The sequence below is a fragment of the Gavia stellata genome, chromosome 13, assembly GCF_030936135.1.
Source record: "Gavia stellata isolate bGavSte3 chromosome 13, bGavSte3.hap2, whole genome shotgun sequence".
Classification (NCBI taxonomy): domain Eukaryota; kingdom Metazoa; phylum Chordata; class Aves; order Gaviiformes; family Gaviidae; genus Gavia; species Gavia stellata.
In genome coordinates, this window is record NC_082606.1 from 21,323,055 (window position 1) to 21,460,442 (window position 137,388).

At 48.2% G+C, this 137,388-nt stretch overlaps 9 protein-coding genes across 11 annotated transcripts; 6 read left to right on the plus strand and 3 right to left on the minus strand.

The window, feature by feature from the left end:
- Window positions 1–6,124: 6,124 nt before the first annotated feature.
- ANKDD1A (ankyrin repeat and death domain containing 1A) lies at window positions 6,125–19,428 on the plus strand. The gene is made up of 15 exons (XM_059824066.1): window positions 6,125–6,163; window positions 8,555–8,662; window positions 9,339–9,433; window positions 10,039–10,137; window positions 10,600–10,712; window positions 11,573–11,663; window positions 12,105–12,203; window positions 13,344–13,442; window positions 13,796–13,894; window positions 14,141–14,239; window positions 15,203–15,301; window positions 16,687–16,782; window positions 17,974–18,175; window positions 18,899–19,030; window positions 19,294–19,428. Exons 1-15 carry the CDS (start codon window positions 6,130–6,132, stop codon window positions 19,353–19,355), a joined length of 1,527 nt encoding a protein of 508 aa, XP_059680049.1. The 5' UTR covers window positions 6,125–6,129; the 3' UTR covers window positions 19,356–19,428.
- An 837-nt stretch (window positions 19,429–20,265) lies between these two features.
- On the minus strand, window positions 20,266–32,563 carry SPG21 (SPG21 abhydrolase domain containing, maspardin). The gene is made up of 9 exons (XM_059823898.1): window positions 32,551–32,563; window positions 29,147–29,240; window positions 24,745–24,906; window positions 23,821–23,901; window positions 23,063–23,208; window positions 22,435–22,543; window positions 21,847–21,954; window positions 21,327–21,467; window positions 20,266–20,987 (listed from the first exon to the last, which is right to left on the minus strand). Exons 2-9 carry the CDS (start codon window positions 29,207–29,209, stop codon window positions 20,865–20,867), a joined length of 933 nt encoding a protein of 310 aa, XP_059679881.1. The 5' UTR covers window positions 29,210–29,240; window positions 32,551–32,563; the 3' UTR covers window positions 20,266–20,864.
- Window positions 32,564–34,716: 2,153 nt separating this feature from the next.
- CLPX (caseinolytic mitochondrial matrix peptidase chaperone subunit X) lies at window positions 34,717–59,093 on the plus strand. 2 transcript variants are annotated; one of them, XM_059823716.1, is made up of 14 exons: window positions 34,717–34,786; window positions 38,999–39,159; window positions 40,649–40,766; window positions 46,938–47,092; window positions 47,941–48,100; window positions 49,316–49,357; window positions 50,508–50,684; window positions 51,528–51,692; window positions 52,046–52,134; window positions 52,692–52,856; window positions 53,882–54,181; window positions 55,635–55,727; window positions 55,977–56,083; window positions 57,221–59,093. In XM_059823716.1, exons 1-14 carry the CDS (start codon window positions 34,717–34,719, stop codon window positions 57,309–57,311), a joined length of 1,893 nt encoding a protein of 630 aa, XP_059679699.1. In that variant the 3' UTR covers window positions 57,312–59,093. The 2 variants fall into 2 exon arrangements, with proteins under 2 accessions (XP_059679699.1, XP_059679700.1); XM_059823717.1 differs by lacking the exon at window positions 49,316–49,357.
- Window positions 59,094–59,407: 314 nt separating this feature from the next.
- PDCD7 (programmed cell death 7) lies at window positions 59,408–63,792 on the plus strand. The gene is made up of 5 exons (XM_059824063.1): window positions 59,408–60,163; window positions 61,170–61,308; window positions 61,650–61,886; window positions 62,507–62,594; window positions 62,995–63,792. The coding sequence occupies exons 1-5, from the start codon at window positions 59,408–59,410 to the stop codon at window positions 63,110–63,112; spliced, it is 1,338 nt and encodes a 445-aa protein (XP_059680046.1). The 3' UTR covers window positions 63,113–63,792.
- Window positions 63,793–67,496: 3,704 nt separating this feature from the next.
- On the plus strand, window positions 67,497–77,383 carry UBAP1L (ubiquitin associated protein 1 like). Its single transcript, XM_059824174.1, has 5 exons — window positions 67,497–67,646; window positions 69,597–70,349; window positions 71,825–72,034; window positions 76,179–76,280; window positions 77,249–77,383. The coding sequence occupies exons 1-5, from the start codon at window positions 67,515–67,517 to the stop codon at window positions 77,381–77,383; spliced, it is 1,332 nt and encodes a 443-aa protein (XP_059680157.1). The 5' UTR covers window positions 67,497–67,514.
- A 3,673-nt stretch (window positions 77,384–81,056) lies between these two features.
- On the minus strand, window positions 81,057–82,941 carry KBTBD13 (kelch repeat and BTB domain containing 13). The gene has a single exon (XM_059824062.1). It carries the CDS (start codon window positions 82,907–82,909, stop codon window positions 81,449–81,451), a length of 1,461 nt encoding a protein of 486 aa, XP_059680045.1. The 5' UTR covers window positions 82,910–82,941; the 3' UTR covers window positions 81,057–81,448.
- Window positions 82,942–84,360: 1,419 nt separating this feature from the next.
- RASL12 (RAS like family 12) lies at window positions 84,361–88,810 on the plus strand. Of its 2 annotated transcripts, XM_059823968.1 has the most exons (6): window positions 84,361–84,553; window positions 85,462–85,578; window positions 85,687–85,743; window positions 86,881–86,954; window positions 87,048–87,238; window positions 88,083–88,810. In XM_059823968.1, exons 2-6 carry the CDS (start codon window positions 85,470–85,472, stop codon window positions 88,465–88,467), a joined length of 816 nt encoding a protein of 271 aa, XP_059679951.1. In that variant the 5' UTR covers window positions 84,361–84,553; window positions 85,462–85,469; the 3' UTR covers window positions 88,468–88,810. The 2 variants fall into 2 exon arrangements, with proteins under 2 accessions (XP_059679951.1, XP_059679952.1); XM_059823969.1 differs by lacking the exons at window positions 84,361–84,553; window positions 85,687–85,743 and having other exon boundaries at window positions 85,387–85,578.
- A 13,647-nt stretch (window positions 88,811–102,457) lies between these two features.
- MTFMT (mitochondrial methionyl-tRNA formyltransferase) lies at window positions 102,458–108,419 on the plus strand. The gene is made up of 9 exons (XM_059824135.1): window positions 102,458–102,597; window positions 103,279–103,491; window positions 103,923–104,045; window positions 104,883–104,985; window positions 105,568–105,643; window positions 106,216–106,307; window positions 106,870–106,951; window positions 107,592–107,674; window positions 107,998–108,419. The coding sequence occupies exons 1-9, from the start codon at window positions 102,458–102,460 to the stop codon at window positions 108,196–108,198; spliced, it is 1,113 nt and encodes a 370-aa protein (XP_059680118.1). The 3' UTR covers window positions 108,199–108,419.
- Window positions 108,420–115,329: 6,910 nt separating this feature from the next.
- On the minus strand, window positions 115,330–125,424 carry CILP (cartilage intermediate layer protein). Its single transcript, XM_059823971.1, has 8 exons — window positions 125,338–125,424; window positions 123,990–124,073; window positions 122,954–123,007; window positions 121,239–121,424; window positions 119,756–120,070; window positions 119,539–119,647; window positions 118,904–119,061; window positions 115,330–118,284 (listed from the first exon to the last, which is right to left on the minus strand). Exons 1-8 carry the CDS (start codon window positions 125,396–125,398, stop codon window positions 115,943–115,945), a joined length of 3,309 nt encoding a protein of 1,102 aa, XP_059679954.1. The 5' UTR covers window positions 125,399–125,424; the 3' UTR covers window positions 115,330–115,942.
- Between the last annotated feature and the right edge of the window lie 11,964 nt (window positions 125,425–137,388).

Genomic DNA, 137,388 nt, shown 5'->3' on the forward strand with positions numbered 1-137,388 from the left:
ATGGCATAAGAGCAGCTCAGGGCTGTGCCTCTGGCAGTAGGTTTTAGCGCTTCAGGTTTATGGTTATAAAATCCTACATTTCAGCTGCACTTTTGTCCTGAAAAAGGCAGGGAAGAGATTGCCTTTAGGAGCCAGACAGTCCTCAGAGGCCCAGGAAGCAGAGGATCCTCCCTCTTTTTAGACATGCAGGAAAGTGAGAATAAAAACATTGCCTGCAGGCACGTCAGCAAGGGGATTAGGATTCCGTGTCCGATTATTGCTTGTTTTATACGATGCAGCCGTTCCCACCTCCCATAACCAAACACTTGCTCAGCTATCACATTTGAACCAGGGAGGGTTAGGGCCCCAGCTCCATCCCACCATTTCTCTTCTCAAATTCAAGAAAGATTTTCTGCCCTTTTGATCCTTCCCTCCTACATTTGCTTTCCTTCACATAGTAGATATTTTAAGAGCATACTAGTCTTATATTTCTGGTTCTGAAAGACCAGCCTCCACTCTTCCAGTAAGGCTACAGTTCAAAGCAAGGCCAGGATGACCACTGGGACCTGATCTTCACTGTGAGATAGAGGTTGTCATGCCAGTAATCTCCAGTTACTGGTCAAACCTGGGACTCATGCATTGAGAGAGTTTGAACACAATGGGCTCATATAGACCTCCTTTAGCAAAGCATCACAGAAATAACAAATTTCCCCCCCTACAGTATTTTTCTAAGGTATCACTCAGGTACAAATGATACTGGGCAGGTACTTTTTTGCTTCTCATGTATTCTTGCAGGATAGATGTCAGCCCAGTTCTCCACAGCTGGAAGGAGAAAATACTGAGTTGGAAGATGCAGTAAACTCGTGTCAGTCAGCTCTATGCGAAGGTCAGGGATCAACAGGAGTGACCTGATCGTCAGGAACAACCCTGGCCACAGTGCTAATTGAGCATAAGCTTTACTTTCAAAGCTACATAGATGCTTAAGCCCATTTATCTTTTCAAGGGATTTAAAGGCCTATCGGCTTTGGGAAGTGAGAGTGACAGGAGAGGGAAGTTCAGAATCACCAGTTGCAACTTCCAGTTGCTGTTAACATGGATTGACCTATCTGTGTCAACCCCATGCAGCAGCATCTTGCCAGGCAAGACTCACTCACCCTCCCTCTGACATTTCCTGGCTTCCTTGAGACTTTTCCTTAAAAATAAACAAATAAACAAGCAAAACCTTCAATTTCTCTTAACATGTGATTTCCTCCCAATCCCATGACACTGGATTATTCCTAAGCCTAGACAGAGAACATAATTTGGTGATACAGGCTGCTCCCTCAGCTAGGAGCAACAGCTCTGCTGAAATACCTCATTCTGCATTGTCTGAAACACCACACAGGATGAGCAGAGTCTGGGAAGACAGAAAAAATGGAATTACAGGCTCATGAAATGGACACCGACAAAAACCTGAAGTGTCGAGCTCACTCAGATGCCGTCTGTGTTTAATGCAGTCATCAGACAGTCTCTGTTTAACTAAATATTTGACTTCAGAACGGGGCCTGAATTATTATTGGCAAAGCTTCCAAGCTCCACAGGTCCCTCTAACAAGCTGTTTCTCTGTGGAAGCTTTGCAAGGAGATGAATGCAGCCTTTGAGTAAAGTGCTGGATCCCTTCTCAGGCTTCCAGAGTGGGTTTGTGGAGTCCCATTAGGTGTCCAGGGTTTCTGAAGGCTCCATATGTTGACTGTTAGAAGCTACAGGGCTGATGTTTGTGTGCATTGCTGGGATGTCCCCAGAGGAGTTTTTGCTCTGCAGCATGTCACAGCAACAGAGTTATCAAAGAAAGCACCAAAAATAACCTAGGCTACAGGACAACTAAAAGTCTAGCCCAGACAAAAAACAAGATGGAGCCACATATGAAGCCATGTAGCCAGAGCTCTAATGTGTATTCCATTCTAATGGGACATATCTGAAAGCACAGTTTGCAAACCAGGACACAGGGCTGGTACGGTTAGTCCCTTTCATATCCACAGCAGGGACATAAAGCAGCATAAACATACAATTCCTCACAACATCAATGGTAGCCATGCACCACAGTGCCCAAAGGATCTGGTTTAGGTGCTGCCACGCAGAGCCCGCGGTTGCTATCTCAGCACATTGTGCTGCTTGACAGCCGGTCACATAAAAAGAGCCCATCAGCACTGAAAGAGGAACGTGGTCATCCCCTCTCCCATGCAATGCTCAATTTCCTGACTGTGGCAGCATATGCCAGAAAAGACAATCCTCCAGGCCTGGAGGCTGATCCCTGAGCCAGGCTCCCCCACTGTGGGCAGCTCCAGGGAAGCAGAGCCTTGGCTTCCTGGACTAAAGGCAGCTGCAGGCAGGAGGAGTCACCTTCCAGTTCTGCTTCCAAAGGAAGATTATAAATTAAAGTCCAATTTGCTAAACCTTTAGGTAAGCAACTCTTTCTGCATAAACACATACTGGTTTGTGGGCTGTATTACATGGCTAGCTACAAATCTGACTTACTTTAAAATCACAGTGTATACAACTAAACCAGAGAGCAAACAGAGGCACATTTTAACATGACATGGATTTAAGCAGCCTGACTCATGATTTTTGAAAGCTGGAGATTGAAAATAACGATTATCCTAAACTAACACATAAAAATTTTGCATGCAAGGTAAGAGCACAAAATCCTATGCCAGAGACTTTCACTTCTAGGTGAAAAAGAGCATGTAGCCGGCTTAGCTAAAATTATTCTTCAAGTGAAATAAAGTCAAACACTTTAACACCTTTATGAAGGCAAGCGTTCAGCATCGTTAATAAATCCTTGCAGCATTCTGTACTTGGTATCAGCAGAAAGTGTTCGTCCCTTCCACCCCTGAACACATACCTATTTAGTAAGGACAGAAGGAACTGCCTACATTGCTTTTTTTCTGCCCGCTGGAAACACCCAAGCCCACAAAATAGATGCAAACTTTCAGTGCATCTGCACTACTTCTCTTCCAAGGTCGGCATTAAGCAGCAGAAGAGCCGTAGGTGGCTGATTCAAGCTCTGGAAGAGGCGCAGACAATGACATTAACAGTGGCAGGTTAAATCCGAACAGCTTTCCATCCAAGGATCTCTTACAGCATAACAAAAGAATAGCAAGAGCCAGAGGTCCCACACAAGGCTGGGATGCACAGTAAATCTGTACAAGGAGGGATTATTCTCTGCCCTATTCAGGGCTGTTTCCCCAGCCCCCAGGCACTAGGGTACCCAGTGGGAAGGGCTCAGCCCTTCTCAGTCATTCCTGCTGGCGCCACTCCAATTTGTCTAAAGACACTTAAATATTCATCGAGAGAGAGCAAGACTCCGTCTCGCCGGGTGCACAGACTGCTCTCCAGGGAGACGGGACACCTGCCTTCTCCACTCCCTGCTCCATCAAATCATGAATTATTTAAAATAACAGGAAAGAGCAAGAAAAACTCTCGGCACCAGACATGCTTGCAGCCTGCTGTTTACAGTACTCTCTGGGGTCTTGTGGAGACCAGGGTTTGCATCTCCCCTCCGGCAGAAGCCAGGATCAAACCTAGCTTTTCCCCTTTCCTCAGGGAGGATGCTCTACCCGCTGAGCTATTGTACAAAAAGAAGGGCTTTCCCTTTATCCAGACAGACCTTATGTTTGCTTTTCCTACCAGAGAGGGTGTCTTTTTTAAATTCAATTTGAATAAAAGGAAAACAAAACACAAATCCAAAGCTTTGAGACAAGCAGCTAGCCATAGACCTCCACACAATCTGTGTTCACTCAAGAGCTTAGGGTCTACCTCCCCATTTCACAGCTGGGCAGGCCAAGCCCTGCTCGTGGTCCCTGCAGTGGGTCAGCTGCACCAGCACGGCGCTTGGCTACAGCGACCCTTGGCAGCGGGCTTCCATGAGATGGAAACCGCTGCCTCAGCCCTGCTGCTCCCAGCCCTGAAGACAGCTCTGGTGTCCCTGTGCAGGGTGTAGCTGTGCCCACGGAGGGACGCTTCTGAAGTAGCAGAGGGTCTCTGTATCTCCGCATCCCCCCCGGACACTGCCTGCCTCCCCGCATCTCCCACCACAGGCGCATGCCCCGCGCTCTCTTGCAGGAGCACCGCAGACCCGCACAAGGGTCCCCAGGACAGGGGTGTGCCCCAAAAGTGGCCTGAGCCCAGGGAACAGCCCCAACTACACCCTGGAGCTCATCGCTGGCTGCAGCAGATGGTGGCAGGTGAACAGCACTGGCACCCTCATGTGGTCACCGGGATCAGTGTGTGCTCGCAGCCAAAACGGGGGGTACAGCGAGGCTGGAGGGCACGGGGAGACTCCTCCAGCGAGTCCTGCTGAGGGGGAGAGGGGGGCCCATGACAAGGACCAGGTCTGCAGGCCAGCATGGTACAGGGAGGGAATACAAATCTGATGTCACCTCTCCTATCCTGAGACCAGCAGCAAAGAAACCCCCCTTTCTGCACTCCACTCCCCTTTGCTGTCTTGGCCACTGGGAAGCCATACACAGGAGAAACCAAAGTCCTGCCTACCATGATTTAAGCACGTGCCTCCCAGTCCTGCCCACCCTGGGTTTGCAGAACAGGTTATTCCTTTCTCCTCGCACCACCTTCCTATGCATTTGAAGGCCAACAAACAGCATTTACTCAATCAACCCAAGGTGTCACTCAACGTGTCACCCCGTATCTGCGGCAAGACTGAGTGCAAGCAAACACAGGTGAAAAAATGCAAGGCGTAGGGAACACTTGTGTGTCTTACCCTGACAAATTAGATATGGGGAGAAGTGGGGGCCAGACCCACGCCAGAGACCTTGCACAGGCTGAACTGAAATGGCTGTGGCAGAAAGAGTGGCCCCCGTGTAGCTCCAGTAAAGACTTGCTGCCCGAAGAGCCACCACCTGGTCCTTCGTGAAAAGGCAGCAGCGTTTCTCCAGCATGGAGACGGACTACGCTGACAGGACCAAGCACCCAGTTTTGTCTTTTTTTGGGCTGTTTTGGGCCTTTTTTTTTCTGCCTACCTCAGACCTCCCCAAAACAGATCTGATTCTCCCCCAACCTCAGCTGAGCCACTGCCTATTTCCTTCCTCCTCATGCTATCAAAAAGAAAATAAAAGACAAAACCAGACCCAAATGCTGGAACAGGAGAATTAACTAAAACTCTGAGTGAAGAGTGCTTTTAACCCCCTCCTGCACCCACTCTTGTGCCCCGGCCGTGCGGTAGATGAGAGCACCTCATCCCCTGGAGACACCAAACCCTGAACCCTGCTTTCAGGGAAAAAACTCCAACAACCCACCCCATATTTCCCACAGAACAGAAATCCCTCTCCTCACAAATCGGTTTGGAAATAGGATTAAACCACCCACAGCCTCGAAGTAGCAGCGCTGAGCCGAGCCACGCTGAGGTAAAGGGTGGCACCAGCCTAGGTAACAGGCGTGCAGCCCCCTGACCGAAATGGCGGTAGCTGTATTTTTCTCCTCAAGTCACCCCACAACGGCCCGAAAACAACGTGTTTCTCGGAAAGAGGATTTATTTTATTTTATTTTCCTTTAAATAACAGTTAAAGAGGCGCTCTGCGTCGCCGGGGTGGCTGTAGGCAGCCCGCCCGTCAGGCGGCGGGGACGCGCCTGTCAGCCCGCCCTGAGGCGGCGGGACCGCGCCTGTCAGCCCGCCCTGAGGCGGCGGGGACGCGCCTGTCAGCCCGCCCGTCAGGCGGCGGGGACGCGCCTGTCAGCCCGCCCTGAGGTGGCGGGGACGCGCCTGTCAGCCCGCCCTGAGGCGGCGGGGACGCGCCTGTCAGCCCGCCCTGAGGTGGCGGGGACGCGCCTGTCAGCGCGCCCTGAGGTGGCGGGGACGCGCCTGTCAGCCCGCCCTGAGGTGGCGGGGACGCGCCTGTCAGCGCGCCCTGAGGTGGCGGGGACGCGCCTGTCAGCCCGCCCTGAGGCAGCGGCGGGGACGCGCCTGTCAGCGCGCCCGTGAGGCGGCGGGACCACGCCTGCCAGCCCGCCTGAGGCAGCGGCGGGGACGCGCCTGTCAGCCCGCCCTGAGGCAGCGGCGGGGACGCGCCTGTCAGCGCGCCCTGAGGCGGCGGCGGGGACGCGCCTGTCAGCGCGCCCTGAGGCGGCGGCGGGCCGGCGGGGCCGGCGGGCCGCGGCATGGAGGACGACCTGGCGTCGGAAGGCGACACCCGTGAGTGGGGGCGAGGCGGGGGCTGCCCCAGCGGGGCGGGGGGCGCCGCGCCGTGAGGGGGGATTCGTGTGGTGGGAGCGGGCGGGCGCGGCCCCGGCTTCCCCCGGGCCCAGGGGGGGCTGTGGGGCAGGGCCGAGATGCTTTAAAGAACGTCAAGACGTATAAAAATCCATTCAGAAACAAACCAGGTGTATAACCTACACGGGAATCGAGACTGCTCTTCCCCAAACCATCCTGTATCCCTAAGATGCTGCATATAATGCCAGTACCCCCCACTTCGGCGTTTTGTCACCCGTTATCAACCGGTCACCGGCCGTCCTGGGTTGTCGTTGTGTCCTGCAGCCTCAGGTAGAGCCCAGCGGACAGTTTTAGCACGTTTCTTTGCATGCCTTTCGTCTCCTTTGCTGCTTTTTTAAATCTCTTGCATAATAAACTGTCTGTGAGTTGGTGCATTGCACTGAGGTATATAATTTAAATTGTTTTCCACGCTGTTTGGGATAACTGAATTAATATTCAGTACCATGAGGTATGAAATACCCCGGAACCTGAGCTGAAAAGAGAAGGAAAACTGCTAACTATCTACTGAAATGCTGCTGTTGGAGAGGTGCGTGCCCTGATGAGGAGTGCGTTTACATTTACCAGGCTAGCTTCGATGGTGTGGACACTAAGTAGGAAACTCAGACCATCAAATTGTTTCCCACGTGTTGCTGAAAATAAATAAATTGTGGCTTCTACAGCCTTAGCGATGCAAGGTTTGTTACCGCATCTTCACAGGTAGAGGAAAGAATAAAAAGACAAGGGGCGGTTTGGCATCTCCTGACAATGGTGCTTTGTGTGATCGTAAAATGTAAGAACACATTTCTGTCACCTGGAGGGCAGGAGCAACAACATTTGCTTAGCTGAAACATAGGGTTTACCCCACTGAACGGAGATAAGCAGTTGCAAGGAGGTAGTATGTGTGCAGCCATTGGTGTTAATAATTAACATAAACTCCACAGTTTTTTCCCAAATTCTCCTGATATTTCCTCTCAAATGAAGGGTCCATGTGGTGTGGAAATGCAGTCCCATTAACACAACAGACCAGATGAGAACAGGGTCTCAGTATACTGTACCTGCAGAAATCAGTGTCCAGATCCTACTGCTTTCATTGTAGCAGCAGGTCCAACACTCTTGAATGAACCTGTCTGGTATTAAGATTTGTGTTATTCATGTTTTCCTTGAGCTAGAGGTTTTTTGTTTGAAGGTAAGAGGAACAGAAATTTGAGGATGAGGTTATGCCTTTGCTGCCCTAAGAGTCCACAGTAGGGGTGCCTTCCTTCTGTGCCCTCCAGAGAGGAATGGGGTAGTGCTATTTAGACAGCAAGTCTTTTATCTCCTCGGTGTGGTGGAACGGGGACAGTAATATGTTTTGATGCCTCTTGTATGGCATGTGGTTAGTGTCTAGTTGATACAAACTGAAGTTGTGTTGAGCCCCTGCTACCCTCAAACTGCAGCCTGACATCATAGAAACGCAGAAGAGAGCAGAGCACCTGAGCCAGCTTTCCAGTGGGCTGTGACAGGCTGAGGGTCTGACTCAAGCACTTCTTGAAACAATACCCCAAAAGCACTAGGGCAGAGGCTGAATCCAACAAAGACTGACACCAGCCTTGCCAAAAACTTTGAGAGCCTCCCTGTGGGGCTGTGTCAGGCCCAGAGTCAACAAGCCTTGCTCTTGTTTATTGGCAGGAAGGTTTGTTCGATCAAGGAGAAGATTGCTGGGGCAAGGCCCAGCATGGAGAGTAAACACCCTTAAATTGGGCCTAACTGTGCAGGACAAATACTGCTGGTTGTGGTAAATTATGCCCAGAACTGCCATGTTCTATTAAGAGATGCAAGGCTAATCAAAGGCCAGGCTAGCAGTTTTGTGCTGCTTGGCTGATACAGGCTGCCTGGAGGGGGACAGCAGGACCATGTGTACAGGCCTTCTTGTAGAGCAGCGGGATGTAAGTGGAGGGATGGAGGAAAGGGTCTGGGTCATCTGCCCAAGCCCTCACACCGGCTCTGGGCCTCGGAGGATGCCCAGAGGACATGGGCCTAATGGATCAAACAGTTTTGCAGCTGGAGCAAGCCCACGCAGAGGAAGATGCTGAATTAGAAGAGAAGCTGGTAGGACTGGAAGAGCACTGATGTGGCACAGGGGTACTCAGGGAAGGGGAGATAGTGGAAGAGGACGAATCCAGCAAACACACCGAAGTCTGTAAGGCTGGCATTCTTGCTGTAAGAATTTTTCTGCAGTCATCCTTCCTTGAAGACAGCAGGGCTGGTGAGATGAAGGGGAGGTTTGTTGGGGCATGCTGCTCCATGCTCCTTGCCAGCACTGTTTTAACGCCTGCTCTTCTGTCTCTGCTGCAGTGCTTCATTCAGAGAAGGAGTTCCACGATGCGGCGAAGCGTAATGACACGGCCAGGATGGAGGAGCTCATCAGGAGAGGCGTTGACATCAAAGCCAAAAACAATGTAAGTCCTGGGTTTTTCCACTTCTAAGCTGCAGGAAGTGCTGAGGGTGTGTTTCAGAACTGCAGCTCCTTTACTCTTCTCATTAGCTGCTCAATTGGTCAAAGCTTTAAAATACACCGCCCAGTGCTAAATAGGGCCTGTGGCAACTGAGCAATTTCACAACACAGTGAAAGCCGCAGCACTGTCATCCTGGGTGTAAAGTTGCAAGCACTGAGGGAGGGTGATAATTTATAGTTCCCCTTGGAACCCATGTGCCAGATACACACGGCTGCAATGAAAGGCTATGATTTTGCTATCTTTGTAGGCCAAGGCTGTGAGACTGGCTCAGTTCCTGGTGCAGGTCTCCCCTTGTTAATCAGCAGGTTCCTGGAAATACAGGATTGCACCCATTCCTACTGTTTCAATCTGTCCATCCATGGTCAGTGATGTTTCTCAATCCTGTGCTGTCGTTATAGTCTAGAACTTCAGTTTCTGAGTAGAAGGTGACTAGCAGAGGTCTCTATCTGCCTGACAAGAGAGCAAAGAGACAGAGGGCTATGTCCAAAGAAAATCCTACATAGTGTGAGAAATTCTGGCTCCGTGGATGGCAAAGGAGATTTTGGCCTTCAGGAAGGCTGGTGGATACACATACACTGTGCATACATCAGCCTTCCCTCTCTCCTTCCTTCCCGTCCAGACAGAGCGGACTGCCCTGCACTGGGCCACGGGAGCAGGGAATGTGGATGCTGTGCGACTGCTCCTGGATCACGATGTCCCGGTGGATGATGAAGACAGTGTACGAAGGCGAATCTTCCTTGCATGTCCTGCAAATGTGTTCTGTGCTGGGGGAGTGCTGGGGATTGGGTGCTGGGCCAGCAGTTACAGACTTCACCTTAGCCCTGGGTGGGTGGCACAAGGCATTGCAGCGCTTGGGAATCTGCGGCCTTCCTGCTGAGGCAGGTGCAGTGCCTTTCTGGAGCAAGCCTTGTTTTCAGATGTGTCTGTGCTCTGTCTTTTGGCCTTTTCCTTGCATGCACAGTGATTGGGAAGTAGGCCAGTAGAATCTGTGAGGCTTTCTGTAGAGTATGGGGATGCTTGGCTTCTTCTGGTGGTGGTGTTAGGGCTTGTAGGAAGACAAGTGAGTTCTCTCTTCCCCATAACAGCCAGGCTAATCCGCACCATTGACTAGGTAGTGGTAGTCAAGAGGCAGGTCTCTGCTCAGCTGCTGCGACCATCTGTGGCAGGAATAATAGTAATTGGACAAAGTGGGGCTAAAAAAAACCCAGAGAGAAACAAAAATATTTGGGAAACTTCATGAAGCTAGAGGAACAGCTTCCCTCCAGGGTGGGGATGGTGGTAGCTGCAGTTTAGCTGTAAGTATCTCTCTTCTCTTTTGCCCAGTTTGGAATGAATGCGCTTCTCCTGTCTGCCTGGTTTGGCCACCTCCACGTCCTGCAGATCCTCGTCAATGCTGGGGCCAAGATTAACTGTGTCAATAGGGTGAGAGGGTCTCCCTACATGGGTCCATCACGCGGCTCCAGACAGTGATGGGGGGTGAGAGAGGCTTACGTGTGAGATAAGGTAATCGTGTGTGACAGCATCTGCTATGGGGATTGCCATCTGCACTTCTGCCTTATTCCTAAAACAGCTGTAATAATTGTAGCTATAGAGATACACACGGCTTTCTCAGCTCACATTTGTGCAGTGGTGATGTCGAAGGTGTTACAGAAATGGGAAATGAGTTTAGTGAATCAGCAGTCCATGTATTTTAAAATAGACCTTGGTTGGGAAAAGTAGCATTAATACTTCAGTCATAACTTGCTGTCTGCAGCACAAGCTAGTTTATCCCTAGAGGTGCAGGGAGGTGTGGAATGGGTCTTTGCTAACAGGAACAGGTTGTTAAAAGAGCCTGTACTGCAGTCTTGGACTTGTTAAATGAATAGTCCTTTATCTTCTCTCCAGAATGGCAGGAACCTGCTCCACTGTGCAGCTCAGAGGGGACACATCCAAGTGATGGAGTTCATCATGGAGGACCTGGAGGACATGTGTGTGGATAAGACAGACAAGGTAGGAAGGCTCTTCACTGCTTTGTTTCATGAGGTGTGATCTTGCTCTGCTGAGTTTAGCAGGAATGTTGCCCTTGGTCTTGGAAAGAGACTCAGAGTCAGATGCTACTCCTGGAGAATCAAGGGTTTCCCACTCAGGCTCTGGCCCTCCTGTGGAGGAAGGCTTAGGGATGATGAGGAATCTGGCTCTGATCAAGCTTTGGCAGGCAAGGCTTCCCAATGTAGCCTTTTGCAGAATGAATTCAGGAATTCCAGTGTCCTTCTCTTGTGCAGCTCCAGGGTGTATTGTAGGTAAGCAATAACCAAGGGTAACCCTCTCCCAGCATGTTCCAGCATTAGCTGATCTGTTCCTGAAGACAGTGTAGGAGCACACAGGAGCTGGTGCACACTCTTTTCTACTCCCTGGCCTTCATGGTTCCTAGAGTGATCCCCACTCTGATGCTTGGGAGTTAAATGAGGCAACAAGAGATCTGCCTTTACCCCTTTCCCCAAAAAGGGTTCTGACTCATTCAATAACTGTGGTCTCATATATTGATTCCTTTTTTTTATCCTTAGTTGCTTTTAGTAAACTATTTATATGAAATAAACACTGAAAAGATCTATTTTCCAGTGTTTGGCAAGACCAAAGTGCTTGGAGTTGTTAGCCCCAACGGGTAGTTCTGTTCAATTTGTTTTGTTAGGGTCATCCCAAATGTAAAGCAGAATAAAAATTAACAGCAGAATAAAAGGTAACTATTTTTGAAGTGCAGCACTTTTTCCCCCTGTGGCCCAAGGCATTATTATATTGCTTGCAGCAGATGCTCTAATCTTGGGCTTTCTGAGCCTTTCTTGGACTGTATTTCTTTCTGTTTCCTTTCAAAGATGGACAGGACAGCGTTTCACCTGGCTGCAGAGTATGGCCAGCTGGAGGTGGTGGAGTTCCTAATTCGACTGGGTTGTTCTCACAGTGCCAAAGACAAGGTATGAGCATAAAACCATACACAAGGGAGGTAAAGTCCAAGGATTAGAGGATGTGAAAATCAGGGAACAGGATGCCACATGAAGCTCATGCAGGCAAGTTGTCAGCAGTTGTAACTATGGTTGTGGTATGTCAGGGCTTTTCTTCCCTACCCAGCTGCAAACCATTTGCACCTCAGTCCATGTTGGATTTCTCTCAAGGACTTCTCAGACAGGATACACAGCAATACAGCATACAGGATACACACCTGGTGGACCGTGCTCCAGTTTAAGGTAGCTGGGTTTCTTCCCTCCCTGCTGCACCTGGTAGAAGACTGTTTCAGACTCGTGCTGCTGGTTACAACCTCCTTTTCAGTCACGCTGGATATACTCTGTTCAAAGTTGTGGTGTATGAATGCTCAGTCCTGTGATACATATATGTATGAAAGTGATGCTTACTTTCAGGAAGAAAATACAGCATTGCATTTAGCTGCTAAAAATGGACACCTCTCTGTGCTGCAGAAGATTATAGATGTTGGAGTGGACCTTGATGAAAAGAACTTAGTAAGTACATTTAAATGAAGTGAAAACCACATCAGTTTCACCCTTTCCCTTCCTAGAAATATTCTCCTGCCACAGTCATCAGGCTGAATAGTCAGTATTGACAGGAGAGGTTTAGAAAATAGCTGATTTTATCTCAAGTGTACGTGTGTAAATGCAGGTCACACTTGCAGAGTATCAGTGAAAGGCAACATCCTTCTTGGACCAATATCCAATTCTAAAGTGTTGCCTTTTCTTCCTGCTGTATCTGCTGACCTGCCTTATCACTCCATTTAATCTCCCTTTTTCTCCCTGACCCTTGTACATTCAAGTCCCTAAATGGTTATTGAGTGTGTTTTAAACTAAACTTCACTATGCTTTATAGTATTGACTTAGTCACTGAACATATGGACCTTCTGTTTGAGATCTCTCTTTGACAGACCTGCTTTGGAAAATTATGTGGCTGGAACATAGTTAATGATTTAGATAGCAAATATTGACTTAGTAACGCTGTTATTTATTCCAGGGCACAATCCCAATTAAGTTTATCAGCAATTTTTTTAGTCTTATTTGGTTACTGTCTTTGAAAAGTGTATTGGATTGTGATTAAGATCTGAAAGAAAAGGGAAACCACCTTCTGCGGTAACTCTGGTAGCATTTGTCTTCCCCTAGACGAGCTGCCCTTTGTGCGGAGAGCAATAATAAAACCAGATTGAATCACTTACTTAGGAATTCTGCTTGTTTCTTGTAAAGAAATGAGTTGCAGCCCTCAGAAGGGAGAATCAGTGGCTGAGGGCCACAGGCTTCCAGTTCTACCTGTGGCTGTTTTTGGGCTACTCTAGGAAAATGGTTTGTCTTCATTGTCCACGTGAAATCCTTTTTTGTTTGCTATTGGGCTTAAGGGCAGAAAAGATGGTGAACACGATGTCTGTCTTGTGGCCCATGGGCCAGCTGTTTCCGGTGGCATAAGGATAGAGCAGTACTCTGATATGTCAGTGACAGATAATTTTGTACTTTATTTTCCTAACAATCACCCTGGCCCTCAGAATTGGTATTTTAATATGTCATGGATTCAGAAGACGGGGTAGAGTCTTGTTTGTTCCGCTGCTCTGTCTTGGCCTTGTCTACAGAAATGCTGCTTGTCTCCTTTTTTGCCTTGTCCAGGAAGGACTTACAGCTCTGCACCTGGCTGCTGAGGGGGGTCACAGCCACTGTGTGAAGCTGCTCTTGGAAGCAGGTGCCGATGTCAATGCTCAAACCCAGGTAAGCTCCGTGGAGGTGATTCCATTTCCAGACACTACTTTGTGGATTTTTGCCCAGACCTGTGGCCTCCTGGGGAAGGCACCCATTATTGGGTGAGGCCATCTGGAGCCCAGCACTTCAGAAATAGCACAGGGAGTCCAGAGGAGGGTACACTTGGCTTTGTACAAAGAGGCGGGTGAAGCTCCCTAGGACCGGTTTGGCTGTGGAGACAATCTTTATGAATTTGTCAGTACGGGGGCGCGGGGCTCTTGCAAGAGGGAAGCAGGGAGATCTCTGTGGCTAGTCTGTAGGAACTGCAGCCTCTGAGAAGAAGCCCTGACTAATACCCATCTCTTCTGATGTGCCTCTTTCAGAAGAAGATGAACTGCCTTCATTACGCAGCACTGCATGGCTATGAGGAGATAGCCAGGATCCTCATGGACGCAGGAATCCACACAGATGCTGTTAATCATGTAAGTCCTGCTCAATGCTCTCATCACTTACAAGAAGGCAAAGCCAGTTTGTGGAGCTGTTCGAGAGCACAAAACAACTCTGCAAGGACCAGTGCTGCTGTGGGGTCTGTGCTTATGGGGCAGTATCACCAGTCCGCCCCCAGTCCAGGCTGGCAGCTGTCTTATTCCAAGACATGCTGGGCACTGCATGGTCCTTTCAGTGCCATAAGCGAAGCTTTTCCTAAGCGCAGGGTCTTCTTTCCACAGCAAAACGCGTCAGCGACACACATTGCGGTACTGCAGAACTTCCCAGCCATGGTGAAGCTCTTCATCAATGCGGAGTGTGACCTTGACATTCCAGATAATGTAAGACTGCAGCTCCTGCTCTTTGTGTCTTTGAAATGTGAAGCAGTTTCATGGGGGATTTGATCACCTTGGGGACAGGATTAAAGAGTGCTTTAAAATGGGGAAAACCTGGAAGTGCAAGTTAGGAAACATGAAACCTGTGAAATGATTCTGAGCGTTGCAGTGAGGTAATTGCTTGACGGCATTCAACACCAGGGTTGTGCCGTGTCCCTGGGACCTGTGAGCAGAGGCATTGCATAGTCAGACTCTTCTCCCTGCTGGAAGCAAGGGGGAGAAGTTTCAGCCTGGAAGATATTCTGTAAAATGCTTGGGCGATGAGAATGGGAGGCAAGCCTGGAGGTAGCTGATTGTCTCACCAAATTGTAATTTTGTGAATGAGGGGGCTTTGCTAACAAATGTGTAACTGCTTTGTAACATTTCGGTTAATATTCGTCCTTGTGGTGATGTCCTCTCCTCATGACACCATAAAATTGCCACATTTTGTGTTTGATTTTAGTTGTTCCCATTAAACAGTCCCAAGGTGCATACAGTTTACAGTGCATACACATTAACCTGGTCCTGTGTCCCAGGAACAAAGAATAGATACAGGTGCTTTCCTCCCTTGGCCACATCATCTGCCTACAGAAATTGTTTAAATAACAGGAAATAATATATTCCTATAAGTGACCCCAGGGAGCTTTATGGAACTGAAGAGGTTCCTTCTTTAGACTGAAATGTTATTAGGGAGGCTTCCCAGTGCTGCTGCTGGAACAGGGACAGACCAGTTCTGCTCAGCCTGAGGAACCCAACTCCAGTTTGAGGTAGAAGGGTGTTTGGCCCTCAGTTTAAAAAGGGACAGAGGGGAGAGGAGGGCAGAGCTGACGGCGTTCTTGCAGCGCTTCCTCCTGGTATTGTTTTGTCCTACCCTTCCAGCCCCACACTTGTCCTTCTCCAAAATTTAGTCCTTTCACCCTCCTTCTGCAGAGGCAGCAGACCTCACTCCACATCGCTGCGGAGCATGGCAGGCAGGACATTGCTGAGATGATTCTCATTGCAGGAGTTAATCTGAAGCTAACAGACAAGGTAAATGTCTCCATGGGTTGAATACATTCTGCGGGGGTAATGGAAGGAAAATATGGATGGTCTTTGCCATTGTTTTTCATAATTTTCAAGGAAGGCTAGTGAGAATATTAAAATCTGGCTATTTCCAGGGATAAGGCCTTGAAACACTACTGAGTAGGTTATTTTGATGTGTTTTCCAGGAAAGAAGTGACTGGTTCTTAGGAAGGTAGACAACAGTTCACACAATGATGAGCAAACTTTTTCTTCTCAGGGTTGTTCTAGTTCCTTCTTCTTGTGCTATCATGCACGTTAATATCAAAGATCTTCTCAAATAATGATAAATAATATACCTCAAGAATTACAGCACACATATTTCAATAGGTTAAAAGTATCTGGTTGGTATAGATCGGGCACTGGTGTCCAGGGCTTTTGCCCTCTAATTAAATCAATAAAAAGGAATTCTAGAGAAATCAGGTAAATTGTGTGCAGCCTGAAAGCATGGTATGTGCCCAGAAAATGCTGAAGGGGCCTTGGGCAGAGATGAAAATAGTGTCTGCCATTCACGGCGGGTTAAAGCACATACAGACTCGAAGCCACCTGGCTGAAAGGGCCTTCAGCTGCAGTGAATGTTTGCCACCTTCCAGCCGTCTGTGGAACCGCAGTGAGACTCAGCGCAGGGCACGCATTCGCACTTTTCTGTGTGAAATTGGGTTTCTGCTCACATCTGAGGCTAGAACCATTCTCACTGGCATGCCTGATGGCTGGGCTGGCTCGCTTTCCTTCACACAACTGTCAAATCTTTTTTCTTTCTGCTATACGCTTTTAGATATAAATTCAAATCCCTCCTGCCCAATCCAAAATGATGTTCATATAAGGAGCGTAGTTACATTTTCATAGTCCCGTCAGCCTATGCTTCTCCTAGGACACTCTTTCTAATCATGCGTATGTGGAGCCTATAAAATTAACGAGTTTGTGTAGATCACTTCAGTTTCATGTGTCAGCAAACCTGCTGTGCAAAAGGCTATAAAATGCCTTGGATTGTAGTGCTGAGCTGGTCCTTCGACGGCCACACCCATGTTGCTGGGAGCCTGAAAGCACCCTGCCATCCGCTGTGGGTTACGGAATGTGTTCCCAACTGCTGCTGCCAAACGGGCAGATCCCCTGTGGCAAGAGAGGAGATGCTGCACAGCCTAGAAAATGACTCCTCATGCCATGCACGCAGTGGCTTGAAGGTAGCTCACGTCTGAGGTGTTTACAGGTGGAGAATAGGCGTCCTTCATCCCAGCTGGGTGCATTGCTCAATAGGCCGTACTGCCTGCTGCTACAGACTGCCAGGTGGGCATGGAGATTGTACTTCGGCAGCATGCAACGTCTTTTCCAGCTCATTGTTTCCCTTCTGATTTCAGCAAGGGAAAACATCTCTGGATGTCGCCGCCCGAGGCAATCACATCAACTTGGCGGACATGATTATCAAAGCCGATCGGTTTTACAAATGGGAAAAGGTGAGCAGCTTACACACCATCCCCTGAGCTTTCTAGCGCAGGTGTAGCTTTATCCTCTCCATTAAGACTCCACATTACCAGCTGTCAAAAGGAAAAGAAATATAGGACATCTTGTGACAGCCTGACCTCTACTTTCGTCACCTCACTTAAGAAAAACAAAAGTCCTCACCATGCCAACAACATCTACGTATGGCTTCCCTTATTTAGAGAAGCCTCTGTTGTTAAAAACCCCAGCCTGTGCTGAAAGGAACAGGGGTTTTCAAAGATTCTTTGGCAGCTGTTCCCAAAGCCCTGTAGAAGGGAGTGGAGTAGCATGAGTTCCTTTTCCCCGAAGGAGAAACTGAAGCACTGAGCAGGAAAATGCTTGGCCTGAGGTCACCAAATGGGACCTGGGGAGTTTTTCAGCGGTGGAAAGGCGACACCTCTTGCCAGGAGAGTGATCAGTTCTTGTTGGAGTCATACAACTGACTTCACTCTCAAACCTCCCCGCAGTTGGGGCTGTTCCTCGTGTGTTTCCCAGTGTGGCCCAGCAGTCTCTGTCCTCCCACAGCCCCATGCACAAGGCGCAGCTGCTCAGCCCCAGTCCCCCATCTGAAACCCTGCCTCCCCTAAGCCTGTGCCCAAACCAATCTGAGCAGAGGGCGTGCTGAAAGTATGGCCAACCACCACATCCCCTGCATCTTTGTAAGACTTCGGGCATCCTCCCATACCAGGAAAGACAGTGCTTTAGCATGGAGAGAAAAGGAAGGAAAGGAGGGCATATGCCTGTGGCTCAGGTGCCGCATCAGGAGTAATGCTGTGTGTATCAGGCCCTTGCACGGGGTTCCTGCGCAGCCCTAGGGAAAATCATTTAGCCCCTTCGCAGTCTGGTATGTAAAGGAGGTGACCACGTGCCTGTGTTGCAGGGGAGCAAGGAGATTTAATTAAATGATTCTGCATACAAGCCCCAGATAAAAGGCACTGTAGAAATGCAAACTGATCTGCATGAGCTTCCACAGCAAAACTGCTATTAACAGCGTTTGCTAACATGCACGATTAGAACTGAGTGAAACAAGAGAATAAAGAGAATAAAAAAAATGTGCTGTGCCAGAATGAACTCACAGCAACCTGCAGAGCTGAGGATGTGGGAGGCTGCAGTATGAGAGGTACATCTGCAGCATCCCAGCTGAAACCCCTGTTCTGGCTTGGCAGGACAATCTGAACAGCGACTCTGACTCCTGGGTGGCAAAGCACTTGACCTTTAAGCAAGATCACAGGCTGGAAACGCAGCACATTCGCTCGGTAATGTGGAGATTAGCTACTAAGTACCTCAAACCTGGTGAATGGAAGAAGCTGGCACGTTACTGGAAATTCACCGATGCCCACATTAGGGCCATTGAGCAACAATGGACAGGTATAAAACACTGCCCAGGTATTTTCCTTCCTTCACTGGGACTGTGTTTCTAGGAGATAAGTCTGCAGTAATAGCAAGGCAGGAAGAAAGCCAGCTGGCTTATTTGAAACAACCAAAAGATTAAGTTAAAAATCCTGGTTTTAATGAATGTGGAGTGACCTACACACTGGAATTTGTCTAGGAGTAAAGCACACAAGCAGGGGGGTTAGTGGTCCATTGCTCACTCCTTCCGAGGCACTTGCCAGACCTGCAAGTTCTTGCTACAATTCTTGTTCTATAGGACAGAAGAAACTTGGTTTTATTTTTTTCTTTTAAGGAGCTGAACCAAGGAGGCCGTGAAGGCCCATTTAGAATTTAAGAAATATGTTAGCAGAAGCAGGTTCTGAGTTTCAGAAACAGGTCACTGCTGGTTCAGTTACTGTAAGGACTGCTGTAGTTTACACAAAGCAAGGGGCTAAGCTGTGCTCTGAAGGCAGAAATTCTGCATTGTCACATGAAGGGTTGTCTGACGAGCCCAAGCTCATTGATGGCCCACTCCATTAAACTTAACGTTAATCTAGCAATCCCACCACCACTAGGAATTAAGCTAAACTGTATTTTAGAGCCTGCTAGTAAAATCCAAAGAGGAGGGAGGGGTGTCCAAACCCACCAATTCAGAAATCCGCTCCAGTCAGGGCCGTGCGCTCTAAGTGCAGGATTTCAGTTGTAGTTTGATCTTGCCAGGCACAAAAAGCTACAGGGAGCATGGCCACAGAATGTTGCTTATCTGGCTCCATGGCGTGATCACGGCAGGAGAAAATCCAATCAAGGGACTGTACGAAGGCCTTGTGGGGATCGGAAGAAGAGATTTAGCAGGTAATACTTTTGTCTTCCTTCAAATAACGCACAGTGAGCACTACCTGAATTCTGTGGTTATACAACATACACAGAGGAAAACTACAGTGAAGCTGGAAGCCACCCTGCCCTCTTGCTACCATTACACATAATTTCTTTGTCTTCCTTTTATTTTGGTAAATTAACACATCCTGCCAGGGCTTTATACTTTCTGCACAGCAGAACATTGTTGTTGGGTTTTTTTTGTTTGTTTTTTTTTGTTTGTTTGTTTTTTTTTTTTACAGAAAGCATTCGGAAAAAAGCAAACGCAGACTCTGCCTCTCCGCGGAAGTGCATAGCAATGTAACAGCAGGAGGGCACCAGTGGTTCCTTCCACTGATGTAGGAGGAACACCTGCTCTGCTACGGATCAAAGGCACCTGTGACTTAAGGGCTTCTTGTCATCACTACTGCTTCCTTCTTGGGCTGAAACAACAAAGGGATCAGCAAATGCTAACAGGCTGAAATGTCTCTTTACGCAGAGGGGTGATTTCTATCGGCTGTTGCGTATGGTCTGGGCACTGTAATACAAGTTCAGTGAGTAAGCTGCACTTGTCATACTGTGAGTGTCAGGAAATACCACACTCTTTTACTGTAAGTTGTTTACATCACATTTTTCTATTTAAATTTTTAATTGTCAGGTTTTTAAGTTATTGAGGGGAAAGCCTTTGTTTTCAGGAGGCTTCTTACCTTTTTTTGGGGGGGATGTCTATCACTTGTGTCATAAATGTGTTCATAACTTCCCTATTAGGGTGGGAATTTAAGAAAAAAAGTCAAGGCTACCACTCGGTCCTTTTGGAACCTTAAGGGTTGTGATCTTTAATGTTTCGACTCTTCACAAAAAGTTTCAGAGAAGAACATTAACATATACTGTTTATAAATGTACATTAAGACACATGTAACTGTTTAGAAATCAAATAGGTAACTTCTTTAATCCCTAGGTTACGGCTTGAAAAGTGTAAGAATGGTCATGGGTTATCTACACAACCTCTGACAAGGAATCAGTTTTCTTAAATACCAACTTGTCGTGTAATAATTTGTATTTATTTTTTTACAGTGTTTGAAGGGGAAATCGTGTCTGTATTTCAATAAATCCAGATTTTACCATTAAATTTGCAAGTTATGTCTTAGTTACTCCAAGTAACCAATGCATCCTTATAATTAAAGCTTGAGGTGAATTCAAGCAGAAGGTGCTGGTTTTCTTAATTTCTAGAGGTGTCTGTGGAAGCAGACCAGGACTGCGGTAAGCTATGCCGCTGTTCTCTTGTAGTCAAAACAAGAGACACTTGCTGAAATTGAAGTTTTATTGAAAACCATTTCTAAACAGCAAGAAAGTTAAAAATTCAAACGCTTTATTTCAAATAGAAACTAACTTACAACACAACATATGAAGCAAATAAGTGATGGCAACATTGGCACTTAAACATCTTTTAAACCAAATATTCAACAAAAATATATGTCAGCTTATAAGTACACAATTTGCATGTGGCAATATATACAGCTGAGTGAAAAATATAAAAAGAAATACTGTTCTGCTTAAGAACACGATAGTGAAGACTTTGGTAGCAAAAATGTCTTTGTTTTTAAAACTGTAGTCTTCAAAGATGCTTCCTTGAATTCAAAGACTAAAAATTAACCAGATCTATCCCATTACACTGCTGGAGGTTACCGTCCACAGGTAGTTCACTGACCGTTGATCCTGGTGGAATCACACAGTGATAATCGGCTAACGCAGGGAAGGAGGCAGAGTGGGAACAGTTGATTGTACACAGGAAGACCACCAAAGCAATTCCTTGTTTTCACCAGCACTCCAGAACCTACTGCTCTTCTTGCTCGTTGCTGGTGTGAAGACTGATCTTTTGCACTTCCAGCTCTTCTGCGCTGACCATGGAAGGATCGATGGCTGCATACCGGGTGCCGTGGAACTGCAGTAAATGGATCTGTCGGATACGGAAAATAACACTGAAACAGGTGTAGAAGCACAAAGTTTTGGTAAAAGAGAAACATTCCTTCCGAGTAATTTTTGTGAGGATGAAATCATGGCTCTGGAGTACAGGAGTTCAGAGAAAGGACAGCGGAAACGGGCAACAGCCAAACCCCCAAAGCTAGCTCTCCATGAACATGGCTGCTCCCAGACCTGCCCTTCTGTATCAGCGATCTGGGAGTCAGAGCGAACAGAGCTCAGGCAGGTTAAGAAACAAGCAAGCACAGAAAAGGGGTTTCCTACTGCCGATCCGGCTATATGCCATAGTAGATTGGGTTGGAATGCAGAGACTCACTTGAATATACAGGTTGACCTCAGCACTCCTACAGAGGTATGGGAAGTTGCCTCCCGTTTTGAGGTGAGCTCTTCTAGCATTGGGATAAAGCTTATACATTTCTTCTTTTGCTTCAGTTGAAAGCGCACTTTGGTCAAACACCTACGTAACAAGTTACAGCAGTTAGTTCTGAATCTAATCAGGTTTTGCTTATTAAAATCAGACTGCTGCTCCTAGAAGCCATTCTCAGCTTCTCTGTGGAACTGTCAATGAAACAGAAAACAAACACGGACATTAGGCATCGACAGCTAGAAAGCTAACTCTGTGATATATAAACATATGGCTGTGTTACTGCACAGAATATCCAATTCATAATGTAACACAGAGGAGTGATGGTGTTGCCCAGTCAGTAGAAGGCTTATCTAAATACGAAGTTAGATGCTGCAAATATTTATGAAGTTGCTAACAGAATATCCAGGCCCCACCTGCCCAGGGCAGGAAACAGTGTATAAATAAAAGGATTACGTTGAGATTAACTTACATCCATAATGGTTACAGGGATGTCTCGAATTTTATGAGGTTCTACATAGGAGTTCTGGCAGTTGAGGGTAAGTCTTGAGGCGAGCTCGCTCTGGCCCAGACTCTCCAGCTTTCAGAGGAGAGAAACACTGATTGACAACATATTTCACTGCAGGAAGTTAATGCAATATTAACAATACAGCCAGAGAGAAGTTAGTTTTAAATGGAAACATGACTGCACTTCAGATGAAGATTATAGTTCCAACTTAATGTAGCTCTGCACGAGACATGCTTAAAACATGTTCCATTAGTTGCTCCTGCCTCCAGAGCATGGCCTACAGACATATCCCAGCACTTTCTCCTCTTCCATCTCAATTTCTTCACTATTTCTCTTCTCATGTACATAAATAAACAGAACTGTAAGGTAGACAGTCACAGCATCGGTTAAATTGCTGGGGCTGTGACAGTCAACACCTGCTGAGGGTCCATTCCTTACTCCTCCCTTCCAGGTAAGTAAATGAAGAAAGCAGCAGAAATACCTACAACCTCCTGCTAAGTAAATCTTCTACAGAGATCGACATCACAGCCGTTAGAGTACACAGCTACCTACCCTGTCCACCATGAAATCAATCCCATCGGCCATTTCAGGATCTAGAGGACCAGATGCAAAATTCCCAAGGACAATTTTTTTCAGCATAAAAGCAGGCATCAGCCAAAAGCTAAAATAGAAACAAGATGTAACAATCTTCAAGCACCCAGGACTCCAACATTAGATGCTTTGTTCTAAGTGCTCCCTTTCCTTGCACAGACTTTGTGCTTCGACTTCAAATGAAATCCTGAAGAAGCTTCAAGAGCATAGCGATGGAAAACCTCACAGCTAGGTGCTCAAAATGCTCTGGGAAGCTGTTAGTCTTACATCGCAAGACTGTATTTTAAACATGGTGAATAACACTTTTCTGACTCTAAACGGTTTTGCTAGAAAACAGGCAGAGTTCTTAAATCTGACCACACATCCACAGAGGATCATGGAACGACTCGTCTGCCAAATTCCACACACCCAATTGTGAACATTTCCATTCTCCTTGTGGCGTGGCTTTAAATGTCACAAGTATTCCATCCCACACCTCCCTTGCCCAGGCTGGGAACAGGTTAGACACATGTCCAACCAGATCAGCGTGACATTTCATTGCAAAAAAATTATTGCCATGAATCTGATTGCTTGTCTCAGTCTTCCTTACCTGTTTGCTGTCCATGTCTGATTGAAGATAGAAGTGTCACTAAAGGAATTACACAAGATGAGAGACTGAACTCTGGGAGATTTGTGTGTGTATTCAGCAAATTTTTGAGCCAGAAAGCCTCCCAGAGAAGCTCCAAAGAGGTGAACCTAATTCAAGGAAAAAAAAAAAAAAAATAGATCACGTTACACTTGTTAAATAAATGACTTCTAAGCACAATGTTTCATTACAAAAATAAGTCATTCAAGTTTTACCCTGCCCTCATAACCCATTTCTTTTAAAAGAATCACTCTTCTATTCAGCTGCTGGTTTTATGCGTGATATAAACGTGATAAATACTGAAAGAAGGAAGCATTTCCAGATCACGGTTCAAATTTCTGTGTGCTCATCAAGCTTAAGAAAAAAATGGAACATTTTACTTTGTCTTCCATAGCTATTCCAATCCAAGATACTTTATTGTGGTGCTCTGTACTACGTGAGTTAGGAAGGATAACTTCCACAGGATCTCGTGAAAAACTAGTTAACCAATACAATTTAATAGGCCTAGAACAGCAGTTGAATTTAGGCCAAGTATGGCAATTTTCAAGGGTATTCACCTTCAAAACCAAACTCGTTTCAAAAGTAAAATTGCAACACAGCCTCTTTATTTATAGGCTACATTTTTGCGTCATATTTTATACACTTGCTCTTAAATGAGACTCTTTCAAACATTAGGTTTTTATTGCAACTATACGTCCACTTCCCCATCTCTGAGCACTCACTTTATCCAGCTGAAGGTGGTCTAACAGTTTTCTGAATCCATCACAGAACTCAAGGTGATCCCAGTACACCGGATACTGCAACTAAAATAATACGAAGTTAGAAAAAGCCGGTTTCAGATCAGTACCTGTCAGCTGTCTGCTTGAAAGTCATACCAATTCTCACACTAAAGGTTTCAAGACAGCAACCTGCCTCTCCTGCACCATGAGGCTCAAGCTCCTCAGCAAGGTCCCTACAGCCACAGGGTACGAACTCCTCCCCCTCGCTTGCACAAAAATACACAACTGAAAGTACTGCAGAGCCAGTTTGTTGGGGAAAGTGCAGCATTGCTTCATTCTGTAATCAGTGGGAAGAGAGGCTGGAATGATTCTTCAGCAATTTTGTAAAGTTGGCAGGTACAGAAATCATTAACTGCTGCAAGAGATACAGCAGTACTCCTAAAGCCATACCGTTTAGCAGAAATATTGTTGTACAAGTCAATCGTTTCAGCTCAGCTCGGGAGCCGAGAAGCCACAAGAGAGCATGCTGTTACGATTTTAAGGAGTGACTTAGCCCACCTAGCTGCAAATACCAAGAACCAGGTTATCCACCATCCCCAAAGCAAACTTGGAAACCCTTAACTAACCCATATGCTTGCCTCAGGGCTAACAAAGATCCAGCTGGAGGAAAAAGTGACTTGTGTCCAGAGCACACAAGGGAAAAAACAGACCAAGAAGTTAATAATGTGTACGCACAAGGCTTTGGATAAACGCTTCTGTGAACATACAGCAGATTTCAGCCTGGATCTGCATACTCTGCAGTACAACTTAGCATCAGCTTTTTGGTGGATTCCCCCATTAAAACTAAGTTTATTTTCGTTATCCAACTTCTGATTAGAGCAACAAGCACAAGTATGCTAACTTTGACACAGGACTGAGAATACTCACAGCAATAACTCTGTAGCCCCATCCAGTCAGTGCCAAAATTTGCTGGAAAAACACATCTGCAGTTCCACTCACAGGAGGAAGAAATATGAGTGGGCACCGAATGCTCCTAGGTCCCGCATCATACAGCGACCAGACTTTACTGTCATCATCATCTACTATTATCTGAAAAAAAAGAGAAGCACAGGGGAGAGAAGAAACACACAAGACTGAAATGAGTTTTTTCAGCCAGCTTCCAGGATTGCTTCTACAAAATTTCTGTCATCTAGTAAATATTATCACACTCAAGACCCCTTTGAACAAGACCATCCTTTACTCCTCTTCACAATAGCTTTCTTCTGGAAGGCTGTTTACTAACTGGAATTACAACATTTGTGCAAATGCTGCTGGAAACAGAACTGCGGCCAAATGCTTTTGTGTCCTGACATAAGCCGGATAATGAACGCCGTGCCGCACGGAGTCAGCAGCAGCACGATACGTGGTGTCTTATGGGAACTCATCCTTCTGCAGTCAACTGGAGAACAGTACAAGTAGTGAATGATGTTGGTTTTACAGTGATGGACTGCACTTCAGAAATTACACTCGGAAAAAATCTCTCTTCCTTTCTGAGGAAGCGTGGTTAACTAAAGTTTGCAATGCTTTGCTCTGGGTTTCAACTCAGAGGGCCTTAGTCAGAATGATGGTACATCTGGATCTGAAAACTCATACAGAAATAAATCATGGGAACAGCAAGGCTGTGCCCCAAAGGATCATGATGCAATGATCCACATGCTTGGGAATGGAGCCACCGTGCCATGGCCCAGGAGAGACCGAAGAGGTCAGTTCAAGGTACGAGAGCAACAGCTGTAGGCTGTAAGAGCCAGCACTGCCCCCGGGGACAGCTTTTTAAACAACCATCGATATCTCCATTCACTGGACAAAAAAAGTCTTACAGGTCTGGATACACAGAAGCCTATGATTTAAGCAGCTAACACCACAAATTATTGATCTGAAACAGTTACAGCCAGCTGCCAGAAACAGAGACAGACACAACTCCCAAAGCAGCACTGCAAAGCTGACATGGAAAAGAAAACCGCTTCCATCGTCTGGCAGCATCTCGGGAGCATCTGGAGTGCCTAGGACACACAGCTGGCTGAAGGAGATTATTCACACACGAGGTGCTATCCTTAATGAGCAGTTCCTCATACAGTGCCCATCTCTGGGCATAAGCTAAAAGCCTTAGCACAATTAGTATCTTTAAAAGTAGAGGAAGTAGGTAAATGTCATCTTTTCTAGCAATGCTGGAGCCTGACTTGTTTTTACAGGGACGGTTCTACCAATAAACTGTTGTGTGTATTTAGGATGCTCTTCCAACCCTCCACAACACAGTAAAAGCGTGCAGCTCATACCAGATCAACAAGCACAAACCTCTGGGGAAAGCCTGCGTCACACAGTGGGAATTCATCTCCTCTGTATCAAGATTTTATAGCTTTTCAAACAGCAACATACAAGCACAATTCACTTTTCCATTACAGCAGTTAAGCTTCTCAGGGAATCGGAGGAGAACAGCGTATCACAAATCACATTTGCTTGACTAACAAATCTGCTTGTAACAAAGCCAGTATTTCAGGCTCTGAGAGCATGTGAGAAATCACATGATGCTGCTGTTTTGTAAAGTCTCTACAAGGAAAAAAAAAAAGAAAAAAAAAAGGAGGATTGCACACCAGAGCTTCCAGACCACTGAAACCATTTAAAAATAAAGCTTGTACAAAAGACCTCCCAACCCTGTCCCCCCGCCAAAACAACCCTTTGCACATAACTCAAGAGCTCCAGACTGCTGTTCTCATCAGTAATTTTGGATCAGTTCAGGGTAGCTGTCAGTGGCTACTACAAAGTTCACCTTTAGGAATACTCTCAAAGGCGAACCATACTCCTTGAAATCACAGAACCAAAGTTAGTTCATGTCAAGGGAACTGAGGCTGAAAGAGAATGTTTCTTTCCTCAAGCCCAGACAATGAATCAATGGGTTTAGACAACTCTTCTATTTGATTTCTAGCCACATACCAGATAGTTTAAGGGCAGCTCCAACACGAGGCTAAGCGCTGCATAGGTGACAGCAGCACAGTTAACTGCTGATTCAGTAGTCCCAGCCTTTTTCTTGTTCTCATAGATGAATCAAGATCACCTACAGTTTACATAAAGGGTAACATCTGCACTTCATTGAAACAAGAGGCAAAACTTCCCTTAAGTTTAGCCGAGCCAGGGTGTCCCCTGCTGAAGACTTTTAGGAAGGACTTAAAGACAGCAAGTGGTGTATGCAAATGGAGGCAAAGCTAAAGACTTAATTTAAACGTGTTATTTTCCGTGCTGTACTTCCTATATCTGACAAGAGCAGGAAGGGCGATGGAGCTGTGCATTTCCCGCTGCTGTCAGGAGGAGTGTCTCAGCCCGTTTTCAAACAAACAGCTCTGGCTCTGCTTCCTTAGGTCCATCTGACTGTAGGAACGTGTGCTCACCAGCAGTAATGATGGTCATTCCTTCCTCTGTACTGCACGCGCTTTGCCTATACTTTTGGGGGGATAAACGCAAGCAAATGTATTCCTAAAGACTGCTTCAGAGATTAATTACATCTTCAAACTGTGCTTTTTTTTTTTCCCCCCTTCTCTCTCCAGAAACCAAACTAGTTTGTTTATTTCTGCCTCCTTCATAGCCCACACTCATCACTGCGGCATCACTTGACTTTTGAGTAGACCAAATCACTCAAGAGGGAAAGGTATTCCCTAGTCTGAAGGTCACGAGGTCAACAGCAGCTTCAGTTTACATGTGTCCCCATTTATGAAATCCTGAGTAGTCAGCAGCAGCTGAAGGCAGTGGCCCCTGGCAGTGAGCTGCAGCATCGCACAGTCCCCACAGCAGCAGCAACGCATTCCCGTGTAACCACAACCTCCAGCTCCTTTCGTTTACCATACTGCATCCCATAAAGCAGCGCCTCAGAGCACCCACAGCTCTCTCTGCTGAAATACAGTCTCCCGGCTTTGCTGACCCGGTGAGGCATTGCCTGGAGCCAACAGCATGGCAAAAATAGACCCAGCAGATCTGGTACTGGCAAGAAACAGAAAAAAGCTGGACAGTCAGAGCCTAAACAGAGCATGCATAGTCAACAGCAATGGATCTTTCTCGTTTACTGAAGACACAAACTGGCAAAAATGAATGAGAAACCCTGAATGGAAAATCCTACAGCCCTTACATAAAGGTAATTTCTCAAAGAAAGCTACACACCACTCAGTGGAAATAATGCTGGGCACATTAAAGCGTTGTTCTTTAGGTTTGAGACACAATCCCTTTTGAGTGGCCCAACTGCAACCGACTTGCTGTTGAAAGGGGTAATGCTACTCTTGCCTCTGCTGCCAGCACCATCCCCCTGTTCCTGCAGCCCACACAGCCATCCAGAGCAGGGAACTGAACCCGCTGGAAGTCAGCCCAAAAACAAACTATAAAACACACCCAAGCTAGACAGGGCACTGACTGCTTGGCTTGCATGGTTACACGAGTGACCGTGCTTGCAGGAGCAGCAGGCTGGGGTGAAAAGGCAAGACTGTCCTTCAGCCTGGCAGGAGTCCGGGCTGCTGCTGCAGGTTAGTCTGTAACCACAGCCTCAGCAAGCCTTAGCTGCACAGGTACGCCTGAGAGCTAGCACGGGGCAGGAGCTATGTACCAGCACTGCACTCCATGCCCTTTGCTGCTTGACACATAGAGAGCAGAAGTTGGAGCACTGCACACCTCAAACACTCTCCTGTGGTTCAGTGAAAGGAAGTGGAGAAGTCTAAGCGAGAAGGGAAAGTGGTTGGACAGTGTGATTAAGCAGAAGACATCTAAAGGACACACAGCGGAAGAAGCCGTTTGTTTTTTTCCACCGTGGTTAAGGCATCTTTCCGCTCTCAGGAACCCTGCATACAGCCCGACTGCCAAGAAGCTGACTTCAGGTACTCTGCTTCAGCCTGAGACTGATGGGTAGGAATGGCTCTGGCAGCACAGCTGCATGGCAGCCAGGTCAGCTGCCCTACCTTGGTGCGGTGCACACAGGCAGCTCCGCGAGAGGCCGTGCACATGGTCCCCAGCACATGCTACTTCCTTGGCGTCTCCTCCTCAGGTACGGCTGGCACCAGGACTCCAGGCACCACTGCCGTGGCTCGCAGCTGCAAGCCTCTGCTCCCCACCACCACATGCGGAAGTGACCTCCGAGAAGTATGCAAAAATGAAGATCGTGGTTTTGTGCACTCATATGACATGTGGGACAACAGTTCAGGAGATAAGTCAGGTCACTAGCACAGCCACAACTGTTCTGCATTAACCAAACAGCTTAGTCTCCCCCACTACAAAGCAAGAGGAGACATTTCACCCACAAGTCGATTACACCTATACATACCTTTTTAAGAGGAACTGTGCTTCTGAACCAGTTATAGTCAGGAGAGACTTTAATCTCTCCCATGATGTTTAGAAAAAACTCAGTTGAGGTCAGCCTGAAAAAAAAAAAAAAGACGAAGTAAGAAATCAATACAACAGCTTTACCGCAGGCAGCACTCAAAAGCTGTGCCATGTACATAAAGAGTTTCCAGGATGAGTTTGCTCTTATCAGTAGATTGTACTACCTCTGACTCATGGCAAGTTTACTTATCCTCAGTTTTCATCACAAACCATTTAATTATTCTCCCAAGAGGCAGTCACCTGACTGCCTTACTGTACTGGCCTAATTATGAAACGATGACGCTTTTGTAACAGCATTCCCATGTAACAGTTGTAGAGAAGGACAACTGTGTTGCAGGCTGTAAGTGGCTTGAAAAGCTAAAGCACGTTTTTAGTTTGTTTTTAATTTATAAAGCACTCCAAATTTATATCTAATAAATATTCATATGATTCATTCAGCAGTTCAGACAACGAACTTACATTATTTCATGAACCTACTGCCTAAGTATTCAGACCACGTTCTTCCATCTCAGTATAACTGACCCCACGGAGTCCCAAAGGGCATTGGGAACATCAGCTGATCTGCAGGTTAATTTACAGAATAGCCCTGGAGTTTTAATTCTATCCACACAGAAGCTGACTCTTGTCAGGAGTTTCCAACAAAGATATCTTTGAAGCACACCAGTTAATACAGAACAAATTGATTCAGAGTTGGGTCCACACAGGAATGCCACTAATGCACTCTGAAGTCAGAATGTCCTAGTGTACGTAATGCAAGTGTCTTATAATGCTTCATTAATTTGTAATAAACACATAGGTACCTTCTAGATTTAACTTTTTTTTAAAGCAGCGAGAGACCATTAGCTTCCATTTATTCAACAGATGGTATCAAACAGTTTTGAAGCTTGCAGACTGAATAGCTTTACCCTGAAAGCCAACTGCCTCAGGAGATTATTTTCATGCATTCACACACAGCAGTGAGCACAATAAAACAAAGCAACTTTTGCTCTTGTTACTTAACAGTTGCCAAGTACAAATCAATAGGTTTTGTTTCTTAATTCTTCATCAAATAAGACCTTGGTATGTTCTGTGAGTCACTCCAATTCATTTCTCTCCGCAGGAAAGCTGCCACTGTGCAGGTTTAACTAGCTTATTGCATTACAGCTGGATTAAAAGTTATTTACAATTTTCTCATCTTTCAGTCTTCATTTGCCATTTTCCAAGTACAGAAAACATGAATTACAAGACAACACGCATTTTCCACAGAGCAGGTGATGCACCTCTCATGTCTAACGAGGGTGTCAGAGGTAGGAAATTATTTCAGTTTTGTGTGGCTTCATTTTGGTGCTTGCATCAACTATTCTGCTCTTTGTCATAGTCTGGCAGCAAATAAAATTACAGTGGAGGTAAAAAAATATCTGTTCCACTAGCCTGCAAGGCAGAGCAGGCACAAAGATGCATTACTGGACTACGGGGGGCAGAGAAAGGAAACAGCAGTTTAGTCTACAAATTCCTTTCTATAACCATGCATTAACTGGTTATCAAAAAGCTGTTCAGTGAACCAGTGTGACAAAATTATGGCAGAAATAACAAATTCCAGCAAATGCATTAAAACAACATATTCTCTCTGAGTATTGTAGTACAGCAGGACCAAGAAACACAAGTCACAGTCAGGGCCTCACTACGCTGGGCACTGTACAGACACAGAGGCTCAGGAGAGGGAGACTTTCTGCTAATAATTCTGGTTGCCATAAAGGGTCGGCAATCTCCTCCCGCTGTGATCACCTCTCTTCCGCCACCTCAGCCTTTCTGCACCATTAAGCTGATTTGTGGGCTGGCAGGTCACTTGGGAGTGCGAAGCTGCCTATCGTTAGCCTGGGTAAGGAACGGGGACAATGCAGCTGAGCTTTGTCCTGTCAGCGTACCTCAGCCCACGCCAGAATGGGTTAAGAGTCCATCTGAAACCTAAATTTTGACCTTCCCAGTTCACCTGTTACCACTTGTGGAAGCAAACTGCTGGTCACCAGGATCTGGGCTGATTTCCCCCAGCTCCTTTCTTGTAAAGGCACATCTGTGACCCCCACTCCTAAGGACTGCCTTTCTTTTAAAGCAAGACTAAACGTTTTTTTCTGTGATTCTAGGATTTTTTTTTCTGAAGTTGATGTCCTATTACTGAAATATTTTTTTTCCTTGGCACAGAAATGCGGCATTAAATTTCCACGCACAAATATTCGCGTCAACAACAACTATGTGCTCTTCCAGCCACAGAAAAGCTGAACCATGAACTCTAAACAAGGAACCAGCCACCAAAGATAACTCAAATCACAAACAAAGAACCTGATGCTGTTCATGACCCAGCCTCTGAAGACCTGACTTTCACTTTCAGTAAAACCAAACAACCTGAAGAACTCTAACCTCTTAAAAAGAATTCCCCTAAAGGAAGAATCACCTATGGATGTGTTCAGAGCACTTGATAATATTCTCTTTGTGACTTATCCCCGCTACACTAGTGACACGTTCCATTCGTTATCGATCTAGAAAGACTTTGATCCTGCCACTAGAGAGGAAACCCTGCCAGAGCAGATTAGACGAGCAGCGACTCAATCCTCTCCCCCGTGCCGTGTCTGCGTGAGCTGGGGCCGCTGCGCAGCCGCTCTCTTGCTGCACCCACTCCCACGGGCCAAGAGACCTGAATCAGCACCACCAGCATCGAGAGCTGATGGGGGCTGCAGGCAAACACCAGGAGAAGCAGAGGAGATGCCAGGGCTCCAAGTGCTTTATGAACACCAAACGCAGGCAGCGGGGAAGAAGAGTTACAGATAATTAGGACATGGCAGCAGGCGCCTTCCCCTCTCCCCCTGAGCTCTTAACACCGAGCCCAGCCCCTGCTCCATCCCCCCTCCTCACCCAAGCCGGCTCCCCCAGCTTTATGGGGAGAAAGGGGCAAAACCCCACTCAGCACCCCCAGCCCAGGCTCTCCTCCCCCCGGCACAGGCTGAGGCGGCCCCTTGCCCTGAGACGCCCCCCCAGAAGATGAACCCCCAGGGCAGGGCTGGGCCTTGGGCTCCCTGCGGGGCCGAGTCCCACGCCCCACCCCAGGGCCCCTCAGGGATCGTGGTAACCCCCCCCGGAGCCTAAAAGACACCCCCTCCCGACCCGCCGCCTCCTCATGGCCCCCCAACGCCTCTGGCACAGCCTCATCCAGCGGTGGTGCTACCCCGGAGCCTGAGAGACCGCTCCCCCCGCCCCGGTCTCCTCAGGGCCCACGCGGCTCCACAGTGCTCCCCCCTCCCCGGGCCCACCCGGCCCTTCAGAGCCCCCTCCCCGGCCCGGGGCCTGCCCCTCTCCACAGCGACGACCCCTCACCTTCCCCTTTCGCTGCTCGCCCCTCACCGGCTCGGCAGGGCCCGGGGACGGCGGGGACACCGGACCGCCGCTCTCCTCCTCCCCCGGCGCACCCAAATGGGGGCACCCGCCACCGGCCGCTACTTCCGGGTGCTGAGCCCGCGCCGGCCACGTGACGGCGGGGAGGAGCGCAGGCGGGACGGAAGGCGGGCGGCCGCCATTGCTGCCGAGGCGGAAGTAGGTTGTTCCGGCGCCATCGCTACCGAGGCAGAAGTCACGTGCCCCGGCAGCAGGGCGGTGATTGGTCGGCGAGCTGTGAGGCACCGTGGCCGCCATTAGCGCCCCTGAGGTGGCAGCGTCTGAGGAAGCGGTCGCTGTCGTTCTGGCGCCGCTCGGCCGGCTCTTCACGGAATTGGGTTTTAACCTAGGAAAAAAGGCACGGCAGCTCTCTGGCGGTGTGTTATTCCGCTCTGTGCCGCCGCTGTGCTTGGCGCAGGCGTCACTGTGACCTGCCGCTGCCATCCAGCGGGAGAGGGTCATTTTTTTGGTATGTGTGAGAAATCCCGAGTGATTCCAGTGAAAGCACTGGTGAGTGAAACGGCGTGTGTTCAACTCGGGGTCTTACTTCTAATATAGTAGGTTTTATCCAGCTCCCTTCATCCGGGTGTTGTGCAGTGCTTGCTCGTCTGATACGAAATCCGGATCTTTTCATCAGCTAGGTCTATTCAAACCAAGTTTATTTTAAAAAAGCTAAATTCAAGGCTGTGCTAAAAACTGAGTTACGTAGGGTAAGTTAGAAGGTGTAATAGCACTGCCTGCCTTTTGTACATAAAGAAACATGTGCAGGTAAAGCTCTGAGCTGAGAAAATTGTTCATTCAAATATTTTTCCTAAGTAGCATTTTACTGGTTTATTTCCAGTACGCCAAGTTTAAGAGGAAGCTCAGAGGGGCGAGCTGAGATCACCGGTTGTTGCCCTGAGTGGTCCAGACACGCTGTGGCCTGGGTAACAAACCTGCGTTCGCTCCAACGTGCGACCAGTACCCGCCGGAGACGCCGCCGCTCTTCCCTCCGTGCTCTCATAAGATGTGATTCAAGGCCAACTGCTTCTATCGATGCACGTCAGTATGTCCCTGAGCCTAACCTATTCCTGCCTCACTCCCTCAAAAAGCTCCTGAAAGGAAACACGGCGGTGGATTTAATGCAGATTAAAATCAGATTGGCAGCTGTCTGGCTGTAGGTGGTGGTAAACCTGTATTTTACAAGGGTTAAAATCCATCCAGGGGTTTGCAGAAGTTAAAAACGACGTTCAATATTCCCACTGTACGCAGCCAAGTGGCACGGTGCGCGTTGTCCGCTGTTAGCGCGGTCTAATGGCGTTTGCTGTAGGGCAGGTCAGGTTAATTGAGGAGAGCGACAGGGCATGTGTTCCTGTCTGAGTCATTCCTCTAAAGACCAGCTGGGCTCAATTAACTTCGTTTAATTGGTATGTGACAATTAGCAGTTGAAAGAAACAGACCCATAGATAGAGACCTGTCAGTTGTAGGTGCCTTCTCCATGAGATACATCTAAAGGATACGTTTGATTAAATAATACGTATGTTTATGCGTAACGTTGTTCCCTGCCTGAAGATCACCCCGTGAGATGAGGCGTCATTTTCATCTCTCTCCCAAAGTTGCTTCATTTTGCTTAAAAGTTTTCAGCTGCTGTGTCAGTTCGATTTGTCACGAAAGGCTTTTTAAAAAATTATTTCTGGGATCCAAGGGAAATATTTTTCTCGTGTTGTGTTTAGAGAGCAGAATTAAGAGGCAGGAACCGCCTGAAACACCTGTGTGCAGGGGAGAGTGAGGGACTCCCTGAGGGGGTGCCGCCGCCCGGACTACATTTCCCATGATGCAATGCGGCGGGGCAGCCGCCCTCCCTTCACCCCTCCGGACTACATCTCCCATGAGGCCCCGCGCGGGCGCCGGGAGGGTGGCGGGCGAGGCTCCCCGCGCGCTGCCCGCTGGGAGCGGTAGTCCGCGGGGTGTGCGCGGTGACGCCCGGCGGGCGGGCGGCAGCGCGCTGCCGTCACTGAGGCGGCGCCGGGCGGGGGAGGGGGTGTTTACGGCGCGGGTGGGGCGCGCAGCACCGCCGCCAGCGAGGCCTAGTCGGCGGCGGGGGGAGCTGGCCGGGCCCGCGGCCGCACCATGTCCGCCTGCCACAGCTGCGCTGCCGCCGCCCGCCTCCTGGGCTCCACGCTGCCCTCCGCGCGGAGAGGTAACCACCGTCCTCCCCTCGCCGCGGCCCGGCCCGACGCTGCTCCCCGGCGGGGCTGGGCCCTCCGTCTCGGGGCCCGTGTGGGGCTGGAGCTCGGCGGCCCCTTCCGCTCCCCGGCGCCTCCCTGAGGGGAAACCCCGTTCCCTCCGGCCGCCGCAGGGCTGTCACCGCTCCGCGCCCCTCCAGCCCGCCGCTGCCGGTGATCCTCGGGAGCGGGGCCCGCCGGGTCAGTGCCGGAGCGGTGTCGGCGGGGAGCAGCCGCGGTCCGGAGGCGCTCGCTGGGGCCGGGAGACGAGCCCTCCCGCGGCCCGGCGCCCAGCGGTGCCGACCTGGGGAGTTCCGTGCTGCAGCGCTGCGATAAGGGCTTCGGTTAGGCAACGGGTGGCTGCTTCGGGCTTTTTCTTTTTTTCCATTAATCTTTTGCTAGTGTCACCCTGGGTGGTGTCGGGGGACGGCCGGTGGCGTGTCAGGATTAAGGGCTATTGCGTGGTGCGAAGTTCTGGAAAATTAGCCCGCACTGGAATATCTTTTGGGAAATGTAATGCGAGAATAGAGTTTATTTCAGCTGGAGTGATTTGCAGCAGCAGCTATTCAGTGTGTGTTACCCTGCAGTTACCAGTAAATGAGCTTACTTAGCAGACTCATTAAAAGCCTGCCTTTTTTACAACCTAAACTTGAAATATTTCTCATAATGACTTGGGCTCAGTTAGCAAAAAGTAATTATTTCCAACTTTGGTAGAAGGGTGAGGCTGTGCAAACCACTTACTGGATGTTGAAGTGGAGGGAGGCTGTTACTTTTTTACGACTTTTGTCCTTTTCACCATGTTCTTGTGGGTACTAAGAGTTGACATACCATGTGCTGCTTTTGGTGCAAGGCAGACCACCCCCAAACTGTGCTGAAAATCTCTGCTGTTGCCACATTTGCAACAAGATTTTGAATGATTGTACCCTCAGCAACAGCCTGACCAGTCAGAGATGATTTATTACCTTCAAGAGGCGAGTTAACTCATTGCACTTGACTTTACATTTACATCTTTGACGTCACCTGTGCTGAAAGGTTTAAATCGGTACTTTCAACTCCAGCCTGTCTGGCCTCATGTAAACCCACTGAAACAATACACTTTGAACCAAGTAACATTCTGAATTAACTTCAGAATTATCTTTTTTTTAAGTTTGTATTTTTTTGTCAGAATTAAGATTTAAAAGGGATATATAAAGAACAAATAAGACTAAAACACAGATAGAGAATAATAAGATTACTTATGCATCACCTTTCCATGAAAATTCTTTTTAAAAAATATAAATCTTATTTTGGTGCATTTTTATGGTTGTAACAGGTTATGTCTTCTGCCAGGTACTTTGTTTGCTATTGGCGGTTGGTACAAACTTGAGAGTATTCAGAGTGTATGGATCAGTCTAGTCGATCAAGTGTTGCGTTGGACAGAGAGGAGACTTCTCCTTTGTCACAGTCTCCCTGTCACTTCCTTGGATAACAGATTCTTCCAAAAGGCCCAAAAGTCAATATTTCTTTCTTCAAGTATCAATTAAAGGTTAGTAAAGTGTAAAGGAGCCTCCCATTATTTCTTAGCACGCTAGTCTGAACACCCTGGATAGATGCCATTGCTGCTACCAACATTCTTATGTTAGGTACATGTCCTTTAAATTTACTGTTTCAAAAAACCACCCAAGCCCTGACTGCCAGTTGTGTGTGCGAACAAGTACTGCTGTGCTAGCCAGCTGTTGCCTATTTGAACATTTATCAGGATCTGGATCGTTCAGTGGAAGTTGCCAGGCATCGGGCTGGAATGTTGATTTCTCCCAAAAATCTGCCTCTGGGCTTATTTACACAAGAAAGTAGTTGCGATAACTTTCTTACTGCTTCATTCTTTAATTGTACAATGATATTTTGTCAAAAAAAAATATCACTCAGACCTCCCGATAAGCACAGGGACAAGGCTTTTCGTGTTTAGCCACAAGCTGATGTAGCAGTAATATGTTTTTTTTTCTTTTTCTGGTTTAGCCTATCTATGCCCTTTAGAGTTCAGCAGGTGTAGCAGGGTGAGTTTAATGTTCCCAGAAGACTGGGCAGCTAAGACTTTTGTGAGAGTGAATTCACCAGCAACAAAAGTGTTACAGCGTGGGTGTAATGCTGCTGGCTAGCCTGGATCTGCTGCCAGCGTCCTGTCAAAGGCTGGAGGTGAAGCTCCACAGCTGCAGCGTTGCTGATCAATAGATGGGCACAGTCAGTAACGTGGCGCTTACCAGCTCAGTACTTGACACCGTGTCTAGTTTCATAGTTCATCCAATACACTTTTTTGTGCATTTTCCATGTCACGGGGCGCTCTGAATTAAGATCAGTGATCTTTAGTCCACGTGCGGTGCTTAGTGGTAAAATGTTTGAGTTTCTGTATTAGTGCTTCATAATTTCTCCACAGGCCAAATCTCCCTGTATTGCAGGAAAGTTGTATGACTTTGGGTTTTGTTCAGGGGAGGTGAGGTGGTTTGGGGTTTTTTATTTTGTTAAGGGGTCTTTTTTCAGTTCCCTTTAAAGTGGTAAAACAAATCTCAGTAAAGGAACCATCTATGAGGAATAAGTACCCAAGACAGGGAATTAATGCAGAAGAGCTATTGCATTGTAAAGGCTCACTACAGCTCATTCGCTACTGGCACACACAGTCTTCAGAGTTCTCTGTGCGTTCAGCTGAAAGAACACAACTGCTTTTGAAAGTGAGCCAGTATTTTTAAGTTTCCTGGGCTATTTTCATAGTTTATTCTATGTAATCTAAAGTGTCTTGCTGTGTTTCAGTGGCACTCAGCAGAGGAATTTAAAATTGGAAAGCACATTGATCATTATTCCTCCCTCATGTTTACAGACAGAAGTAATGCTATTGCAGATTTTTAAGATTACATTTTTTAGTCATGTGAAAAATAACTGCAAATCATCTTCAACTTCAGGAATCTTGAGCAGCATATAAGTTAATAAAACAACTTCAAATCTCATTTGATACTGTCATCTTGGTTGTGGCTTTGCAAAAGCCTGTGAGAGTTTTCCTGGTAAATTTGGGCTCATCCATAATACTTTTCTTCCCTATTTTTCTGTTTTCCTGTTACAGTAGCAAGGTGAATTTTCTTAAATGTCCTCTTTCAACTAAGATTCCAGCTCTTAGTTGTCATTGTTGCCTCTTTCAGAGCAAATGAACTGTAGTCCTCTTGCCATTCTTACTGTTTTTATTATTTTTTTAGAAGAGTTTTTTGAGTTTTCTATAGGATTCTCTCATCTCTCTAACAGTAAAACCATGTATTTTCAGCAAGTTTTTAATTGTCATTGTTGCTATTTAGCTCTTGTGTCGGTAAGTCACAAAGTTCTTATCAAAACCAGAGAGCAAGTGAGAAATTTGCCACTTTAAATGAGAGAGAGAGATAAGAGATACGGATTCCAGGCTCTTGTCTGTGTTGAAAGATGTTGCAATCACAAGCATGACATATGTTGATTCACATCATACCTAGTCATGAAATGTAATCCTACCCGCTGTTGCAAGAGGAGGAAAAGGCTGTTTAGTTTCTCAGTGAGGTTTTTTTCATGTTGGCAATAAGCTATTTCAATGAAGTTAAGAGTACGTTGAATTTACTTGTGCCTGTCTGTCAGCACGTGCCAAATACGACACTACCTTTCAGTTTTCCTCAGGACAACTTTTTTTGTCAAGAGGTACCTCAAATTCCTGGAAACTACTTTTTAGTAGAGTTCACAAGTGAAAGCCAAATTCAGATGTGCAGTCCATGAGTCTGAGACATGTTGGTAATTTTTGCGTAATAAGGAGACACTTCAAAGGTCTCTCTTTTACTTTAGCAGTTGAATTATTTCACAATAAGTGCTGGTTGTTGATTGTATTTATCATTCTGAGGATTGGTTTCATAACTGGGATGTTCCCTATTTCATGACACAATGGGACTCTCAATTGTCTGATGTTAGAGGACTTGGAATTACTTTCGGGTCATTTTTTGGACAATCCAGGCAGCTTTTAATGAGATGAACATTAAGGTGGTGAAGAGAATTTATTCTGGATAACTGAAATTTGGATGTTCAGAGTTGAGTTCTGTTACTGAAACCTTTGAGCTCCGTTTAATATAAATAAATTCTGGGGTTTGGTGGCATTGGGATTAGAACTGGAGTATTTTTAATGCTTAATTTTCCATGTTTTTGGGTTTTTTTAGGTATTACTTGTGGTCGTACACGCATCCCTGTTTTAGGAAAACTTGGGACTTTTGAAACTTGTTCCCTAAGACGAATTCCTCTTAGAAACTTTTCAGAAACACCAGCGTATTTTGCTTCAAAGGATGGTGCAAGCAAGGATGGTTCTGGAGATGGAAACAAGGTAATCTCGACACATTAGGTTTTTCAATAGTTTATATAAAATGTTTCTTAAATGTTTTTAGTAGATTTTTTCCTTAGAATTAGAATCTTCTTGAAATCTTTGCTACCTCTTGACATTTCTGATCCTTCAAATTGCTACAACTGACAGTGAAGAAAAAATAGTGTATTGTGAATTTGTTAGCAGACAAACCTTATACACATCCCATAACACTTCTCCCAGTTTTATAAATCTTTTTGCCTAGCGTAAAGGGACACTTAAAATCTTTGTAGGATGTTATAAATCCACAACAGGTTTCCAGCTCTCGGGAAAGAGTAGTAATCAGAAATATTCTCCTTCAAAAGCCTGCTACTCCCAAGTAGGCTTTTTAAAGTAAGTACATTTTAAAATCTTTCTGTTTTCAGCACTGATTTGGTAGTTGTATTAAGCAAGACAAGTTTGTGAGGAGACTAGCTTTATTCTTGTTAGTAAATTGTCATCTATTTTCATCCTAGTCTTTCTCCATAATTATAGTTAATAAACAGCTTCTTCAGATGAATGATTACCTGAGAATAAAACTGCTCTTCAGTCAGCAAATAAGATTTTAAGAGTTCACAGGCAATCACTTTGCCTTAGTATGGTGTGTTGTGACATCTGAAGAATGGTCCAGGTGACACAGGTGTGTTCTGAAGGTTCAGATTAAACTTTTTTAAAAATAAAAAAGATAAAAGATTTTTAATGGTCTTTTTTTCTTGAGAAATGAGTAGGCAAGCAAGCTTTAAAAAATGGGGAACTGCCTTAGAAAAGGGAAGAGAGATCTTTGCTGTTTCCTAAAATATAATAGCTTTTATTATTAATCAAAGTACGAAGGCATAGAACAGATATAGATTTAAAAAATGTTAACCTTGAACACCACTAAGCAGGGTAACAACATGGAGAAAACAAGTAGGTCTCTGTCAGGGAACTCTGCCTTAGAAGTAAAAAATAAAATATTTCCAAGCAATTTCTGAGATGCTTGTTTTATAGGCCATATCTACCCTACAGCCATCTGCCAGCATAGCTACATCTGTCAAGGACGTGAGAAGAGTTGTGGCTTCAGAAACCCTTAGAATCAACACAGTTGCGATAATGAAATTACTCTCTCTATAAGTATGATTTGTTTTTTTCTCTGGGGGTAGAATAAATTACATTGAACTATAGCATTAAAACATTCTTGACATAGTTTAGCTTGTTATTGTTCTAGTGCCAGTCAAGCAGTTCTAATGTGGATATGGGATGCCTCTTCCATGGGCATCTAAAATTGGCAGACCTGGGAAATGCAGATGTGTGTATGCTTCAGAATGTTTATATCGTGGTGTTCTAAGTTTTGAAAGCTTTTAAAAAGTCCTGACAATAGTTATTTTGTCATTTAGCTATTGCAATATTCACATTACTGGATTCCATAAACATGCTGCTAAATGCCTCATGTAACAGCTCCATTGTTTGGGGCTAATTGTCTGGAAATCTTTTTTAGAAGTCTGTTGGTGAGGGGGGTAGTAAAAAGTCAAGCTCTGGAAGCTCTGGGAAAGGAGGGAACCAGCTGCGCTGCCCGAAGTGTGGTGACTTGTGCACACACGTGGAGACCTTTGTGTGTAAGTTTTAATGAATACTTTCTTTTTTAAATAGATATAGATGTGACTATATTTGTGATCTAACGCAGTCCTGATAGCTAAGTTTTAGCCTACCTAATTATACAATGTCAAAAATTTTGTTATGCTTAGTTTGGCCACGTTGGTGTAAGCGTGTATTGTTTCCGTGGATACATTTGTGGAATTTCCTATGATGTGTGGTGGCGCAGAATACAGCAGTGGAATTTGGACCGCAACTGCGACTATGCAGTTTTAAAATAGTTTGTTACATTTTATGCAGTGCAAGAGATGCTCGTGTAAACAATACCATTTTAACTACTGATATTTCTTTCTGTCCATTATATAAATATATACATGTATGTTTGTAATGTCTGTCCTTTGTTTACTAAACAATAGAACTTTAATCCTACATGTACTATAACCAAAGTGCTTATCCAGCAGAGGAATTAGTATATGACAGATGGCTTACTAGAACGGTCTTCTATGGCAAAGTCAGATCCATAATACGTTCCAAATAGGAGGCTGGAAAATCCAAATAGAAAATCCAAAATGTGTCAGATGCCTGGTGTCCAGCAGCAATAGCTACTTTTCTTGACGTACAGTCCCAATTAATGCCAGTTATGCTTTAGGTTCTACCAGACTTGAAGACATTTCTCCTTATTTCAGTGCTAATGAGACCAGCCTAGAAAATAGTTGTCAGAAAGCAAATACCCATTGTCAGTTGCTGGTGCTCAAGGAGGAAGTATCAAGTCATAATCAGACTTGCGCACTAAGAAGCTTAAGACAAGGTCAGCGTAAACTTGTTCAACTGTTGTTAACATCACAGTTGGTGAAAATAGTGAGTGGATATGCTATTATTTGCTGCTACTCGTATAAAACACTGTTTAATAAAAATTATCAAACATCATGAATCACAAGACAATTCTATAATAGCAATGTATTTATTTACATTAGATAAAAGGATCAGTCCTCAGCTACTATTTTTTTCCAGAAATAATAAGCATTTTTTTGTTGTTGTTTGAAACTATAGGCAACAAGGTTTTCTGAAAAATCTGGCACTAGTTGATGGATCTAGAAATACAGTCCTGCGTGGCGTTCTGTATGTTGGCCTCTCCCTAGACTAGGTGTGGTTGAAACAGTGGAAGGATTTTTAACCTCATTTACCTTCTTATCAGATGATTCATGAGCAGACATTTTGAAACTCTCACTCCACTGGTGTGTTTGCTCCCCGTGTTACTGGAGTTTGTGCTTTTTTCTGGAAATATCATTCAAGCATTGCCCCGGAGTAGAACAATCACTGTGTATCCCTGGAAGGCAGAGATGTGATTTTGTATATTGTCAGCGTCACTAGGAATCTTTAAGCATGCTTGAAAACTTTCTTAGGAAGAGGATTCAGTCATACTAATGTTGTGGGAGAAAATATCTGGTATATGCAGTCTCAAATTCACAAATAGTGACACAGCACTTGAATTGCGGCATCAGGATGGCACAGGTGCTGTAAACAGCTTGGGACTGGAAACCAGCTTTGTATTTGTGAAAACAGTGTTGCAGCTGGTCAGATCACAGAATCACAGAATGACGGGTTGGAAGGGACCTCTGGAGATCATCTAGTCCAACCCCCTCTGCCAGAGCAGGGTCACCTAGAGCAGGTTGCACAGGAATGTGTCCAGGTGAGTTTTGAATATCTCCAGAGGAGACTCCACAACTTCTCTGGGCAGCCTGTTCCAGTGCTCACTGGGCACCACTGAAAAAAGACTGGCCCCATCCTCCTGGCACCCACCCCTTAAGTATTTATAAGCATTAATAAGATGCCCCCCCAGTCTTCTCTTCTCCAGACTAAAAAGACCCAAGTCCCTCAGCCTTTCCTCATAAGAAAGATGTTCCAGTCCCCTAATCATCTTTGTAGCCCTTTGCTGTACTCTCTCCAGCAGTTCCCTGTCCTTGAACCGGGGAGCCCAGAACCGGACACAGTACTCCAGGTGCGGCCTCACCAGGGAGGAATAGAGAGGGAGGATAACCTCCCTCGCCCTGCTAGCCACACTCTTCTGGATGCACCCCAGGATGCCATTGGCCTTCTTGGCCACAAGGACACATTGCTGGCTCGTGGCCATCCTGTTGCCCACCAGGACTCCCAGGTCCCTTTCCACAGAGCTGCTCTCCAGCAGGTCAGCCCCTCACCTGTACTGATGCATGGGGTTATTTTGCCCCAGGTGCAGTACCCTACCCTTGCCTTTGTTGAATGTCATAAGGTTCCTCTCTGCCCAACTCTCCAGCCTGTCCGGGTCACGCTGAATGGCAGTGCAGCCTTCTGGTGTGTCAGCCACTCCTCCCAGTTTTGTGTCATCGGCAAACCTGCTGAGGGCACACTCTATCCCTTTATCCAGGTCATTGATGAATATATTGAACAGGATGGGACCCGGTACTCACCCCTGGGGAACACCCCTTGTTACAGACCTCCAACTAGACTCTGGGCCACTAATCACAACCCTCTGAGTTCTATCTATCAGCCAGTTTTCAATCCACCCCACTGTCCATTCATCTAACCCACACTTCCTAAGCTTGCCTACGAGGATGATGTGGGAGATGGTGTCGAAAGCCTTGCTGAAGTCAAGGTAGACAACATCCACTGCCCTGCCTTTGTCTATCCATCCAGTCATGCCATCATAGAAGGCTATCAGATTGGTCAGACATGAGGAAGTCTACTTGTGAATAATGGAATGTATCTAATTTTCTCATCCTTGCATGTTCTACTCTGAGGCTTTAGGATTTTACAACCTTTAAATGAAGTCTGTTAGTAGCTCAAACTAAGCACAGTGACGCCACATAATGGAGTAGAACAGACTCTTTAGTTTATCTTGAGAACAGCAGTCACCAGTTTTCTATTAATTGTTAACTTAAAAAAAAAAAAAAAGAAACCAAAGATTGTAATTGCTCTAATTTCTGTGAGTCATGGCCAAGTTTTCTCTGGACCTCTGTCTTTCTCGTTTAGTCTGTTAATTTGAACACGCTGCTTCCCAGCCAAATTGTAGAATATAAAGAGGCTGGAAAACAGAAGAGCTAAGTTCTAATTATCTTAAAAACGATTTTAAAAAACAAAAGCTAGTATGAAAAAAAAAATCCTTCCAGTTCTACCCAAAATGAATGGGTTGCAGGCTGTATTAAACATGCTGTAACTTGGTTTTTCAGATAAGCCTTTGATGTTGCTTAGTCAGGAAAAAATGATGACTTCGCTCAATTCTGGTTTGAATTACTGAACTGCAGAGCTTTAAGTAAATATCTAAAGCCAAAGGAAAATATACAATTAGCATTTGTTTCAGTTTTTAAATCTTAGGTCTTTCAGTCATTTTGAGAGAAATAGGGAAACAAAATACTGAATAAAAGCCACATTTATCAGTAAATTAATTGCCATTGAGTGGCAGTGTGACAGGTTGGTTGTCCAGTAGAGTTTGTTTTTAATGGGGCTTCACTTTGCATCCATAAATCTTGCAGAAGGATTTGCTTGGCAATAGTTTTCCAGTAATTAACAATTAAGAAAGAATATGATGCAAACGGAAAGGAATTTTGCTTTGACACACTTTCTCAGCAGTTTCTGTGTTGTTTTGGGTTGTGAGACTCTGTAGTGATCAGTGAAATAAGATGTGAGCCTCAGATGTAGAGTGAAATCCAATAGCTATAAAGCCGATTGACATAAGAAACCTTGTCCAGGCGCTGCTTTTACTGTCTCCACCTGATGCCATCAGGTTAGCTCCCATCCTCCAAAGCAAGACTGCCCTGCTACTGTACATACTTAATAGGCAAGAAGCTTCCCTGCTCTTTGTCCTGATGTCTTTTACCTTATAGCAGTTTAATAGCAGCCCATTATCTCAACCCTACAAGTGTTTTTAAGGCTAATCCTCCAATTGTTTTGGCTTCCTGTATGTACTGTAAAAACCCAGCCTTTCTCTTTGGCATGGTCAGCTTGTACAGACTTTAGAAATCTCTTTGCCAATGCAGCCTCTGTGGTAATGTTGCCTGAATCAAAAACAATGCTTGACTTGCATTTTACCCCGCTGTAAATATCTGCAGACATCTTAATGACAGTGAGATAATTTGACATGAAGGCTCTTTGCTGTGCTTTTATGTGTTTGCTAGAAGAACATATAAAAACATGCCAGTAGTAAAGAATAGCAAAGTTGCTTGCAATTTTGAGTGCTCAGTTTTAGGGAGATAGCAGTAATTAAACATGGTTTCCTTGCATTTCAAAGCAAACTTCTCAAATTTTTCTGTTCTGTTAAAACTTGGATTGATACTTTTTTCCAGATTGTTGTGTAGATGACACAAACTGGCTGGTTTCACAGCTGTGTTTTGATAACCAAGTCTCCTCCCCAGGGCACCTCATACATCAAAGCTTCTCTGTACCCACAGACCCTATTGGTCTTGCTGAAAATTAGGAAGATCTCTAATAAACTTCCTCTCTGTCTGGATTAATTTATAAAAGTGTACTCTGCACAATAATTTTTCAGTGAATGATGTTTTAAAGATGCACGATAGTATTCTTATAGCCTGGTCTTTATTTTCTATTTTTTTAATCATTCCTGTGGATCTATAAAGGGGGCAAGTATTTTTGTGGCTATTCCATCCTAATAAAGCTGACTATTAGCATTGCATAAGGAAGGACAACAGCCTCATGGCACTGTAGTCATTAAGAATATCAGAGGTGTTTTGAGTGAGCACTGGGAGAAAGTTTGGGGTTTTTCCCCTACGATATTGTTGCTAAATAGGTTATGTAAGAGGAGTGGGTGCATGCAAGTGGTTCTCCATTGCATTCCCATCAGGCAGTTAACTAATTGGGGATGTTGCCAGGAGAACTTGCCAGCTGTTACACAAATTTTCTTTGGAGTAGAGTTAATAAAGCTGCGATGCTTACAGTATTATGTGCTACATTATTAAAATAATCTGCTGGTCTTACTTATCCAGTCATAAGGTGTGTTTAATATTAAAAAAAGAACCCCACTCCTCTTTTGCTGATGCCAGCTCTATGGGAGGCAACAACAAGTTATAAATAAGCAGCTTGTTTATTACTAGAGGGTTATTATTAAAATTGGCTGGTACTACAGTGTTCAAGCCATTTTCTAAAAACTTTTTATAATTTCAGAAGTTTTGACATTGAAGTTTTTCATGTGGTTCTTTTGCTATGTTTACTTTGCTTTTAATTTAATACATTTACCAATATATTTACTTTAAATCAGTCCTATTGCACATGATTTGCATTTAATAGCATAGCAATATGGTCAGAAAAGGTCTGTTTTGACTTACAAATTTATTCTTCTGTACTGTCTATTTTTGATTATTTCAACTTCGCTTTTCTAAAGGAAAAAAAAAAACAAAACAGTGCAAGTTCTAGTTTGCAGGCTTCTGAAACCGGTCTTTGCAGATAACATGATTTCTTGAGACATGGTTCACAAAGTCAGCAGTAGGAGGGTTTGGCTTTTGGCATTTGAAAGAAATTTATTCTACTTTTGACAGTAAAAATAAATAAGCAAAAGATCTTGCAAAACCTCAAAAGTCCTGATCATCTGTTGCATACCACAGCTGCCTCTTGTTGGGATGAGCCCTTTGTGTGACCCCACTGCGCTCCGTGTCCTGGGCTTAGGTGACTCGAGCATGCTCCATAGTGTTCCACGGCCAGTGGGATGCAGAGACCAGGAGCTGCCACAGCTCTCCTTTCCTGACCCTGCTGCATGCTATCTTTGATATTGTAGATTGCTTCCCCACACTTTAGTGTAGACTGTCCCTAACCACAATTTTTTTTTTGCCTGCTAGTTTGAGAGTTAGCAAAAATTCCTGCATAGTTAGAAGCCCTTACTAATTTTGCATCACTCTGAGATGCAAGGTTTCCTCTTCAGGGTATAGTGCTACTGAATAAGTACGAAATAGATTTTTGCTTTTTAATCCCTTGTTTGGTTGCTGCCCTGTGTTGTGACTTTTTGGGCAAATTGCATTCCCTCTGTGTCAAATTTCATAGTCCAATAATTGCTTTTAAAGCTTCTAAGGTGAATGAAGGGGAAGTGTTGTGTAAATGCAGAGGTGGCTGTGCTGTCTTACAGGTGCTTGTCCTGTGTATAACAAACTCAGGCAATTGAATGAATGCTGTCAAGCAATTCCTCTTACTGTTTTGTTTTACTTTTTCTGCAGCTTCCACCCGTTTCGTGAAGTGTGAAAAGTGTCACCATTTTTTTGTTGTACTGTCAGAGGCAGACACAAAAAAGAGCATCATTAAAGAGCCCGAATCAGCAGCAGAAGCTGTGAAATTGGCATTCCAGCAGAAGCCACCGCCTCCACCGAAAAAGGTATGGTTCTTAATTTCACCCCACTGTTTCCTTGTATTACAGTGTGGTGAAATGCTTTGCTGCTTAATCTGCATCAGGTGTGTAACGGTCTATTCTGACAGAGCAACAGACAAGAAAGACAATTAGCTCAAGATTAAACCTTTGAGAGCTATGTGACCCAGCAGAGCACTGATAACGGGAACAAGTAGATCCAATAAAAATATTTGGGCGTGTTTTCCTCTGCCTTTGTCTTGTGACTGAAGTCCAGTACCTTCATTTTCTCCTTGTGACCCTGAAGCTAACCTCAACTCTCACCAACCGTAGTATCTTTTATTTCCTGCTATGGCCTCATATTCTGCACCCTAATGTTAGCAGCTGCTTTCTATGGTTGCTGAACCTTTTATTTGGCCTCTTGCTGGGTGAGAACTGTGGCTGATCAGCTTGTGGTGGTGACCCGTCTTAAGTAATTTGGTTTCCCTCTCCCGAATAGTGAGGGAGCTTACTGTGTTTCTCAGTTCATAGTGGACTGTAATGATTTCTGAAGCTGCCTGTGGCTCCTGGATAGACCTCTTGTAAGACGTTTAAATATTCTTGAAATTTCTGTTCCTTTTACAAATTTGGGTGAAAATGACAAGGGGTTCAAATGTTAGTAGGGGAGAACTGACAGACACAATATGATTGTGTAAGCCCTGTGTTTTTAAGTAAACTTACCAACAGGAATATATTTTGTATTTTAGATGTTGGGTTTCTGTTTCTCAGTTCTGTAATGGTTGGTTTAGACCGAAGTCCATCTTTGGCACAATATACTATTTTTTCTTTTTTGCTGCAAGGTGACTTAGAAGTGTTACTAAGATTGAGTTATTTTTCAGATTTATAACTACCTCGACAAATACGTTGTTGGTCAGTGTTTTGCCAAGAAGGTGCTTTCAGTTGCTGTGTACAATCATTACAAGAGAATCTACAATAATATCCCAGCTAACCTGAGACAGCAAGCAGAAGTTGAAAAGCAGACTTCTTTAACACCAAGAGGTTTGTATGATGTTTGGTATTATTCTGGTCAAATAGAACTTACCATTTCAGGGCCTTAAATTAAGAAACCTGAAAAAAGGTTTTACCTTGACACTAGGTGTTCTGCAATTGAAATGATCTAAAAGAATTTCTATTAAATTTAATTTTCACTGTATGTAAACTTCTGTGAGTTATTTAAATAGTAATCCAGAAGGTTTATGATGCCATGGGTATTGCCTACCATATTACGTGGTTAGAATTTTTTACTGATGCATGTTATCAGGTATTTTCCTTAACTTTATAGAGAGCCTCCTAATTTTTTCTTTCTAATCTCATTTACCGCTTAACGGTAAATCTGCTTCATAATCTGCAAGCAACAATGCAGATCTTGAAGACAATATTTTGTATAGTGAATTTGATGAATAGCTCGCTTTCTAACCTTGCTTGCTGCTGTTGGCAGCATCTGTTGGTCACCATAGTATTGTTCCATATCTAGCAGGTGTAGATGGAGTTACTCTTGGCAGTACTTTTGCTACTGAGTAAGTGTGTAGCTATGTTGATCTAATTTATTTTTAGAAGTAGGATTAAGTTACTGTCTCTGATTCAAAGTGTACCTTTATTTTTTTAAATTTTTTTTTAAAGGTGTTTTGTTCTGTCTTGCAATAAATAGTATGCTAAGCAGACAGAAATCTTCTTTGTTTTTTGAATTTATGTAAAGTAGTATTTTAATTGAGAGGGAAACATTAGTAGCACCGTTCTGGTAATGGTAGGAAAGCAGTTGTGTACCTGGCACAGAGAAGTTCCGGACCCTCCACAGGAAGATAGATCGGTGCACACCCAGAGGGACTGGCAGTGAATGTTTATAATGGATAGTACTTTGAAATATGTGAAATCTTACATTGTAACACCCATATATAAATGTGAGAGTTTAAGGAAGCCTTTTCAAAACAAAATTATAGCATTTTTTTCCCCTTCTATAAGTGGTTTTAAAATGAAAATCAGAGGTAATAGATTGTTGCTGTTTTAAGTAGTAGAAAGCTTGCTGTCATTTTAAAAGCCTGCAAGTTGGGTTTTGGGTTAAATTTGACAGCAATAAAAACTAATTCATGTGGGGGTTTCTTGTTAGAAATACATTCGTACACAGTGATGAGATGTATTCAGAAGAGGGCAAGAGGTGGAGAATTTATAAGCTTTTATAAACTTATTTTTTATTACTGTTTTCATCCTCTCTCTTAGAATTAGAAATCAGAAGACGGGAGGATGAGTACAGATTTACAAGTAAGTGAACTCTCTCCTCATGTCCTCCTCCGCAATATCTACTCTTTTGATCTTAATGTAGAATAGCCTTTAGTGACCACTAGTTTGAAACGCTGGGTAAAACCCAGTTTGCTTTACTTCTGCAAGTAAATTTAATTGACAGCATTCAGCATATTTTTAACGGAGGTGACTAGGATCTGACTCTTTATCTAGTTCTAGGTGGAAAGCAAGTAAAATGTAAAGATACCTTTTATGAAGTTGGTTAAATAATTATCTGTCGTTAGAGTTGTCCTCAATAGAACAAGTGGAAATAGAGATTTATTTTAATTTAGAACTGAGGGGTGATTATATTAATGCCACATAAGATACGATAGGAGGTTGATAATAAGGGAAGTTAGGCAACTGTTTTCTGCAGGGTATTTGTACTCTTAAAAGGCACTGTCACCTTGAACCTCAGAATGCCCTTTTTCTTTTTTTTTAATGTGGGTGAAGTCAGTCATGTTTATTTTCAGTCCACGGGAACTGTCACTGGCTATTGAACTTCTTCCTTAGTCTAGTGTAGCTCGATTTGTAATCCCAGTTACACATCTTCAAAGCAGTTTTCTTAATCTTCAATATTCTACCCTGCAAGCCAATTAAACCTAGTGCTCTGAAAAAAAGAAAATCCAGCTCAATCTCTCTATCCATATATTGAGACAAAACCTATTACAACTGAACTAAGACAAGTCTAATTCCTGAGATCACATTTGTGCATTGCTTTTGGAATTGTTAGAATATGCCAGTTCTTGTACTTTATCATCACAGAGATCAACAGTTTGGGTTTATTTCTTCTCACATGTTAAAAAAAAAAAAGTTACAGTTAAAATGAGTCAATTTGTAAGGACTGAACATTTCTCTAACACTTCTTTTTAACAAAGAGGAATATTTTTAGATAATCCACTGTGCCACCGGAAATTCTTTTCAGATACGCAAATATGTGCTTGTGCAAAAATGTGATTGGAACTGATGTTTTTGTAATAATCGCACCATATTTCTGTTGCAGTCCTGTCTCTAAACTTCTGTATAGATAGATAGAATTATAGGTTTGCAGAACAGAACCAAGCTTTTCTTGTGTTTAAGGTAATGGCAGACCTTGTCTGTGCTCAAACAGTGCTGTTATTGTTCTCCTTAGAACTACTGCAGATTGCTGGAATCAGTCCACACGGTAATGCTTTAGGAGCATCAATGCAACAACAAATGAACCAGCAGATACCTCAGGAAAAACGGGGAGGAGAAGTACTAGATTCACCCAATGATGACATAAAACTTGAAAAAAGTAATATTTTGCTGCTTGGACCAACTGGATCAGGTACACAGCTGCATGCTTTTATAGGTGTCAGATTTCTCTTAGAATTGATTGTTAATGAGTGATTTCGCTCTGTGGCTACTCCAATTTGGTATAAAAAGCTAAACTGTGAATTGCAAACTGGGACTTTGTGCTTTCGTGCCATGGTAACAAGCTGAACGAAACGGCCTTGAAAAGGCAGGAGGTCTAGTCATGTGGTTTTCTTTTTTTAATGTCTGTATTTACTGACTAATTAAAAGATGCAACTTTCACTAAGCTGAAATAAAACGTATTTAAAGTTTCTCTGCTTTAGATGGCAAGTTGAGATGCTGTTGTTAGTGGTGTTTCACTTCTGGGACAGATCAGTTACAGGGGGGTTAAAAGAGAAATTATATTTGTGTATTCATAAAAAGTGGGAGTGTTTGTGCTGAAGTGATAGCATTTTGTGGACTATTTGGGAGAACGTTCACTAAATATTTTAATTTTGCTTCTCCCCAACTTCAAAGGAGGAGCAATTCAACTTTGCACTGCACCCTGAGTGTCTGCAAAGGGCTGCTGGTTTATTTAATCTTTAATCTATGCAAGTACATGGATTTTGGTTTATATATCGTGTGACATTTTATTTGTGATACCGTATTCATTTCAAGCTGCCTCAAATGCGTAGTATTAGTTTAATTCTGAAACAGAGCTTGCCCAACATAAAAAACACTACCTATGAAAACTGGCTCCCTTGGAAAATATATGAACATGCTGGCATCATTCAAAATGTCTAATGACAGTAATGATGGTCTTATGGTAAATATTTGGGTTTGTGTGCTCTAGAGAGAAATGTATGGCAGCTATAATGTACAATTTTTATTTTATCAGGTAAAACCTTGCTGGCTCAGACTCTAGCTAAATGCCTAGATGTACCTTTTGCTATCTGTGATTGTACGACCTTGACTCAAGCTGGCTATGTTGGTGAAGACATCGAATCTGTCATTGCGAAACTCCTGCAAGATGCCAACTACAATGTAGAAAAAGCTCAGCAAGGTAAGCTTTTACAATATGTTTCCTGAAGTTCATTCATAGACTGTGTTAATCTTGCCTAAGTGCTCTAAACTTTTGAGACAGCCAGTGCTTCTGTAATCTATATTCCCATTGCACGTACCAGAATTTTAACATTTTAAATCGGAAATAATAAACCTGAAAAGAGCTCTAAACATATCTTGTAACTATTGCTTTTGTCCATAGTTTTGCTTATATTCTCTTCATATGTTTTTGCAATCTACAATATGGAAGTAGAACAGATTGCAGCGGTCTTAAATTACGTTCTTGCCTGTGTGTAAGTTTCTGCTTCTCTTAAAAAGTGGAGTCTTCCTTAAATCCATTTTCTGTAACTGCAGGAATTGTTTTTCTGGATGAAGTAGATAAGATTGGCAGCGTTCCTGGTATTCATCAGTTACGGGATGTTGGAGGAGAAGGTGTTCAACAGGTAAGTACTTCTATGGAGTGATTTTACTTCGTAAGTGAACAGCCCATCAAGTCTACATATCATCCTGTCATATGTCAAATAGCACGGGAGTCTAGAGAGTCATAGTTCTTCAGTTCCTTAATTATGAACCTTTGAAACCCTCATCTTTCCTCTTTTACTTTCTTTGTTCCAAAAAGAAAAAAAATCTCAAAAGCAACTCGAGACTGCTTCATAGAAACATCTTAATTGAAAGACATCTTATCAGCGTTTCGATAGCAAATTGCATAATGTAAGCCAGAATAGATAGTATTTTCCATGTTGACAAAACTCTTAAAGCAACTCATTACTAAGTGCAGCTCATAATATGCGTGGGAGTCACGTTAAAGGAAGATTTTTGGCTATCCTTGAGTAGGACTGTCTTGTATGGAAACCGAATTCTTTAGACACCGTTACTATAAAGGCATAAGGGAGGGAAAAATGTAATTAGATCTGCGAAAGTAAGCACGGTATGGTGTGCCTTCTTATATGACGCTGCACAGTGGAATTTTATATTGCTTTATCTCTTCTTTCCTTCTTAGGGCTTGTTAAAATTACTGGAAGGCACAATAGTAAACGTTCCAGAAAAGAATTCTCGTAAACTACGTGGAGAAACGGTGCAGGTTGACACAACAAACATCCTTTTTGTAGCTTCTGGTGCTTTTAATGGTCTTGACAGAATTATCAGCAGGAGGAAAAACGAAAAAGTGAGTGCATCAGGCTGTATTTGAACTGAAAAATTATCATCTTAATTACTGTTCACAGTACTGACTCCTGAAAGTCTTACTATATTTGTAAACCCACTAAGTTTGTTTGTAGAGCAGTGTTTTTCATCTGTTATCTGGGAACCTGAGGTCAAGCCTAAGAAAGGTAGCAAAGCCTGCTGTTAGTAGGCTTAAGTAGCTTGCAGTGGTCTCTGCTTCCACAGAAAAATTTTTAGCATATGCAAATAGGAAAAAAAATTGGGGGCGGGGCGGAGGGGGAAGGTTGAAAGCTGTTGGTAGAGGACTCGCTGTCCATACTTAATTGGTAAACTTTTTACCTTATTGTCATGTCCTATGTTTCTTAAAACCGGAATAGGTGAAACAGTTTTAGCAATTATAATAGGATTTCTTTCAGTTGGAGTGTACCCGGTATGAAACTGAGAAAACCTTTGGATATCAGTAGAAAAAAGCTTTTACTGTTGATACTTAGATAGTTTGAGCAAATGGTGCTAAAAGCTATTATCATCTTAAAACATCTAGTCGTGCAGTGTACTATTTTGTAATTTATGTCTGGGGACAGAGTTCTTCTGGCTGCAGATTTCTGACAAAATGCACACTCTGTTTCTAACAACAGGGGAGTGACTGAAATCCAAATTACTGTTTATGATAATTCATGTGGCTTTTCCTGTAAGCATACTTTCATGCATTTGCTTCACTTCTGAAGAGCCCTTTTTAGTGTCACTGGTGTTTGTAAATTTATCAGGACGCGTTACTAACCTTTTTTATTTTAAGATAAACTTGCTTTTAGGCTGATGTATTGATACTTTACTGAGGGAATTAAATGTTATAAGAAACTGATTGTGGGCAAAGGGTCTAATTTTACTATAAGTAGTTTCTTGAGCTTGAATTAGTATGTAATGACAAAATCAGTCACTCCAGATTTTTTTGATGTACATGGAACGTGATTTGGTTACATAAAGAAAACTTAACTATTACAGTTCTGTAAACATAACATGCTTGTTTTGCAGTATCTGGGATTTGGGACACCATCTAATATGGGAAAAGGCAGAAGGGCTGCAGCAGCAGCTGATCTTGCCAATATAAGTGGAGAGTCCGATCCACATGAAGATATTGAAGAAAAGGATCGCTTGCTGCGTCATGTAGAAGCCAGAGATCTCATTGAGTTTGGCATGATTCCTGAGTTTGTGGGACGTTTGCCTGTTGTGGTTCCTCTGCACAGCCTAGATGAGAAAACCCTTGTACGGATTCTTACTGAGCCACGGAATGCTGTGGTTCCTCAATACCAGGCACTTTTCAGCATGGATAAGGTTTGAGTTTTTATTTGACAAGTCTTCAATATTCTTGTTTATAAACACAGCGTTAAAGCTACCTCACTCTAAATATGTATCTATTGTGGCTGAGGAAAATGAGCTTACTGTACTTGCGAGCTTCATAGAAAAAGGAATTGCACTAACTCAGCCGTGTTACACTGCCTGATTTGAAGACTGCAATTGTTTCTGCATCTTGCTGGGAAGAAAAAAAAACCCAACCCAAACCACAAATGATATAACTGACAATAAGCTCTAAAAACTCATTAATTGCTTGCTGAGACCATTGCTCCATGAGCAGTTTACATACACAATATGGAGTAAGAACTTGAAGTTATTGCTTGTTTTTTTTTGTAGGACTTTGAGATGAAGGAAGTATTAAATAAGCATTGAAGTAGTTAAAACATTTCTTTAACTACTTAAAATGTGACATATGCAAGAACTATCTATTTTTTTCTCACTATCTAATTGTTCTATCATGTCTTGTCAATGCCGTGTGCTCAGCTTGTTGGTCCATGTTCTTCTTTTACACCACTGCCCTGCTCCTCCCATTAAAAAAAAAGACAGTTTTAACTTTGAAGGTAAATGTTTCGCTTGAGTAAAATGCCCATTATTCCACTGGATAGGTATATAATTTTTTCCAGTCTCCAATTCAAGTTCTTGAAGGTACCTTGACTGCTCTGATTTAAGGCTAAGAGGTGGGAAAACCTTTGTGTTCTGATCATTTGATCCTTCACTCTTTTCTGCTTTTCAAAATGCCTGTTAATCGTGCTCTTTTCTTTACAAGTGCTGTTTTATGATGTGTCTGAAGTGCTTTGGAGAACTGCAGAGCACGAGCCTAAATAGCTAAAGGATCAATTTGCTACAGTTGGTTGTTCCTCAGTTGTCTGCACTGTCATTCTTGTCTGCCCATTCCCTTTAATGTAGAGATCTTCAGTAATGATTGCAAACGCTTTGTATTTAAAAATCTGGCCTGCTTAAGAAGTGTTTATAGGAAAACAATACAAAAAGATCAACTGAAATCACTTCTTCCCCTCACATGTGCTCCTCTCCACTCAAAAAAACCCAGTAGGCTAACTTGTTAAAACCTGCCTGGTTTAGGTTGGATAACTGTTCTTGTGGGGCAAGTAATCTGGAAGTAGTTGAGCTGCTCTTCGTGTTTGCATTCAAATGAACATCCGTGACCTTGCCTAATAGGCATCAAGAGCCACTTCGTGTGCTGTAGAGGTACTTATCGTAGTTGTAGGTAAAGGGACACAGTCAATACTGGTAACATTAGTCAAAACCAAAGTGTATCTGAAGCTTTATGTATGTAGCTTAAATGTTAAGTGTTCTGGTCTGTAACAAGTAAATCGCTACTGTTTATTATTTTCAGTAATGCACTGTTGCTCTCAACACGCTGTTGAGTTATAAGTGAAATAATTAACAAAACTTATCATTTTTCTCTATGTAGTGTGAATTAAATGTAACTGAAGATGCATTGAAGGCTATAGCCAGACTGGCCCTGGACAGAAAAACTGGTGCAAGAGGTCTTCGATCTATAATGGTGAGTAAATTAAGTCTCATATTGAGTAAATGAAGCTACCTACATTTGTGTGTATGGACATGATCGTGACAATTTTCAGTCAAAACCTCACTTAGTTCTGGGTCTTACATGGATACAATGTCTTTTTCTAAAACTGCAGATATTCAGAGTTCTTCCAAGAAAACTCTCTAGCTCTGAAAGTCACTTGCTAACCATATTGTTATGTAGAAGAGGGCATACAGAAATTTTTCCTCCTTTATTTTCTTGTAGGAAAAGCTGTTGCTGGAGCCCATGTTCGAAGTGCCCAATTCTGACATTGTATGCGTGGAAGTTGACAAAGATGTTGTAGAAGGCAAAAAAGAGCCAGGATACATTAGGTAAAACCATAACGAAGTATCAGAACAGATGGGTAATACAGCTAGACAGATATTCTGATGTTTGCTATAGGAACAAGCGTATAAACACAAAACCACGCACACAACCTAAAAAGGATCCAATTCTCTGTATACTGTACACAGCTGAATTAGTGCCTGTTCTGTCCTAGAGACTTTGGGTTTGTATGGCTTTAGTTTTTAAGTAGAAATTAAAAAATAAACTTATATATGAAGTTACTGTAAGCTTTTTGTGTGTCTGTATACCTGTAGAAATAGAATTAAATTTTAAATATCATAAGTTAACAGTAAAAATCTGAAGCTTAATTGTGACTGTACTGAAATTTCTGAAACAGAACTTTTTCCTTCCTCCTTCTACTTTCTGCCACTGAGGTGGATATCTTTATGCAAGCTCCAGGCTGCTGCAGTTTTCTTCTCCATTGCCCTTGCAGCAGTGGAGAGCCACAAAGGCACATCTGTTGATTTGCTGAACTCTTGTTAAAATAATCAATTTAATGTTGTAAAGATTTTATTATGGTAATGATGTGGTGGAATGCTGAAAGCACTCAACAAATCTGTTCACTAAAATTAGGATTTTTTTTTTTTTAAAAATCCAAAGGGTGGTGTTGAGAGGGGATGGGTCAGGTTAAAAAAACAGATCTGAAATGTAGGAATTCTGGCTTGGTTTCTACCCCTGCCAACTTTTTGGAGTGACTTTCTCCACTGAGGTCCTTGCTTTGTATTCATCTGTGGCTGTGCTGAAGCTTGGCTCAGCACATCTGCTGTCTCAAAGGGGGTGGTTGGAGTGAAAAGTATTATGCTTATGCTGATGGTTGCTTTAAGTGATTTTTGTAGAGCACCAGCATTCGTGTTTGCTGGAAGTATTAAATCTACTGATTAAATCAAAGGACTTAACTGAATTCAATAGCCTTTTGATTTTCAGTAATGAGACTGCATACTGGTAGTAGTGTAAACCTGCACAGCACCATTTTCGGATCAGAAGGTCGTTTAGCAGACAGATGCTTGTCAGAACGTGTGTCGTTAGGGCACTTCGCAGGTGGCATGTTTACCTGAGGCTATGGAAACTGTCTCAGTTCTTTTCCTCTGTTTCTAAAGTATCTGATCAGTTCGTTTTAATTATAGGGCTCCCACTAAAGATTCATCTGAAGAAGAGTATGACTCTGGCGTTGAGGAAGAAGGCTGGCCTCGACAAGCAGATGCTGCAAACCATTAAATACTGTCAGAACGCTCGCCCGCATAAAGCGCGCTTGGTTATTTCCTTACGATTGCCTCTGGCTTCAGTCTGATACTAAAGGCATTGGATCTATCTCGGCTCTGATATGTGATGAGGAACTTTATTAGATAAATCAGATCATGTATTTTATTGCAACATCACATTGATTTATTTGATGGACATTGTGTGGACTTGGATGGCATAATGTTCACATATGAATTGTATATTACACTCGTTCAATTAAAATGTATAGCAAATATAGCAGCACCTGGATCGCTCTTTCTAGAAACTAAAGCAGCAATGCAGGTGCTGCCGATAGTTAGATTTTACAATAATGTTACTCTACAAATGGGAAATCAAGATTAATAATTAGTAGAAGGTGAATAAACTCTCAGCTCCTCATACGACTCGTGGGGGGTTACGTTCAGGTCAGTGCTAGATTTCTGCTGGTGTTTGAAACCCGATGGGTGCTGGAGTGACTTGTTACATTGGTGGGGGAGGAAGCCCTTGCAACAGGATTTTGGGAAAACTGGGGGACACTTTATGACACTGCTGGGTGATTTTGCTGAAATGTGACACTAGTTTGTTACAGTAATTTGAATGCGATATCAAATAATATCCTTTCTTTCACCTCGCCATTAGGGGTAAGTTTTAGTCATCTTGAATACTGTGAAAGAAGGTGAAGTCGGTAATTTGCTAATTTTTCCGGAAGGGTAAACAAGATTTCTAGGAAGCGGTAAGCCATCTGAATTTGGACGAGAAGTCGGCATAAATTTTTAAATATTAATGTTCTAATATAGTACATGTTGTTTAACGTATTGGAACTATCATGCATCAATTTTTTGGTGCCAGGTATTTGCCCAACCTATCTTATAATGTTAAGAGATGAAAGAAGTAAATGTATAATATTTTTGATGTAATCAGTAGTGATTGTTCACATGACACAGTGCTTTTTAAGTTATACTCTCAAATGCTAGTATTGCATCTTGTGGTTTTGTCTTTGATTTTTTTGGTCTCACAGCAGAGCAATCCGCCCTTTTCTGTTCTACACCAAAATTAATTCAATCCTTTAGGAAAGTCTTTGTAAAAAACACTAAAGGACCTTGTATGTTTTTGGTTTGTTTCAGGAATTAAAATTGTTGCTTACAACTTTGTTTTGTCCTTCGGTGATACATGGACATCAGTTTTACTGACCCCTTTTTCTAAAATTTTAATTCAAGCTATTTAAATAAAACTTTTGTCAGTCTTTTCAGTCTAGTGGATGTTTTAGGACAGAAAGGGATACTGCGGATGCGTTGACTCTATTTCTGTTGTTAATTTTTGTCATGTAAATGTTATGTAATACTTGTGTTCTGACCTAGAAGCAGCAGTTGTAGCCAGATGCAACAGATTCTTCCCTTAGGATTTCAGGTTTTTTTCCCTCTAAATGACCCACTAATGGTTCAGAAAAAAGCGGCGTTCGGAGCTGAGGCCATTCCTAGGAGAAGCTTAGTCCCCTCAGAATGGGGATCTGGGGTGAACCGTCTGTAGCTGCATCCTCACTTTCCTTTTTGTAGAGTGAAAGAAAAAATAGAACCGCTTTTACTTTGGAATCCTTTAATTCAAATCCTTTTTTAAATGGATTGAAAAAACCCAACATTTTAGGCGAAACTGTTCAACAACTTAGTTTTGAAAGTTGTTTGGAATTCTGTAACCAAGAACTGTTTTTAAGGAAACAAAATGCCGTGTAACTACAGTTTGTACTTCACCTCTGGCGTTTGAATAAAACAAATATTCAAGCAGCGGAGAGTTGTCATCCCTGACGTGTCATCCCCAGAAATTTTAAAATTTAGGGGTATTTGGAGCTTTTTGAGGTTTTGTTTTGGTTTTTGTTTAACGGATCTCTATGAAAGCACGGAGGTGCGGTGGCATCCCTGCGGGGCGGGTGCCTCTCGTCCCGGTGCGGACAGGCACGGCCCCCCCAACTCCCGCCCCCCCGCCCGGTGCGGGCAGCGGCTCCGCGCGCGGCCGCCGGGGCGGGGCGGGGCCGGGCGGCGGCTCCTCCCGGCCGCCAGGGGGCGCTGCGGCGCGGGCGGCGGTGCGTCCAGGCGGCAGACATGGCGCAGCCGCCCCCCTTCGCCGGGCGCTTCCCGCCGCCGCCGTTCCGGGCCTTCCCGCCGCCGGCGGGGCCCTTCCCGCCCCCCGCCGCGCCCTTCCCCGGCCCCGCCGCCCGCCCGGGGCCCTTCGCGGTGGCGGCAGCGGCGGCGCCTCCGCCCTTCCTCCTGCCGCCGCTGCCGCCGCCGGCCGGGCCTGAGGGCGACGCGGGGCCGCGCTTCCCGCCGGGCGGCGGCCCCTACTTCCCGGCGGCTCCTCCGTTCCCGCCGCGGCCGGTGACCGAGGAGGAGGCGGCGGCGGCGCAGCGGCAGCAGGACGAACTGTGGCTGTCGCAGTTCCTGGGCCGGCGCCGGGCCGCCCCCCCGCCGCCGCCGCCGCCCGCCGCCGCCAGCCCCAGCAGCGCCCGGGAGCTGGCGGCGGAGGCCCTGGGGCTGGTGGCGCGGCTGGCCGCGCTCTGCCGGGCCCTGCGGCGGCGGGAGGCCGAGGGGGACGAGGCGGGCTGGGCCCAGGCGCGGGAGGAGGCGGAGGCGGCGCGGCGGCAGCTGCGGGAGGTCGTGCGGCCGCTGAGGGAGCCCGGCTACCGGGAGGCGCTGCGGAGGAAGGCCGAGAGGGCGAGGAAGAGGAGGCTGCGCCTGCAGCGGAGGAAGCAAGAAGCCAAGGCAGCCAAGGAGGAGGAGGCGGCCCGGGCCGCCGAGCGGGAGGCCAAGATCGACCAGTGGAGAGCCAAGTGCATCCAGGAGGTGGAGGAGAAGAACCGGGTACGGCCCCGAGCGGCCCCCTCTGCCTCCCCCGGCTGCAGTGCGGCCTCCCGGGGACTCCTCCGCGTCCCCCTGGGGCCCAGGGCGGCGTGGCGGAGCCGGGGGAGACCTGCTGGTGACGGGCTCATGGCGGGCTGTGCCTGCCCGGCACCTGCCTTTGGCCCCGTGCTTCACCCACCTGGGTGCCGCGTGGGTTCGGCTTGCTTGGAGACACGCTGTTTCCGAGGCCTGCAGCCCCGCTTCTCCCTTAAAAGCCTTGGTGGGCATCTCAGCTTTGCCACGCTGATGTCCTAGGCCTTGGTAGTTGGGGTTTAAGTGGTTCCTGAACTCTTGGTTGCATGTGGAGGTCTTCCTGTCTGGTCCCAAGCTGTCAGCCTGCCTCCCGCTGCTCACGGCTACCCTACAGTGGTTTCAGTAACCGTAAGCCTTGCCTGCTGGCTTCGTGCTTGTAAAGCTTGTTTGCAAGCTTTTTGGTCTCACCGGGAAGTAAAACAGCTCCAAAGCAAAAAAAACCCTTAGATTAGTCTTGCTGGGAAGTGCTGTAGGCACCTTTGTGTTGGCCAAAGAGCTACCCTTCTGCTGGTGCGGGGTCTGCTGCTGGGGTGGTACAGAGCAGCCGTTGGGAAAGGTTTTGTGCTCAGACTGTGGCTTGTTAACGGTCTTTAATTCCCGAGCTGTAGAATCAGGATGGTTTATGTTTGTTGTTAATGTTTTTCCTAACTTTCTATAGTTAAAGGTTATAGTTAAAGGCTTTATGAATTCATTAACCATTTGGCCCAAATTTATGAGTTGCTCAGCATTCTGTTTTTGTTTCCTGAAGTCTATGGTGTTTTAGCTTTTGCATAAAAAGGCCAGGTTGGATGGCTGGCTTAACTTGCTATGGCTGTGTTACTAGGAAGTTGTTCTGATCTCCAGTGCTTCGCCAATCTTTTTAGAAGTACCGTTTCATTCTTGTCTACCTGGGATTTTTCACACGTCGTGTCTGTTTTTTTTCTTTCTTTCATAGGAACGAGAACTTAAGGCTGCTGCAGACAGCGTCTTGTCTGAAGTACGGAAGAAACAAGCAGACACAAAGAGGATGGTGGACATCCTGCGCGCGTTAGAAAAGCTTCGGAAACTGAGAAAAGAGGCCGCTGGCAGGAAAGGTTAATTACGAGATTTTTACCAAACTTTTTTAATTGCACACACAGGAAATAAGATGATGTCCGTGCCCTGTGCTGACGAGCAAGGTGCAGCTTGAAAAAGCTCTTTCTTTGTTAGTAATTTTAGTTACATTGTTAAGCAAGAATAGCTATAAAATGCTGAATGCAGTGGTTGTGTTCCTCCGTTTCCAAGCTCTTCCTTGATAGAAGAATTATTCCAGTAAGATAGTTGTTAGCAAGGTTAAGCTCATGTTCCTCTGAGATTTTGCTGCGTCCTCTCTCAAGTCTGATAACAGAGCCCCTTCTGAATTTGAAAATTTAAAATTAATTCTCTTTCTGTTTAGGTGTTTGTCCACCCCCCTCAGCAGACGAAGCATTTGAAACTCAGGTGGAGAGTCTCAAAACGTTGCTCAAAAATCGCACAGAGCTGTATGAAGCTGAGGAGAGAGCATTAAGAGTGATGTTGGAGGGAGAACAGGAGGAGGAAAGGAAGCGAGAAATGGAAAAGAAACAGAAGAAGGAAAGGGAAAAACTACTACAGCAGAAACTGGAAATTGATTCCAAGCTGTTTGGGGATCCAGGTAAATTCTGCCTGCCATACTCAACAGTCTTTTTCCACGCCACACCCCCATCTCGTAGACACTGGCTTTAAAGTGCAGGCACAAAAATAATTGAGAAAGAAATCATCCACTGGAGTAATTTATGCCCTGAGGAAAAGATGGGATAAACGTAGTGTGCTGTTAACACATGTGAAGTGAGAAGAACTGTTTAGCTCTTCAGCATAGAGTGTAGTCTCAAGCCGATTTCATAATGTTTTGCAAGAAGAGGTTGTAGATTAAGCTGAAGTGAGAATAAACAGAATAGACTGAAGACTTCCAGCACCCAACAGATGCTTTAGTCTGGTGATTTGCTAAGTGCGACTCGGGTAATCTGTGAAGATTCAGTGTCCGTATGTTCCCCTTGTTTAGAGGGTGGAGGCAGGAAAAGTTTTGCTGGTCTTGACTTGCTTCTGACAGCTCTGTTAAGGATGAGGAGACGTGCAAAACATGGAAATAGCCCTTAATACCTTATATAGGGAAGTGATTTCAAGTTATAGCCGGGGAGCAGCAAAATGAGTTGGCAAATTTGGGGCTTCTAAGCCTTACTAGAATCAAAGGTCTTTCTGGTTTATTGAACGATTTCTATGTTTGTGTTTTAACAGATGAATTTCCTCTAGCCCATCTATTGCAGCCCTTCAGAGAATATTACTTACAAGCTGAGCATTCTGTAGCAGCTCTAATCCAGATCAGGTAAAAACAAACAAAGTCTTTATTTTATTATCAGAGATGACAAGTGTTGTTTGTTGAGATTGTAAAATTACGGTCCCTTTTGGTTCATTAACTTCCAAATATGGTTATGCAATGAATTGTCCTCTTTTTTTTCAGCTAAGGATCAAGCTTCTCGCTTGATAGAGTTGTATCCAACAGATGCCCATGTGAGGCAGAGTGCGCTTCCATGCATAACCATTCCGTTCAACAGAATAGTGCATGCCATTTTCACGTTTGTGTTTTGAAAAACAAGTTTCAGAGCATGATTTGTTAGTGTTTTGTGTATTGATCAGTATGGAAAAATGCCTGTCTGGGTATATTATAAATCTTATTACCAAACTCGTACCAGCTCTCCTCTCAAACAACGCTTTCTCTATTAAAGGCACGAATGGGATCAGTACTTGGTGCCAGCTGATCACCCTGAAGGAAGCTGCATCCCTCCAGGATGGGTTCTTCCGAGTCTCCCCACAAATGACACTTGGGCCACGGCTGTCAGATAATTCAGTAATAAAGTATTTTGACGTTTGAGGAATGTTTTGTTATAATTGCCTGTGTAAATATGAGAGGGTCTGAAGAGGAAGTCTCATCCTCTGTTTCAGCAGCCAGGTACTGGAATGTCTTGAAGAAAAAGGTGTAAGAACTGGTTTTGCTGTCTGACTCTGGAGGGAAATATCTGAGCAAGCCCAGAGCTGCTAGGCCTCTTGTGGTATGGAATTACATTCCTGCTGCGAGTTTTTGTTAAGAAATCTCACTCTTAATAAAGAAACATTGCTGACGAGGTTATTTGTGCCAGTATTAACATCTTATCATCCTAGTTTGGTGGCTTTTATCTTCATAAGCCTAAATCCAGATGATGAAATCTCCAGAAATAAAGAAGTTTAAAAAAAAAAAAGAGACATCATTAGTAGACATGTTTTTCTTCTTAAATGAAGCATGTCAAGCATCAATGTCAAAATAGTTCCTGTCATTTTCTGTGTAGAAACGAACCTATTACAAGTTTAAACAAATTCTGAAGTACAAACAAGACAGGGTTTTTCAAGGTTGATTAAAGCAGCTGTTGACATTTTACTTTTGTGGACTAAAACTGGTACAACACGGAAAAAATGCCCAGTTGTGGTCAAATAGGTCAGACAGCCGTGTGAATATATATAAATTTGATGAATAAGCCTGCTGGGGGAAAAAAAAAAAAACCCAATAAAATCTGAAGTCTAACCTAATGTAATTGGTTTTGCCTATATAGCTTTTTTTGTAAAGGGACAGATCATGTATATAATAGTTGAGTACAAAACGCAGCTCTATTTTGTAAGTTGTTTTTTGTACAGAATAAATAGAGAAAAATGGATTTTTTTTTTTGTTTGAAGCGTTTTTACTCCGAGGGAGACATTTGTTTTAGTACTTGGCATCGAATATGACTCCGATGTGGAGAGAATTGCTGGCAGAAGGTCTGTGTGAAGGAACTTCTCCCTCCTACAGGGTGATGGAGGTGTCTGATTTCAAAGCCTTCCATGTTCTGCACAGTTTTGCTTGAAACAGCGACGGGCCATACAGGTTTGGGGCTTTGCTGGTCTACACAGATTGTCGTGGCATCTTTCCAGAGCTGCAGTCGTTATTTTTCCTTAGCCTTGATGTGTGGGAGTGGATTTAATCTCTCCCAATTCCTTACCTTTTTGCATCATGACATGGTGTAATTCACGGAGGAGGCAACATGTGATTGCCTAAATTCAGCACTTGGGCCTTATATGTGATGTTAATGGTTTCTTGCCTGAAGCTCTGCATTGATTTCTGTTGGTAAGAGCACACAAACTAGTAATTTTGGATGGAGTTAGAATTAATCTGGGTGCAGAAGTTCGCAGTTCTTGCTCATGTGTGTATCGCCTACCTGTAGCACCCCAAAACACAGATGACCGTGGAGTCCTCTGGAGGCAGCGGTTCTGGTTTGTGTGTCCGCACACCCTCCCCTCCCTGCTGTCACTTCCAGCATCTCATAACTCCAAGACCTGTGGCTGGGCCAGATCCTGGGGAGTCTTACCCGATGAAAAAGCGAAAGTTCAAATAGCATAAAAACCATTACAGAAACAACGCTTTCAGTTCAGGAATCTTAGTGATGGGAGGATGCTCTGCTTAAATAGTTAGGCTCCTTATCCCATCAGCATGTCTGATGGGACAGGCTAACCGCTTAAGCTATGATAATCTTCATCAAAGTCAGATGCCTGTCTGACACTGCAAGAATTTAAAGAACTGAGCAGCAGATAAGCAGGCAGCATAGAAGAACCCTGTTCTCCCTGCCCTGCGGGAAGAGCTCCATGATTTCGTCTGACGGTAAGGATAACTTCGTATTGTTAATAAAAATAGGACTCGAAAATGCCAGCGGATGGTGTACGTTCAGGTATATTTCAATCCCTCGACCTTTCTGTGGTTTGTTCTACATACTGGCTCTTGTCTAATGACGTCTGCATTAAAATGTTTTATGTTTTTAGTGAGGAAGATGTTGAAGGCACAGATGGAAGAGGAATGTTTAAAATCTTAACTCATAAAATGCATGGAGACAGGGTATTAATTCTTAAAAAAAGCCTTGTGTATTCAGATTTACGATTCAAATTTGTCTGAGTATAGCATTTCCTACTATTTTTAAGTTTTAAAAAATCACTATAGCCCAGAAGAAAAGAGGGGTTGGCTATGAGTTTCCGAGACTCATTTGCATCCTATTCCTTCCCTGGTCCCACTGCAGTTCAGGTTTCTCTAAGGCACATCCTCTTCCTGACAGGAATTTGTTCGTTTGCCAGCCTCTATCTTTGATGTGAAAGCGGGCCGGGCTGGCGTGAAGCAGATGAGGTCAGAACCCTTGTAGGAGTTGCTTTCTGGTGTAAGTTGGTGTTTACGACTGACCGTCTTTTATTCTTGCTTAGTAGCGTTTTCGTTGTCATCGCTCCTCACCCCAATGTAGGAGTTTTTTTTTTTCTAAATAGTGGTTTTGGGAATTAACACTTGTGGAGCCTTTCTCAGAGCACAGTATTTATGCAGTGGAATACAGTGAGATGCGGTACTGTAATCTCTCCCTATTTTCTTTGTCGTGGCTTCAGACACATTCACTACCCGTCTCCATCCCTTAAAGTGGCATTTAAAACCAAGTAAAGCCGTTTTAGGCGATGGACGCCGAGATACTCTTCTCCTTCGCACCTTTGTGCCGCACAGCTTTTGGGAAGAGCCTATTTACAGTGTAAGCTGCAAGGAGGATCCGTCCCTCTTGCAGGCAGGGGCTGCACGGCCACGCAGAGGAGTTGGAGAAAGCTGGGGGAAGGCGGCTTCGCGCACAGATGTTTTCACGCGTTCTCTTTGTCAGTGCTGACGTGGATTGGAACGTAGGCTGAGCCCTCTTAGGCTGGGGCGCAGATGGCCTGGCTCCGTGCAGGCTCCCAACACGTTGCGTGTGTCGCGTGTTAGCGGCAGCACACGTGTGGGAGCCGCAAAGCTGGTTAGGGGCTCTGCTGCGCCACCGCCCCGGGTATTAAAGGGCTCCTGCCGTAAGCAGGCGAGCGACAACTCTTTTGTAATTCCAATAGGACTGAGTTGCACCGAGCGACTGTGCATGTTGCTCTTTTTTTGTGGTCTGGAAACAGTTTGTTAGTCCTTTGCTAACATAAGAAACTACCTTGAATGCCGTTTCCCATTATAGACCCTTATTTTTGCATTAAACAGGCAGCTTTTCCTTCCTCGTATACATTCATCTGCTTATTTTCTTTTTGTGGAGTGTTTATCCTCATTGTCACAGAAGCCATTTCTTTTTAAAGGAAAAAAAAAATTGGTAAAAGCACTTCAGGATGTCACACCAAATATTTACTCTCTGTGTCCTGAGAACGGCTGCTGCTTCGGGATGAGCAGGCACAGGCTGCAGGTACCAGAGCTCAGTGGAAGACCGACCTCAGCTCTTGCCAGCTGACAATACGTAAAGGAAATTATTTTGCACGCTGTTGTCGCTGGGAAGCTGAGCACTCGCGGCTTCATGCAGCAAGTAGTGGCTTTTTACTAAATTGAGGCATTTATACAGAGCCGATGGCTACGCTACTGCAGTAATATTTTCCATGCCACCATTCCCAGTCCATCAGAAATTTTTCTCTCCCCTGCTATTCCTGATCTAAAAAACATCACCGCGCTTAAAATGACTCGATGGTTCTTAAAAGCTAATCTGGCCTTAAAATGGCTTGTTCGACATCCCTCTAACACCGAAGCTTGCCTGATGCACCAGCCTCCTTGTTTGGCTCTGGGTAAGCTGCTGTGGTGCTGGAGGGGATGCCCTCGCCCCAGCTCCCCCGGGCTGCTCCGTGTGATGGCTTAGCAGCGTGTGGCCGCGTGCGTTTAGCAGCGCGTGGCCGCATGCGTGAGCTCCGTGACCACGGGTGCTCTCAGGTCATGCAGAGAGAGGAGACCTGCGAGGTGTCCTCCTTGGCTGCGGTTTCTTGCTCTGTATCTGGAAAAAGTGCTGTGTCTTTCCCCGGCTTGGGAAAAGGAGGGTGCGATGGGCAGCAGCGGGAGAGGGAGAGGCAGGAGGAGGGATGGAAGGCAGTGGGGCCTGCATGGAGGTGGAAGCAGAGGAGAAAAACGCTCAGGATCTCTGCCAAATGAAGCTGTAAGCTTGGTCAGGTCCTGCTGGCTCAAGCTCAGAACAGCAAAGGTTAGTTCAGACAAATCTTCCTGGTACCAGTAATTAAGATTTTGCAAATCTGGGCATTGCACACAGCAGTTTTTGCTCGGCTGGCAGCGTCTCTAAGGGACGTGTTCCTTTTACCAGCGTCACTTGAAACAGCTCATCTTTCTCTCCTTCCACCCAAATTAAAACGAGCTACTCCTGCCTTTGACAGTTTTCTTTCATCCCTTCCTCCGGCAGCAAGAAATCAGGCAGCGGCGATGAGCTACCTGGATGAAGTTCCCTTCCGCATGGCCAGGAGCCTCGACGGGGACCCAGGGGGAGAAAACACTTCAATCACCGCCCCGGCCATCGACCTCCCCGACTGCGCCGACATCCTCATGAGCACCATGGTGAGTCGCCTCTGCTTGCGTCGCGCCCGGATTCGCTTCTGGGGAGATGCTCAAAGGGGGATGCTCAAAGGGATGTCAGTGGTGTTTGCCTTGTGAAAGAAGGAAAAGGAAACCTCTCCTCCTAACTGATCTCCTCTTAATTGGCTGGTTTGCAGGAGTGGGAGGAGGTGAGGACGATTTGTGGTGGGTGGGAGTGAGGAAGGGGTAGGTTTGGGGTTGGTTTTTTTTAATCCCATCTAAGTAGGAGGGTTGGGTCTTTCTGGGATAGGAGGACAAACTTCAGGATCTGTTCTGGGATTGTTTTCTAGTCTGGAATCATCACTGTCTCATTTATTAATAGTATTTATTAAATATTCATTAATAAATCTAACTATACCTGCAGTTAGATCTAACACTACCTGTGCTGGCAACATATGTATAGATTATATATATAATATCCTGTGGCAATTTGTGATCTTCCACATTGCTCAGTCCTAAACTGCTTTTGAATCTACACCTATTGCTGTAACAGCTCTGTCACCAATTTTTAACCCCGGCACAGCGATTCGAAGGAGCTCTCTGTGCTCTGGAAGCGGGTAGGAAGCCTTTCCCCGAGCAATTGCACTGAAGGCATGGGGTCAGCTCTCCGGGCTCACGGGTAGTGGTAGCACAGCTCCAGTTGAAGACGATTTCAGAAATACTTTGCATGTTTAGCCTTAAGTAGGCTCACCCGTAGATGGGGTCAGTGCACTTCACGGGGGAAAGGCGATCTGGGTGATCCCAAACAGCCCCTGCTCGCTCCTGGAGATGGGTGAACCAGCAGTAAACCCCACATCTGGCTTTTCCCTAGCTCAGCCTTGTTCATCCCTCCTCCCAAAAATGACACATCCCAAATCCGCAGGATGTGTTTAACATGAAAAGTCACCGTTTTGTTCATTTTAAGCGATTTCTCCAAAGGAAGTTTTAATGCACGCATTTTTTGCCGCCTGTGTAAAGGCAGGTGATGGTCTGCATCCCCGTGGACCAGCTGAGGTGGTCCGCCACCCCGTTCTATCCCAGGAAACCCCCAGCCCTGGGTTCCTCCCTGGATGGGGACGCGTTGGTGCTCCCCGCCGAGGCTGAGCGATTGTGCTGGTGGTCCGGGCTGATCCTTCTGGAGGCACGTGGTGGTGTTTTCCTTGGGGAGGCTGGTTTGGGTCCACAGCTGCCGAGTGGCAGGGAGCAGTAAAAACAGCATTCCTGGGCTGTGAATGTACTTGCCTGCCCGTCCTGAGGAGACCTTGTTTGGAGAGCTCTGGGACGGGCAAGGCTTGTTTGTTCCAGGAAAACCCTCAGCTTTCGGTCTGAAACAGGCTTATATTTTAAGCCGAACTACGTGGAAATGACGACTCTGTTCTGGGACTGGCCGAGCCCCTGGCGCCGCCGGAGACTCCCACGGCCGGTCCTGCCTCTGCCCAAGGTGGCATCTCCCCCCTTGGTGGCTCCTGAGCCACCGTGCCCGCGGTGGCTCTGCCAGGTGCCACTAACGAGGACTGCAAACGAGCTCTGCCACCATCCTGGGGCAGCCCGTAGCCCGGGGCTGGACGCGGTGCCTCTCCACAGCTGCCTGAAATCGGGACGCCTGTATCTCCTGTCTGCACCCGCTCCCCTTCCACAGCAGCCAAAGTGACACAAAACCACCTCTGAGCATAAAACACCTATCAAAAGAATTGTAGATACAACTCAAAATAGTAATAGCTTTGTAGCCAGATTTTTTTCAAGTACAAATTTGGGGATTCCCTATAGGGATGAGGCTGGCACTGCCCAATCCTACAGCCTTAGTGCCCGCAGCCAGCCCTGATGCTCGGGGAAATAGGAGCCAATATGGGAAGGATGCAGCTCTTACAGTGCCCTCGTGAAGCACGTGGTTTGCTCCGTGCCGCACGGTCTGCTTTCAGATGCCCTCACCAGCTGCTTCTCGCTCTTCCGCAGCACGACTTCTCGCTGGAAAGAAAAGTGCTTTACTGGGTGGAGGTGGCCTCTCAGCAGCAAACCTCCCGGCATCGGGTCACCTCCGAAGTCGTCCCCACGGCTCCGCCGTGCTGGTTGTTGCTGGTGGACTCCGCCGACAGCTACGGGGGGAGAGCGCGGGACGGGGCGATGCGGCGCAGTGTCAGCCTCAGCGCTGCCGACGGCAGCTACGGGCACGCCAAGGGCAGAGGCGCCTTGTCCGACACCGAGAGCGAGACCTGGCACTCGGAGGAGGACGAGTACTCAGAGGATGACGAGTACTCCTCGACCTCCTGGGAAGAGAACGACAAGGATGAAAAGGTTTCCAGGAGGAGAAACGCTGGGAGAGGTGTGCCTCCACGTCCCAGCTTTTACCAGACCCGACCAAAGACATCACCCGGCTTGCTGGAGCCTTCGCCGGAGAAAAGCGGCCACGACCCAGCCAGCCCGGACACAAGGAAGCAGAGGAGATCCATGGTGATATTTAACAACATGAAGAACGAGCTGGAGGCGGCCAGGAGGAAGCTGGCTGCTTTCATGAATCCTTTGAACAGAGCCGCCACGGAGAACGGAGGGGTCCCGCTGCCACGGCCGCTCTCCCAGCGACCCCGCGCCAGTCGCAGCGTCAAGTATGGGCCAGGCCCGGACGTGTCCCAGCTGGGGACCTTGGTGCCGGCTCCTCCGGCCGCGGCCACGCCGATCCCCCCGATCAAACGGCATAAGCCCACGGTGCCGGTGAGGTGTTTTCTTCTGGTAGTCCTTTGTTTGGTGCTGAGACGGGAGGGGGGTGGAGGGCGTCGAATCGGTCCCATTTGCTGGGGTCTGGCCAGCAAAATGGAACTGAAATGGGGCTTTGGGAACACTAAACCCATGAGAAATTGCTGACAAGTTTTCATAAGTGGAGGAAGGGGTTTTTTTTGCCAGGGTTTAAAGGCAAGCTTTCTGGGAGGATGTTTACTTGCTCTGTCCTAACCAAAACATCTCTGTTTTTCCTGACAAGCAAGGCATCTTATTTGATTTTCAGCTGAAACACTTAAAAAAACAAGTGACATAAGTTTTTTTCCTTCTTTCCCTTCCATTTTCCCCTCTAACAGATATAAACGGGGTTTATGGGGAAATGCCCCGTACAGCCATCACAGCTACTCCTCCTGGCAGCCCCAGAAGAGAAGCCGGGGCTTGAACAGAGACAAAACCAGGCTGTTTCTGCGTCCCCTCTGCCCTGGGTCTCCGTCATTACCTGTCCCCATGCTCACTGCTCTCCTTCACCCTGTTTTATAGGTGGAAAAGGCCACTTCCCCTGACTCCTCTTGCAATATTGGCATCCTGCTCTGTGGCAATGGCTGTCTGTCTTTTCTTAAAAGTAGGAAACTTTAGATTTCATAGTCCTACTAGAAATACAAATCGCCTAATGACAGAGGCAGTGATGAGAAGTGGTGGAGTAAACATTGCTTTCCGTCACCTTAAATTTGTTTTTTTAAGAAATCGCATCTCATCCAGCTACTTGAGAGATGAATTAGTGAAAACCCACAATTAGAACCATCGGACACATGAAAGGCTGGATTATTTATATGTAGTTGCATTAGATGTAGGGTAATTAAGGAAAGATTAAATGCCCCTGTGTATTTATACGCTAAACAGCTGTTGCAACTAATTACTAATCCATCGCCCACCCTGCTCCGCTGCTGTTACAAATGGATCATGCCAAATACTAAAGCCTCATACTCAGGCGAGCGTTTTTACGTGCAAGGTCATTTCTGGAGATGGCTCTGTAACAGAAACCTAAATACATCTGATAAACATCACGGGCATAAACGGGGCGTCAGGGGAGCATCCTCCTGCCCGGGCTGCTGCATCGCCTGCCCGTGGGCAGCGCTGCCTCTCGCTTGGCCGGTCAGGGACAAGCATGGCATTTATCGCTGAGATGTGACCGGGATTCCCAGGGAAAGGAAGCTGCTTTTGCTCGCTTTGCCCCATGAACCCTCCTGAGCGCTCTTTTCTCTGATCTGTATCTATAGCAGAGCCTGGATTTAATTAAGTCCGGTCTCCTTTGATGCCCAAGGGGATTTGTTCTGTGTATGGGAATTTTCCTCTTCTGGAGAGAGCAAGGTAGGTGCCGGTGTTTGAAAGCATTGCTTCAGCCTGCATCGTTTAACATCGTTTCACATCGTTTCATGAGCTGGAGCAAGAACATCTGCTGTTTTTTCTTGCAGTCCCTCAGCCCCTACGCCTGCCTCCCCCCTGCCTCCACGCCTGCGCGACCGCTTGGTTCCCACAGATCCCAGCCGGATTCGGCGGCTGACCTGCTCTCGGCGCTAAGCCAAGAGGAGCGAGACCTCATCGAGCCCGTTATAGCCTTGGGCTACCCCACCCGCAAAGCCATCCTCACCCTCCAGAAGACTGGAAGGCAAAGCTTAAGTCAGGTTGGTGGAGCTGGCACGGTGCTGCCGAAGGCTTTTGGTAAAGAAAAACTTGATTTTCATGGAGAAAGGGATGGCTGTCTTGCTTGGGGCAGACTGCTGATGGCCTTGAGTTTCCCACTTTGGTATCAGTTGACAGGGTTTTCCATGAGATCACGCGTCTGCACTTTTGCTGTAATAAAATAGCAGTGAGTCGCCCTCAGCTTTTCAGCAAGTAATAATGGCCGGGTAACGTTATCTGTTCAATCTGTCGTGTGGAGCATGGTGTCCTTTTGAAGTACAAATCTTGCCCCCATATATGGAAACTTTTTGCACATCATTTTTTCCCAGCTGTTAGATTCGTGTGGTTATTTTCATGGCTCATCCTGTCAGAGCGGGACTGTACGAATAGCTTGGAGATTTGTCTGGGCTCTCTCCAAAACACAAGCTCCCCGCGTTGGAGCAACCAGGGACTCCACGCAAGCATTGCGGCTGGGTCCCAGAGCTCTTTTCCTGAGGAACCCTCTAAAATAACCTGGAATTTATTGAAAATGATTAACATACAACCTCTTCCTACCCCTGGTATCTGAGTACATCACAGCCCGCTGTGCTGTATCCTCACTCCCGAGGTCTCTGCTTGCCCAGATGAACCCCCCGTGGTCCAGGTGGGCTCGGGGCATCCGTGCCGTGAGGGATGTTGCCAGCTCTGAACCCTCTGGCTTGGCAAGCTTGGGGCTGGACCTGCCCATCCCGGCGGAGGATTTACTAGGGCTAAATTATCCAAGTAGCTCTTGTGGAGAGAGAAGGGGCTTGATTACAGCTTAGCAAGAGGGATGTCCGCCGGGCTGTCATGCCAGGGAGCAGGAGCAGACCCCGGGCAGAGGTGTGAGCAGGCACGGCACCGAGCAGCCGCTGTCAGGTGCCGGTCTCCTTCCCGTTCCCTGGGGAGCTGCCTGTGCTGCGTGGGCCAGCTCTTACCCGTCTGGTCGGCACACGAAGCTGCTCTGCGGCTGAGTCATCCCGCAGCTTCTGGCTCCCTCCTGAGTCACCCCTGGACGGACCAACCTCCCCAGACCCTCGCTGGTGTTTCAGGGGAGCGTCGCTGCAAGCCGAGGTGGGAAGGGAAGCTTTATTTCTTCAGTTCACGAAGGTTTCATCTAGGCAGAGGGAGATGGGCAGAGCCCAGCCCATGTTCTCTGCACAGAGCCGTGCAAGGGTGTGTTGTAGCTACTGCTGGCTTCAATTTGAAGGAGCAGCGCATCTTATTAAGGATGGAAATGGGTACAGTCTGCTCCTTTCTGTGTAAAGGCACAGACTCCCATCCTCTTGGAGAGGTGATTAATGCACCAAAATACAAAGTCTGCCTTATATCCTGTGTTTTCTTCACCAGCAGTTCCCGTCTTTCCCATTTGTGACCAACGCAGCCAAGATGAAACGTAAGGTGTAGCCCTTTGCGCGTCTTTTACAAGTACAAAACTACCGAATAAGGCTAAACCTTCCTGGAAAATATGTTTCAACTGAAGTTAAAAACAAGAGCTGTGGGCGCTTTTCATTGCTTGCTGGAGTCACGCAGGGTTTCAGCGTGTGACGATGACAGCTTCAGCCGTGAAGATTGATTGTAGCACCAGATGGTAGCCAAAAATTGCTCAATTTCTTTGCAGTGTCAAGCCAAGCTGGCAGAGCCCACCCTGGTGGAGAAGGCAAGTCTGCTGCCTTAAGGAGGTGATGCCTTCTCAATTTTGGTGGAAGAGCCTCTCTAAAAGGCTCAAGCAGGGTTAGTTGCCCCAACGCGCCAGAGGTTCATCATCTAGGATGTCATGGCCAAGGGCTAAACCAAAAGTGGATCATTGCGTTTTGATCAATAACCACTGATCAATCAAAAGTGCATCGTTGATCCATGGAGCTCTCAATGTACGTGTGAGCTAAGACAGACGGCTGCAGCCGGTCAGCATCCATCTCCCCACATGGCCATAAGCACGGGGTTCAGAGCAGGGCGTTCACCATGGGACACAGCCCACTGCCCCAGCCACCTCCTGGCATGGATGGGGAACCTCTTCCTACGGACTGTTGGACTCTTGTAAAATCAATTATACAGCAAAATATATGCTCTGATGTGCTTCTGCAGCGTGCTCCTGCCCCTTTCCTCCTCCACAAGAACTTGCTGTCTTCCCTCAAGCAATGACCTAGATCTTCAGCGCTTCCTACGAGCCTTGCATCAGCTGTCCCCGCTGCCTGTGGCTCCCTGAGCCTCTCCGATGCTTGTAGAAGTTGTGCCCTTGGTGGCAGCGTTTGCAGCAGTGAGCTGAGCAGGGCTGTCTGCCGTGGTGCTGGCTGGGGGCTCCCCGTCCCCCCGGAGAGGCTCTGTCCCTGGAGGCTCAGCACCATCCCTGGCTTGAACCCTGCTGCAAGTCTGGGGAGATGTTTACACTGTTCCTCCACAATGAAATCATCGTTTGGGTCTTTGGTGGTGTTTGCTCGTGGTTTTTTCTGTGCTGGCAGCATATAGTCCATGATCCAGGTGGGTCGGTGAAATGGTTGGTGGTAAGGTCTTGCTCTTTTTAAGCAGTCAGTTGTTGGAGCACCTGAAGTGGGAACCTCACGGGGATGAGCCTTTCTGATGGGACTTGGCCAAATTAGTACGGGGACGTGGAAGATAAAAACCCACCGGAGGGGGGATTTCCTTTACGTCACGGCACATGCTTGTCTTTGATGTGAAAAGCTACACATAACGTCAAGTAGCAACAAGCGAGGGAAGGGATAAATCAGCAGATCTGACCTACCAGAGCCTGGAGGTCTCTTCCCTGACGAGCAGTTTGTGATGAGGTTGTTGGGTTGGCCGTGTGTGGGATAAAGCCGAGCTCTCCAGGGGTGCCTGCGCTGGAGGAACTTCATGTCTAAGTGTGATAAGGAGCCTCCTTGAGAGCTACAAGGGGAAAATGAGTTTCAGGACCATGGTGGCAACTCCTCTTCCCCCAGTAGCAGGGCTGGTACCAGACCAAACAGGTGAACAGGTCATCGTATTCAAAAGCCTGGTTTTGTTTAGTCTTGAGGCTATATATTTCATTTTTTTAATGATAAAAACCACTGAGTTGACAATGGTATCGATTTCACGCTGGGCTTCAACAGCACATCAGGCTGCCAGGACTGGCCGTGTTCTGCTGTGAGCACGGCGAGCGGCTGTCCCTGCCGCGGCAGGGCAAGAAACTACAGCAATGATCTGGGGTTTTTAGTTAGTAAGGTAATGAGGAAAATAAAACCAGGTTATGAAAGACAATGACCAATGACTAACTCATTTTTGAGTTAATAAGCTGCTCCTTAAGGCTGACATTTCTTAAAATCCTTAATCTGCTGTTTCACAGATCTAGATCAACTCAACGGTTGAGGGACTTTTTTGGGTTTTTCAAATGTTTTATGGTCTTTTACTGAATCCTTCTCCTTGGCTACGGTGGTGCTGGGGAGGGTGGCGGTCTGTGCGCTGGTGGATCTGGGGAGGTATGAATCAGCTTTTCCTTGGATGAAGACGACACAGCTTTGGGGAGACCCATGGGATGTTTTTATTCCCCCTGCTATTGTATAGCTCATTTATTATTGTCTGTCCCCTATGTTTTTGGACAGTGAATGATTCTCTTGGTATTTAAAAGATACTGCTGGGAATATTGCTGTCAGCACTCCAAGAACAACGAGGAAAGCCAAAAATAACTGTTTACTTTCAGTAATGACAGCACACGGGTCTCCCCTGGGGTGGGTTTTGTGCTCGGACCCTGGAGCGAACCCGCTGGCGCCCAAACTCCGGCGCATCCAAGGGTTGCCAGGTTAGCTGAGGGTAGACATCTCACTGGGACAGGCTCTGCTTCACCCCCCAGCCTGGAGGTCATCGCTTTGTATCTCAGATGGTTCAGATGTTTGGTTTGCTCCTCGTCCTCCCTCCGCCTTGTTCCCGTTCCCACCCTGGGAGAGCAGGGGCGGGCTGAGACGTTGTCTTCTCGCGGTGGGAGTCCTGCTGACGGACAGACCGCCCTGGCCGAGCATCAGATGGGAGCCGGCAGGACGGCGGTGTCCCAGGTCCTCCCCATGGGTCTGTCCCTGCGAGGTGGCAAGGTGGGCTCCTAAATGCACTCGCTCCCCGTGTCTGAGAGGTTGGATTAACCCCGGTTGTCTTCTTCTGCAGTTCCTGAGCTACCTCAGTGCCTGTGACCGGCTGCTGAAGCAGGGCTACGAGGAAGGGCAGGTGGAGGAGGCCATGGAAATGTTCCAGTACTCGGAGAAAAAGGTCAGAGCGGGGTGACACAGCCCGGCCCTTTGTGCTGCGTCCTCCAGGCTCACTTTTCCAGCGGGCTGCATGCTCCCCTCTGCCTCCGCCACCCCTCGCGCAGCCTCCCGGCAGGTCCGACCCATTGCCCTGCAAGCAGTGAGCCCACACTCACGGCAGACCCCTGGGGCAGCGTCACCGTAAGGACCCCCCGGGGAAGGACACCTGCTCCATCGCTCTTCTCCATCCATCCTCTCACCCTGCCATGCAAACACGATGCTCGCTCAGCCCCTGCACGGGGAATCCCCCGCCCCGAGCCCACCAGCACCCGTGCTCGCTACCCCGGCTCCCCCTTTGCATTCGCCCCCCAGGGAGAAGAACCGTGGTGGCACGCTGGCTGTTGGTCCCCATCACCAGTCTCCTCCTGGGGGTAATAAAGAGCCGGGGTGGGAGAAAAGCTGCTTGAAATTGGGGCTGACGGTGTTTGACGTGATGCCGACGGCACATGGGATTGCCGGCTCACCGCTCGTTAGGGCTGTGGCAGCGGGAGGGTGCCCGGGTCTCGGTGTCAGGCAGGGGGTTATTTATTGAGGACACGGCTCCGGGAGACACTGTGGTGCTGGGGCCCAGCCTGAGCAAGGGGGGACGCAGGACAAATTAATTCCAGCTTGCACTCGCTGCCTTTCCCCAGTCTCTTTAGGCAAACACTTGCATGGACTTCATATTCAACTTTATAAGGAATAAGTGAAGCTAGAGGCTGGCTTTATTAAATATTTCTTATTTAAAACGTTGATGTAAAGGCACGCTTTTAAATGCTAGCAGTGGTATGTGTGCCCTTGCTCCGCTGTGTGCCCTTCGGCGGTAATACAACCCGGCCAGGTCGTCTGGCTGCAGCCTCGTCACCCAACACTCTCCGCTGCAACTCTCCGCTAAATCCATCCTTAAAAGCCCATGATAACATCGCTCCTTTCTCTTCCTTCTTCCTCCAGGCAGCTGAATTCTTGCATTTGTTAGCTCAGTTTAACGATATGGGGTTCCAGCAAAATGAAATCAAAGAAGTTCTTTTGCTTTGTGGGAATCAGAGGGAGAAGGCGCTGGAAGAGCTCGTGATGAAAACCCAGTGAGCCGCATCCTGGACCCCAGTCACAGCTTCCCCTCTCCAGACCGGACCACCGAAGGACTCGGGCGGGTCAGCACGCGCTTACCCTTCTGCTGCTCCATCCCCACCCCGAGCAGCACGGCTCATCGGGCACAAACCTTCAGAGCACCGGCTTGGTGTTTGATCTCATTTATTGACATCCATCATAAGCGTGTTTGTCACTGTACTAAGGGAAAGGCTTTATAGCAGGAGTGTTTATCTTTTCACCCACACATCTCCACCCTCGATCGTCTCAGCTGTTTAGATTAGATGCAATAAGATCCAAACCGCCTTCGGCTTAGATTTTGCAAAACCCAAACCACAGTTTTCTCCCTCCACCTGGGGTGATGGGTGTCATGTTTTCAAGTACAATCAAATGTGGATTCTTAAAAGATTATATAAATCAACAGAAGAGATTGTTTTCGTAAAAACTGAAGGCTCCTGCAGAAACACTTGTTGGTCCTTGCTTGGGAAGAGTCTCAGCTGACTTAGTCATGGTTGAATATTGTAATTGAAATCCAGTCCGATCACGTTAGCTTCTCCTTTTAAACCAGAAACTTGAGAAAAACACACAATTCAATGAGGGTAAGGAAAGAACACAGGCTGCCCTTCCTCTAGAAATACATGAAGTTTATCCAGTGCAATGAGAAATGGCTTATGCAAGGGTTTGTGCTTGGGGAATTTCATGAAATCCGAACAGAGAGATGGGGAACGGCTCGGCTGCCCTCGTGCTCTGCCCAAACCAGGAAAATTCAGGGGATGCTTCCCTAAACTATGGAAACAGTGGCTCCAAATGAAGTTAAACACAAATGTCAGGATCAGAAAAATCTGGATGCCTGGGGGAACTTTTGTATGTAACTGAAGGATGGAGAATGGGAGATTCAGATCACTTTATGGGATGTGTCTCTTGGCTTGGCAGTGGAACAGTGGACAGTGTTTTCACATAAAAGTATATTATTTTCCTGTGAATTAGATACAGATGTAATTTCTTGGAGTAAAGATGGTTGGAGGGCTTCTTCTGAAATGTGTTTGTGTCTTTTCCTGTGAAAATGCCAACTGGCCCAACCTAGCAGAGAAAATCCTTAATTGGTTGCATTAGTACCATTTTTCCATTGTATCCTCCCAAATGATCTCCCAGCCCAACGTCCTGCCATCGAGCTGAAACACCGTGTCCCTTCTCCCTCTGTCTCTAGGTAGGTGCCAAACACCACCAGGAGGGCACAGCCCTCCGTGGCTGCCTTCATCCTCGCTTGGATGCGACGAGGAAACTTGGCATCCAGGTTTTGGGGGACTTGACCCGTCCATACCCAAGGATGTTTTATACCTGCTCTTCTTTAATGGCATTGAAAAGGAAAATGTGGCACCTTGTATGGCCGAGGGAGATATTCGTGAGGAGCTCACAGGCTCTTCTTGGAGCTCCCAGCCCTGTTTTTCCTCCAGCTTTCCCTTGGTTAAACAAGCTTTTATTTTTGATACGGCCCTTATAAGGCAAGTCCATTCTACAGACAGCCTTTCGTTATGTTCATCCTTGCCAAGATGATGTCACCTTAAAAAAGAAACTTGCAAAAGGTTGAACTGTGATTAGATAGATCGCTTCGCCTCGAACTGTAATCTTTGGCAGAGTAAACACCATGAAGATTGAAAGGGGAAGATAACGGTGCCGTGCTGGTGCCAGTAATGTGTAATGTTGAGGGCTAAATTCTGGTGGAGCGAAGCACATTGGCAGCGTCGTGCCCACTCACTGGGCAAAGGCTGAGCAGCCTCTCGCTCTCCTTAGAGATTTACTTGGTCCTGGCTCATCGTTTTTTCCTCCTGCTTGCAGAGGTAAGAACTGTATCTTTTTTCCTCCCTGTGCATCTAAAATTATCTTGTGTAACTTTCTGTATCACGGTCTGGATTGACGGATGCAAGAAATTGCTCCTCTCTCGGGAGCATCCATGGCACACTCAACAGCGCCTGCCAAGACCTGCTCTTTCCCCCAGATGCTAGACTTAAAGTCTTAAAACCTTTTGCATTTTGTCAACAAATATCTTTGTAAACCCCTGAACTATCGAAAAAACAGTGTGTGAAGGTGGGGGGAGAGGTCGTATGGCTTGGTGGTGTCGGAGCTGGAGGGAAGGGAAGAGCCTGCCAAGTTCAGCTGTCCCGCGTTAGCCACGGAAGCCTGTCATAAATATTTTAGTAATGGAATTATTTTAACTTTATTTTAATGGAGGGTTTAAGCTGGTTATTTAACTTAAAATGGTTTTAAAGCAGCATGCTTCCATGGGCTGCTTTCAGTTAGGAAGAGGCAGCGTGAAATGTTAATTGGCTTCATCTAGGAAGGGAACAAGGATTTGACTTGATGGGCTTGATGGGTCCGCCCGAGGATAGTAGTGCCGCTCAGCTGATGCTGCAGCACGGTGTAGAGCTGGGTGAGGTCCACCCTGTGCCACCATCAGACCTGCACCTCCGCCGGCTGCAGTCCCCATCCCGGGGGTGACGGCGGGGTGGTGGCCTGGCCCAGTGGCAGAGGGCAAATGGGGACAAGTCGCCTCAAGCGGTTTTCAATCTGGACACGGCTGCGAGCTGGGGTTTTCTTGTTTGTTTTGGTTTGTGGTTGTGTTGTGTGGTTTTTTTCTCAACTGTGGTAACTGTTTTGAAAACGCTGAGAACTTGGCGAGGGTCACAAGTGGAGGTATTTGAGGCATCCCAGCTGGTATTCTCTTCCGCTCCGTCTCGGCTGGGACGGCACGGGCAGCCCGAAGCCTGCCCCACGGATGGGAAACTGGCTGAGCCATGGTCTGGGTTTGCTGCTGTCCTGGTCACAGAATCACAGAATCACTAAGGTTGGAAAAGACCTGTAAGATCATCAAGTCCAACCATTACAAAAAAAAAACCCCAAAAAACCCACCAAAAAACCACACCACCCACCCATCAAGCCACGTCCCACAGGTCTCCCAGCAGCGCTGCGGTGAAAAAGGGGAGCTCTATGTTCTCCGGCTGTCCCCAGAGCTGGTGTTGAGGGCTAACAACCTTTGATGCTATAGCGGATGGTATCTCGCGAGAACGGCTCATCTGGTTACGGAGCTCTGCTAATGCAGAAGACACTGCAAGCCCGGCATCACCGTGCAATGGTGCTGCTCTCTCCTCTCCTTCCCTTTCTGCACCCTTTTGTATTTCCAAGGTTTGCCATGTCCTAAAAAGACCCTGTCTTGGCTCAAATGAGCCTCCCATGAGCACCAGCACTTGCCACCCCGTTGGCTCTGTGCTGGGGCTTGGCAGACGAGCCTGGAGGAGCCGGTAGCTGGCTAACGCGCTCAGGGCGGGTGACGGATGGTCCCCAGGTCCCAGAAACCCCTCAGTGCATTAAAGCACCCAATGCCCAGGAGGTGCTTTCCTTCACCCACCACCTCGCCCCTCCCCTCCTCCTCCCAGGGGCCCGTTGTGGCCGGGAGCGGCCGTGGAGACTCCCTGGGGAGCGCGGGGCTGTGTGGGAACCGCGCTCCCACGTACGGCTCTGAAACGGGGCCGCAGCTGAAAAAGCATTCAGCAGGCAGGAGCGAGCCTTGACGTGGACCCCTGTTAGGAGGTGTTTTCCTTCAGAAGAGGGGGGGGAAAAAACCCCAAACCCCAAGAGTAATGAAAAACGCAGGGGTTTTTATAGCTTTCCTTTTAATTCCAGGATATAATGAATGATTTCCCATCAGAGCAGAGAGGAGGTGGGATGCTGCACACCTTCGGAGTGCGGTCAAAATAAATAAAACCCGTGTTTGCATCTTTTTCGTATGTGTCCTCTGCAGAAGCCAGGAAGCCCTGCTCACGGTTGGCTCGTGAGCCCACGTCTGGTAGGACTTTGCAGGCAGCCCGTGCAGTGCAGGCAGAGGCAGGCAGCAGCTGCCTGCAGCCCCTTTCCCTCTGGCAGGGTCTAGTGTCACCTCCAAGGCGCAATGTAACGTGTCCCTGGACCTGAGCACGGCTCCACGGAGGAGGAAAGGAGCCCGGGGGAGCGGCGGGTGCAGAGCTGAGGCCACGTGCAAGGAGAGCATCCCAACGTGGGATGGGGGGCCGTCTACATCGCGACGTTGTGGTCACGCCTCGGCAGCCGCAGGAGGAAGGTCTGCAGGGAGCCGCTGCGTGGGAAGCCCGCCCGCTCCTTCTTGAACCTCCAGGTCTCCTCTTCCACGGAGTAGAGGAGCGTCAGCATCTTGTTGACGGTGTAGACAGTGTCACCCCTGATGACGGCGGTGAAGAGGGCTCCTTTGCTGTTCAGGAACTGTCCGGGCAGGGCGGTCCACTGTCGCGATGTCAGGTTGAAGCAGTCGATGACGCAACGCAAGAAGTCATCTGAGGGTCCGTTGCGCATGATGTAGAGGTTGTCGCGGTGGGCCACCATGCAGTGCCCATAGCTCTGATGCCGCTTGAGCTCAGTAACAGGAAGCCACGCGTCCTGCTGGGTCTCATACTCATAGATGACGGTGGTGTCCAGTGGCTTCCACAAGCAAACGAAGATCTGCCCCATGGCTTGGGCGCAGGGTGCTGCCGCGCTCGGCTGTGGCAGGTCGGAGACGAACGTCCAGGTGCTGGAAGCCACATCGTACCTCTCCACGGACTTCAGCGAGATCTTCTCGTACTCCCCGCCGATGGCGTAGAGGTAGCCCTCGTGGCCCACCAGCCTGACGTCGTAGCGCAGCTGATGAGGACTCGGGAACTCGCTCCAGGCGTTGGCGTCGGCGTCGTAGCAGAAGCTGCTCTCCACCACCTGCTTGCTGGCTCCGTAGACGCCGCCCACAATGTAGATCTTATTATCCATGGTCGCCATGCCGGCTAGGAACGTGCTGGCGCTCAGCGGCAGGCAGGAGAGGGTCCTCCACGTGTTGGTCTCCTCGTCCAGGTAGCAGATGGTCCTGGAGAGGTCCTCCAGGAACTCGAAGGTGGGCGTGTGGGCTCCCACCGCCACGAAGGTGCTGGGCAGGAGGGTCTCCACGTAGGCCAGCAGGTCGGCGGAGAGGCAGTCCAGGTACTCCTCCAGCTCGGCGTAGCTGTCCCTGATGTAGAGCGCGGCGCAGTGGAAGAGGTCCAGGAGACCAAATATGGCGGCAGCTTGGTACAGCAGGATACAGTTGTCGGAGTTGAGGGAGTGGATCAGGTACTTGGCCAAGGGCTTCACCTGCAGGAAGGCGGCACACTCGACCGCCTGGAAGGTCTCCTCACTGCCCAGGATGGGCCTCTCGCCCGCCAGCACCCGCAGCATGGCGAGGAACCCTGCCGCGCTCACCTCTCCCAGCCCGATCTCCTCCTGCGTGCTCTCCTTCATGCCCGAGCGGAAGAGGGCACGGAAGTACTCACTGCTCTCCACCAGCAAGGTCTTCTCCACCCAGAACGACTGCTCCTCCACCCGGATACGCACCCGCTCTGGGGGCCCTGCCCGGGAGCCTTCCTCCTCCGGAGTCATCCTCGCCCAGGGTCTCAGCGGCTCTTGGGGTGGGAACAGCACCCGATGCTCCTCAGTGCCGATGCTCCTCAGTGCCATGTCCCAGCGCAGCCCCCTCCTGCCTCCACCACCCTTTGATGCCTTTGCTGCGCTGCCCGGCGGCCGCCACGCCGCTGCCTTGTAATATAAATACCTTCGGCTAAAGATAGCCGAGCTCGTGACCGGGGCCTTTCAAAGGCATCCACCGAGCTCAGCTGCCCACCCAAAACACAGGCAGGGCTCCGGCCGCACCGGCCGGTGCGGGTCACAGCGGAGATGCCCGGCTCCATCGTGGCTCGTCCCACGGAGGATGCCTGGCTGCCCTGGGGGAGACGGGTTTCACTCTCCCCGCTCTCAGGCACCCTCCTTGCAATGCCCTAAAGGGACGGTGCCCACCCCAGGGAGGAAAACGTGGCCGGGAGGAGCATGTTGCTGCACTATTATTTTTTTTCCGTTATAAAAGTGGGGTTTACGGCTGCAGGGAGGTAACCAACATCAGCAAATCACGGTGCCATCCAGGCTGTCCGTGGGGAAGGGGCTTTGCCACCCCCCAAGCGTGGCCACGGGCAGGGAGAGACCTTTATGGGGCCGTTCCCTTTATGACCCTCCCCAGGGAAGAGGCATGGAGCAACCTGGGCAACATCCATCCCTGGCGCAAGGAGCCACAAACCAGCCTGTGCTTCATCTGGGGATCCCATTGCAAGGAAAATGAAGTGCAGCAAACGCCTTCTCTCCGGAAAAGTCCCCTCCGGCCGCAGGGCTCGCCCCGCTCCCCTGTAACGCCCGGCTACGGGCAGAGACGACCCCCCCCCACGACTCATGTAGGGATCGATGGTGAAGAAAAGTTATTCATGGCACATCGCTCGTTTGTGTGCTAGTCACAGCTTTTTCTGGCTAGAAACCCCATTTCGCCTCTGCTGTGGGGTGCCGAGGAGGGCCAGCAATGGGGCCCCCAGGTCCCCCCATCACCACCTGCAGCTGGTCTTTATTTTTGATGCATAATTTAATCCAAGCAGCACAATGATGCATAATTTAATCCACTTTGCCAAAGGTATATTTTTTCTTCCCTCCTCAGCCCCTCATCCCAGCAGCCGGGAGCTCCCGGGGCACCAAGTGATGGCAAAGCCATTGCCCGGGATCGTGGCCCCAGCAGGTTCCCCCAAAAAAGCTCAGTTTAGGGGAGAAGGTGAATGCGTTGTGGTTGTGTTGCTGTCATTGATCCTTACGGGTACCTGGCTTAAAATAGCACATTTAGCTCTGATTGCTTTCAAGCATCCTTGACCTGTGTCCAAAGTGGGTCTGGGGGTTGGGGGTCCCCGGAGGGGGCTCTGCTTCCCACAGGGGAGCGATCCCCATCCTCTCCATCCTCCCCATCCTCCCCATCCCTGGGGCTTGCAGGGACTTCCACACTCCCAGACTATTTTGGGAGGGTTTAAAAATATCCTCCCTGCATTAACGGGCAATAATCCCAGCGGCGCAGCAGCCCCGCATGGCCGCGGAGCAGCCTTCGCCCCCCAACCCCGGGTATGGTCCCCCAGAGAAACCCCTCGGGGCTGGCCCAGGGGCCGTATCCTGCGGTCCTGGGCGCTGAGCCCCATCCCAAATGGCTGCGATCGCCATGACAACGCTGAATTCAGCTCCTGCCACCTACTCGGGCTCTGAGCCCGCTGGGTGCTGGCTGATGGCTCGGTGCAGGCAGCAGCGGTGAGTACTTCCCGTGCTTCCCTTTCCCCCTCGGGATCGTGCCTTTTGGGTGGAAAAAGGTTTTTTTTTTTTCCCCTGCAAAGTCTCTGCCAGCAGCAGAAGGTGTCTATGCTTAAATGCATCCGAAGGAGCTGGGCAAGTGGTGGGCAGGAGGGTGGCTGTGCTGGCAGCATTGCCCCAGGGCACCGCTCCTGCCTGCAGGAGGTGTAATGAGTGCACCGGCCTCAGCTAGGGGAGCAGGACTGGGCTTTTGCTAGTTGGGGTCTCGGCAAGGTGCTGGGACATGGCAAGGTGGCCGCTGAGCGGAGGTACGGTGGGTTTTGGAGCCGGGGGTCCCTGCCCAAAGCCCCGGGAGCTTGGGGGGCCAGTGCGTGCCCTGCCGGGGGGACCAACCTCGGGGCGGCCGGGGCAGTGTGTCCAGCCCAGCGCCGGCGCGGCCGCTTTCCTTACAAGGAGTTTGGCTGGGGCCCGAGCGGCGGGAGCCGTGCTCGCCTCCGCCTGCCTCATTCATCGGCAGCCCCAGCGGCGCAGGGGCCGCTGCTCCCCCAGTCCCGGCCTCGGCCCCCGCGCACCCCGCGTCTCCTCCGGCGGTGGGTTTTAAGGTGGGAGGCTGATTTTCTCTTCTCTTTCTGGGGTGCGAAGGGTGGGTGGAGGGATGGGGGGGCTTCCCTGCCTTTGCTTGGGTGGGGTGCTGGCGGCCAGCGTGGGATGGTGATGCCGGCTGCCCTGGCTCCAGGATGCGGATGGAGGAGAGGGGATCCCCCTCCCCAGTGCTGCCGAGCCCCGCTTTCCCCCAGGCTGGGGCACCCCACGAGCCGGGCGGCAAGAGGGTCCCCATTTGGGCGGTGAAAGGGTCCCCATCCGGCGTGGTGGTGGGTGCCCCACGTCCCCCCCGCTCTCTCCCACAGGACAGAGGATGTCCTCAATGTTTGGCAAACCCCGAGCCGGCGGCGAGCGGCCGCCCCAGAGCCCCCTCGCCGAGTGCAACGTGGCCATCCTGGGGTGCCAAGGGGCTGGCAAGTCAGGTGAGAGGGCGCCCCGCTGCCACGGGGATGGCCGGGCATCGGGGGGGTGCCGGGGTGCTGGTGCTGTGGGGGGACGCCAGCCTCACCCGCCTCTTTCACATCCTGCAGCCCTGACCGTGAAGTTTCTAACCAAGAGGTTCATAAGCGAATATGATCCGAACTTGGGTAAGATGCTTTCTCCACGCATGTTTCCCCCCGCTTGTCCCCCATGAGCTCCTACGGAGCATCCTTCCCGTCTCCCGTGTTTCCCACGAATGTGGCATTTAAGAGGAAAAAAAAACAACGCTCAAAATTACATGAAAAACAACGGAAGGGCTGGATTTGACCCAAACCCGCCTGTGAAAACAGAGGTGAAAGCAGCGCTCTCTCCGCGGGCACGTCCCACGGGGGAGCGTCGGCTCCTCGCATCGCCCCAAAGAAACCGAAAGCTGAATTATTGGGGGTCCTTGGGGAGCATCTCGTGCCCCCTGCTCGCTCCTGGGGTGTCGGGCAGGGGAAGGGCTGGGGCAGCGAGCGGGGGCCGCAGGGCGGGCGGCCCCGGGGGCTGTGCTTTGCAGTGAGCGGTTCTGGGCATTTTTTTTCCCCACTCGTTTGAGTAATTAATAACTATTTCCCTAGGCCTGACTCCAGGGCGCGGGGAAGAACTGTAAATGATTTATCGGGGACATTAGGGAGATATGGACCTTGTCCAGGAACCAGCTCCAGCCCCTAATAACTCAGCAACTCTTAGGAAAGAAGGATAAATCCTTTCTTCCTCGGATCTTTTTTGGGAATGTGGTTTCATCTTCCCACGTCAAAACCTTTCCGAAACGCATCCGTTAGGACCCAGCCGGGAGAGGGCATCTTTCTCCCGGGGGAAGAGTTCAGCGGCTCTCCCTGCCTGCCCTCCTTCTGAAAGAAAGGGGTGCTCCTTTTGCCTGATTTATTGGGAAACAGCCCCAGTGTCAAGCCCCAAGCTCGCTTTATCTCACCAGGTCGCGGCATTTAGATAAGGGCCGAGCTCTGGGCGCAGCAATGGCTGTGCCGGGCTCCTTCCCCTCCCTCCTTCTCCCGTGGGAGCCCACGCTTGTGGCATGCAGAGGGAAATGACTGCGCCCAGCCGGGTTTGCCCGGCAGCATCACCACCAGTCCCCCAAAATAATGTTGTCTCAGGAAGGAGCGAGGCGAGAGGCGCCGGTGGAGGATGCTCCTCATCAGGAGATGAGTTTTTTCCGCAGTGTCCCAAGCATCCCAGGGCTTTGCTTGGCTTTGGAGAAGACGGGACACCCCGGTCCACCCTCACAACCACCCTTCTCCTTGCAGAGGACACCTACGCCTCAGAGGAGTTGGTGGACCAGCAGCCCGTGCTGCTGAAGGTGATGGACACCGCTGACCAGGTGAGGCACCGGGGCACCGCTGGTGCCAAACACCCGGCGTGACGTGGCTGGACCGCGGCTGGACCACGGCTCAGCCGCTCCTCTCGCCCCCAGGATGGCCCCGGGAACTGCGAGCGCTACCTGGGCTGGGCCAGCGCCTTCCTCGTCGTCTACAGCATTGACGATCTGAAGAGCTTCGAGGGCTGCCAGCGCTACCTGGAGGTCCTCGCCCGGCACGCGAGGGGCTGCCAGCGCCGCTGCCCTGTGCTCCTGCTGGGCAACAAGCTGGACATGGAGCAGTACAGGTACCGGGCACGGGGCAAGGCTGTCTTTTCCCGGTGGGGAAGAGCTCACAGATCCCCCCCCAACCCTCCGGCTGGGATGCAAAACCCAAATCTGATTTTTTTGTGGTTATTTCCACCCTTGTTGGTATTCGCCACACTCTCCCACATCTCTGAGGTTCCTGCTCTCCTGCCTGGGGGATGATGTGTTTATTTTGAGTCCGTTGGTATTTTCCATGGGACGTTTTTCGGCTGCGTGGTAAGGCAGCGTCACCGTCGCCGGGCAGGGCTTGAGCCCGCTCCAGCTCCTCGTTCCCCTCTGGATGTGCCCTTTCCCTGGAGCCCTTTCTCGCCCTGTCCCTGCTGCCAGGACTGGATGTCCCCGGTGTGTTTTTCTGGCCTTTTGTGCCATTTTGGGGCCGCGCTGAGCGTTGGTCCCATGGGTCCTTGAGTCACGCGTGTTGCTGAACCCCCCCGTGCATTGCTGAACCCCCTCATGCTCCCAGCACGGCGGCTTCCCCCTCCCCACGGCAAGGACCTGCCCCGTCTCCTCCCCGCTTCCCAGTGTGCTGCCATCGCATCCAGCCCCCCGCGTCCCTGGCACACATCCCCGGCACGGGAGGTTGCATGATTCCCCAGGGACCCGTGCAGCCCATTCCTCTGGGATTTTGGGAAAGGTAAAATTCTTTTGGACTCATGTGCCCTGCATGTCGCAGGAAGGGGGACAAGCGGGTGCTGCCCCAGTGCTCCCTGGGAAGCAGGTGTGGGATGCAGGGTCCGTTGCTCCCCGCTTGCACCCCTTCCTCCCCTTTTTGGGTGGTTACTGCGCCCCAAGGGATGCTGCACCCATCCCCTCCGCTCCCGCCAGGCAGGTGCCCACAGCCGAAGGGACGTCCCTGGCGAGCAGGTTCGGGTGCCTCTTCTACGAGGTGTCGGCGTGCCAGGACTTCGCAGGGGTGCAGCACGTCTTCCACGAAGCCGTGCGAGAGGTGCGGCGCCAGGCGGAGGGGAGCCTGCCCATCCGGCCACTCTTCATCACCGAGGAGCGTCCCTGCCCGCCGGTGGCCACACCGGTCGCCCTGCCCACCCGCCACGGCTTGGCCAGCTGCACCTTCAACACCCTCTCCACCGTCAACTACAAGGAGATCCCCTCGGTGGCCCAGGCCAAGCTGGTCACCGTCAAGTCCTCACGGGCTCAGAGCAAGAGGAAAGCTCCCACGCTCACCTTGCTGAAAGGCTTCAAGATATTTTAGGACGTGTCCCTGCGGGCTGTGGAGGGGGCGGCGAGAGACCCTCATCCCCCCCGGCTCCGCAAGGGCTGAGACCCTCCGCAACGGACTCACAGGCACTGCAGCAGCTGCTGGCGGACGTTGGCCCGGTCTCTGCGCCGGAGCAAAACCTGTGATGGGGTGCCGAGAGTCCGAAATCGGCTGTGGCATCCCTCTGCCTGCCCCCGCCCTGGCTCTCATCCCCGCTGGCTGAGCGCTGCCGCAGTGTTTGCACCCTGTCCTGCCATCGGCACTGGGGGCCAGCCTGGCTTTCCATGCGGATCCGGGCAGTTCCCGGAGCAGCCGGAGCCGCGGGCACCACCGGGAGGGCGAGGGCTGTCCCCAGGGCCCCCCAGCCCGCTTGGGCGCCTGGCGCACAGCGATGGGAGCCCAGGAAGGGGGAATTAATCATCAATCAAGCATGGAGGGCACTCATCCTCATCTCGTTCGTCTCACGGGTCCCCTGACTGAGCAATAAGTAGGAGGAATTTTTTATTTTTTTTTTCAATCCGAATGAGAAAGGTGCAGGTATTTTTTCAGCCGACTAAAGGCCTCAGGTGTCCTGAAACTGGTTCCCATGCATCGAAATAAGTCATACCAAAATAGCTGGCTTTTTAATCAACCTTTTACACTGTAGTGCTCCTTTTCAAAGGCTTTGCAAGGAGAGTTGCTTCACTGACGAGGACATGCTCTGAAAAGCCTTTGCTTAAAAGACTGCAATATTTCAAAAAATGTCTTAAATTATTTCATGGCTTCTACATGTGCCCAGTGAAGGGCGTGAAGTGGATCCTAAAGGAAACTGGGCTCTACCGGTGCCCAAGCCAGCGCCGAGGGCTGTGCATTCGGTTTCATTTGCCGTATCAGGTTAAATGTTCTGCTTTTCCCTGGAGTTGCAGTTACTCTGCAGAGTAAAACATCCATGTGTATATTTGTGTGTATATATATATATATGAGACCTTACTGATGGAGAGAGATATTCAATATGGGATTTTGATCAACCATTTTGGAAAATATTTTAATAAAGACGATTTCTGAAAAGAACAAAAGCGCCTCTGCTTCAGTGGGGCTGTTTTCCTGACGGGACTTGATGGTGTGTTCCCCGGCTGACCCGCAGGAAAAGCCTCCCACCCCCCACCTCCCACCCCAGCTGGGCTCCCACCCGTTCGCGGCGGAGGCAGGCGGCACCTGAGCGAGGGGGCGAAGCCGGAGCAGGAGAGAAGGCTGGAGGCAGCCGAGTGCAGCGGGTAAGGATCAGGCAGCCGGGGGCTGAAACGGGGGAGGCATGTGTTTGCCGGGAGTCCAGAGCCATGTCTGTGGGGTACAGTGCTGCTGCTTTCTTTTTTCCTCTCTTCCGTTTCCCCAGGCTAAGCTGTGTTTTTAAACTTCCACCACTATGAACTGAGACATTCTGATACATTCCTTAGGGCCTAAATGGTTTGACTTCAGCTGCCGTTATATGGCATCCTCAGACCTCTCTGTGTACAGAGACGTGATGGTCCCGTCCTTCCACTGGACCACCACTTCTCCTGATCTCTGATCCTGGGGCACCAGCTCCTCCTTTTGCAGTGCGGCCAGGCTGTGTTCCTGCACAGGCATCAGGGCTTGCTTGGCTTCCATCTCAGCCTGCTGGGTGGTTTGCACTGCTTCTCTATACGTGTGGAACTTCCTTTTCCTGCATAAAAAGGAAATGCGGAGTGAAGCAGCCAGCCCAGCCCGCGGCTGGGGGCAGGCATCTACCCCCAGTGATGGTTACATCCATCTCTTTGCACCTTGGCCCAGGGAACACATTAGCTGCCTACGGGCAAACCCCGCAGTGGCACTGTGCCATGTAAGTGGTCTGAAGTGTTTGAGTACACACAGCCGCAGTGTTTACACTCGGAGAACACACAGCGCGTCACATCGCCCAAAGCAAGGCAGTAACACCCAGCAAGCCATCGTTAAAACGAGAGCATGGCAGACTTGTAACATTAGCTCTTTTTCTCCCATTTTTAAGATGAAAGCTCTGACCCAGGTGTAAGTTTTCTTGCTGTAGAAGACAACGAGTTGCTCCTCAGCTGCGGGGTTGCTGTGCAACAGTATGGCCCAGGGGAACATTGTGGGAACACAGATGGGGAAAGGCTGGGGAGTCCTGCTCCAGAGCCCCTATATGCCCCTGTACTTATGGGAGAGCACCTCACACCACACATGTAACGCCACTTCCCTCCCAAGAGCCCTGCTGGGCTGGGCAGAGCTGTTGCAGATTCTTTACCGGTGAGGATCCAGGGCCCGGAGAAGTGAAGTGGCTTGTTCCAAGTGACACACTTTGGGGAGAGCAGGGAGTCAGGCAGGGTTTTACAATGAAGCACAGTTCAAGGGGAGTTCGTCTTTGCTCTTCTCCCCGTTGCTCAGGGTTCGCTCTTGCCCTGCGTCTCAGCATGCTGCCCTGCCCTACCAAACCCAGGTCTGTCTGCCTGGGGGCATCTCAGCACACTACCACACACCAAAAGACCCCCAAATTTTCCCGACTCACCTGTTTCGCACAATGTTCATGGCCAGGAGGAGAAGACCCAAAATCATGGTCACGAAGGAAAGTGCAAGGATGGAGTAATTCCACGTTGATGCTGGGGGAAAGCACGGAGAGGCAGCGTTAGCGTGCACAGAGCGGTGTGGCCCGCAGAGCCCGGCTAAGCATTTCCTGAGGATACCCAAGCTCAGAGTGCCATGGCTTGGCTGCAGAATGAGGGCAGAGGTGCTGGTGTCCAGCTCAGCACGCAGAGCAGAGCACCCAGCTCACATTTTTGGGGATAAACTCAGCCAAATCTCCCTCCCTTTTCAACCTTGCCTGAGAGCTGTGAGCGGCTGTGCCGGAGGGTGGGAGCAAGGCTGAGAGCTGCAGCATCCCACCATGAGCACTGCTAGAAGGGCCCCTCCGCTCTGCAGCCTTTCTCGCCACTGCCACACTCAGGCAGGTAGATTTTGCCCTCAAACACCAGCTGGGGTGTGCAGCACAGATGACAGCGGATGCTCCATCCTTGACTTTTGTGGCTTTGAAGTTGATTCTCGGAGCGCTGACCTGCTCATATTGACCTGCTCCCTCCACCCTGCCAAAATCACTGGTCATCCCAGACCTTTGCTCTCTTGGCAGGCTATGCTTGGAAAGAGGCTGAACCCCTCTCTGGGAGGAGACACTATCTCAGCAAAGCTTCATGCCTATCTTCACCCATGGCCTGCTTCTTCTGGAGGTGAGACTGAGGGTTTATATATTTGGGGGAAAATCACCTCCTTGGGTAATTCCCTCGGGCACCTCCGTTAGGCAGGAGGGTTAACAGCCAAGGACTATGTATCTCTATTTCAGCTCTCAACCCAGGAACGTCAATGGGACTTACGGTCTTCTCTGCGGAAGAACCAGAGCAGCTCCTCCAGCTCTTCTTGATCTACACCCAGCGCAAGGGTCGCGTTGCCTGCTGTGTGGTCATACACGTGTGTGCTGGCAAGGGCTGCAGAGAAGTACCAGTCTTGCTCTGCCCCGGCTATGGAGGAAAAGAGCAGAAAGATGCAATGGTTGCTCACTGCGATACTTCAGGCCAGAAATGGCTTTCCCCTTGGCTCCCAGGGTTGCCCAGCACATCCCTCCAAGCAGGCAGAACGCAGCAGTGAGAGCACAGCCGTATCTCATACACCGAGAAGCGGAGAGCATTTCTGGCTCACGCTGCAGATCCCATTGTGGTGGGGCGCCCAGGGCTGGAAAGACCCCAGGACACTGACTGTCTTTTCACATTCCCCAGCAGCATGTGTGCATGTACCACTGGTCCCCGGGGTGCGACACTTACCTGCTTTCTCCTCGCACACGCTCCTGTCTGCAACATCTTGCCATTGGGCCTTCAGGCCTCTCATGTTATTGAGAGCAACTCCTTTCCTGTTTGCCACCAGGTAGCCCTGGCTGCTGCCCAGAGGAGAGAGCAGAGAATCTGAGCAGTCCCAGCTCGTGTAGCTCACGCTGTCGCAGAGACTTGTCTGCACTCTGTCGGCCCCCACCACGGAGAGGCAGCTCTGCGTGCCGTGATTCATCAAAGAATCGCCTTGCCAAGACCAGTCCTGGAAATCTGACTCTGGATTACAGTCCTCCAGCAGTAAATTACCATTCATCGGGCTGGCTTGTAAACACAGCTTGACTTTAGCATTTTTCATTAGAAAAGCTTCAGTGCCTGCAAAGAAACCAGCATATGAGTGTGGCCACCCCCTAAGCACAGGACATACATGCACACGGAGTCTATAGGGCAGATGGGAATGATACCCAATTCTGGAACTGGGAAATCAGCACAGGGCAAAAGGCATTCAATAGCCAAACTGCCTCCAGGCCAGCTTCTCTCTGCCAGGGCTGCCAGGCTTGTAGCTGAGCTTTCCCTAACCCACACTTCTCAGCAAACATGACCCAAGCACGGCCTTTTGGGTGGGTCCTGGGAAGCCCAGCTAGACTTGCCCTTGCAACTAGCGCTGAGCTCTGTCTAAAGCTCTATCTGTAGCTGTTCCCTGGAGAAGAGATGACGGTAAGCTCCTGTCCTAGACTTGAGCTCTGCCGGACCCCTTGGTGTGCTGGCTGGTGCCAGCCCACAGCGCCGTGCAGCCTGGCCCATGCTCAGCCCCTTCATGCTGATTCTGGGAGGTGGGAGGCTGCTCTCTTGGTTTGTTCCAAGAGGCAGAGGAAGCTCAGACCTTTTGGTGAGCCTCATTGCTGGCTTCTGCTTTGCCTCTGGGGACAGACACCCCGAAGTCCTGCTCCAGCTGGATGAACTAGGAACTGCCTCCAATGCCTCTGTTTCTGGGAAACCAAAGGGGGGAAAGGTTTGGGGCTCAGGTCTTTCCTGTTCTGCTCTTTAACCTTGAAGTGTCAGTTGGAACATCCCTCCGCACAGTGGAGGTGCAGATTGTCCCAAAAGACATTGGGTTTAAAAAAGTCAAATCTCCGTAAGTCAGGTGTCTTCCGAGGTGTCAAAGAGATTACAACAGTGCTGTGAGCACAGGCTTAGGGTGCAACTTCCCCCACGGTTGAGCCAGGCTGCTGCTGGTGTATACTGAGGAAAATGGGCCCATGAAGAGGAAGAAACCATATTTCCAGGAAGTTAAGGTCTTTAATGCATGCCTTTGCCATAATACTATCTGTATGTGTTTGCCCTCAGCCAGTGAGGCGTTCTTAAGGTTCCAGCAATGCTGGAAACTCTTGCACATGTACGTCCAGCTCCCGCAAACCTGCCCTGCAGACAATGGCGTGTTGTAACCCCTGCTGAGCCTGGTGTGGGTGAGAGCCCGTGAAGAGACAAAGCCTCAGTACGTGTGACCTACTTCACCCACACTATTATCCTATAAGCCAAGACTCTACCTTGCAGCAGGAAAAATAGGATTATCCAGAAGAACTTCATATTTGTACGTGCAGCTGGGATGGATCACACCTTCACCAGTGTTTCTTCAGTGCGCAGATGCCTGGGAAAAAGAGAGAGCCGAGAGGTGAGGGATAACCTCGCAGTGTCCTCTGCTAGCTCCCACTGTGCAGTGCCACTGGTTTTATCAGTGGGAGCCCTGAGGTTATACAAGTTATGACTCAGAGGGACGGGATACAGCAGGACAGCATGTTTCTCCTCTGGTGTCCACAGCAGATGAAAGGAGACAAAAGCACAAGTAGAAGTTATGATCTTTTAAACAACTCTGCGCTTATACTGATTCCCCTCCCTGCTCCAGCTCTGTGTTCCAAAACGGGACCTGATGTACCCCTGCAGCTGTGGCATCTGTTTTCTTCTGTGAAGCCGAGTCTGAGCTGCCAGGACAGGGTGCAGACATCCTGGGAGCCATTGAGGTGACAGCAGAGTGGGTCTGGCACAGGGTCTGCTGCCTGGGGTTGGACCCCTTGCCTTGGTGACCCCGTGCAGATGCGAGCTCGGCTGCTGAGAACCAGTCCCTCCCCAACTAACCTCACCACTTCCCTCCTTGCTCCCCTGCCACAATCCTTAGAGAATCCATACTTTGTGGACAGTGACTGCCTGCTGCCAATCCATGGATGGCAGAATAAGGGCGTGGAGATGAGGAAGTGGAGGGCTCAGCTCCAAGAGGAGGAAAAGCCAGCTTGCCCTTGAGGTAAAGGTATCTCCCATCCCTCAGGGAAGCAGAAAGCTCCTCCTTGACCTTTAGTCCCTCATTTCTCAGTGGCATCAATCCAGCTTTTATGGCTGCTTGTCCAACTCAGTTCTTCAGCCTCCTTTGGAGGGACCTGACCTGAGCAGAGGGTTCCTGTCTGTCCGCTGTGAGCTAGTTTGAGATGATGAGGTGGCTCTCCCCAGCCCACCGCTCCGCCACTGCTCACTGGCCTCATCTGAACCATCACCCGCTCGCAGGTGAATGACACCACAACACACATGCATCCCGCAGACACGCTGGCCCCACAGGCCATTAATTATTATAGGAAGACTTAGACTTTTACGACTCTCTGATACTCTCAACTTTTACCCGCCTTTGTAGTGTGCCCTGGCACTGTCTGTAACTGTTCCCTGGAAATCGCTCACAAGCATGTTCCACCGCGCCAGGCATGTCAACAATGCTGCTGCTGACTCCTCAGGGAACCATTTGTCCTATCGGTTATACACCTAATGATTGCTACTATTCCCCCCCCCCCTTCTCAATGTCTTCACAACTCAAAGTTCACATTTTATAGCCAACCAGGCATGCAGGCTTGCTCCCTGCTGCCAGAAAACCATCTGTTAGTAATTCTTTGAGGACAGGACTCTCAAATACGTGGTCCACTTTGACCCCGTATTTCAGAAAATAGGGATAAAGCTGCTCCTTGCAGTTAGGTATGCCAATCACCTTACCGTCCAGGTAAGCTTTAGATTATTCGCACGGATCTCTCCTGAGAAAGGAGGAAATAAATTCTTGGTGCCAATAAAATCAAGTTACATGTCTGCTACACCCTAATAAGAAGTGTCACTTGAATGTGTTAAATCTTGCTGTGCAAGGCTTCCGTCTAATCATTTACTTGAACAGGAATATGTGACATGCATGTTGCTGATTTTCTCCTAAGGTGTTTCATAACTTGTGGGCCACCTCCTGGTGTCTGCACTAAAGCTGCCATGCACAGCAGGGATGCTAGAAAGCTGCTAGAAATACTTCTCTACTTCATAAAGTAGTGACTGCCCAATCTCCACCAGACGTGGGAGGCCGGAACTTCTCAGGTACAATACAGTATCAGAATGGACATTTATTGTGCGTTAACAGGAAATTTAGGTAAAAGACTTTAAGGGGAACCCCTGTTATTTTAAAGATCTTTTACATCTACATCAAACTGACCAAATTAGTTTGGACATTTCATTCATCAAAGCTACAAAACAAAGTGTTCTCAAGCCAGTGTATTTACCCCAGCGGAGAGCCTGAGCGGGATCCAGAACACTGCCTGCACCACCAGTTTCCCCCAGTAAGGGGGCTGGACATGCTCTGGCGAGTTTGGATCTTCCAGCCTGAAAGACAGATTTTTAATGTCATCTCCCCCAGCTTCCCCCACACAGCTGCTCTGCCCCACTGCCCACATCCCGGCGTGGGTGAGCACTGCTCCACCAAACAAGCTGAGAGAGCGTGGGTGACGTCTTCACGATTGCTCCCTTGCCCACATGTTTCAGCAGTCACTCTGGCTGCTGTTGGATGGGGATGAGCCCTTAGATCCAGGCCTTTGATGACTCTAAGCTGTGGACTTTGGTCTCCCAGCCCTCTGAAGACACCCAAGACCATTCTGAGGTTGCTTCCCAGCTTGGGTACAACATGGGGAACTCAAATGAGGGAAAGCTCATGCATTTTAAGCTTGTATGGAAAGAGGTAGAAAGAACAAAGGGGCCAGCACCTCTCAAGGAAACATTTTACTTGTGTTATTTTGAGTTTATATTTACACCTGAACAATTTTTTTCTTTTTGCAAATGAGATTTTCACATCAAAAGCTGCAAAATTTATATGCTGTGCCTACTTCAGGAATGAAGAGACACTCGCCAATGCTGTCCCAAATCCCCTTGTTCAAAATGAGGACCTGTGGACTTTGGTGGCATCCTATGAAATCTCAGAAAAGTACAGAAAGATGGCCAGTGACTGATTTTTGCTCTACATATTGATCCCAGCACTTAAATGATAAAATCCTTCCTCATGATGAAAGCCTTTGGAGATATGAGACCCACCACATGCACAAGGCAGAGCTGAGGGATTGGTGCTCTAAAGGTTGGCATAACCCGTCGAGGGGCCTGTCCCGCACGGGAACACCCACGTCCCCATCTGCACGTGGACTCTTTCCAGCCAGGGCACAGCACGCGGTGCTGTGAAACCACCATGTGCTTTGTATGTTGGTTTTTATCAGGTCTAATACCCGAGGCTGCTTACCAAGCCAGATGTTGCCCTCACTCTGCAAATGAGAAGTCTTGAGATACTTACTATATTGATGTAAGTAAAGATGGGGAAAAAAAGTCTTCTGGACCATCAAGTACAGCTTCTGTTAAGATGATAATGTTCCTCTGGACACTCTGCTCACTGCACAATATGGGGCAATGCACTTACAACGACCCAGTCTTTGTAAAATAGTCTCTTCTTGTCATTCAGCCTCCCTCTCTGGTGATTATCTTATCTTAACTGATTGTGTGAAAATGCGTCAGTTATTCCAAGTATATTATAAAAGTGGGATGCCCTGTCTTTGGGATTCACACAGGATATACAATGGCACACCACGGAGATACAAATGGATGGATTGGTTTTTAAAGGTACATTAAGGACCGAGTTCAATTAAAGAACACATGAAAAATGTTTAATATTTAAAATACTAAAGCAAGAAGGCAGTCTGTACTATTTTGCAACCTTTGTAAAGTCAAAAGTTAAAGAGCAAATCTGAGTGATATTAAACATTTTCCTTTGGCTGCTTTCCAGGCTGTTTATATGCGGGAGTTATCCCAGCCTGCTTCTCACTTGCCACTCAGTCTCTCCTTAAACAAGTCATACAGCTTTTGCTTAAAATTTCCAAGGATCTGAGCTTTCTAACTGAAATAAATAAGTAAGCCTTTCTTTGCAGATAGCTATAAATTAACCCACTGGCTAGTGCACCAGGAATGTCCGTTAATCTCTGCTAACTCACCAGAAACACGCAGTTCCCAGCAGAGAGGAAGCTACATTTCTTCTTTAAGCCCTGCCATCCGAAGACGTCTCCTCCGAGCACCCGTCAGCGCCTTACCACGGTGACAAGGTTGCTTTTTCTCCTACTCTCGGTATGCTATGAGCTGTGATTCATTCTGCTCCTGAGTCATGTGTGAAGGCCAGTCAACAGGTGAGGTTCGCTCCAGCCCCTGAAAAAACCACACCTCTTTAGTGGGTCCATTTACAGCATAGGGTGAACGACCTTTTCCCAAAGAATGAACCATAGGAACTTCCAGCTTATTTGCTCAAGCTATTGGCATAATCAGTATTAAAAGAGCATGCCAAGTAGAATGACACTCAGTAATAAGTTACCCTGAGGTTAAAATAAATGATAACGTTCACTCTGCCTGGCTCGGTCCTCATTGCATAAAGGAAGCATGTCCTGATAAAGCAGATATTAGCCTTTTTTTTTTAGTGAATGGTCATTCTAAGGCTCTCAGAGCATCTTACAAGAGCCACTGACTTTGCACGCAAAGCACAAAGCACCCCTTAGAGATTTTGCCATCCCTGTTTCACAGGTACTGGCAACGGAGTTGGCTAAGTCCATAGGCTACTAAGAGGCTTTGCAGCGTCACAGGGCTGATGCGCTGCCTTTTTGTGCCAGCCACATTTGGGAAGGAGGATTCCTCCTCCCGGAACTATCTGATCCATGGATGGAGCTGCACACTGCAAAGCAAGCTAGATACCTCTCAGTGATGGGCTTGGAGCACACAGCTAGCACTGGTTAGCTTAAGCTTAATTGGAGATGGGCACAGTCTCCTTATGTTCGTCCTGTTCTCAGTGTCTTACAGCTTGAAATAAAGTGTCTTTGGCATTGAAGCCATGTTCCAGTGTGATTAATCCTTTGAATCCCATCTGACATCCGACTCAGAGCTTCCTCTGGCTGTCCCTGTGAAATTTCACCCAGCAGACATGCATACTCCCCAAACAGAGATGTTTTACTGTTCAGCGTCAGCCTGGCAGTGATCAGATCGAAGTTCTCACTCAGAAACGCATCCTCTGGGAAACAAGAGCTCCTCTCTGCTGGGGGAGGCAGGTCGAGCCGGGACATCATACCATGCTGTAAATTGTGCTGTCTTTCCTCCTCATTTCCAGTCGGATCGTTTAAAAAGTGCCATCACACTAGGGAACGCTTTTCTACAGTGTCCATCGCCAGGGAAGGGGCACAGTGACAGGCCAACAAGCAGTCTCCCAAGCTACACAACCAAATCCTCTGTCTCACTGCCTTTGAGAAAGGTGCAAAGAAAATGCCTGGCCCCTGGACTGCAATCTCTGAGTAGAGGGATGGAGACACTAGCCATGGTGAAGAGGCGACTGTAACAGGAGGAGGGGGACTGCAAAGCCCCAGAAGGTCCCTTTTCATCCCAATTTCCTACATGGCTTGACTTAGGTATCTATATTTTAATTAAAAAACCCATTTTCCCCAACTGCTGTGTGGAAGCTGGGCATGATGGTGTAATCCCCATTTCCCTAAACTGAAGCCTCTGAAACCAGGTGGAGAAACCTGATGAAAGGAGACAGAGTGCCCGCAGCCCCTGGGAAGTCACAGGCAGCTCTGCAGCTCTGCAGTGGCAGTTTGGGTCCCGTCCTGCCTTTGGGCTGTTTGCAGAAGAGATGTCCGACAGCTCCCCCCATATGGGAGATCCCCACAGCCCTACTGCAGCCCTTGTAAGTCCAATGTCCCACAGGCAGTGGTGAAGCGATGGGCTACCTCCACTCGCCTCCCCGGGGTGCAGTGCTGTGGGTCAGGGACAAGCCTTAGTGCACCAGCACAGCAGTTCCTGTTTCACCCGCACTACCCCCCAAAAAATAGTGTCAGGATGTAGGCAGGTGGCCGAGATGCCTTTAGGACTCAGCGTGATGTACATAGAAATAAAACCAGCTTCCCACTGGTTAGAGTTGGCCCTTGCGCTCAGTAATCCTCTCCTTCTTCAGAGGACCGCAAATGCGCTCAGAAGCAATCTCTTCAGCAATGGCTGTGAGTGTTTTATTTCATATTTCCCTTGACAACACTGGCACTGTTTAACGGGAGATATCTTTTTACTTCTTGGAGACACTTTCAGTGCCTTTGGCTAGAAAGCAAAGTGGAGATAGGACGTTGATTTGTGTTCTGCTTCCTCCTCGGATTTGTCTTCACTACTCTTAGGAAGAACTTGTCTGACCTTGGCATTTTAATTTTGCTTATCTTTTTTGATCCCTTCTGTGTCTTTGACCCGAAATGCCTGGTTACAGAATAACTAAACATTCAGGGTTGGGGTTTTTTTTAACATGTACAAAAGAAGAGTTCAAATGCAGCAGGAAAGCAAGATTTGTGAGCTTTTTTTTTTTTTGTGAAACAATCAGATTGTTGCTTTCATTCTGCTGGAAAAATTTACATCGAAATAAATTTTTAGTTAAAATTCATGTACACTGTGTCCAAGGCATAATACTGAATAATAGCCGTAATCTGTTTGAACTGTACATTCATATCAGAGCCGAGGATGAATTACTTGGGAGCAAGTACACTGGAGTGAATTTAAGCCCACTTCATAAACTCACTGCAAATGAAACATTAATTACTTCATGCGCAAGTCTGGCAAAAACTCAGCACAGACTTTCAGTATTTCCAGGAGCCTTAACTACTGCTAGAACCGAGAATCCTTCTCCAGGGTTTAAATCCCCTGACGAAGCTCTGCACACAGTGCCGATGTGCCGCTGACACGTTGAATGCCTCCCGTGCCGGGATCCGATACCTGGAAATTAACTCCGAGCAGCAGCTGGATGCTGGGTTCAAATTCCCAGCTTTCAGGCAGTATTTGGGCCATCCAGACACGCAATATGTCCCTGGCCGTTCTGAAGTGCTGGTGATAAAACCAGGGTTTCACCCAAGACCTCAGAGAGCTGGTATTTGCCGGCATGACACAAGAGGTCTCCTTCCAGCCTGCCTTCCAGCAATTGCGCTGCTTCTGGAAACCATGAGTAGTTTTCAGCATCTGAGGTAGTACGTGGTCAAATTTTTTCAGCATCTGAGATAAGTGGTCAAATTACACACTGTGTGGAACACTGCTTCCTCTCTTTTGGGGCCTGATACCCGTAAGTGCCTGTAATTGCTTAGTTATTGTGCAACAACTAATTGTTCCCTGTTTACCAGCTACTATTTATGATAAGACAGGCTGCTCGCTTGCCCTTCTCCCCATGTCTGCTTTCCAAGATGAACGATGCTGGTTGCTTTAATCTCTTCTCAAGCAGAAGCCATTCCTTCATCTTTGTTACCCTCTTACCTTTTTATTTTTTTACCATATTCTTTCATCTACGCACCCTGAGATGAGGTGGCTGGAACTGAGCAGTGTCCTGCATGTGACTAAACTGAGGATTTTCATGGGGCTCCCCAAGTAATAGAGAATTAAATTTTCTGGAGCAATTGATTTTTATGTACTGATTCTCAGCTAGGAAATTACCTTGGTATTTAGTAGCATATTCTCCTTTTGTCAGGGCGCAGGAATGTAAGCACCGCAGTTAGGACTGCCTGACTTTTTTTTTTTTACCTATAGTAGCACTTTCTTATTAGTTTTCCTTTGTTTCTACTGCTGGAGATGGAGGCATCTTCCATGTCTGAGAGAAGCAACCCCTAATGATGGGCAAAACAGATACGAAAAAGGGAATGAATATGCAGTGTCGCTTAGTGCCGCGCAAGATCTCACTTTCCTTAGCGATCCTTCCCTCGTGTATCCGTCTGACATGAATTGTCATCCAGTTTCCAAGTAATTTACATGTTTTCACTGACATATAGGAAGTGTTTCCAGATTCTCACATTCCATGTTTTAGAAATCCCTAGTGCCAAAGACTGTAGGATATGCTGTGATTCAGATGTGTAGGGAATTTGTGTATGTAATTTACAGTAAATGAAAAGCTACACAAATAAACCATCTTCCCATGGGGGAAAAGAATGTTCTTAGTAGAATGATAAAATACTTTCATTCTTATGTTATGGGAGAAGATAGCTCTTGAAGTGGTTATTCTGACCCCATAGTTTACAAGAAAACATTCTTTAAATTATAATCACTGTTAAAACAAAGCTGTCGCAGAGACAGACACAGAAATCAGCTTTTCAAACGCGGCAGTGGAGCCAGCAGAGAACCAGCGGCTGCAGTGTCAACAGCCCTTCCTGCCCCGGCGTTCTCCTGCCTTCCCACTGAGGCAGAGCGGCCAAGTCACGGTCATGAGGGCCGGGGTTACGGCTCCACCGCCACCGGAGACACTCGCTCGGTCAGCACCGACGCCGCGGAGTGACAGAAGCCAGGGCTGGAGGCAGCGCTGGGGGTGCGCTGCCGAGACCGGGGCTGCGGCAGAGGCCCGGCTCCGCTCCCCGAGACCGGGGCTGCGGCAGAGGCCCGGCTCCGCTCCCCGAGACCGGGGCTGCGGCAGAGGCCCGGCTCCGCTCCCCGAGACCGGGGCTGCGGCAGAGGCCCGGCGCCGCTCCCCGAGACCGGGGCTGAGGCAGAGGCCCGGCGCCGCTCCCCGAGACCGGGGCTGAGGCAGAGGCCCGGCGCCGCTCCCCGAGACCGCTCGCCTTTCCCTCGGCGTGCTGCTACGCCCTCGGGCCCGGGAAGCGCTACCCGCGGCGTAGCACGTTGCCCCGAAGCGCAGCGCTGAGCGCTCCCCCGGGGCACCCCCGACCGCCGCTCCCCGCCGCCCCGCACCAAGATGGCGCCGCCTCCTGCAGCCCGAGGGGCGGCCCCGCGCCGTCCTTCGCCCCGCCCCGAGGCGCGCTCCGCGCACCTGAGTGCGTCATCGCCCGGCGCCGGAAGACGCGGCGATGCGGGGCCGGTTGCTGCGCGCCTGGCGCGAGGGGGTGAAGGCGGCGCGCGGGGCGGCGGGGGCGCCGCCATGGCGGGTGCTCTTCTTCGGCACCGACCGCTTCGCCGTCACCGCCCTGCGAGCTCTGCAGGCGGCCAGGTACCAGGGGACGGGCCGAGGGGGCTGGGGACTGCGGGGAGGGGACTGGGGCGTTGAGAGAGGGGCGGGGGGGACGGAGGCTGAGAGGGGGACGGAGGCTGAGAGGGGGACGGAGGCTGAGGGGGGGACGGAGGCTGAGGGGGGGACGGAGGCTGAGGGGGACTGAGGCTGAGGGGAGCACTGAGGCTGAGGGGGGACGGCAGGGGCTGAGGGGGGAGCGGCTGGGGGCGGTGAGGGAGGGCTGGGCACCGGGGGATTGGGAGATGGGGGCCGCTGGTGGGCTTCTGGGGCCATTGGGGGATGAGCTGGGGTCGGGGGGGCAGGGGCCGTGGGTTGGGTAGAGATTGGTAGGGAAGTGGGACACACACACACACCTCAGGGTGGGACAGGGGCCATGGTGTCCCGAGTGGGCCGATGGAGAGGGATCACGGCGGGGCAGGACCTGGGGCCGGGACCGTGGGGCTGGATGAGGAGGGTCTAGGATTGAAAGGGGGGAGCCGGGGTGGCAGGGCTGGGAGGCTGGGGTCAGTGGGGGGAGGCTGGGGACCGAGTAGGGGACAGGAGTTGGAGGAGCAGGTGCTGTGGAAGGGCACGGAGGCACAGCGAGGGGTGGAGGTGACCCGGCCTTCGCTTCTCCCTTGCTGTGTCTGCATGAGGCCCTCAGCGCCTTGTCCACCCCAGGGAGCCCAGCGAGGACTCGCTCGTGTCCAGGCTAGAGGTGGTGACCCTGCCCTCCCGCCTGCCTGGGGACCTGCCTGTGAGGAGCTGTGCCCAGGAGCTCCAGCTGCCTGTTCACGAGTGGCCACACACGGGACCTGTGGGGCAGTTTGATGTGGGTGTGGTGGCATCATTTGGACGTCTCCTAAGCGAGGAACTTATTCTGCAGTTCCCATAGTAAGTGAGTTGACAGGACATCTATTGCTGCTTTGTTAGCAAAGCTAGGCTCTGTTTTTGAGTCAGCACCTGTGACTTGTAGCAGGCGAGGTCAACTTCTTCCCTGGGTTCATCTGCTTAGCCTGAGCCCTAATTCTGTTGTTGCGAGGTTCACTGGTGTTCTTTAACACATTGATGTAGATCTACTCAAATGTTCAGCATAATGTGTTTACCTTTATTCCTCTCATCTCCCTTTCTGTGTTTGCTGAGAAACTGAAGGTTATATAGTGTGACTTTTCCTTTAAATGTATATTTAAACCAGTAACACTTCAGAAGGTCTGAGGAGTTAATTCTTACAGTAGTTTCAGTGTAATAAATGTTGCACACCCATTTACATATGGGTTCAGCTTCAGGTACTGTGCCTATTCTAATTTTAAAATATCTCAATTCAGTGGCATGCTGAATGTCCATCCCAGCTGTCTCCCACGATGGCGTGGTCCTGCACCAATAGTCCACACAGTGCTTCATGGAGATAAAGTGACTGGGGTGACAATTATGGAAATAAGACCAAAAAGGTAAGTTAGATGTGCTTCCCAAAACAACTCACTGCTGCTGTTGCCTCTCAGGACTTTAAATCATCACCACTTAAGTCATCATTTAAATCATTCTATGTAATCACTATTTTTCTTATAAATGTGTGTGTGTGTGTGTGTTCAATATTAAAATTTGAAACACTTAGAAACTTTCATCTGACCATATGAGACTTGCCACAAATACAGTATTTTAGAGTGCGTAATTTGCACTATAGGCTCTAGGCCTGTTCTCTAATTCTTAGCATTGTTACAGGGAGCAGACAGAGAACAGTCATACAGCTAGATGGATAGACTTGGTACAACGCGACAGAAACGATCTGGTTTTCAGGCTTCAGAGTTGCCTGTAACCTCCTGTAAGCGAAACAGAGGACAAGCAATTGCCTGTCTAGGGATGAGAGAGATTATATATTTCAGTTTCAGCCCAAACTCTGGCTTAAAAGGCTTGTGAAAACACATTATAGTTATCTTTTCTTTCTTAGATGCTTATCTGATAATAGATCTCAGGAAAGTGCGGAACAAATTTCTTCTGAATACTTCAGGTTGTTTCTTCTAAGATCTTGTGCTTCTGAACTGTAAATTGTGCATTCATATAAATCTCAGCTTGCTGAGGTGAATCTTGCTTGCCAAGATATGTCTGATATTATTTTCCCTGTGTTGTCTTGTGACCAAAATGTAATTTGACATTGTATGAAAAATGAAGTTTTAGAGGAAAAAAAAGGGTAATTAGTAACTGAGTTAAAGTACTGAATGTAGACTTTTGAACTGCTAATTGAGTTATAGCTTCTCCTCCAGTAAGCTTGCATGTTTTGTGCCTTGTAGGTTTGATGTAGGTCCAATTATTAAGCAAGAAGAGTTTGCTGTTCCTCCCCACTGTACTGCAAAGGAGCTGGAAGTGATGTTATCGAAGTTGGGTGCAAACATGGTAAAGTCATGCAAGCTAGTGTCACTTCTGATTAGTACCTTGCTTTTAACATGTGTAAACAGATTTCTTTTTAATGTTGTTCTGAGTTGACTGCAACTGTTAAGAGGAGAGTGATCTGAAACTTAGTGTTTGTGAGCACTTGGCCTTGTTGAGAGGAAAGCTGAGTGGTACGTGATAAGCTGTCAGTGTTGGTCCTGTGTGTTGCCGTTCTGTTTCTATTCAGTGAAGAACTCAAGTGCTTTGTATGGAAACAGTGGAGTTGTTTCTTTCATTGAAGTGAGAATCTGCTTTTTCATCTTAATAATCAGCTTTCGTCTTGTTCTAGGATTAATATAAGAGAGGAGATCTTCCATAAAAGAATACTTGTTTTTTTTAATTGTGATTCAGTGGGAAGAATGCCTTTAGAGTGTTTGTGTGTATAATACAAGTCGTCTGAATATACTGACCCAATTTTCTAAAAGCTCACAAGAAAGTTTCACTGATGAAAAATTAAGTACTTTATTTGTATGTCTTGGATTTACTGTTACGCTTAATAAATATACTTAGCTTTGCTAATAGTCTGTGCAAAATTTAATTTTGCAGCTGATATCAGTTTTGAAAAACTTGCCTGAAAGTTTAAAGAATAAAAAAGAGCAACCAAAAGAAGGAGTAACATTTGGTAGGTACAATCATATTTAATGCAACTTGTTCATTTTTTCTTTTATCAGCTGGAAAACTTAAGTTTCTTCCTACTGTGCTGGGTTATTTTTTTTTAGATACCTTTCTCAATATGGTCTCTTCACTGCCTTCTCTGTCTTAAAAAAATCATATAGAGGGAATAATGCTTCAGAATTCTTCTTCAGACTTACTACATTAATTTTTTTTTTCCAGTTGCCCATACAATATCAAAATCACTAATGATGTCACAAAATCTGAGTGAGTTTGTTATTCTTCATGGTTGTAACGCAGACAAAAGTGATAACATATATTTACAAGCATAGCTGTAACAGCGTCATGCAGTGCCATGGGTAAATAAGAGGACATCTGAGAATAAAGTATAAGTAATCCAAATTGAAGTTTTTACAAAATCTTTTCTCCAGTTGTTGTCTAAGGTACCTATGGCTGGATGATAAACTGCCATTGGTCAGGATAAAATCAGATTTAAAATAGGATAAAGTAGTACAGCTATTTGTTTGCAAAAAAATGAAAAACAAAATACGAAGTCTTCTAATTTCTTTTTTTTCCCCCTAGCTCCTAAAATATCTATAGCTAAGAGTTGTATAAAATGGGAAGAGCAAACGGCTGCACAAATAATTCAACTGCATCGTGCAATAGGAAGTATGGTAAGACAGTGGATTTTTTAACCCTTTTCTGTCCTCTAGCATGTCTGAGTTTGGTGTAGCTATTTTAACTAATGACTAAAACTTGTTTAGTTATTTTAGCCTCTAAAAGCTAGCATGTTTTCTAAAACCCCAGCGTAGTTTAGCATTAGAAGTGGAGTTAGAGTGGAGGAGAATTTTCATTAACTTAATCCCAAGTGTGAAATCACCTCGATAGTTTTGTGTTGGTTCCTTAGCTCTTAGATTCCCACTGATGCATTTGAGAGGGTTTCAGAGCACTGTATTGACATTTTTGCAGGACAGTAAACAGTGCAAACAGCTACAGTAAACAGCTGTTGTAGCTAGTTGCTTAACTCGCTGCTGCATATGCTAATGGTTTGCTTGTCAATGAGATGAGGAGGAACAAGGGAAACTAAATATAATAAGGAAAGTCTCTTATCTGGACATATACTTAGGTTTTTCCCCTAATGTTGTTATCACAAATATCTGGCATAAGAAAAAAACCTAGACGGTTGCCTGGAAATCGTGAAAGTATTCTCAATGTGTCATCTGCTTCTTTTTCCAGTTTCCTTTGCAGACGCTCTGGAATGGTACTACTGTTAAACTTCTGGATTTTGTGGAAGTGGATAATATCCCTGGTTTTGCTGGTATTTACTTTTAAATTAATCTGTTCAGTTAAATTTTCCTGTCTTTTCATACATTGACTTGAAGATAGGAACCAATTGTACTAAACAATAGCTTAGTACTGCTTTCTGAAACTCCAGTAGAATTAAGTTGGTCTCATATAGAGTGCACTAAGTTTCTGTGCCCAGAGATGAGCATAAGATAGTTTTTAAGGACATTCCTGCTTTGTGATGATGTTGAGCGAGCAGCAGGTAGAGTCCTGTGAATCCTGAGACTGGAGGATTTTAATCCTCTAATTAGTTAGGAGATCCTCTTCTAACGCCATTGTCTGGGGATCTCTCACGAGGAAAGCTGTCCCTGTTACTATCGCTTAAACTGTTTTCTGTAGTAGCCTGTGAGTCCGAGAGCCTTGTGGGCCAAGTGGTGTGCCAAAGCACACAGGGCTTAATGGCTGTTTACGGAGGAGATAGGGAGCAGTGCCTGAGAGTGATTGTTCTGATTCTCCCCTGATGATTTGAGTATAATAAAACACAGAATACAAGAAAAGATTTTTCAGCAAAATAGTGACTCAAGATGATTATCATGCTTGAAAGAGACATAAGTGTTTCAAACTTTTTGTGCTTGTTGGCATAAAAATGCAAAACAATCTTGCTTTGCTTTTAGATAAAATATTAAATGACTGTGGAGCTGTTCCTGGTTCACTACTATACCATAAAGTGTCCCAAACGTTGATCGCTCGTTGCAAGGTAGGTTTTTCCCATTTGTGTTATGTTTACTGCCCTAAAGAAGAGGTTTTTAGTATTTGTGTGTTACATAACTTTTGTCCTTAATTATCCACCGTTATTCACTTAACTAGTTTAGATTAGCATCAGTCTTTTTATTTGATGTCTTGAAGGATTTTTTAATTTCCACTAACAGGCTTTTCACTGGCAAGCAAGAATTTGACTTGTAATGTAATCATGATGACATTAAATAAAATGCGTTCTGTAAGCCAACCTAGCCACAGCTAAACGTCATAATTTTAAAACATGGAGGAATCTTACTGCCAATTTGTTGTTTTTATTTTTAGGAAGGCTGGGTTGGAATTAAAACAGTCGTATTAAAGAAAAAGCTCACAGCAGTTGACTTCTACAATGGATATATGCACTCTTGGTTCCAGCGGAACTCAGGGACATTTCATCAGGAATGCAGATTTCAAACACTCAAACTTAGCACGACAAAAAAGACTCTGAAAGAGAGGGAAATACTGGCACAGGATGTAAAACAATAGATGTATTTTAAAATGTGGAAGAAGATGTCTGTGAGTTCATAGTAATATAAAATATTTCAATGCCCACCTATAACATTCAACTTTGTTAAGGGCTTTCCTCCCAAAGTGTTTGATCTTACTGTCATCTGCATGTTTTCATCATGGGTTCCTGAAGATACTCAATTCTCTTTCCGCATCAAGGAAGAGAATCTCTGTAAATGCTGAAGATAGTGAATAAATTCCTGTTTCCACTGTTGGGCAATAAATTTATTTTTATACAATGTTTCCAAATAATTTATGTCAAATATCTTATCTTTGATAGGATGTCTAGCAAAAGAGTATCCATGCAGTGTTTTTCTTACAGCTTTGCAATACCTATCCGTGGAATATTTTCTAGTGAAATTAACAGATGGGATTTGTCTAGGATTTCTGCTGTACCTCAGAGTTTAATGCTCACTGAGACTCTTTAGATTGTCTAGTTTGATTTTCTTGCAGACCCTTAAAGTACGTTTGTACCCCCATGTTGAGATGAATAACTTAAGCCTTAGCTGGGAGCATCTAAGAGTCAACTACTCTTAACACAAACACATCCCTTACTTCTGGCTGGAACTTGAGGCAGCATCTTGATGTAATACTGTACCCGGAGCTGTGTGCAGTTGGTCATAGGCCTTTTTCGGGCTTGTTTGCTAGGTGGGGTTTTGTGAGCAGTCTGATGTTCTGCGTGATCAACCTTTCCTCTTGTGTTTTCTATTCTTGGTTATTTATATATTTTCTTTCACCAACAGTAATGTTACTTGACAAGTAACATTGTGGTGCTTGATGAATATACTGAGTAATTTCAAGCTTCCTGTTGATGTTGCAGAATTCCTCCATATTGCACTACTAGGTATTTCAATTAATTGCATAAAGGACTGGCTAATGTGCTTTATCGATATTGCATATTGTTGACCCCTTTAGTTGTAATATCCTGTAGTACTACAGGTTGAATCCACATCAGAGCTCAGCTGTATCTACATTTAAATCATTTCTATTCTTAGTCCCTCTGAACAACTTTGCGATGGACTCTAAGGAGGGAGGGAAATCTTGTCACGTGAAATGTTACAATCGTTCTTGATTGATGGAAAGTTAAATTAAATTTTATCTTTTTCCCTTCTTAATCCAACAGTCCTTACCAACTCTTAATTACAAGTGTCTTCCTGCATGTTCTCATTGTATAGTCTTAGTCTACCAGCACTTTGACTGCTGGAATTCAGTTTCAATACGTCTCAGATTTAGAAAGGGAATAAATGGAATATTCCTATTTTATGCTAATCTAAGATCTCATCCAGTTCTCTTAGAACCATCATGTTTATTTGAGCCTGTTGACTTTGAAAATGCTGTATATAGTAGGTACTATTTAATGTCATCCATGAATGCCAGCTGATTGGTTTTAGTCACCTGCATGTGATGTAAGCACATAATTTTTTCCCCTTTTAAATTCAGAAAAGAAAAATTTACTGTGTGTATTTGCTTTTCAATACAAGTGACTTGTTCTCATCTCATGATTCTGTTTCTAATCTATAAACTTGTCATTCACCTTGTTCAGTAGATATTTTTCTTTGATATCTTTAGCTTTTCTGATCTATGTCTTACCTTTTCTATTTAGTCATATTGATTATCATCTCTTCATTCTCCTTCTTGTTTTCCTATCTTGGTATATATCCTACTTAATTAGTATTTGTGTGACATTCATCCAGAAAATTCATGTTCTTTCTCTCTGATGAGAGAAGTTTACCTGATGAGGAGTTGTTAATCTAATCCAAGCTTTTCCTCAACCTGCCTTTGGTTAATGGCTCGTATGAGAAGGAGCATTTCATGTGAAGAACCCCAAAACTGATGACTGTCTTACTTTCTTGTCTTAGAAGTAATGTAGCACTGTGAGGGTAACAGCAAAACAAAGACTGGCCAGACCTTAGGAGTTGCTCTAGTGTTATTTGCTCAATTTATTCTTGCTTTTTCTGAATACTACTGAAGTGGAAGCAGAGCCACTGGAGCTATTCAGACTTGGGGAGGCACTGTTCTCTTAGCTTCATATTTATACCATTATCACTGAAGTTTTGGAAGCCTCAAAAGGGAAAAAAAAAAAAATTGTGAGAGTTGTGTAGGGTTGATGTTACAATGGGTTGGTTTTGCTCATGCTCATTCTCTTCCACTTGTCCTTTTGGCTCTTCAGACTTTTCAATGTATTCATGTCTTTTTAAGCAGTCATGTCTGGAACTGGAAGCTCAAGTCAGGTGTTGAAATCATGAGACATATCAAGGTGACAGTAGCTTGACATGCTTGAGTGTGACTCACTGAGTGAAAGAAAGCAAAAAAAATCTAGAAAAAAAGTGTTATATAACAAAGATTAAAATGTTTCTGAAAAAGCATCTGTTGAAGCAGATGCTGCGATATTTTTCTTTCATTGCCATTGGTCCAACAATTAATCTGCCTCTGACAGATTTTCCAGAACGCATGATTCTCCAAGAAATCCAAGCCTGTGAATTGGAGTCAAAAGCTGGAAACAACAGTTATGTGGAAGTCAGGCTCCTGTGGAGCATTCCTCTTGTCTTTGACTGCAGACTCAAGGGTGCAATTTGTGCTGCAGAAATTATAAACCCGGCAAGTTTGTTTCTAAGCAAATGATGTGTTTTAGTGCTTTGCTCCCTCCTGCCTGCTACTTGCAAAAGGTTGTGAAGTCATTTTGCTTTTACTCTGTTCAGATCAGTCTATGAAAGGTTAGTTATCTCCTTATGCCAATAGAAGGGATGCTGGATGGGTGGGTGGGGTTTTTGTGGGGATGGTGGGTGGGTTTGGGGGTTTTCTGGGGTTTGTTACATCACTGGTCTCAGTTGTATGGCTGCTTGCCTTGTGTTTTCCCAGCTGGAGCTTCTGGGAATCGGTTGTTTTTAAAGAACACTCATAGGCGTCATTGGAATTCAAACATTCAGTGTTTCCTGAGGATAAGAACATTTTCTCTAAAGCCTCTTCTCCGTAGGCAGTGAGGTTTTTTGACACTAATCAGCTGTATGGTAGGAGTCTGGCCTCAGGCATGCATGGTATCAGAAGCTGAATTAGCAGAGAAATGAATATACCAACCACCACCCCCCCCCCCCCCCCAATTTATAGATGATTTTAAGCACAAATGATAAAGACTTTCAGACTTACGAAGTATTTTAGTTATCTGTTAGCATGGGTGGCCCCAACTTTTCTGAGGTACCAGGTCCCCAGGCACTGGAAAATGAGTTGTGGTTCACTATGACCTGAGCAAAATGAACGATGGGATGTGACTCCCACAGAAACAATACAGTATCAAAAGTTCAGGCAATGTACAGTTGAAAGTTTTTAGATGACCAAACTGTTAAATGAACTGCTTTGTTCCTAGGAATGATTTTGAGGAAAATTGCTTGCAAGCTCTTTAACTCCTTTGCTTTTTGGAATCTGCTCTGGCATCGTGAAGTTGATAGCAAAGAACTATGTTTCTACCCTTTGCATTTCCAAAATGACAGGGAGCAAAGCAATGTTATTCTGGGTGGCATTAATGCTGCTCATTGGAATACCAACTTTCAGCCCGCAGCGTCTGTGTTAGATGTTAGCGTCGGACAGAACCTGTAGGGCGATCTGTACATCTCTCGCTGACAGTTTTAGATTGCCTCTCGTGTGAGATCTGTTGCTGTTAGTCATTGCTGGCAGGCGGTGATTTCGGTTCTAAGTAAAGCACAAAGCAACAGCGAAGAGGTTCCGTGCGTCTTTGGGGGAGTTGGAGGTGGCGTGTGCTCAGAAACCCTGTAGATGGTGCTCGCTGCATCTCTTTTAGGGGAAAACCAAGGTCAGCTGGACAGAAGATGGTGAAAATCTGGTACAGAACGTCTTCAGTTAGTTGTTTAATACCAAATAATGTCTAAACCACATTGTAGCTAGGATACCTGTACTTGTAACTTAATCTTTTGATCTCTGCAGGCTTCCTAGAATTGCTTTCTATGCAAGATGTTACCAAAGATTAGACAGTTCTTTGTTGCTTAACGGTTAATGTCCTAGCTCTGAATAGGCACAACTTTATCCAGTTGGTTTATGGAAGAAAAGAGGGTAAGATTAATTTATTCTTTTATGGAGAAAATCTTTGGCATGCTATTTTTGACATGGTAGAGTAGCTTTAAAGGGAATTGGTGTTCCCCAGGCAGCTGTTAGCCAAAATGCCTCTTTGGAAACTTTCCTTTCATCTAGCTCTGTAGGGATTTAACTCGGTAGGTAATGAAAATCTGATTATTTTTGCAGAACAGACAAAACCAAAATGGGGCATTCACTGATGAGGTGTGGAATAGCATGTCAGGGTTGACTCTGGAACATAGACATGGTGATTCAATCCCCAGTGCCACTGCTGAGGTCAAGTACAGCCACCCTAGCAATTGGAAAGTGATACTAGCAAAATAAAACAGCTGTCGTCCTCTCGGATGAGAGAGGGAAAGTAGCAAAGGTATTCATAAACCCAGCATCCGCTATGGCTCAGTTTGAGATCGCTGAAGCCAAATTACTGGGAGAACTGCAAAATGTTTGGGCACCAGAAGGGCTCTGGTGTTGGATAGGGATGATTTAATCTTGGATTTCAAATAAACGTTAGAGGGAGTGATGTTTCCTAGGATGCTGGGGACTCGCAGTTAGATGCATCTGTTTCATGATCTGAAACCTTACTATTCCCCCTGCTTCCTAGGAAACGTCTTTAGTCCTGTTTTCTGCTGAATAAATTACAAATAAACAAAAAGTATAAGTGACTAATCACAGGAGTACTTGAGAGTTTTTAAAAAGTTGATTGCAAAATCCCCGAGTAACTTGAAGTTGAGACTAGACAAGAATATATCTCCTTTTGTTTATCCTAACCGCTGACAGCCTGATAGCTTCTGGGAAGCAATATTTTTCCCTTTCTCAAAAACAGGAGGGATAGGTCACCAGATTTATCTGAGGGGTTGGAAACTAAGTGACCTTAATGGAAGATGCTTTGCCATTAGCCGCAAACCAGCCGACGTTTAGGAGCCAGGTCTTCTGCTTCAGCCTGTTTCTCGAGGTTGGTGGTCCGAAGGCTAAGGCCGAGGGAGGAGCTGGGTTGCAGCCTTCCTGCATTCCTCCAGCTGATGCTCTCCTTTGATATGTGGGAGTGTGGGTTAGGTTTCAGGTTGCAGAAAGGACATGGCCATACACTGGCCATAAACACAAGCTGGAGAAGTCAAAACTGACATTGAACGATAGCGTAAAACTTGTGTAAGTGGTGGATGCCAGGACGTGCTGTAGCTTTTCTCCCGTATAAACCTTCGTAGTGTATTTGGCATGGTGGCCCATCAGTAACAACAAAGTGTTAGCGCTGAGTGGTGGTTGTTGGGCCAAGGCTGTTTTCTGTTGATAGTGCTTAGGCACCCGTGTTTGAAACCTCTCTGTCTTGCTCTGTATCCAGTGTACTCTGCCAGCAGCCTTCTCCGAGAGCTCAGGGACTCGGTGAGTGCAGAGATTAGTTTGTTCCTCCAAGTTGGAGTTAAGCTGCAGTGGGGGACAGTTTGGGGAAACTTGGAGACCTTCTTGCTGTTTCAGGCTGTAGGGCTGTGACCATTTCATTCCTGTTAAACAGACATTTCTCCCCAAAAGGGAGAGCCCTGTACTCTGCTGTGTTTGGCTCTGGCAAGCCCACATGCAGCAGAGGGACGAGATCCCGAGCCTGCTTTCATCCATGTATCTCCTGGGTTGGTCTGTAGAAGTCATTTGTGTTACTTCATCCTCAAAGTGATGAAACTAAGTTCAGGATTTGGCTGCCTGTCTGCAGAGGAGGAGGGGAGCAGAGGGAAGAGACATTTCTCTGCGAGTCTGCAGCGCTAGCCAAGAGCTCTGCGGGAAGGTCCAAGCTAATGCTCCCCACTGGCTGCCTTGGCCCCAGCTCACACCAAGCCCTTGCAGCAGACTAGACACAAAAGAAAACACACAGAGTCTAAATTCATTGGTATGAAGAGGATGTGCCAGACTATTCCACAGCTCTTTCTTTTCTGATTCTTTTTGGTAACTGTCAATTTGCATAAAAACATGGATTATTAAGGGTTTTTTTTTAAATCTTTTTAAGCATAATGCAGGCTGCATAGACACTCAGTCCTGCACAGCTCTGCGTTTAATGCCTGGGATGCCCCACGTCAGACCGGAGAACCCGTTCCGAAGTTTGCTAAAGGCTGTTGAGAGATTCCCCATGCCCTTAATGGGCTGTAGGTAAGACAACATAGACCTAGAACTGGCTTCATACCCGTAGAACGTGATCGGGTAGGAGAGGGAAGTCGACACTTGAGCATGTGTTTGCATTCCAGTTTTCATCCAGTAGCACTGTCTGGCTTTTCGTGATCCCTTGCTGGAAATTTTGGCATTGAAGGCTTGCTGGCTTGCCTGCACCCCAAAAATTTTTTGCCAGTGGTGTGTTTGGGTGTAAACACAGGATGTCTTCTGTGCTGGTGAGGTCCTCGATTCCGTGCTAGAAGTAGTGGGGGTTTGGTAGCGCAACTTAATAGGTCACTTGGAGATGGATCACTGTCTGTCTGACCCCTTCTGTGGCCATCTGTGCCTTCAGCTAAGAACAGCTTCTTGCCCAGCAGCGTCCTGCTCGCTGCTGCTGAATGTGGAGGGAAGCCTGTTTCCTCCCTGTCTCTGCACTCCCAGCCTTGCTCTACATTGCCTGGTTTCCTATCATCATCCTTAAAGCACGAGTTCCCAGCCTTCTTTTTTCCCCCATCTTGTCCCACTTTGGGAGCCCTGCTGCTGTCTCCTTAGTTCATCCCTTGCCCTGACCTGCTGCTCCGCTTCTCCCAGCACTGTTGCTGCCTCTCCACATCTCGAGCTGGGGACAGATTCCCTGAAAGCAGCACGCCGTGGTCAAGCCCTGAACCTGGGGGAGCACCAGCTACCCACCAAACCCCTCACCCATACCCAGGATCAGTCTCACATTGATAAAGCCGTGACCTGTTTGTGAACAGAAAGGTGAAATTTTGCAGGTTATTTGGTCAGCTCTATACATGGTTTACTTGGGCGTGTCAAACACAAAAACAACACAGCATTGTCGACGTTACAAAATTACTTTTTTTTATTAACCTACCCTATCATAGAGCATGGATTTTCTTGTCAAATAATGCAAGAAGCAAGAGAAAACTGTAGTTTTATTCTTGTGGAGCCTACAGATCCATATGGCTTCTCCGTGCTATCGAGCATGTGAGTTTTTAGAAATGCAGCTGCCGATAGTTTAGCTTGAATACAGTCATTCTAAAACAAGCTAGAAATAAATAAAATACTTACATTTCAAGTACAAAACCTTGCAGTTGAATTCAGTATGAGGAAATCAGTTTATTCCTTTTCATGTTACCAACTACTGTACAGGTACTTGGGCTGGCAAAGTCTGCAGATGCAGAACAGAAGAATGTTTTATGTACATGACTTAATTGAATTATGTGTTTAGTCTTCCCTTCAGGCTATCATGTGAAGCTGTTTAATGTCAGGCAGAAAGAAGATTTTTATGGATGCTATTAATAAGACATGAAGCCACTACTGCTACGGGCCCCCAATTTTTGCCTTATGTCTTTCCTTTCTGGTGCAAAAAAAAAAAAAAGTGCACCTTAATTATGTCTCAAAAATAATGACATCTACCAGCTTTGAATTAGGTTATTAGCAGGTAGATGTTACTTCCAAATTATATTTAATCAAGTGCGAGCAACTTTACCAAGGCTTCTATACAGCTTTAGTATGTGGGAGAACGTTGACCTCTCATCAGGATCCTGCCTTGGGTGGTTCGGCGGCTTGCCGGCTGTCTTCGGTACGTGGGCCTCTCCCCTGGCAGAACCAGTATGGACTGCTGGCCCGAGTTCCTCTGAGACTGGAAGATGCTTTGCTCCGCTGCGCTCCTCTCCGAACAGGTGAAAGTCAACCCAACGCCGATGTTGCTCTTCATGGTTCTGGAGGTGCCATCAGACGTGCCATCAAAACACCGGCCCAGGGCGATTTCCTTGGCGATCCTCGGGTCTTGGTCAGTGACAGTGTAGATGCCGTAGTTGTGTCCCAGCGGGTCGAGAGGAGCCAGCATTGTGTACTCGCTGGAGTCGTTGTTTGTAGCCATGGGGAGGTGGTTCACCAGGTACTCGTGGAGCATGCTGTTGACGCTCTCTCGGCGGCAGCTGCCTTGCGGGACCACTTTCACGAGCGTGCGGTCCACGCGGTCTTGGTCAAAGAGCATGCCGCTGCACTTGAACTCCAGGCAGGCTGCCGACACGTCCGGATGCTCAGAGTCACGAATGCTGCGGACATCCCTGATGCCATAGAGCTTGCCAATGGTACGCGGATGTGTCCCACCCATGTTACGAGACCTTACGTTCACCTCTTGGGGTCCATTTATTTTTACTTTAATGTAGCAGGCCCTAAATTCCATGGGCTTGGGCCACCACGCCAGGTAGTCATCAGTCCAGCTCATGAGGTCATCTTCACTGAAGGGAACAGTGTTGTAGTCGTACCGGTCTCCCTCTATCCTGTAAAATCTGAAGTGAGCAGCGTTGTGTGGAGCTTCCTCACATTCTTTTAGGTTTTCGAAGGCATAAATAGGGCCATTGTTCTCTTCTGGGGAATTAGGGCTTGGCTTGGCCATGTTAATGCTGAATGCTGTTTTCTTAGTGCTGGAGTCCTCGTGGTCTGTTCTCCTGTAGTTGAGCTTGTTGAGGTACGGCTGTGGGACTCCAATAGCATTAGGGTTGAGTTTGGGAGCAGAGGACACAGCTTCGAGCTCTTCGCCCCCCATGCTCGCCAAGATATAAGCTGCGTAGGCCTCAGGGTTTTGCTCATCGCAGAAGGCGGGCACGCAGGCGCCGTTGGGACCAGTGACCACACTGTCAAAACGGCCCCATGTTCTGGGGTTGGAGGAGAACCCTGGTTCTGGCTCCGTGTTTATAACAGAAATCACAACCCCTTGGATCTGCTCGCTTTGCAGAAATCTCTCGCTTCTGTATGCCCGGACTTTGACGTAACACCGTCTGCTCTCTGGGACGTCCAGGTTAAAAAGCCGCCTTTCTTTGATCTCCATGTTCCCAACCAAAAAAGTTCTCTCCTCCCTTTTGCGCCGTCTGCTTTTCTCAAGGTTGAAGTCCCCTTCTTCCTCCCATAATCCTGTCTCCGGATTCAGCGACCAAAGCTTCATTTCTTGCAGGTGCTCTGGCATCTTGACCTGAGCAGCATCCAAATGAACTTTCACCTCCTCTGCATTAAGAGACTCAGTGCCGTGTTCGTCAGTGAAGTCCACAGAAAACATGCCGTACGTACGGAGCGGGAATACGTCTCCTTCCTCGTCTACAAAGTTCAGGTCGCTTTGTGTCACTGCGGCTGTTGAAATGTTTCTTGGGTCCAGAAATGTCACACTGGCTTTCACTTTACCTCTGTAGGCTTCTCCATTTTTCCTATAAAATGCATTGGGAGGGATTTCTAATTCGGCGATTGGATCATCTTCTTCCATTTCTCCCAAGGAAATCACGTTGGTTTCGGTGGATTCCAGTGTAACGGGGGCTTTCTTTCTTAGTAGCTTGATCTCGTGAAACACAGCACCTCCATTTTCCTTGAAGGGCAGAACTTTTGTTGTGTTCACAAACTTCTGCAGCCGATCAACAAAAGTTAGAACCAGTCTCTCCGTGTCTGCTGGGACGTGGATGGAGAAGGTTCCCTTGTAGCCGGTCATACTCACTCTCTTGTTCCCCATGTAGATGTGGCCAAACCTCAGCGGCTCACCATTATCTGCTGCTGTGGCTCTGCCTCGAACCGTTGTTTTGGTCTCGGTGCATTTTTTGCAGCCGCATTCTGCGACGACTTTAGTGGGGAGAGTGTACCCGTTGCAGGAGATGTCTCTGGTTTCCATCTTGGACACCCCGCAGCAGTAGGCGACGTTGTCCTTACACCGGAGACCCTTATCCAGCTTCCCAGCGCAGGTCTTCGCTGGGCACTTGCCCACGTCGTAGTAGAAGGAGTTGGTTGCTTTTTGGAAGCAGTCATGCGGAAGTCGGATGAGGTGGCTTTGGGGTTGGGAGTTGCAGGCTGCCTCTTGTCTTCCTGTTGAATAGGATTTCTTAATGAGCAGCATGAAATAATTGTACAGTCATCGCTATGTGGTCTGAAACCCTCAGAGCTAAACGTTGCTTCCGATAACAGTGAGGTTTCCACAGCCATAAAACAGATGTCTTGCAGGATTTTGGTTAGCTAAATTCATCTGGCCTCTGCTTCAGGTGCTCAGCTTTAACTTTAGGTACCTGATTAAGAGCAGAGCTGTCCCAGCTCCTGCTTACCCACCACTGCCATCCAACCCACCCTCGGCTAGATGTTCTGCAGCTGCCTGGCTTTTTGGCTATGAACAGACCAAAATGTGTCCCAGGGTTTAAAAAAACCACAAAACCAAACAGAAAAACTCACGCTCAGGCAGCAAGTGCAGTGAGAAATCTGCTGAAACCAGCAGACTGAGCTTGTCGGGTCACCTGCAATCCAGAGCTCCAGTTTGTAGAGAGCATCTGGTTCGTAACCAGCTCACACAAGCTTATCTGCTAACAGATGCATGAAATAAACCCCAAATATTTTTTCCTGCGACTTTTCTGTCCTGCGTGTATCGCAATTTCTGGTTTCTGCACCCCGCCACCTCCCCAGCTGCTTGGAGAGCATCACGCGCATTTTCTCTTACCTATGACAGCCAGCTTGGCAGATTGGGACTTTGCCGACCCCCCGGCACTGGTGGCCTTGCAGAAATATTCTCCTGACTGGTCCCTGTTCAAGTTCTTCAGAATCAGGTTGTTTTTATATTTGTATAAGGAGGGATCCAGAAGTGAACCGTTGTGGTACCTGCCAGGAACAGGCAGGCAGTTAAGGGGACAGAGACTGACCGCCTGGCCGGAGCAGAGCGATGGCCTAATCCTGCATCCTGCTGCTTGGATTTTGCCAGCCCGCTTGCCTCAGTTTCCCCATTTGTAGTCTGGCTAGGTGGCATCACCTAAAAGTTATTGCCCTTCCCCTGGCAGTCCTGAGATGTGGCTGCCAGGCAGCTGGCAGGCGGGCAGAGGGACAGTCGTGCCTGCTGAGGTTTTTCAGACTCTGATTTGTGGGTTTTTTCCAGTAAGTCCCTCTGCAGATGACATTACCGCACCTGCGAGAAACGCCAGCTCTGCACATCTTGAGGAAACCATCATCTCCAGCAACCAGTTCTTGGCGTGTTTAGCCGTTTCATAGCTAAAAACCCACCTTTACGGAGATAGTAAGGAGATAAAAATTGAATCTGTGGGGCAGGTAAGAATTCTGGCGGATCAAACTCGAGTTCCTTACCAGAGGTAGCGGTCGGGAGCCGGGCTCCCGAGGGCATCGCAGCAGAGTGACACGCTCTGTCCCACTCTCCTCGCTTTGTCCTCGGGGCTCCTGAAAATGTAGGGTTTGCCTGCGGGAGAAGGAAAAGGCATTCTCGTTACTCTTCCCCTCCTAAAATCATGGTTTATTTCTGATTACTGCGTAAAGCCTCCCGCATTCCCCCCCTTTTTGGGGCTACCTGATCGTTGCAGCTGCACTTGGATTGCCAGGTTTCTTCTGTTGCTCTCGGGCATGGTGACAGTCGCTGTTGCGTATTTAGCCTTCTTTATTTTAAGGGTGTTTTTGCCATCGGGGCAGACTCCTGGGATCCTAAACATGCCCCTGTTATCAGCCGTTGTCAACAGCTTGAGTTTCTTGGCTTGCAGGTAGACCCGGGCATCGGCAGCGGGCGACCCGTCCTCAAGGGAGACCTTCCCGTGCAGGGTCGCATCCTCGCACATGCAGGCGTCGCATTCAGCATTGACACGGCCCATGGGGCAGGTGATGTTGCAGGCTGGAGGAGAGGTACGCGGGTCAGAAAGCAGCCCCAAGTCCCCGTAACGCTCATGGCACGGTCTTGTGTCTGCTTTTAATTTAGATGCAATAAGGCAGATACTGCATAAGGAATAAATTGTATCCAAAACATATTTTTACTGATTATCACCAGCTGTGCGTTAGAAACACAGAGACAATGCAGTTTTGAACCTGACAATTAGTAGAAAGCAGCCACGTGGATATAATTACAGCTAGGAACTGTTATTTACCTTCCCCAAAGGGCTGAATTTCAGGGAAATTTGAATCCAGATCAGCATGTGAGCTCTTAGCTCAACCCTGGCAAAATTACAAATCCAAATGCCTTAAACTTTGTAGGTTTCTGTTACCAACTCATGCCCAAAAGTCATGACTCTGGTCTGTCTTAAAAGCCGTCTCCCCTTATTCGATGGTATCCTGGCATGGGCAAGACATAGGTTAATTGTCAAATGAGCGTTATCTGATGGATTTAACGAATGGTCTCCCAAACAGTCATTCTGAAACAGTTTTATTACCTATAGTAATTAATCCTAAATAATAATCTCTGTCTCTTCCCAATGCAAAGGCTCAGGTCATTCCTTTTACAATCACAGAGCATCCCTGCACAGCAGCTACCTGCTAATTTTTTTTTTTTTTTTTTAATAGCTGGAAATAAACAGAAGAAATCAGGGAAAACCCAAAACAACTTTCCTGGAGAAAATGTGGACTATTTTCAGAGTGACTTGTTCAAAGGGGGATTATAAGAACAACATAATTAATTACAAGCCCCTTTAGCAGGAGCTGTGGCAACTCAATATTCCTAACTCTTCTTCCTGGAGATTGCATGGAGGCAGCTGCCTGCAGTCGCTGACTCCACCTTGAGAGCTGCTGTTACAACACGACTAACAGGATTTTTCCTATATCCCCAGGATCTTTATGGGTCCTTGATGATTCCCCATACCTGGGTCCCCCCTTCATCTTGCTATTTGGCTCTTAACTCCCCATGCTCTGCTCCCTCAGTTCTTTCCAGCCCTGCTTTGGAAGGCACAGACGTCACAAAATTTGGGCAAGGGAGAGAAAGATGGTAAAACGGCAGTGAAGGGAGTACAACACCTATGCAGCGGTGAGGTCAGGACATTGTCCCCTGCCCAAAAGTGAGGTTATAGGAGCACCTGAGCAAATATGTCCAATGCAGAGCCGCCCTTCCTCAGTTGCTTCGTTACAATGCACGCCCCAGACGCGCTCAGCTAGGCAGGATCTGGTACGCTTCTGTACACCGGTTTGGCCACACTTTCCTGAGCACTCGCTCCATTTTGACCATGGAGACAAAAAGTGTTTTGAATCTTGCACCAGCGGACCTTGAATAACATCAGTGGTGTGTTACTGAGATGCACGTTAACACGCATCGCTGCCCGGAAACAGGCAGTTGCTTTCTTAGCAGCTTCTATATAACAGCTTTTATATAGCTCAGACTATGCATTTGGATATTGCGCACCACATGGATTAAACAAACTCAAAGCACATTCAGGGAGCTGGGAAATAAAGCATGAGAAGGCGCCTGAATGCTTCTGACTTGATTCCCCACAGGCTACCGAATTCAGGATGATTAGGATAAACTCGAGGGGAGCAAAGTGCATGCAGCTCATGCTTAGTGTTGAATAACTTAGGCTTAAAGGAAATCAAACACACATTGTCATTTAAATGCTGTCTGAGGGGCAACGCTTGCCTGCGTTTCAAATGTGGTTAAGTAATAAAAAAAAACACACCCCGAAAAAAAAGAGGGTAAAATTGTTGGTATGACCACGGTGAATGTCTTTAACCACACTTCAGCATATGTTCTCTATAGGGGAAGTGTGTGTCCTATTGCGAGCACCAGTTTTACTGTTTGCAAACAGAAGCCTAAGATGCTACCAAGTAGGCTGAGCACACAGCTGATTTGTAAAACACAAAGAGGGTTTATTGAGAGTTTAATATGCGGTTAGATTTTTAAAGGAATTTCTTCAACCAGGCTACTAGATGGTATTCACTTAAGCTGCTTTGAATGGATGAGATCCACTCCAAGTCTGTGGTTTGGGTTTATTTTTAAATGACAATGTTTTAACAATGTTTACGAGGACGCGCTTGTGACTAAAGTTTCTAAAAATGAGGTCTCTTGGAAATGTGTGCCGTGTCATCTCCCACACCTACTCTTCCACCCGATTAGTAATAAACCAGGTTGGGTTCTTTCCTAGAAAGGCAGACAGGCACATGGCTGGACTATCTGAATAGCGATGGTTGAAGACGGAGCCCTGGCTTACAAAAGCAGGTGGCTGGAAAAGACCATTTAAATGAGAGCAGCCACAGGAGTGTCATGTCTGGTTTGGAGTGAGCACTTGGCTTAGATGGGCGAGTTTTTAACCTGTTGGCATCTCCAGTTCAGCATCCCGAGTGGTGCATCCATAGACCTTATTTAGCAATTTGGGGGATGCAGAAGGAGGTGGGCTTGGGGAGGTGGTCCCTTCCCAGGCGGCACACGGATAAATGCCTCTCTGTATTTGCCCCAAGCAAAAATTTAACGTGCAACAGATTAAAGTGGCGTCTTGGTAAGATTTTTTTTGTAATGGTTGGACTTGATGATCTCACAGGTCTTTTCCAACGTTAGTGGTTCTGTGATTCTGTGATCCTAAACTCGTTTGGGATCAGCTGCTTTAATCTGCAGGGCTAGTGATGATAAGAAAGGAGGAGGGGAGTCCTGTGGAGGAAAATGGCATTATATGGCTCTGGGTAGCACCTTGACAGCAGAAAAAGCAGAAAGCAAAGGAGGGAGCAGAAGCGGAGGGGCTCGAGGGCTGGCAGGGATGTGGGGAGGGACAGGGCTACCCCGCGGCACCGGCCGGCAGGAACGTACTGCGTCTGGCGTAGGCGAAGGTCGGGTCTCTCCTGCGAGAGCTGCTCCTCGTACCTGCGGGCAGAGGACGCGCGGGGTGGTTCAGGCGGGGTTCCCCTGCTCCCCGGCCAAGCACCAGTCCCTCCCGCCGGCCCAGCTGCACCGAGCCCGGCTGCTCAACCCGACCAGGTCTGGCACACCCTCTCCTGGAGGCAAAAACTGAGTTTACAGCTTACTGCTGCCAAGGGCGGATGCTTTAGTTTCCAATTGCTTTGATCAAAACCTCAAGATTTTGCTTTATTTCTCCCTAGAGAAGCAGGAGTCGCCCCCTGCTCTGTGAGCCCCAGCCTCAGCATGGCTGCCTTGTGCCATCCACTTTGAAGGGAAAACAATTTTCCTGGTAGTTTTCCTAAAAATACCTCTCAGCAGGTGGAGGGGACCTCTCTCTGAGTGTCCGTGTTTTCGGTGCTTTGATCCTCCCCAGCGGCTAAGAGAGCTGCGGGGAGCGGGATGGGAGGCTGGGAAAGTCTCCTAATCCCTCGGCTACGGCATCAGCATGTCCAGCCCTGTCCGTCCCTGCTGGAATTTAAATCCTGAGTGCCGGGCAGTGAAGCTTGAGGGGCCAGGGTGTCTCCTGGGGATTAATAAGCAGAGCGAGCTCTACAGGTAATTAATGCCCCACGGGCTTTAATTCTAAAGCAATGGTGTGGCAAACCCCCCCGGGCATGGGGACAGGCTGGGCAGGGGAAAGGCAGGTGGGAGCGTGTGCTTGCCCATCCCTGGGCTCTCCTCGCCCGCGCGTGCCTCCCGCAGGAGTCGGGGCTGTGGTCACACACTTGACCTTCACTTTTCCAGGAGAAGAGCCAACAGCGTGTGTCAGCGATAGCCAAAACCCTACAGGAGGTCGCGGATGATTAACATTTATTCCATTGCCTAAATGTCCTCATCTACTCAAATAATATTGTTCGGTTGTAAATTACGGCTGAAAAAAATAATACGCGTGCGAATACCCCTTGTCCCTGCAAGGGAAAGCCGCCCGAGCTGGGAAATAACTTACTTTCCAAGCTGAGCATTACCAGCGGGCTGAAGGTTTTCTGTCCTATCTGGATCCTGCTGAGGGCTGGTTTCAGAAGCCTTTGACCTAAGGGTCAATAAATTAGAGATTAAATTAGTTTAATAATAAATTCATTAGATTCAAGGGATTGGGTGTACTTAGGCTCAGTTTTTCAGATTTTCCTTTGGATTGTGGTTGGGTAGAGCCGCCAGTTAGAGCTCCTGTGGGATGCAGTGCAGGAGATGCCAAGTGAAGTGTGCGACAGAGATGTCCCACAGCATCACTGTGGCTTAGGTAGGATGCAAATTTGCCATTTCCCTTAACACCCAACAAAAACTATTTTTGTGCTTTCTGTGTTAAAGCAGCTCAGATCAAATCATCTTTTTATAGCTGGAGATATAAAATATATCCTGCCTCTCCCTGCGTGGGGAGAAATGAACCCAAGGTGGATGAGGTTGGTTGTCGCTATGGGACATGGACTGGTTTCTGCGCTTGCTGGCCGCCTTCGTGCCTGAGGGGATTTGGTGGTCGTGTCTGGTTCCTGGGGTGCTTGCTGGGACCAGTTCCATTTAAACTGGGGAGCTAAGCCCAAAGCTGCCCAGCACCGGCTCTCGCTGGTGCCCAGCTCCCAGGGGCTCAGCAGGGCTTCTGGGCATGTCCCCAGCGACAAATTGACTCTCCCTGTTCTTATCCCCGGGCGTCTGGCCAGAGCACTTCAGGACAAAATTCCTCTATAGCCTCAGAAAACAAATCCAAAGAGCCTGCAAACACGTTTTCTCTGCGAGACCCACCAGAGCAGGGGGGCAGGTTGCTTATCGCTCAGCGCTATGGCATGTGTGACCCGCAAGAGCCAGCAGCGGACAGATCCTGCTGCTCCTGAGCATCTTCTCCTGGAGGAGAGCAACGTCACTGCTTCCCCATGGCTTGGCTCCGAGGCTGGGGTTGTTTTGTGCTCGGGTGCTGGATAAGGCACCGGCCAGGGTGGGTCTGCTTGGAGCAGAGGGGAGCCAGGACGGGAGCCGGAGTGCGGGCTGGACACCGCAGGGTCTCGGGGCGGCAGGCAGGGGTGGTCCCAGCACGCCCAGTGGGCAGGGGGGCTCATCCCTGGTCAACCAGAGGCTGGCTGACTGGCAGACAGGCTTTGCCTATGCCCTGGGGGCTGAACGGGCGCCAGCCCTCGTCTGGAAGTCATTTGGCCGGGCAAATGCCGTGCTGACCCAGAGCAGCATCCGGCATGGGTGTCGGGTCCGTGTCTGCTGGCTCAGCGGCCACCGGCGGACGTGCCTTCATGCCGGCGTGCCCGCGGGCGGGGGACAGCACGGTGACAGGAATAGAAACGTTTAACCTTCACCTATAACGGACGTGGCTCCCAGGAGGAGGAGGAGGAGGATCCATCCTTTTGCCGTGATCATCGTTGTCTCCAGAGGCGACCAGGGGCTTCTTGGAGTAGCCACAGCCGTCTCGCGCCTTCCTCAGACCTGCAGAGACAAGCCCGGCTGTGTTGAGGCTCACCCAGGGTCCTGCTGCCTTCAGGGAGCTTTTCCCAGGCTGAACAAGTCCGAAACAGGCCGTGGGGCTGCTTATACTCCCTGCCCATGTACCCACCCCAGCAGTCCCCCACTTACCCCCCAAGGGGGGAGCAGCAGAGCCTCTGCGTCTGTGCTCGCGTCCCCTCTGCTTCTCGCTGTCACATTTGAGCCCAAATCTATTCTGCAGAGCGCCGCTTTGCAATGACATCTGCTTAAAGCACCTTTTAACAGCTTAAATACTTCTGCAGGGATGCTCTCACAGCCCACGCGGCTCCACGGGCCCCCCGGCACCCTGCTCTGCCCCCCACATGAGCAGGGACATCTCCATGTCTCCATCCCTCTGCCTGCAAACTGAGCTTAGTGCGAGGATAGCATCGTATCCCGGTACATCCCAGGAGCGTGGGGAGGGGGAAGGCTCCTGAGCGCCTCTGAAAGTGGAAAACCCCGTGCACAGGCCAAGCTTTTGCTGCAAATGTGAGCAAGAAGCCAAATATTTTCCTTTTTCTGCATGTAGAGATGAGGGGCAGAGGCTTTGTGTTGCTCTTCCCCAGCTCAGTGACTTCAGATTTTAAGTGAGTCCCTTAGCCCTGCGGCGTTAAGTATTTAGGTATTTAATTTCTGGAGGTACCCATGGAGCTGGTGTTATCCCGAGTGACACCAACTGGAATTCCAGGTGTTTTATTTTATGCACCCCAAATTAATGAACTTGGCGGGGGGGCAGAAATATTGCCTCAGCCTTTCAGTGCCTCAGTTTACCCATAAAATGAGGCTGACAAAGAGCAGCCGGCAGCAAGAACGCCCTGTTATTTGTAAGAGGCATTAACCATCCCCTCCGAGACAGGGGAATGTGGGGCTAGGAAATACTTTGATTATGGCTCAGCAGATCCCAGTCAAGCAAAAATAACAAGCAACACATGAGCAGTGTTTTGTGGGCTTACGGCGGGTCGTGAACTCGCAGCCAGACAATAACCAGGAAAAATTAATCCAGGCTGAAAGCCTGTTTCCCACTCGGCAGCTATTTTGGGAGCTGGCTGTGACTTGTTCGGCGCTGGGTTTGGAACGGGATGCATCCCTCTTTCCCCGGGACACGCGATGCTGGGAAAGGGGGGGTTCAAGCAGCCGGATCCTGGCGACGGGGAGGGTTCGGCATCGCCTGTGTCCCCTCTCTGGCAGGGGGCTGGGGGAGCCGGCGCAGGATGGAGCCACGGGAGATCAAACAGCCCCGCGTGAGCAAAGCACCGTCCCCCCTCCGAACCCCCCGCTCCAGCCGTCCCCATAACCCTGCCCCAAACCCAATATCTGGGATGAGGAGGGGAGAAGCGGGACGCAGCGAACCGCATCCCCACCGACGTTTTCCAGACCACAGCCTCTGCGCCTTCATCTGCCTATCAATTAATTTCCACCTCGCCCTCAATCACAGCCGCTCTTAATTACGCTGCCTTAATAACACAGCAGAATTATATAACCACTAGCTGCGACAAAGGGGAAAAACTTAGCAAGGGTTGGGGTTGGTTTTTTTGCTCTTACCTACAAAAACCATAAAAACCCCAATTAAGGAGAGTCTCGTCCTCTCGCTGCGGAGCTGCCAGCTGAGCTGCGGTCCGGGGGCGAGGCGAGGGCTCGTCAGCCGCGGGTTAAGGGAACTGCAGCCAGTTGGGAAGAAGAGAGAGAGTTGCAGCTTACCGAAACCTCCCCTGCACTGCTGCCGAGCCGGGCTGCGCGCGAGCCTCCCCGCAGCCGAGGCGGCGAGGTCGCTTATATAGCCCGGCGTGTAGCTTAGGGGATGGCAGCGAGCCACCGGCCGCCGAGCAAAAACAGATCGGACGAGCGAGGAAACCGCAGGCTGAATAATCCCTTAACAAGGTGATGGTAAACACAAACCCTCGGCGAAAGAGCAGCCGCCGGGGCTGGTGGCAATGCCACGGCATGGCGGGGTGCTGCCGGCGGCAGGGCAGGGCATGGTGCGGGTACCACGTCCTGGTGCGGGCGCCGCGTCCCAGCACGACACTATCACTGTTAGGGGTTCGCCCTGGGTCTGGATCCCAAATAGATGCTGCTGAGCGTTGAAGATGGAGATACAGCGTACAGGCACGCGGTGCAATGAGTTTCGGGGATGTCTTTTGTCTCTCGCCCAGTCTGGGACAAACGTGGTGCCCGCCCAGTGCTGCCCGTGGGGTTCCCACGTTTTGTAGGTGTGGGGCAGGGCTCGGCTGGGCGCCAACCCCCATACTGCCCACTCGCCTCTGCCCCCAGCCTGGCTCTGGCAGGGGTCAAATGAGGATTCTGCGGGGTTGCGAGGACATGCGACAAAGCTGGATGTGTGGTTTGGACACCCGGGGTAGCACAGAGCTGCAGAGGCAGGGCACGTCTTGCAAATAAACGTGACTACATCTCGCTGGAGCCGTGGGGAGATGTAGCAAAGGCCCCTCGCGAGAGCTCCCCGCCTGCCCCAGCCCCGCTTCAAACCCCCCAGCTCCTTCCTCCCTCTGCAGCCGCCTTATTCTCATGTAACTCGTGGTAGCTGGTCCCGGCTCGGGGCTCCCGGGTGTTGCATGAAGCGCGCGGCCGTGTGCGAGTGAGTTCCACCCGCGTGTGCAGCCCCCCTGCGCCGCGGGGCCACGCTGCCGGTTTGCGGCAGGAGGCCGGTGCGAAAGCGTGTGCGGTGCATGGCGGGAGCCATCCCGGAGGGATGGGGATGGGTGTTGGGGCGGCCAGAGGCATGTGCCAGCGCTGTCCTGGGCTGCCTCTTAGTAATCCTTGCCGGCCCCGCTGCCAGAGGGAGCGGTGCAAGAGGAACATCGATCACCGTGTCACATAAAAAATAATTGGCGGTGGCCTGCACTGGCTCTGGTTTATATTTACGAGGGAAAAAGGAAAAAACACCGGAGATGTGCCAAAACACGGTAGAATATTTATCCGGTGGGCAAGGAGCACCCGGCGTGACAGAGGTCCCGGACCTGCGAGATAAACAGGGAGCTCGGCCACGTTTCCCCGCTGTGATGAGGACAAGATGCGGGAAAGGTGCTGAGACTGAGAGCAAGGAATTCATCTTCCCCGGACGGCACCTACCTCCCGCCACAGCCGGGCCGTCCCTGGGACAGCACCGATGCCTCAGCGGGCGGCTCCAGTCCCACCGGCTGCTTGGCATGCGCTGGCATCGATTTCCATGGGTCGCACTGCAGGGTGAAGAAACATGCTTTTCTGCAAAAGGCAAAAGATGTTATTCTTTATGTTGTGGAAACCAGGCGTTAGCTCTAGCCCAGCGCAGCCACAGGTGTTTCTGCACAGGGTTTCGCAGCCTCCTTAGCATGGGCGTCTCCTCTTCGCATAGGTGTCTCCTCCCCAGCGTGGCTCCTGCAAGCCAGCTCAGGGGACACGTGTGCGGACTCAGGAGTGGGTCTGGGATGCGGGAGTTCATGAAAAAACCAAGTCTCTAGAACAGTCTGGTTGCACAATCTCTCTTGGCTTCGCCATCCCTCGCTGCAGCTCCGGCATGTGGCTGACATTGGACGGAGCAGCGCGAGCAGAGTCCCAGATGTTTCCAGCACTGAGCACCACCGGCTGCGCCGCGGCTCCGGGAGATGCTCGGCTGCTTTCTGTCCGCCCAAGACGGATGGAGCCCCGACCTGTGGGGTGGAGGGGACAAGCAGGGTGCTGCCCCGTGCCCAGATGCAGCCGGGCCGTCGCTCTGCAGGGCCGTAGCACCCTTGGCCGGCGGGGAAGGATGCAACCCAGACCAAACCGCTCTTACCTTTCTGGCTGCGAGTTCAGCTGTCCAAGGCTGGTGTTTCCCAACCAAAGCATCGGTGCAGCAGAGCCACGGCCGCACAGATGCATTCCCCTCCTGGATTAACCCCCCGGGGGCCCTGCCCGGCTCTCATGGGATTTTTCCATGGTTTCTCCACCGATGTGTAATTACGAGGCCATAATATATTTATGCGAACGCCTCCCCCAAGCCAGTGCCAAGGATGGGGCAGCGTAAGAAGACTGTGATAACTGATGGTGCAACAGCCCCTCCCTCTCCATGCTCGTCCATGGTTATCTCCATTGCTCTTCTCATGTCCCTCTAATAAATCCAGGGGAAAATAGGCTACTGGTGCTCATCCCGGCTAGTTGTACATCCTACCCTTTCCGATACGGCATTGGCAGAGTGACCATCACCGAAAGCCGACTGCACTGCACCAGGAGGGCGAGGCAGATGGTGCATCTGCTCTCAGGGCTGTGTGTGGGATTCACAGGCTGTGGGGTCTGTGAAATGCTCTGTGGGCTGCATGAAATACCCTATGGGGTCCATGAAATGCCCTATGGGGCCGAGGCCGTGCTCAGTCTCCCGCTGGCTACCCCCGTCCTCCCTCCCTGCACCCTGTTCTCTCCACCGAAGGGAGCTGACGGTTATTTTCCCCTGCTCCATTTCTGAGCTTGCTCCTGTTTACGGAGATGGGAGTTAAAATAACTGATTGATGACTTTGTTCCATCCCAAACACTTTGGGGAAGTTTGCATGGTTTAGGAAGGGTGAGCTGGGAGCTGGGATTTCATTAAGCACTTGGCTCCCGGCACTTCTCCAGCCATGCTCCAGGGGTGGCTAATGTTGTTTTTTTAAATCCTGTTTTGCTATCCCAGGAGCTGGACTGGTGATTTCGATGGTTTGTAGGAGAGCTTGAAGATGTGGTGGGTCCCCGGGGTTCACTCTGAGCTCTGAACCACCAGCAAACCTCGCAGCCACCGCAATATTGTTTCACTTAAGCCCTCTTCCATCGCTTCATCAGCACAAAATCGCACTCCAGCTGCCTAAAAGCTTTGGAAAAGAGCCCGAAAAATGAACTACTGGAGTTTGTTTTTATTGTGCGGATGAGGATTTACAGGCTGTGGCTGGGAGAAAAGGAGCGAGCGGACCTTTCCCCCCTGGAAGGATTTACTTAGGAGCTAAAGCCTCGACCGTGGCCGTGCGGTGCTCAGCTCCACATATATCATTTATGAAACAGATGCAAAAAGCACCGCAGAGGGGGGACGAAATGAAAGTCAGGAGCCAGTGAAAGACTGATGTTAGCTCTGGAGGTCGGGGCTTTTTCTGGAGGAGTGAAAGAGCTGGGAGTTGGGGTGAGCAAGCGGCTGCAGCTGTGCCGCTCATGGGGTCCGGCCACGGGGCGAGCCCCAGAACGTCTGCTGGCACCGGCACAACACAACTGACCCCTCCGGTATGTAAAACCGGGGGTGTCCCCTCTTCTGTGATCACATCTGTCAAGGAAAAGGGCTTTTCCTAGTGCTTTTGCAGGGCACGGCTCTTCTCTGAGTGCCCAGGGACTGTTACCTGCATCCCTGCTGCACACATACAGCTCTGCATCCAGACCCACATCGCCTGGAGAGGGGGTCACTGGTCACTGGGATATCCCGGACCACCGAAGGGTCCTGCCGGGGTTTTCCTCCTGAATGCCATGTCCATCCCTGCTGTCTCTCCCTCTCCATCACAGCTCGGAAGAGCAGAGATGGAAGATGCTATGAGAGCACCAGAAGTGTCTCAATAGCGAATCCCTTTTTAATTGCATTGCTGAGCCGGGGAAATTAAGTATTCTGGCTCATTTGGAAACTCTCTGCGAGATGGAGAAGGCCATTATTTTCAAGCCCTCCACGAGTAAAGCATATCCCAGCCTCTCCTGGCACCGCACCTGGAGCATCACCTCCTCAGGGACACTCGCAGCGCAGCATCACGGTGCCACGTGCCAGTGCGACACCAATATTTTCCGGGAACATCCTGCCGGCAGATGCGGGCTAGCGGCAGGGACTGAGTTATTGCACAACCTCGGGTCGGTGATGGAAACGTGGTCGCAGGACGCGAAGGGGCGCGATGGGAACATGGCCGGGTCCGAGCCAGGGCAGCACCTCAATGGGGGCATTTAAAGCACGGAGGAAGAGCAGGAGCAGAGTCCAACCCACAGCCCGCCGGCTGTTTGCTTTAGCTCTGGACAGGGTTTGGTGGACAAAGACCGTCCTGTGTCAAACCACATGTTGCTTTGGGCAATTAATTGCTCCTGAAGAAATCCTTAATTTATTGCTCTTATTTACCGGCATTAGCTTTGGGCTTGGATGCACTCTGGGCCGTGCACCCGTGCTGGTGCACAGTGGGATGGCGGTCCCTGCTCTCATCTGTGCCTTTTCCTCCGCAATTTTTTTGCTGCGGACTATGTCAAGGTGGGCAGGTTAGCAACTGATTTACACCAGGGCGTGGGAGAGGTTGTAGGCTGTGCAAGCCAGACCAGAAGATCTGGTGTTGGCAGCGAAACTGGAGCATCAGGCTAAAAGCTGCTTTTTAGTGTGCAGATGAGCGTCTACTTGGGATAGATAGAAAATGTGCAAGGGATGGAGCCGGCCGGGTGGCAGGGACTCCTCGTTAAACCATGCGTGAATTTATTTCAGGTTAATTATTGCACTGAGCAATGTAGAGCTGAGCCTGGGCTGGGGTAATCGGTGCCGATCTGCCTCCGAGTTTCGGCTTCAAAAGAGTTTGCCAGCATCCACGCTGGCGAAAGAGGGCACGGAAACGCCTCCCCTTCCCAGAGTGCCTGTGGTCATGGTGGCGACCAGAGCCGTAAAATATCTCACGACCTCATGCATCGTGCCGAGGGCGTGCTCAGAAAAGCCGGTCTCGACCGAGCTAATTCTGGCGCTGCCGGGATTCCCCCGGGGCAGTTGTGGCCATATCAGCTTTCACCGGAGGGTAGATGTGAGTTTGCCGGCAGCGCGGGCAGAGGAGTTCAGTGGGGGCCAAGCGCTGCCGAAGGGAAGGGCTGGCAGCCGCCCGGTGCAAGCAGCTTGGTCCGGCTGAGATGAAAACCGCTGGGAGCAGGTTGGGAAGGTGGCACAGGAGATAAGCCCTTCCCAAGGGAAACTCAGTGCAACGCTCCCGGCATCGGATCGAGTGCTGCCTCCTAGAAACACCTCCCCGGGAGCCCAAATCTGGCCGGGGGGAGATGTCAGCACTGATGCTCATCCCAAGGGACGCCAGGGTCCTATGGTCCTGGGGCTCAGCCTTGTTGCGGGAGGATAAAAACAGGGTGGGGGAGCAGAAATTACATTCCTCCAACTTATTTAATTCAGCATTAATGGCATCTCTCTCCACCGAGCCACCGATCCTTTCCTAAAAGCAGTTGTATCCCCATGGGAAACTCCCTCAAGGGCATTTTTAAGCCTGGAAAACTGCTCGGACATACCAAGTGGAGGGGAAAGAGGTGCCGGGGAAGGTTTTCCCTGATTCTTGGTCCTGCAAGCCCAGGGTAATGCTGCCAAGGGTCCCGCGGGGCTCTCAGCTCTCCCCACGTCTCACCTCTCCTACAGCGAAATGGAGGAAACCAGCCCTCGAGTCTGGCATGTGTTTGGGAAGGAGCATCCAAAGGGAGAACTGAAACATGGTCTTGGGGCACTCAATCCAATTTGGGAGCGTGGAGAGAGAGGGATATTTGATGTTTGGAGCAATGCAACAGGCAGGTCCCACAGGGAGGAAAAAAAAAGTGGAGGATAAAAGAGGGCAAAGACAAGGAGAGCAACTAAAACCCATCCAAAAACAAGGGCAAAATTGTTCACTTCCACGGGTTAGTCACAATGAAAACACTGGGATTTCATAATTTCTTCCAGCTCAAGAAAAATACCCAGTCAGGGCAGCGAAAACCCTGGCCGGCTTGGTGCGTACCAGAGCCAGAGGGGACCCATGGCCTCTCCGTTGACCCCGTAGGTGCTTTTCCTGGTTTATTGGGGACAGGAGCATCACAGGACTGGGGTGCTGGGTGACACTTCCCAAATAAATCTCCCCCGCTGGACTTTCCAGCCCGGGCAAGGAAGCGAAGCTGCTGTGAGAAAGATGCACCGTGGGTGGAGCGGCGATGCACGCACGCGTCCGGGTTTGATCGCTTGGCTTGAGCGGACGGGGCTCGGCACCAAAGCCCACCGCGTTTTCTGGAGTTTGCCCTCAGGGTTTGGTCCAGGGTGATAACTTCACTCTTCTCTCTTGTCTAGTTTAGAGATGAGGAAGGGGGATTTTGCGCTGGTGAGATGTCCCGGTGAAAGACCCCGAGAGCTGCTGCTCCGCATGGGAAGATGTAAATTCGGGGAACCTCTGGGCAAGATGCTCTGGACATCTGGGCTCCGCTGCCAGCGGGGTCCTTGTTCTTTACACCATCCTGGCTGGTGGACATCCAGCGTGATGTGCTGGGCTCAGCAACTCCAGGAGCACCAGCCAGGGTATTAAAACATGGGAATCGCAGCAGGTTTAAGCATCAAGAGCACGTTTTTCTCAGCACCACTGTCCAATGGCAAGATACCCCCTGGAGAAGGGCTTTTACCGGCAAGAGCTCCAGCGAGGCTCCAATATATGAAGCCAAATCAGAAACGGCGCATTATTTCACCGAGAAATGGCCCAAAGACAGAGTTTGCCAAAATATTGAGCCTGGAGGGCAGGAGAGATCCCTCCCTCTGCTTTAAACAAGGACTTTTAGGAGGGGGACGGGATGACCCAGATTATCCCGGCAAGGGACAGCAATTATCATCCCTCTTGGCAGGCTTGGCAGAGCGGCCAGGGCTGGGTGAGCAGGCAGAATGAGCCGCTGGTTTATCCCCGGTGACTGCTGAGCTTTGGTCCTCTGCCTTTTGCTGCAAAGAGTTCAGGGAATTCGGGGTGATGCCCCCGTGACGGCTGATGCCCAGGGTCCGTCTGTAGCAGGGTCCGCACGCAGCCCCGATGCTGGTTTTTAATGAGAAGGATGAAAACTGGGAGCTTCACAACTGCTTGGCTTGTGAACTTTGGGTAAGAAGAGAAGTCGTTCCAGAGGTGAGCTCATTTCTAACCCCGGGAAATGACTTCATGGACGCTGGTATTTACTCACAAAAACATTGCATGTCAGATGTCCCTGACTAGACTTTCTGTTTCGAGTCCAGTATGAGACAAAAATTTCCTTGGACGAGCTGCTCCTGAGACAATTCAAGGCTTGGAGGAGGAGAAGAATATTTGAGGGGAAAAAAAAAAAATCAGCATTAAAAACTCTGAAATCATGAGGTTTTTCTGAGCAAAGGGGAATTTTTGGACAAGCAGCCCGGCAGAAGCACCTGCCTGGGGTGACAGTGCTGGGGGCGAGGGTGCAGGTGATGGGTGCTGCTGCAGGGTGGCTCTGCTCGAAGAAGAGCTGTCATTACCCACCTGTAATGCCCAGCAGCAGGAGTTTCTCTTGGAGGTGAAAAGACAAGTTTTTCTCTCTTTTGTGAAGCCAAGACCCCGGCGGTGATTTATTAGGATAAACGGCAGCAGGCTCCCTGCCTGCGTTTGCACTAGGTTAATGGAAATTCTATCCCGTGCCGCTTTCCCTGCATGAGATCCCGATTTATATGGGATGTCCGACGGAAAAACACAGCGCTTGTACTTCTACTCAAGGTCTGCTCATGCAAAAAATTGCCACTGGGGCTGTGCTACCTGGTGTGGCTTTCTGGTTTCTGTTTTCTCCGGCATCCTGGGATGATCCGTATGGATTTAGGGGGAAAAGTCCTATTTGGGGAGCCTGGAGATGCTCTGACTCCCCATGACCCAGTGCTGGGCTGCAGCTCCGGGGGTGTACTGGGGCAGCATCCCAAGAGGAGGGGATTTCGGAAAGAGCCGAGCCGGGGTGTATGGAAAGAAACCCTGCCTGCCAGCGCTGTTTCCTAATCCCGGGGACCAAAAACCTCTGATTGTTAAACCAGTGTTCAGAGATTCAGCTGAAGGCTGCTGAGCAGACAGCATCCAAGCTGACCTTTGAGGAGATGAACAAATAAAAGAGAAAACACAAGGGGGTTACTGTGCGAACGCCGGAGAAAAATAGTCATTTTAATAAGGGACCCCACCCTTAAAATAAGACTTCTTGCTAATGCATGCCCAGGACATTTCTGCGTGATGGCATGCTAAAAAAATCCTCTCTGAACAGGGACCAAAGGCTTTGTTGTGGCATGAGCGAGGCTTACAGTTCCTAAGAAAAATCCTGCCCCTCTCTTGCATCATACAGTCGGGGATGGAGAGGACATTTCTAGACAAAAAGGCAGCCCGCCAGGAGGGAGGACAAACAGGGAATGCATTCCTGACTCGCTATTTAATTGCTTTAGCGCAGGTGCAAAGAGCTAAATGAAAGGAAAAATAAGGTTGAGCATGTGGGGCCAAATTAATCTCAGCTTTAAGCAGGAGTCTAACGCAAGAAGGAGGCGGCTGCTGTAATAAATGGGCTTCCACCCAACTTCTTTGTGGTTTCTGTGCTTTTTTTTCCCCCCCAGGGACCAGGCTCATTCCCGCGGCACTGGCGGGCGATGCTCCGGCCAGGTAAGGAGGCGATGGGGACGGTCCCCCCCCACATGGCAGGGGTGGCCGGTGCTGGCCGGGTGCCTGTCCTGCCGCACTGCCCACTGGCAGTGCCGGGGGTGGGTCTGCTTTTCTCTTTCCCCTCGGATGTAAAGCACTTTGAATGCATAAATTGCCCTCTGCGGCTCTGAGCAGAGAGTCGCCAGCCTGATCCCTTTTGGGCGTGAAATGCAGAAGTGCTGGAGGGTTTAGGGGACTCCGATGGACGGTGATGCCTCAAGGGCTGATGTGGTCCAGCGCCTGCATCTCCTGGGTCTCAGGAACCGGTCTCTCTGCCACAAAATTTGACTCTTAAACCCACAAAGGGGAAAAAATGCTCCTTTTTTGCTGTGCCCAGGAGCACTCCTGCAAGCAGAGCAGCCTCAGAGACGGTGCATCTTCCCTCTGCTCTCAGAGCTCGGGCGTTTCCTCCTGAAAATGAGTGGGAATAGGTTTAACAACGGAAAACCTCCTATCCCAGAAAGTGAACCTTTCGGGGAACAACGCAGAGCCACCGCCCCCAGCCCAGGACCTGCGGTCCCCCTTACACAGTGTACTTCTTAATTTAATAGACCGGGAGATGTGAAGGTCTATTTGCATGTAATTAAAGTCCCCGCGATGCCCCCGGGAGCGTGTTTGCCAGTGCCGGCCCCAGCGGGGCTTGGGGCTGGCCCTCTGCCATCCCCACAGGTCTTTTACTTTGCTGGCCGGAGGAACAGGGTGTCCTCGGTTTCCCTCCCTGCCTTTGCGTTGCACATCGTATTTTTTAAGCCCTTGTGAGCTCTTTGTCCCTCCCGGGGTTTTGCGCCGCACATTGAAGCTCTCACTGCGTTACTCTGAAAGAAATACAAAAAGAAGAAGGTGGGAGCGCAGAGGAAGGAGTATATTCATTAAAAGGGCAAAATGGCACGAGTTTCTCCTTATTAATTCCCTCCTCACAGCATTTCCAGTCCAGGCACGTACCTGTGTTCATCCGTGATGCTCCCACGGACCTGTGTGGTCCAGGAGCATGGCTGGGGGGGGGTGTCTGTGTGTGCCGCGAGTCTCCCGGTTGTCTGAGCAACGGGATGTTCATCACTAACTCCAGGGATAATTAACTCATTTTCCTGTATTTATAGAAAACCGATGCAGGGAGTGTTGGCACTTATCCCCGATGGGGCCGCATTTGGCCACAACATCTTGAATTTTGGCCATTTCTCGCAAGACAGCGGCTTTGTCACCATCCCCACTGCCTGCTCATTAAGCCTGAAAGCGGGCGGCTCGTTAAGCCCGCAAGGGCAGGGGTGATAGCCCCCGCCCGGGGGTGAAGCACCCGCAGCTGCCTGAGCTGGGCTGCCTGTGGGTGCCCACCTCCGTGTCCCCTCTCCTGGTTTGCCAGCGCAGGGGATGTTTGCATCAGCGTTGCCACTCCAGATGCCTGCGTACGCCTGTGCTAAAAACAGCGTAGCTCCCGGCTCGGCCGCCGGCAAGGGGAAATTTTGCTGCTTCAAGGGGTTTGTTGCAGGGATGTGATGCAAAGACGTGCTGGAG

Excerpts from the sequence above, each read along its gene's own strand:
- PDCD7 (XM_059824063.1), top strand. The coding sequence starts at position 59,408 with ATGGCGCAGCCGCCCCCCTTCGCCGGGCGCTTCCCGCCGCCGCCGTTC. Across the intron at positions 60,164-61,169 it reads AGGTGGAGGAGAAGAACCGG|GAACGAGAACTTAAGGCTGC; the intron begins GTACGGCCCCGA and ends TTTCTTTCATAG. Across the intron at positions 61,309-61,649 it reads AGAGGCCGCTGGCAGGAAAG|GTGTTTGTCCACCCCCCTCA; the intron begins GTTAATTACGAG and ends CTTTCTGTTTAG.
- CLPX (XM_059823716.1), top strand. The coding sequence starts at position 34,717 with ATGTCCGCCTGCCACAGCTGCGCTGCCGCCGCCCGCCTCCTGGGCTCC. Across the intron at positions 34,787-38,998 it reads GCTGCCCTCCGCGCGGAGAG|GTATTACTTGTGGTCGTACA; the intron begins GTAACCACCGTC and ends GGGTTTTTTTAG. Across the intron at positions 47,093-47,940 it reads CACCGCCTCCACCGAAAAAG|ATTTATAACTACCTCGACAA; the intron begins GTATGGTTCTTA and ends GTTATTTTTCAG.
- SPG21 (XM_059823898.1), bottom strand. The coding sequence starts at position 29,209 with ATGGGAGAGATTAAAGTCTCTCCTGACTATAACTGGTTCAGAAGCACA. Across the intron at positions 21,955-22,434 it reads TTGATTTCATGGTGGACAGG|CTGGAGAGTCTGGGCCAGAG; the intron begins GTAGGTAGCTGT and ends CTCCTCTGAAAG. Across the intron at positions 21,468-21,846 it reads TCCCTGTAACCATTATGGAT|GTGTTTGACCAAAGTGCGCT; the intron begins GTAAGTTAATCT and ends CTTGTTACGTAG.
- RASL12 (XM_059823968.1), top strand. The coding sequence starts at position 85,470 with ATGTCCTCAATGTTTGGCAAACCCCGAGCCGGCGGCGAGCGGCCGCCC. Across the intron at positions 85,744-86,880 it reads CGAATATGATCCGAACTTGG|AGGACACCTACGCCTCAGAG; the intron begins GTAAGATGCTTT and ends TTCTCCTTGCAG. Across the intron at positions 87,239-88,082 it reads CTGGACATGGAGCAGTACAG|GCAGGTGCCCACAGCCGAAG; the intron begins GTACCGGGCACG and ends CGCTCCCGCCAG.
- UBAP1L (XM_059824174.1), top strand. The coding sequence starts at position 67,515 with ATGAGCTACCTGGATGAAGTTCCCTTCCGCATGGCCAGGAGCCTCGAC. Across the intron at positions 70,350-71,824 it reads GGCATAAGCCCACGGTGCCG|TCCCTCAGCCCCTACGCCTG; the intron begins GTGAGGTGTTTT and ends TTTTTCTTGCAG. Across the intron at positions 72,035-76,178 it reads GAAGGCAAAGCTTAAGTCAG|TTCCTGAGCTACCTCAGTGC; the intron begins GTTGGTGGAGCT and ends CTTCTTCTGCAG.
- KBTBD13 (XM_059824062.1), bottom strand. The coding sequence starts at position 82,909 with ATGGCACTGAGGAGCATCGGCACTGAGGAGCATCGGGTGCTGTTCCCA.
- MTFMT (XM_059824135.1), top strand. The coding sequence starts at position 102,458 with ATGCGGGGCCGGTTGCTGCGCGCCTGGCGCGAGGGGGTGAAGGCGGCG. Across the intron at positions 105,644-106,215 it reads AAAAGAAGGAGTAACATTTG|CTCCTAAAATATCTATAGCT; the intron begins GTAGGTACAATC and ends TTTTCCCCCTAG. Across the intron at positions 106,308-106,869 it reads ATCGTGCAATAGGAAGTATG|TTTCCTTTGCAGACGCTCTG; the intron begins GTAAGACAGTGG and ends TTCTTTTTCCAG.
- CILP (XM_059823971.1), bottom strand. The coding sequence starts at position 125,398 with ATGATCACGGCAAAAGGATGGATCCTCCTCCTCCTCCTCCTGGGAGCC. Across the intron at positions 124,074-125,337 it reads GGGAGCCACGTCCGTTATAG|GTCAAAGGCTTCTGAAACCA; the intron begins GTGAAGGTTAAA and ends ATTGACCCTTAG. Across the intron at positions 120,071-121,238 it reads CATTGGACATATTTGCTCAG|CCTGCAACATCACCTGCCCC; the intron begins GTGCTCCTATAA and ends CCTCTCCTCCAG.
- ANKDD1A (XM_059824066.1), top strand. The coding sequence starts at position 6,130 with ATGGAGGACGACCTGGCGTCGGAAGGCGACACCC. Across the intron at positions 13,443-13,795 it reads ATGTCAATGCTCAAACCCAG|AAGAAGATGAACTGCCTTCA; the intron begins GTAAGCTCCGTG and ends TGCCTCTTTCAG. Across the intron at positions 18,176-18,898 it reads CATTGAGCAACAATGGACAG|GCACAAAAAGCTACAGGGAG; the intron begins GTATAAAACACT and ends TGATCTTGCCAG.